This window comes from Rhinoderma darwinii, chromosome 10 (genome assembly GCF_050947455.1).
Source record: "Rhinoderma darwinii isolate aRhiDar2 chromosome 10, aRhiDar2.hap1, whole genome shotgun sequence".
NCBI classification, from domain to species: Eukaryota; Metazoa; Chordata; class Amphibia; order Anura; family Rhinodermatidae; genus Rhinoderma; species Rhinoderma darwinii.
The window spans coordinates 41,610,992-41,743,464 of NC_134696.1; the positions used below are offsets into that span (position 1 = coordinate 41,610,992).

The window sequence follows — 132,473 nt, forward strand, 5'->3', positions numbered from 1 at the left end:
TGTGAGATGCCTTGTCCAGGTCGTTCGAGACAGAGGACACCATGGAGTCTCCACAAAATATCATTTATCCATCCTGCATTATCTGTGTCAACCCTCTGCAAGGAAGAGACATCCATCCGGGGAGGACATTTGAGCGCTTGGCAGACAGAGTGAGAATCCTCTCTGGGGACACAGCTCCAGACTGGCAGTTTACGCAGGTGCCCGTAAGACCCGAGACCTGATTGCCCATCAGTTCTAGTGGACCACGCTGCCCAAAGACATCATGGACTTTGTCTCGTCCTGCACGGTGTGCGCAGCTAACAATGTTGCTCACTGCAAGCCTGCTGGCCTGCTCCAGCGGCTGTCTGTGCCCAAAGCTCCCTGGCAGCATATAGAAATGGACTTTGTCATGGACCTGCCTCCCACTGCTGGATGCAGTGCGGTCTGGGTGGTGGAGGACCGATTCTCGAAGATGGCTAATTTCGTTCCGCTGCCCGGTCCTTCTGCTTCTCGACTGGCCGACCACTTAATCCATCACATCTTCTTCCTGCATGGCTTACCTGTGCATATCGTGTTGGATCGGGGGGGTTCAGTTCAACTCGAAATTTTGGAGAGCCCCCTGCAAACTCCTTGATGTAAAGTTGGACTTTTCCTCAGCCTACCATCCCCAGTCCAATGGTCAAGTCGGGAGGATCAACCAAATCATGGAGAACTATCTTCCTTGGGCCGAGTTCTCCTATAACAGCCGCACAAGTGAGTCTACTGTTTCTACACCATTCTTTATTGTCTACGGCCAACATCCACTAATTCCTGTGTCCGCTATGTCCCAGGTGCCTGCAGCTGACTCTGCATTCAGGGATTTCCTACAGATCTGGCAGCAAACCCGTTCCTCTATTCTGCTGGCGGTCGAATGCATGAAGCGAAAGGCAGACACAAGAAGAAGAGAGCCTCCCCAGTTTCTTCCAGGTAAAAAAGTCTGGCTGTACTCACGGATTATTCGGCTGAAAGCGCCGTCGTGCAAATTCGCTCCCAGGTTCCTCGGACCCTTTGAGATCCTCCAGCGGATCAACCCGGTCTCTTATAAGCTTCGGCTGCCCGCTACCCTCAGAATCCCCAACTCCTTTCACGTGTCTCTTCTGAAGCCTGTGGTCCTGAACCGCTACTCTTAGACTCTTAGTCCTGCAGTTGCCACCAGCATTCTGCCAATGTATTTGAGGTCAAGGAGATCTTGGACTTCAAGAGGATAACAGAAAAAGCCTTTTACTTGGTGGATTGGAAGGGGTTTGGTCCAGAAGTGAGGTCCTGGGAGCCAGAAGAGAACATCAAGGCTCCTTCCCTCATTAAGAAGTTCCTCTCTCGTTCTGGCCCCAAGAAGAGGGGGCATAAGAGGGGGGATACTGTAACGACCGTGGTCGCAGACCGAAAACTCCTATCATCCTGCAGGCATCTTCCTCCCCAGAGATACCAGCACATGCGGCCGTTCTGTACTGCAGTGACCACTAGGGTGCGCGCTCGAGCTCATTCTCGACCTTAATGGGCCAGAGCACACACATGTTTTAGATTGACTGATTGCTCCCATGTTCACCCTGGACTATAAGAAGGGCCCTGCCCCTTCCTTCATTGCCTGAGCTTTGTTGTGTTACCCGTGTTAGACTTTGCAAATGGTCCCTTGGTATTTTCCAGTTCCCAGATTTCCCGTTCCTGCTACCTGTATCCTGTATCCCGTGCTACCCTGTTCCTGTGCCGTAGAGAGTTGGAGTTGTGTCATATACTACGCCTGCTGTATTTCACTTGCTGTCTGCCTGCTGCCAAGGTCCCATCCGAACCTGCCATCGTTACTGTCTGTATTGCCACAGGTACCCTTATTCGATCTATTGACTTTGCCTTGGTATCCTGTTTGGCCAGCTACTGTCCCGCTACGGCGGTACGGCCCAGTGTGTCCACACACCCACCATGACAGATACTGTCTGCTGAGCCACTGTATCTAATCCTATCATGTGTAATACTGTCTGCTGAGCCACTGTGTCTAATCCTATCATGTGTGATACTGTCTGCTGAGCTACTGTATCTAATCCCATCATGTCCGATACTGTCTGCTGTGCCTTATATCTAATCCTATCATGTGTGATACTGTCTGCTGAGCCACTGTATCTAATCATGTGTGATACTGTCTGCTGAGCCACTGTATCTAATCCTATCCACAGCTATAGGGTCGTAGTGCTATAGATGTGCTGTCTCATATATATACACACACATATACATACACGCACACACATTTTTTTGTGGGGTATATATATTGGGGCTATATCCCCTGACGTTTCAAGACCTTAGTAACGCCCCTGGCTGCTAGTGCTGCATCGTTGGGTCACTTAGGAGACCCAGCGATGCAGCTGAAAAGCTGCGGGCCGTCGGCCATGAGAAGTTTGGGGAGGGGGACCCAAGAAGAATCTTTGCATCGGGGCCCATGAGCCTTTAGCTACACCCCTGTTTAATATACAACCAGCCAGCATATACCTACACTATATTTGAATATACTTCATACATTTACTCATTATAGATGGTTGCTGCCACATTTCTCCACATGATGGCACTCTCCATACAGACTAGGGTACGTCTGTAAGATTGTGACCTATCATTACAACGGTGATATACATAAACAGCATTTCAACTGAACTATATATATATATATATATATATATATATATATATATATATATATATATATATATATATATATATATATATCCAAAAAATAGAACGTGAAGCAGCACTCAAATAAAGTGAATTTATTCATCCAACATGGAACCACAACGTTTCACCTCCTCTATGAAGGCATTTTCAAGTGAATAAATTCACTTTATTTGAGTGCTGCTTCACGTTCTCTTTTTTGGATATCTAACACATAAGGAGAGGTCACTCCTTTATTTTTGAAGCTTTGCACCAGCCTAGTCATGCATTTGTTCACAGTGCTGCTCCAATCCTCTGCTTTTATATATATATATATATATATATATATATATATATATATATATATATATATATATATGTATATATATATATATATATACAGAAATATACCAAGTCCAGCAGCACCGGCAGCGTGTGGGTGCAGGCTCTGAGGGACAGACCAAGTCCCAGATACACAGAAGTCAAAAAAATGAGCAGCAACTCCAATAGTAAGGGTGAAAAAAGTGGGTACTTTTATTGCCGTGCAACGTTTCAGCTCCGTTCACTGGAGCCTTTCTCAAGCTTGAAAGGCACCAGTGAACGGAGCTGAAACGTTGCACGGGCAATAAAAGTACCCACTTTTTTCACCCTTACTATTGGAGTTGCTGCTCATTTTTTGACTTCTATATATATATATATATATATATATATATATACAGTTCAGTTGAATATATATATATATATATATATATATATATATATATATATAAAAATACACACAAGATGACCGCAGAGCTCCAAAAATTGGTTTCAAATAGAAAAGTGGTTTATTGTTCCATGTCCAAAAAAACAAGCTATGTTTCAGTCCTCTCACAGGACCTTTCTCATGCTAAAGTGATATGTGCAAAGCAGGGTCTTATACCCATGTGTGATAGTTACATAATAAACAGTGATCAATGACAAAACATACAGATTCAGGCCAACATTTGGCTAATAAAACATACAAAATATGTGAAACAATGTATATCGTTGTTACATAAATATTGGATACAATGTGTAATAAAAAAAAGTGATAAAGGCAGTATAATATATTAATTAATCAAATATCGATAAACATACAGATTCATGAGGAGGAGGAGTTTAGAGCCACTCACCAATCGCCGAACCAAGGACACATGTTAAAAATAACTTTACTAATGATTGTCTATAATGTTCCGGCGTCTTCAACAATCAACAGCGCATGTGTGACAGAACGTCATGGAAAGCAAAGGCCGTGGGCCAACCAAAAGTCAGCGTCTCCCGCAACCATGGTCACCATCTAGGAAAGCCTGTCAGAGCGAGATAAGACCCGTCGTCTACACTACAGGGCCGCTCATTACAACAGCCCTAGCGCACAATAGTTAGAATCAGATGTATACCAAAACCCGAATCAACCAAATTATGTCAACTGGGTCATACACAGAAGTGTCTATACTCAAAAGCCCCTATGATGAAATATAATTGTGATATGATGAAAGTATGTATACACTGTATGAGATTCACTTTTTTCAGCCTAGTAAATCCCATCATATCTTAATAGTATTCCTGGACTCCTGTATAACATGAAGGTGGTGGTGCTGGTGAGGTGGTGCCGGTCGTGGTGGTGGTGGTGGGAGGTTGATACTGATATTGTTTACACTGAAACCTCAATTTTTAGCTCTCAGTTTAAAGGAAAATTAGTAAGGATTTAATAAGGTGTAATCGTTACATAATATAAAATGGCCAATAGTAGGTCTACAGTATATGCAAGTTTCAATATAAAATGAAATGCAATATTTTAATTTAGGTTTAGCCTGGTTGAAACAAAGAGGTTGTAACTATTGTTAAAGGGGCTATTTCACGAAAGACATTGAAGGCACATTGCTAGGATGTGCCACAGTGCCACCAAAGTTTCTGCCGGACTAGACTAATTTTATTCTGTCTAATATTAGAACAGAAGTAATAAATCTGCCCCATAGTGATATTGAAACACAGGAATAATGCACAAACTTAAATGTTGATGTCATAGTGATAGAATAATGCACATAGTGATGTCACCATACAGATAAAATATGCTAAGTGAAGTCAAAGTACAAGTAGAATAAATGCAGTAAAGCTAAAGTGCAGAAATGATGCACACATAATAGTGTCAATATTCAGCCATAATGCAGCGATGTCACAGCACACAGAGAATCCAGGTAGTCGGAGCAGGCAGTTATTCATTTAGCAAGGCCGTACTATAGTATTGTACCAACAATTTATTAACAGGGGAAATCCCTGTGAAGCCTATATGGTTATGTGCTCATAACCCTTCACTTGTTTAAATATGATGATGCACAGTGCTATGAAACTTTACCTTATTTTATCTGGCACATTTACCTGCAGTCTAACAGAAACCTTGTTCCACACTGACGCATTTGAATAAAATAGTCTGAATGTTCACTATGTGTAAAAACATGCGTTTACAGTTGTTTAATGGTTAGTTTTATCTCTGTGGGTGTTAGCCTGCTTTAATATGGGTAGTTTGATTAAAAGGTGTTAATAAAAAGGTCTGCTATTTTCCAGAAACAGCGCCACTTTTGGCCATGGGCATTATCTAGTATTGTAGCTCAGCCCAATTCAATTTGATGGACATGAGTGGCGGTATTTCTGCAAAATAACAGACTTTTTTTTTCCTTTCTCATACATACTGTACATTACATCCATACTAAAGCAGTCCATCAACCCCAGAAATAAAATAAAAAATCACAGTTCAAAAACAAAACAAAGACTCCTAATGTAGTCATCAGTTTCATGTATGGTGTAATGAGCCACCAAACTGTTAAAATATTTAAGATTTTCAGAAATGATCATATTTTGTGTAAAAAATGAACTTTTGATCTTAAAAATGAAGCTCTTGCCTACTTGATTTAACAAAGCAACAATGAAAATATAGCAGATTGGCATCTTATAATGACCGCATATCTCTTTGATATAGGACATGATACGGTTTAGAAGATCACACATACGGAAATATAAGTTGCTACATTAACTGAAACACATGTAACAATTTCCCGCATTAAGTCGCTAGCTGTGCATATTATTATATGTAGTCATAGAGAGTAGGTGTTATTAACAAGTGAAGGTGACATGACTCATTGTCATACAAGAAGTTTGTTCCATTTAATTGTTGGACAAATTTTTATGTACAAATTAAAAATCTACCATATTCTTTTTGTCTGACTTTCTGAATCACTTTGCCTTTGCTCACTAGAAACATTTCTAGCATGTTTCTACATTGTTATACCGTTCTACCCCTCATTTTACATTACTTGCAACCTTAAAACCATAACTTCATCCAAAAACAAAAAAGCTTGCAATGCTCCTGAATTTTCTGTGTGCAGGATTTTCCCCCAGAAGTTCAGTCCTTCTTCTCCTCCTTCTCTACCTGACTTACCAGGAAGCATGTGTGAAACTTCATCTAATATGGCTGCTGTGTTGTTTTGTGGGTCACCAGCACATTCCCTGGCAAGTCATTTGCTCATGATGCACTCCCATAGCTGATGCAACTTTCACCATGGATAGGGCCACACCTGCCAGGAGGCGAGGTGAGCCTGCTGCCTCAGGCGGCGCCACCTAATTAAAGAGAGGGCGGCATTTTGTGCACTGTCTTTACTTTGTGCACTTGTGTCTTGATCCCAGCGAGGAGCCAGGTACGGACTGGGCAGGGGGGTTCATCGTGGAGGGGGGACATCTCAGAGGGGGGGAGAATCGTGGTGGGGGGGGGTTCATGGCAAGCCACCGCTTATTTAGCAGACGATGGGTGCACGTCCGTCTGCTAGAACCCTCCTCTCTGACGCTGCCCACAGTACACACCGCCAGAGAGGAGCAGGTCAGCAGGAGGAGCAAAGTGGCCTCTGAATTCAAAGGTGAGGCTGACAGAGCGCCATTTACTGCGCTCAGCCTCCTGCCCCCACTAATTTAAAACTGATCGTCCGACACTGGGGGGGTATTATACTTCAAGGGGGGGTCTGAGCATCTTGCTCACAGCAGAGGTCTCTGTGGGGGGAATAATCCCCCCAAAGAGACCTCAGTATTTACTACACTTCAAGGGGGGGTCTGAGCATCTGACTGACTGCAGAGGGTTCTATGGTGGGGGTAATACACCCCCCATACCGCCTTCAGCAGTCAGTTAGATGCTCAGACCCCCCCCTCTGCATTATAGTAACTACTGAGGGCTCTATGGGGGTGGTTATTCCCCCCACAGAGCCCTATGTTGTTAACAAAATGCTCAGAACCCCCCTTACAGTATACTCCCCCCCGCGTCGGCCGATCACTTTTAAATTAGTGGGGGCAGGAGGCTGAGTGCTGTATAATCCCTCCCCACAGAGCCCTCAGCAGTCAGATGCTCAAACCCCCCTTGCAGTATAATTTCCCCCATAGCGCCCCCAATAGTTATTATACTGCTGGGGGGGGGGGTGTCTGACTGCTTCAACTGTAACTAAACTTTTATAAAACTTCTGAGAGGTCATAGTAACATGTCAGAAGTTTTAATTGGTGGTGGTCCGAGCACTGAGACCCCCACTGATCACTAAAATGAAGCGACAGCAGTGCTCGGGTGAGTGATGTGAAGCTTTGTTTCTGATCGGCTTTCCTCACCACTCCAAGAAATGCCGATCAGAAACGAAACGGCACAGCTCTCACCCAAGCACTTCTGCCGCTTAATTTTAGCGAACAGTGGGGATCTCAGTGCTCGGACCCCCACCGATCAAAACTTCTGACATGTCCCTATGACATCTCAGAAGTTTTTTAAAAGTTTATTAACCCTTTAAAGATGTCTTAATTTTTATTAGGAGTCCCTGCGTTAGCTTTTTCTTTCACACAGGACCGCCCAGATATGCCAGAATTATTAATATCTATTAAAATTTCTGCCGCATCTCTAGTTCCTGTGCGCCACAATAGAAATTAGAGTTCATTGACGTCTAGTTTTTATTGTGGTACAAGAGAGAAGACAGAAAGACAGAAAACTACTGTAAGTGAGCATAAGATTTTTTTATTTTTCATATTGCTAATTTTTGTTTTGCAGGTTCTGCTGGACCGTTTGGACTACGTCAAAGATTCGGTGGACTACTTTGATGATTTACTCTGTATTTAAAAAAAAAATAAATGAAATGAAATGTTCAAAGAGTGTTGTGTGGGGGAGTTTTTATTTCAATAAAAAAAATCTTATGCCTCTGTGTTTTTTTAATACTTTATTAGTGCATTGACGATATCCATTACTTAGGCACCATGCACACGACTGTGCCCGTAATTACAACCTGTGATTACGGGCACGGCCGTCCACGGACAGCTGTTGGCATTTACGGGCCGTGCTCCTATTATAAAGTATGGGAGCACGGTCCGTAAAATAAAAAAATAGGACATGTCCTATTTTTTTCGGAAAGTTTCTACGGCACGGACACCTTCCCGAAAGTAAACGGGAAGGTGTCCGTCGGCCATAAAAATGAATGGGTCCATAAATAGGGACCGTAATTACGGGCAAATTTACGGTCGTGTGCATGGGGCCCAAGGCTGGGGTTTAGTGTTAGCCAGTAAAAAGGCTAGCACTAACCCCCTATTATTATATCAGGGGTATCGGGATGAGCTAGGTATAATCCAGTACCCGACAATCTGTAGTGATGGCCGGCCACCGGGGACGACGCAGGCTGGTATTATTAGGCTGGGAAGGGACAGAAACTGTGGCCCTTCCCACCTTGGTAATGTTGTACCCTGGTAGAAAAAAGTGTGAATAACCCAATAGAGGTTTGCAACTTGGATTTATTATGATTCTTTTGCGGATGGGTGGGGGGGGGGTGCTATTTAAATTTTCGACTCAGGCAGCAAAGCGCTAGAATCGGCCTTAACCATGGATGCCATAATACAAAGGACTGGGCTCATTACAAAGTATGACTGCACTTGACTTCCATATTTCGTGTTATTTAGTGGTGCAGTCATACTTTGTAGAGAGCACAGTCTTATGTATCATTGCACCCTGGTTGCTTGTTAGCAGTAGAAGTGGCCAGTGAATGTACATGGGCCATATCATCCATTAATAACATACTTCTATGGCCACTGGATAAGAAATGTATGGAAAGGAAGACCATGGATGGGACATTATCTGTGCAAGTTTTTTTCTTATTGTTGTTTTGAATAAAAAGTTTTACACTATCGTCTGCTCTCTGGTATCATCTACTATAAAATGATAGCAGTTGAGCATGAGCCAAAGTCGAGAGACATGTGACTTGGTGATCATGTGATATGAGGCAGGAGATGCTGAAGACGATGGCAGTGGAGGAAAGGAGCAGAGGGCTCACAATATACAATTAAGGGTTAGCCAAAGATGGAGTGAGAATCCATACTTGGAGGACAACTTGAAGAGCTTGAGGCCATCACCAAATCTAGACATAGGAGGAACGCCCTGTTGGAGAAGTGAGTAATGTCACAGTCAGTTTTTTATCTTTTCAGGAGTATTGATATATGTGAGCTTCACTCAGTTCTCTCTGCCACTTGATAAAAAGAGAAAAGAAAGTTACGCAAAACTCACTATTTCAAGATCTGTATGGGGTGTTTTTTTTTGCCTTCCTCTGGATTAGCTGGGGTATAAAAAGTTGAACTTGATGGATTTAGTGTTTTTTTTCAACCGAACGATGTCACAATGTATGGTTGTGTTATTTTTTCTCCAGTGATGTTTCATAATGCTGTATGATACCTCATACTCTCTATGATGTTTTATTATGCCACATATTTTACATTTTAAGTTCTAAAATAAGTAGTTTAGATTCGGATTTTGGATTTTATTTTATTTTTTTTAAAACTGAGTAAGTTGGGTTGCTGTGAGTAGTGCTAGGTCTATATATTTTGTCATTTACTTTTAGGAAGTTGTTGGGGCTGTACTTGGTTGTGGCCATCAGAGGGGCTTCCTAGGGTGGTAATTGGCACTGTTACAATCAGACAAGTGTAGTTGGAAGCCAGGAACAAAACGTACAGTATAGGAATGTTGAAGGAAGGAAAGGTAAAAGGGCTAGATCTGGTACTGTCTAGGGGACGGGCAAAACAGCATAGTTATGGAGGCCAAATTCAGTACATGAAAAATACAAGCATATAACCGGATTCCTTGTCAAACAATCTTCTAGAGCAGAGAATTAGCTGTAGTTGGCTCACCAACATCGAATTTCAAGAAAACATTTGCTCATGTGCAGAGATGCAGATTGGAGATAGGCTGTGTTCTATAAGGGACTCTTTAAAGTGACTAAAATAATGCAACACAATCATAGCTTACAAAATCTGCAGATCTAAAAGTCCACTTAAAATATTGCAAAGTGTAAAATGGACGTTATGACTTACCAAGTGATGAAGTGACTTACTGTATGCACAAGCTGTGACTTCTGTTTTTATATGATTTATTGGCTTTATTGGTTCAATATACAATTTCAGTATCTTTATAATTAACAATAGAAGGTTCATTGTCAAATATTTAGTAAATAAGACTAATATGATCATGTCAAAACACTAAATATAATGGTTTTACATGTTGAACTATTTTTCAGGGGTTTTCATAATGGTGCTTAGAAATGCAATAAAGATGACAAGACATTAAAGAATGTAAACTGTACATAGGACTAACATTATATTATTGCATTATTTTATAACAAAAGATGAAAGGTTTCTAAATATCCCAAAACCATTCTATGCAACAATTAATTTTTCTAATACAGGGCCAACACATGTTGCAGATCTGTACAGAGATTAACATCCGTCCCTGTCCTCAACGGGACCCACAATTTAATTTCCCTATCTCACACACACTAGGGGCAATTTCATAAGAAGCCAATTTACAGCATGTTATTCAGCATGTTTTTGGAGTGTGGGTAAGAATCCAAATACCTGGAAAAAACCCCACATAAACACAGAGAGAGAATGCAAATTCTATGCGTGTGTTTGCCTTGGTTTAATTCGAACCCATATATTTTTGTGCGTGTACATATTTATTTATATACATTTATTTATATATATATATATGTATATACATATATACTACCGTTCAAAAGTTTAGGGTCACTTAGAAATTTCCTTATTTTTGAAAGAAAAGCACAGTTTTTTTCAATGAAGATGAAGATAACATTAAATTAATCAGAAATACACTCTATACATTGTTAATGTGCTAAATGACTATTCTAGCTGCAAACGTCTGTTTTTTAATGGAATATCTACATAGGTGTATAGAGGCCCATTTCCAGCAATCATCACTCCAGTTTTCTAATGGTACATTGTGTTTGCTAACTGTGTTAGAAGGCTAATGGATGATTAGAAAACACTTGAAAACCCTTGTGCAATTATGTTAGCACCACTGTAAACAGTTTTGCTGTTTAAAGGAGCTATAAAACTGACCTTCCTTTGAGCTAGTTGAGAATCTGGAGCATTACATTTGTGGGTTCGATTAAACTCTCCAAATGGCTAGAAAAAGAGAGCTTTCATGTGAAACTCGACAGTCTATTCTTGTTCTTAGAAATGACGGCTATTCCATGCGAGAAATTGCCAAGAAACTGAAGATTTCCTACAACGGTGTGTACTACTTCCTTCAGAGGACAGAACAAACAGGCTCTAACCAGAGAAGATAGAGAAGTGGGAGGCCCCGCTGCACAACTGAGCAACAAGACAAGTCCATTAGAGTCTCTAGTTTGAGAAATAGACGTCTCACAGGTCCTCAACTGGCAGCTTCATTAAAAAGTACCCGCAAAATGCCAGTGTCAACGTCTACAGTGAAGAGGCAACTCCGGGATGCTGGCCTTCCGGGCAGAGTGGCAAAGAAAAAGCCATATCTGAGACTGGCTAATAAAAGGAAAAGATTAATATGGGCAAAAGCACACAGACATTGGACAGAGGAAGATTGGAAAAAAGTGTTATGGACAGAAGAATCGACGTTTGAGGTGTTTGGATCACACAGAAGAACATTTGTGAGACGCAGAACAACTGAAAAGATGCTGGAAGAGTGCCTGACGCCATCTGTCAAGCATTGTGGAGGTAATGTGATGGTCTGGGGTTGCTTTGGTGCTGGTAAAGTGGGAGATTTGTACAAGGTAAAAGGGATTTTGAATAAGGAAGGCTATCACTCGATTTTGCTATGCCATGCCATACCCTGTGGACAGCGCTTGATTGGAGCCAATTTCATCCTACAACAGGACAATGACCCAAAGCACACCTCCAAATTATGCAAGAACTATTTAGTGAAGAAGCAGGTAGCTGGTATTCTATCTGTAATGGAGTGGCCAGCGCAGTCACCAGATCTCAACCCCATAGAGCTGTTGTGGGAGCAGCTTGACCGTATGGTACGCAAGAAGTGCCCATCAAGCCAATCCAACTTGTGGGAGGGGCTTCTGGAAGCATGGGGTGAAATTTCTCCCGATTACCTCAGCAAATTAACAGCTAGAATGCCAAAGGTCTGCAATGCTGGAATTGCTGCAAATGGAGCATTCTTTGACGAAAGCAAAGTTTGAAGGAGAAAATTATTATTTGAAATAAAAATCATTATTTCTAACCTTGTCAATGTCTTGACTATATTTTCTAGTCATTTTGCAACTCATTTGATAAATATAAGTGTGAGTTTTCATGGAAAACACAAAATTGTCTGGGTGACCCAAAACTTTTGAACGGTAGTGTATGTATAAAAAAAAAATTATATATATACAGTATATATATATCTATATATACACATATATATTTACTGTAAATGTATATACATATATCTATATGTATATATACATAGTAATGTAATGCCACCTATTTAATCCAATTCAATAAATCAACATTCCTTAAACTCATTGGGGGTAATTTAACCGGTTCAGGATCTGGTACCATTTAGCCATTTTTAGCATGCGTTATTTAAACGGCCATAACGGTTTTATTTGTTGGGCTAGTGACATGATTTTTGTGATGTTTTTTCGTGATTAATGCAAGTTTAGTTTCTTATCATTTTTGTGCACCTAGTTTTTTGCTTTTTCAGCATTTTTAGACGTATTGTTTGAAAATAAATTGTAAACAAATATGATTTTCTACATTTTTGCAAATTTTTTCTGGTAATAATGTACCCTAAAATAGACTTTTTGTTTGTGATTATCATGGTCTACCTATAATTTGTATATATTACATATCTATTTTAGGGTAATTGGGTCAGGGCTATTGTTACAACAATGATTGGCATTAGGGTAACATTATTTGGGGGGGTATTTTATGTAAAAATGTTATATTTATTTATGTCTTTTAAAAAAAAAAAATTAGATCCAGCAGCAGCCCCATATTATCGGCCTCCGGACAACCATGCGACCAGTCACATGACATCCGGTATCAATAGAGCGCTGAGCAGTGGGTTTGTGAGTACAGAGAAGACAGAAGCAATGACAACCACTTCTGTCTTCTCTCCAGGGTCCCTGGCAGTAGGTGACTGCCGGGCACCCAACATTCAGCTGCCCAATCACTCGGACAGGAAGCTTAAACCCGCACAATATATATATATAGTGGGCAGTCCTCAATGAGTTTTAAAACGTCTTTACGGCAGTATTAAGGCATTAAAAAGTCGCAAATTATTGTGTACGTCATATTTGCGCAACATTTTGTGACTTTTTGCCGTTTTATGACTCTCACACAACTTTAAATTTAGTGGGTGGGGCACTCACGGTCTGACAAATTCACTATAATTTACTGTTGTAGAATGTAGTGCTTGGACCGCACAAGATGCGACAAATTGAGGTGAGCAGCTTATAATAAATTAGATGCATTTTACAGTTGCGGGCTTTAGACTTAGGCTTTATTCCGATGAACGTAAATCTCGTCCGTGTGTGGCCGTTTTTTTAATGGCCATCACACGGATACACGTATTACAATGGGGCATCCTATTTTCATCCGTTTACACGGATCCCTCAATAGACTCAAGTCTATGAGGGATCTGTGAAAACGGGTCCCGCACAGGTGCGACTCGGACGTGAAAAACTGCAGTTTTTCACGTCTGAGTTTATACTCGTCCATCCAGCTGAAGACTGGTGTAGTAAATCTGCCTTATTGACTGTTGCATTGTTGCATTTGTGCAGCCAAAAATAATATCTTCTTTTATGATTCTTTTATGAATGTGTTTTGTGTTATGTAAATATTTCAATCTGTTTCTAAGAATATGTCCGGATATATTAAACCACTTTTCATACTGACTATTATGTAAAACATCAAATACCTGAGTTGCTATGAATAAATTCACTACTTTTTTGAGTGCCGCTTCCTGGCTATGTGTTTTCCAATGGTTCATGGGGAGAGGTCTCTCCTTTGAAGCTTGCACCAACCGTATGCCCTTACTTTACAGTACTGCTCCACACGTACTCATTTGCTAATAACTGAGTAAATAATACCATTATCATCAAATTTACACTAGCTACTTTTGAACTTGTATGCTTTATTAGGGCATATGGGCATTATAGAGGGGGAATCCCCTGCTCCAGACTATCCCTCTATAAACCAGATTAGAGCGTTGCTTAAAAAAAGTTTCTCTCACTCTGTCAAACACAGCCTTGCTTTTGAATGGCCACCATTCTACATATACATTCACAATACTACATGTTACCTGCAGTAGGTGAGAGATGTATGGCTGGACGCAGCTGGTGATATCAGCTGAAAGCTGGGTATCTCCAAAGTTGGAGCTACGGTGATCAACTGTCGGGCTGGCTTCAATCTGAAATAGGGATGTGTTGATGCAAACTTAAATATATTGTTTTTTTTTAATATTACTATATATGAGGAATTATCATTATTTATCAAATTCTATCCCCATATGTCCTCTAGTTATTGGTCCCATAGATATAAAAGTATAGATCCCCTTTAGGCCTCTTTCACACATACTAATTTTCTGGCAATTTAAACTGCCTCAAAAAATGCCAGCATTTTTAATATGTAACATGTATATTTTGAGGCGTTTTTAGTGGCATATTTGGTTACGTTTTTCTTTTGGTATAATTTTAAACATGCTTTTTAGGGGCGTTTTTGAAGCCCTATAGAGAAGCCTATGGGAAAAATGGCTAAAAAAATCGGCATACTCAAAGCATGCTTGAAAAAAACCCACTGACTACAAAATTACCTAAAAAAACCACAAACCAAAACGCAGTTGTGTGCAGCGCATTTAATATTTTTCTATAGGCTTAACGTTTGGCCGCACTAAAAGAACGCATTAAAAAACGCCATTAAAAACACCACGTAAAATGCACAAAAACGCTGCTGGACACTGTGTGTAAATCAAATCTTAAAAATATTCTGGATGTGGATGGTGGGAAATGTATCACCAGACCTGCATTTACAGCTGGACCCTTTGATATTGCAGTAGTAGCTTTCAGGTGGCATGAAACTACATTCTACATTACTAAACTGATGTAAGAATTTTTTTGGCCATAATCCAACAGTAAAAAGAGCAATGTTGCAATCTGTGTGTTTTGTTAAATTGTCTTAGTTTCTCATTACGGCTATTACGTGTTGCTGTCAGTCATGGGAGTCGTGGTTAAAGTAGCAACTTCTTGAAACTTTGTCAAAAACTCTTCATTGACTTATTTCCAGAGGGAGTGTAAGGCTATGTGTCATTATACCTACCATAATTATTTGTCAAACACTTGACTAAATATTTGTCTGTCACCACAGTTTTAATATATTCCCACAGGTAAACTAGTACAGGCAAAGATCTCATGTGCAGCGCATTTTTATACTATACAAAATAATAAAAATGCCCACAAATGTTAAATAAACAAATCCATCCACAACTTTATCATGCACGCATATTAATGTGAAATATTCACCACTCTTTTAGACATCTATGGTTCATCTCAAGGTCATAAAGGCAGACTATGGGGCTTCTATGGGGCTCCTGGAGACAGGCGGTCCAGCACGGGTTGGCCTTATCCGTTATTTTAATGGGTGGTAAGACCTTGTGCAAGAATCTCTTTTCAACATTCCCGACAATGTTAGCAAACAAGGTGAATCAAGGATCCAAAGATAACGGAATGTAGTTGGCAAACAAGCACTAAAGGGGTTTTCCAGCCATTAAAAATTGATGGCCTATTCTCAGGATAGACCCCCGCCAATCAGCTGTTGTGAAGGGGCCGCAGCGCTCATACGAGAACTGCTTCCCCTTTATTTCCTCTTGCTCACTGTGAATCGTCGACACGTATTTAGCGGCGATTCACACGTATTGCAGATTTGTCTTCAATTGAAGTGAATTGGAAAAAATGCATTACTTGTGAATTGCCGCTAAATGCGTTTTCAAAGATTCACATTGAGCAAGAAGACATGAAGGGGAAGTAGTGCTCGTATGAGCGCTGCGGCCCCTTTAAAACAGCTGATCGGTGGGGGTCCCGGGAGTCGGACTCCAACCCATCAGCTACTAATGGCCTATCTTGAGGATAGGCCATCAATTTTTAATGGCTTGAAAACCTCTTTAAGTCTTCCTGTCTAAAGTGGTTGGATGTGTGGTGAATCAGCAACAGAAGGGGGCCCTATTTTAATTTTTATTATGGGCCCCTTCCCTTATACATGCCCCTGGTTTATCTTCTACACCAAACTTTGAAAACCATTCTTTAATGCAAATGGGCATTGTCATGTGACTTAGATTTACGGAGGTATTTCCTGAACTGGACTACAGTAGGTACGCGCAGATATGCAGTCCAGTTGTAAGAAAGTCTTGCTCCAGCAGACATGTTATAGTTCTGACGTTGCCCGTCTTTAAGGATTTTTTAGGAGATGGGATATCAAAATTCTATTATAAACCTACATTTTTCTCCCATTTTTAAGTAAGGTAGACCCTTTGGTCATTAGTTCTTGTGTCTGTTCTCTCAAGACCTTACTTTGTATAAAATCTGACATGACTGAAAAATTTGGATTTATTGATTTTTTAATGAAAACTTTTGTTCCTATACTTTGAAGGTATATGAATATATATATATATATATATATATATATATATATATATATATATATATATATATATATATATGCAGTACTGTGTGTGCTAAACTATGTCTCTTTTCAATCGGCAGAATTATCACTCTGATTCCGACGCATTTTGCACGTCAGATTTAATGTAAAAAACATCTGTCCTCAATAGAAAACAATCCGCCTCTCTGAAAAAAAATGGTGACATGTCACTTCTTGACACAGTTTCATCGGTGTGTTCCACCACGAAAACAAGGTCAGTTAGCCACAGGCAGATTATCCCCAATGAATGGGGATAATCTGCGTGCAGAAACACGGCTGGTTTTACTGCAAATCCGCTGCAGAAATCTGAGGGTCAGTCTCAAATTTCTGCTGCGGAATCTCAGTCAAATACTAGTCGGATTTTTCCTCAAGAACAATCTGTCTTGTGAACATAGCCTAAACAAGGCAAAATTTTTTACTATTAATGTTTTCAAATTAAAAGTAAATCCCAAATGCCTAATAAATAATTATACTGCATTAAGTAAAGATAAAATGAAAAGTGATAGAAAAGAAAATAGAAGTGGTAGTTGTTGCCCTGATGCACGCTGCTGTATGATAGCTTCAGTCTCTAGGGCCTAAACTATACCTATAATATACTATACCTACAGTATATCAAAACAGTTTACAACAAATGCTGCATTAGTAAAGGTAATTCTAAGGCTAAGGTCACATGTACCACAAAATCTGCAGCCTTAATCTCAAGTGCAGTGTCCATGATTTTATTAAAGAAACCGGAAGTGTATAAGGATGTGGAGCAGACCTCACCAGTTAAGTTATGGCTTGCACTTTAAGTGACGTTATGATGTGTATTTCATGTGTTTTCCTTTAATGAGTATTGTTCCTGGAGTAAGAATATTATATTACTCTTGTATTTACTTGTTAAGAGTTTTTTTTAAAATGGCTAACAACCGGGGTTTACTTTAAATAAGTGTAATGATAAGATACAGGCATTGGGAAGAACAGCTGGGGCGCCATATTTTATTTTAATTTATGCACCAACAGCATTAGGAGGATGCAAATAGCTGCATGCCTCCCACAGGGCGGAGTTTATGTATTCCTGCCAATCGGGGTCCAGTGCGTGGGATCCAGTCCTGAAGGAGTAGCTGCGATCAAAATTGTGACTAGAAGTTGCCAGGGGCCTCCTGCATTTAATGAGAGTAATGGTGGTCTTACACTGATTGATGAACTTTTTTGTTTCAAAACTTGATTATAGAACATTATTTGTTGATTCCAATGACAAGTTTACCAAATAAATTTATAAAACGCGTGCAGACAGTAAGGTAGGAGAGAGAGCAAAAACCACGGCGCCACATAGTTCAGGTCAATAAGATAGGCGGGTGAAGGAATGAAAAAACCATGCTCACCATTTAGCCATAGACAATACGCAATAGGTCCACAAGTGCTGCTGCCAGATCCGGGCCGGTTTCCAAAGGTAACCGCTTGGTAAGATGAATGGATGAATGAAGAAGTAGGATCAATATGCAGACAGTAAAGGATCAATAAGTTAAGTGAATTTGTCATAAGCCATCATAGCAGCTCATTACAGTCCATTCTCCCACTCTTCTTCCAGAAGCACCTATGATTACTTAAAGGGGTTCTCTGGGCATTTTATACTGATGGCCTTTCCTTAGGATAGGTCATCAATATCAGATCAGTGGGGGTCTGACTCCTGGCACCCCCACTGATCAGCTGACTGAAGGGGCCACAGCGACAAACTATAATCCTAGGCAGAACTGCTGCGGATGTGTACGGTGCTGTGCCTGTAAATTGTGAAGAGGCCACAGCATTCAGTGCCTTCAATCAGCTGATCGGCGGGGTTCCGGGAGTCAGACCCCACAAATCTGATATTGATGACCTATCCTAAGGATAAGCCATCAGTTTAAAATGCCCTGAGAACCCTTTTATCAACTTTCTAGACTACACATACATGTCTATATAAAAAGAGTTGACACCAATTATCATATACATGTATGAGCAATGATGATCTAAAAATCCAGAATCCAGAACAAAATGTATTCCATGTTAGTGCCAAGCATTTCATCTTTCTCCACCTTGAACTAATCTACGTATAGGTTGTTTGAAAAGAAGCTTAATTAGACTTGGAAGAAGAAGTTGTCAAGCATGATAATAGGAAAAAAGAATATAACTCATTCTTCAGCGAATGTAATATTTTACAATTGAGGCATTGACATGGAGAGAACTTGTTATTTATAGAAATGAAATGTGAAATATGATACTACAACAAAAGCCTATAGCACTTGTAAGAGACGACTAAAAATATGACTCTTACTACTACTGCAACTAATAATAAGAATTATCATATGTTTTTATCGGAAGAGAGGACCATCTGTAACTATATTTAAAAAAAAATGCTCAAAGTTCCCATCATGTAATTTACCTGCAAGATTTATAAAATGTTTTTATTTGTAATTTTTTTTTATATGCAGTGAAAAAGGAGGAGGACCCATGTCTCATCATTTAAAGGACATAGTCAAGAAGACTGCAGGCTTTATTTCTCCTATGGAAGCGTCAGCTCTCCTATCACCAGGCATTAGGCTGTTTTTGTCTAATCTCATACACTCCCTATAAGTATTGGGGATTCATGTGTAAACTTTAGTGTAATGACAAGGTAAGGAGACAGACAGGTGAGCCCTAATCTACCCGCCACTCAGTCCCTGCCTACTTGCATGACTCGTCCTAGGCGATGGCGTACAACTGGGCGACGGTCCTTACTCTCAATACGTGCACGAGAGACAAACAGACAGAGGTACCAAACGCAGAGCAGGAGCGTAGTCAGTAAAGCCAAGTTCAAAATGAAGCTGAGGTCAATAGTAATAGCTGGAACAGCAGAGCCAGGAAACAAGAGAGAATCACAGGCAAAGACAAGATGCAAATGAAGGTATACATAGACCGTGGGCGGGAGCTAGAACTGTCTGGCCAGGCTGTGATAGGATCTCCCACTCCTCAGCCTACAAGCCTGAGTGGTAGCAGATCGAGTCACTCTAACAGACCTAGGAGCAGATGCAGACTGATTAACCACGGGCTTCGACACAGAAGCTGTGTCTGGCAGATCCTTTACAGTACCCCCCCCCTTTTATAAGGGGCCACTGGACCCTTCCTGTTCACTATCCCAGCGTGAACATCCCGGCAGGTACCCAAGTCCTCTCCTCAGGCCCGTAACCTCTCCAATGGACCAGGTACTGGAGGGAACCTTGGACCATCCTGCTGTCCACAATCTTGGCCACCTCGAATTCTACCCCTTCAGGGGTGAGAACAGGGACCGGAGGTTTCCTCGAGGTAACCAAGGATGGGGAGCAGCGTTTCAGGAGGGAGGCATGAAACACGTTGTGTATTTGAAAAGACAGGGGTAACTCCAGCCGGAAGGAGACAGGGTTAAGGACCTCAATGACCTTGTATGGCCCTATAAACTGGGGAGCAAATTTTTTGGACGGAACCTTAAGGCACAAATTTTTTGAAGACAGCCACACCAGATCCCCGACCACAAACAAGGGGTTAGCAGAACGTCTTCTATCTGCCTGAGTCTTTTGTATGCTCTGGGACACCTCTAGGTTCTTCTGAACCTGGGCCCAGACTGTGCACAGTTCCCAATGAAGGACATCTACCTAAGTATTGTTGGAACCACCAGGTGAAACGGAGGAGAACCGTGGATTAAACCCAAAATTACAGAAAAAGGTGGAGACCCCTGACGAGTTACTGACCCGGTTATTAAGGGAAAATTTGGCGAGGGGAATGAAGGAGACCCAATCATATTGACAGTCAGAGATAAAACACCTTAAATATTGTTCTAGAGACTGATTAGTCCTCTCAGTTTGGCCATTAGTTTCAGGATGGAAGGCCGAGGAGAAGGACAGGTCAATCTCCAACTTTTTACAGAAAGCTCTCCAAAACAATGAAACAAATTGTACCCCTCTGTCAGAAACAATATTGACAGCGACCCCATGGAGACACAGGATGTGTTTGACAAACAAGGAAACTAACGTCTTGGCATTGGGTAGTTTCTTGAGGGGCACAAAGTGGCACATCTTACTAAAGCGGTCTACTACAACCCATACCACCGACTTGCCTTGAGATGGAGGCAGATCGGTGATAAAATCCATGGAGATATGGGTCCAAGGTCTCTGGGGAATGGGCAAAGAACATAGTAAGCCCGCTGGTCGGGAACTGGGAGTCTTGGACCTAGCACAAATTTCACAAGCGGCGACGTAGGCCTTAACGTCTTTAGGCAACCCAGGCCACCAATAGTTTCTAGCAATGAGGTGCTTGGTACCCAGGATGCTAGGATGGCCAGATAGTGCAGAGTCATGATTTTCCCTGAGTACCCTTAGCCGAAATTGCAGGGGAACAAACAGCTTGTTCTCAGGAAGGTTCCCGGGAGCTGAACCTTGATCAGCCGCAATTTCGGAGACTAAGTCAGAATCAACAAAGGATATTATTATACCTGGGGGCAAAACACAAGCAGGATCTTCCTCCGAAGGAGGGCTGGCCATGAAGCTACGCGACAGTGCATCAGCTTTAATATTTTTAAACCCATCCCTATAGGTGACCACAAAGTTGAATCTAGTAAAAAACAACGCCCATCGAGCTTATCTCGGGTTTAGCCTCCGGGCAGATTCTAGGAAGACCAGATTCTTGTGGTCGGTAAGGACCGTTACCTGGTGCCTAGCCCCTCCAAGAAGTGGCGCCACTCTTCAAATGCCCATTTAATGGCTAAGAGTTCGCAGTTGCCCACGTCATAGTTACTCTCAGTGGGCGAGAACTTCCTGGAGAGATAGGCACAGGGACGGAGATGGGTGAGGGACCTGGTACCCTGTGACAAGACAGCACCAACTCCCACCTCTGAGGCGTCAACCTCCACGATGAATGGCTCCATTTGGTTAGGCTGAATCAGTACTGGGGCAGAGATAAAGCACTTCTTAAGGATCTCAAAAGCCTGGACCGCCTCCGGAGGCCAGTGGAGGAGATCAGCACCTTTGCGAGTAAGATCCATAAGAGGCTTAGCGATGACCGAGAAGTTAGCAATGAATCTCCTGTAATAATTAGCAAACCCCAGGAAGCACTGTAACGCCTTCAGGGAGGTAGGTTGGACCCATTCAGCCACATCCTGAACCTTTGCAGGGTCCATGCCGAATTCATTAGGAGTGAGGATTTGACCCAAAAATGGTATCTCCTGCACCCCAAACACACATTTTTCGGATTTAGCAAAGAGTTTGTTGTCCCGAAAGGCCTGGAGCACCTTCCTGACATGCTCAATGTTGGAGGACCAGTCCTTGGAAAACACAAGTATGTCATCAAGGTACACTACAAGAAATACCCCCAGGTAGTCTCTTAAAATCGAATTTATGAAATTCTGGAAGAGCGCCGGAGCATTACATAACCCAAAGGGCATGACGAGGTATTCGAAACGCAGTCTTCCACTCATCCCCTTCTCTGACATGGATAAGGTTATAAGCCCCCCGAAGATCAAACTTAGAGAACCATTGGGCCCCCTGAACCTGATTGAAGTGATCAGGCATCAAAAGAAGGGGATACTGGTTCCTTACAGTGACCTTATTCAAGTTTCGGTAATCGATGCACGGCCTAAGACCACCATTTTTCTTCCCTACGAAGAAGAAGCCAGCACCTACCGGAGAAGTAGAGGGGCGAATGTAACCCTTGGCCAGGCTTTCCTGGATATATTCTCTCATAGCCTCACGTTCGGGACAAGAGAGATTAAATATCCTACCCTTAGGGAGCTTAGCTCCTGGTACCAAATCGATTGCGCAATCGTATTCTCTATGAGGAGGTAACACTTCGGAGGCCTTTTTAGAAAAAACATCAGCGAAATCCTGAATAAACTCAGGTAGAGTGTTCACCTCCTCATGGAGAGAAATAAAATTAACAGAAAAACAGGACGTCATGCATTCATTACCCCATTTAGTAGATCCCCAGCACTCCAGTTAAACGTGGGATTATGTATCTGCAACCAGGGAAGGCCTAAAACCAAATCGGACGATAATCCCTGCATCACCAGTACAGAACAGTGCTCCAAATGAATGGAGCCAACAATGAGTTAAAAACAGGGGTATGCTGCGTAAAATAACCATTAGCAAGTGGAGTGGAGTCGATACCCACTACCGGGACAGGTTTAGGCAAATCAATCAATTTCATAGCTAGAGACATAGCAAATTCCACAGACATAATATTAGCTGAAGACCCTGAATCCACGAAGGCACTGCCGGTGGCAGACCTACCCTCAAAAGAGACCTGAAAGGGAAGCAAGATCTTATTAGGTTTCATATTTACGGGAAATACCTGTGCGCCCAAGCGACCTCCCCGATGGTCACTTAGGCGCGGAAGTTTTCCGGCTGCTTATTCTTATGCCTAGGACAGTTGTTCACTTGATGCTTGTCATCCCCACAGTAGAAGCAGAGACCATTCTTCCTGCTGTGTTCTCTACGTTGTTGGGGAGACACGGGGGTCCCGAGTTGCATTGGTTCATCCGAGTTTTCCGTGGAAGAACGAAGCAACGGAACCTCGGAAGCCATCATGGGGGAGCCAGAGGAGAAGGCACAAAAACATTCAAGTCATCGTTCTCTGAGACGTCGGTCAAGACGTACCGCTAAACCATATCTGATCTAGAAAGTCAGAAGAGGGATAACTAACTAACAGGTCTTTCAGAGCGTTCGACAGACCCAATCTAAACTGGCACCTCAAGGCAGGGTCATTCCAGCGAGAAGCTACACACCACTTCCTAAAGTCAGAACAGTACTCTTCAACGGGTCTCTTACCCTGACGTAAGGTCACCACCTGACTCTCGGCAAAGGCAGTCTTGTCAGGCTCGTCATAGATGAGCCCGAGAGCGGAAAAAAAAAGGTCAACAGAGGAAAGTTCAGGGGCGTCAGGAGCCAAGGAGAAGGCCAATTCTTGGGGGGCCTCCTGGAGTCGGAAGACAATTATACCCACTCGCTGGCTCTCAGAACCTGAGGAGTGGGGCCTTAGACGCAAATAGAGTCTACAACTCTCCCGAAAGGAGAAAAAAGTCTTCCGGTCCCCTGAGAACCGGTCAGGCAACTTGAGATGGGGTTCAAGAGGTGAGGTGGAGGGCACTAGCTGGTTAGCATCACGCTGGTCGCACCTCTGAGCCAGGGCTTGGACGTGTAGGGAGAGACCCTGCATTTGCTGAGCCAGGGTCTCAAGGGGGTCCATAGTAGTAGGAACCAGGGTAGAAAAGGTATATGGGCCTGTGATTATGTAATGACAGGGTAAGGAGACAGACAGGTGAGCCCTAATCTACCCGCCACTCAGTCCCTGCCTACTTGCACGACCCATCCTAGGCGACGGCATACAACTGGGCGACGGTCCCTACGCTCAATACGTGCACGAGAGACAAACAGACAAGGGTACACAGAAGCTAAGGGAAATAGGACAGTAGCCCACGGCAACACCGTGAGCAACAAGAGTAGTGAACGAGCCGAGTCAAACCAAGAGTGTACGAGGTACCAAACGCAGAGCAGGAGCGTAGTCAGTAAAGCCAGAGTCAAAATGAAGCTGAGGTCAATAGTAATAGCTGGAACAGCAGAGCCAGGAAACAAGAGAGAATCATAGGCAAAGACAAGAAGCAAATGAAGGTATACATAGACCGAGGGCGGGAGCTAGAAACGTCTGGCCAGGCTGTGATAGGTTCTCCCACTCCTCAGTCTACTAGCCTGAGTGGTAGCAGATCGAGTCACTCTAACAGACCTAGAAGCAGACTGATTAACCACGGGCATCGACACAGAAGCTGTGTCTGGCAGATCCTTTACATTTAGTTTGTAAAGGTGATTTCCATGTGAGGGTCAACTACTTTAATTCTTTTTTCCCAGGGTATGCATGCTTCTGAAATATTTTGCAGTTGTACAGTGTTTTTGTTTTTGCTCCCTACAATATGATTTTGTTATTTACTTGTTATTAAAGGGTTACTTTTCGCATAGTTTGATGGCCTAGTTCGCTATTACATGCAGAAAAAATAATAAAGTTACATTGATAAATCTGCTCCATGTGTGTAGATGACCAAATATATACACATATGATAAGTGACCCTATCAAACACACATTCACTGGTAGGTGAGGTCATTATTATTGAGTAAGTGTATGTTGATCTTACTTTTTAGACTGGAACTATAACAAAAAATCATAAATGTATACATATTTTTATATAATTTTAAATCAAGCAGAAAGTGCAGACATATAGCTGGTGCAGCCTGTTCAGTTGGACAGGGGCCTAGAGGTCTTGTGGGATGCTCTGACCACAAGGGTTTTAAAGAAAGCCGTTTTTGCCCCCTCCCCCTGCTCACACTTCCGACTTCCCCATCATATATTGCCATGCTTATCTTGGCTTATCTAGATCAATGATGCCCTATTGTGTCTCACAGTGACCAAATCCACAGCAAAATTCAGCTGTAGAGGGTGCTGCTACTCTCTCAGGTTAACTATCAGGCAGAATCACTCCGCAACACAGAGGTCTCTGCACAATCAAGGGGATCAATGGGACAATGTAATTCTACTCGATCTCATACGCCAGAGCCAGGAGGTAGTGGAGGGCAGTGCTTGTCTCTGCTGTCTCTGTGCCAGGTGGAGGACGTTGTGAAGAGCATCCGTTAATTAGTTGCTCATGGTTTCTTGCTGCTAGAACAGGAAAGTTATAGAAACCTATGTTGAAGCAAATATGGCATCACACACAATGTAATGAAAAAGTATAAATTTTTTAGTATTCAACAATTAAAATACATGTACAAAAAATGATCATTAACAAATGATCATGCAACAAGGATGGATCACAAGGTTATTGACCAGACCCAGAGCCGTCAAACCAATTACAATAACATAACATGGAGATACATACTCATATAGTAAAGTGTAGGGACAGATGTCCTCTATAATTTAAACAGGGAGTAAATAGTAAAAACATGTGTCAGACAAGTGATTATCAGAAATAACTCATGCCAGCTATCCCATGCAGACGTGTGTTTGTTAACCGGTTAAGGACTAGGCTGTTTTACAGCTAAATGACCAGAGCAAATTTCACAATTTTGCTATGCGCTTCTTTAGATGACTATAACTCAGCACAGGTGAATAAAGTTCATCTTTGAATTTTACACTCTTTTTAAAGGACAGATAGGGCTTTGTTTTAGTGGCATTTGTCAGTATATATCATTTTTATTTTTTTCTCTAAAGTGGGCAAAATTGGAAAAAAATGCAAGAATTTAGCAATTGCGCCAGTTTATGCTAGCATTTTTCACACACGGTATGGACCACGGACAAAATTAATCTCCTTTCACATTCTTCCACTTCTCCCGTGCATGGGGATACCAAATATGTGTGCCTTATTCACTGTGCGGGCATGTGCCAGGGCTTGGCATAAAAGGAGGCTTTTCGCCCTTTTCGGTCCAGGAATTTTGCATTTGATTTTATAGCCGCATACTGTTTTCTGGGGGGCCTAATGCTGCTGAAACATTAGAATCACCCCATAAATGACTTCATTCGCACAAGTAGACCCCACAAGGTTTCCTTCAAGGGGTTTATCATATTTTTAGCAAGTCCAGTTTTCTTCTGAAAGTTTCTTGAATAAGATGGAACAAAAAAAAATCAGCTATTTTTTAGCAAATGCGTCAGTTTAGGCTAGTATTTTTCACACACGGCATAGACCACGGACAAAATTCATCTCTTTTCACATTCTTTCACTTCTCCCGTGCATGGGGATACCAAATATGTGTGCCTTATTCACTGTGCGGGCATGTGCCAGGGCTTGGCATAAAAGGAGGCTTTTCGGCCTTTTCGGTCCAGGAATTTTGCATTTGATTTTATAGCCGCATACTGTTTTCTGGGGGGCCTAATGCTGCTGAAACATTAGAATCACCCCATAAATGACTTCATTCGCACAAGTAGACCCCACAAGGTTTCCTTCAAGGGGTTTATCATATTTTTAGCAAGTCCAGTTTTCTTCTGAAAGTTTCTTGAATAAGATGGAACAAAAAAAAAACAGCTATTTTTTAGCAAATGCGTCAGTTTAGGCTAGTATTTTTCACACACGGTATAGACCACGGACAAAATTCATCTCCTTTCACATTCTTCCACTTCTCCCGTGCATGGGGATACCAAATATGTGTGCCTTATTCACTGTGCGGGCATGTGCCAGGGCTTGGCATAAAAGGAGGCTTTTCGGCCTTTTCGGTCCAGGAATTTTGAATTTGATTTTATAGCCGCATACTGTTTTCTGGGGGGCCTAATGCTGCTGAAACATTAGAATCACCCCATAAATGACTTCATTCGCACAAGTAGACCCCACAAGGTTTCCTTCAAGGGGTTTATCATATTTTTAGCAAGTCCAGTTTTCTTCTGAAAGTTTCTTGAATAAGATGGAACAAAAAAAAATCAGCTATTTTTTAGCAAATGCGTCAGTTTAGGCTAGTATTTTTCACACACGGTATAGACCACGGACAAAATTCATCTCCTTTCACATTCTTACACTTCTCCCGTGCATGGGGATACCAAATATGTGTGCCTTATTCACTGTGCGGGCATGTGCCAGGGCTTGGCATAAAAGGAGGCTTTTCGGCCTTTTCGGTCCAGGAATTTTGAATTTGATTTTATAGCCGCATACTGTTTTCTGGGGGGCCTAATGCTGCTGAAACATTAGAATCACCCCATAAATGACTTCATTCGCACAAGTAGACCCCACAAGGTTTCCTTCAAGGGGTTTATGATATTTTTAGCAAGTCCAGTTTTCTTCTGAAAGTTTCTTGAATAAGATGGAACAAAAAAAAATCAGCTATTTTTTAGCAAATGCGTCAGTTTAGGCTAGTATTTTTCACACACGGTATAGACCACGGACAAAATTCATCGCATTTCACATTCTTCCACTTCTCCTGTGCATGGGGATACCAAATATGTGTGCTTTATTCACGGGCATGTGCCAGGGCTTGGCATAAAAGGAGGCTTTTTGGCCTTTTCGGTCCAGGAATTCTGCACTTGATTTTATAGCCGCATACTGTTTTCTGGGGGGCCTAATCCTGCTGAAAGATTAGAATCACCCCATAAATTACTTCATTCACGCAAGTAGACCCCACAAGGTTTTCTTCAAGGGGTTTATCATATTTTTAGACAGTCCAGTTTTCTTCTGAAAGTTTCTTGAATAAGATGGATCAAAATAAAATTAGCAATTTTTTAGCAAATGCGTCAGTTTATACCAGCATTTTTCACACACGGCTTAGACCACGGTCAAAATTCATCTCCTTTCACATTCTTCCACTTCTCCTGAGCATGGGGATACCAAATATGTGTGTCTTATTTATCACATAGAGAAGTAGGAGGGCGGACGATACAAGAAGCTTATTTCACAAATCGCTTTTTTTCAAAGCTGGTTTTACAAAACTCAACAGAGTTTCTATAACACTTCCAAAATATCTGCTCATGAAGCAGAAATCCCAAAATATTCATCTAGGGGTATAATGGGAATTTATTTTTTGGAGTTTTCTAAAATAAGAAATTGCAGGTTTATGCAAATGGAGCTCTCCAGCAGATGAACTTTAGAGAAAATGCAAACATGACATCCACCCCCCACCCATTCCCTCCCTCACCCTTGGAGTAAAATCAGGGGAAAAATAAAAACGTTATGTAGGGCAAATATATTTTCAACGAATTAACTAAAATCTAATAATTCAGAACAGTGTGGTATTTTTTAAAACATGGCTCAATGCACAGGCCTGGTTGTGAGGGACATGAGGGACAGAAATATCGGGAATCTTTGCGGTGCCCGTCTTTTCTGCAGACGCGGCACTTTTTCTGAGGGTTGCTTCTGGTTGGTGTTGGGGGAATCCGACTGATGAAGTGTCTTTCAGTCAGTCGCGTGACATCCTCAGACTGGGGGCATTCTCGGGTGTCCTGAACATCAAAAATGAGGCCTTCAATAATTTTCTCCTGGAAATCCAGGTATGTGTCTCTGCCTCTGTTTTTTTTGTAGAGCACAAATGAGTTGTGGATGGCCACCTGTAACAGATAAATGGCCACTTTTTTGTACCAGGTTTTAGTTTTGCGTTTTACTAAATAGGGCTGTAAAACCTGGTCGCTTAAATCCACCCCCCCATGTACTTGTTATATTCGGACACGCTCACTGGTTTGTGCTTGTCCGATGTTGCCCCCCTTTCCCTCACTGCCACTGTTCCTGCGGTATGAATCGTGCTTAGCACATACACATCTTTGCGATCCCTGAACTTGACCGCCAGCAATTCTTCAGATGCATAAGCACAGGAGTCCCCCTTTACCATGCGCTTCCCCACTAATTGCTGTGGAAAACCAATTCTGTTTTTGCGCATGGTACCACATGCCCCAGTCCTTGCAGCATGCAAATGCCTAAACAGGGGCACACTGGAATAAAAATTATCACAGTACAGGTGGTACCCCTTGTGAAGCAGAGGCTGCATTATCTCCCACACGATCTTACTGCTGGTGGAAAGATCAGGGGGACATCCAGGAACATTTATTGTGCGGTCCCGCCCTTCATAAATTCTGAAGGCGGTGGTATATCCTGACCCGCTTTCACACAATTTGTAGAGCTTAACGCCATATCTTGCCCTTTTTGAAGGTAGATATTGGCGAAAGCTAAGTCTGCCATGAAAGTTGAGGAGGGATTCGTCCACACTTACATTCTGCTCAGGGGTGTAGAGTTGCAGAAATAAATTATTCGGGGAATTTATTAGCGGTCTTATTTTGAACAACCGATCCCGGTTTGCATCGGTACTTGGGGGGGCCTGTGCGTTGTCATTGAAGTGGAGGAACCTCATTATTGTCTCATAACGAGACCTGGGCATTACTGCAGAATATACTGGGGTGGCTTGGGCGGGTCTTGTTGACCAGTAAGACCTAATGGAGGGCTTTTTGACAATACCCATATTTAGGGTGAGCCCCAAAATTTTTTTTAATTCCAGCAAATTGGTGGGCGTCCAATCTCTGGCATGGGTGGATGAAGGTTTCTGCCTTATATATTGAGTGGCATATAAATTTGTTTCGTGGACAATCTGATTTAGGATGTCGTCCGTTATAAATAAATGGAAGTAATCCATTTGGACAAAATTTGTATTGTCCACGGTTATGCCAGGAGTGGCAGTAAATCTGTGGATTCTAGGCCCAAAAGATGGGGCAGGTGCCCATACAAGAGCCTGGACTGAAGGGACCAGGCTGTCCCGTGCTACAGCGCTACTTGGCCCTGCGCTTTCAAGTTCTGCAGTTTCAACTGCATCAGGGACAACGTCCCCTGAAGATGAACCTGAAGTGACGCTGTCATCGTCACTACCTAAAACAGGTTCCATCTCGGACGCCATCTCTGATGCGGTCTCCGACTCAGACCACAGCATGGCGTATGCCTCCTCGGCGCTAAACAACTTCCTCGCCATAACGTAACTAACACTAACACTAACTAAACAAATTGTTTTTTTTTTATTTATTTTTTTATATAAAACACACAAACTAACTGCTATATATATCTACACTACCGCTAACAAAAAAATAAACCGCTATTGCTATATATATTATATATATGTGGATATATATATAATTGTATACTCCCTACCTGCCTATTCTAATAGAATAAAAGATAGAAAGGTAGATAGATAGAAAAAAAGATAGATGGATAGATTGTATAGATAGATAGAAATCTATCTATACAGAGAATGTTTTAGAGTGTAACTGTATTTTTTTTGTAACTGTAACTGTATTCTTCTGGCAGCAATTCTCCCGAGTCTCTTCTTCTCCTCAAACTGAAACAATGTTTGAGGAGAAGAAAAGAGGCAGGAGATTTACTGCCAGAAAAGTCAAAATAAAACAAATGTGGTCGCTGTGATAGGTTTTCACAGCGACCACATGTTCAGGGACCATCAGATTGGTCCCTGATACCCTGCCCAGTGCCCAGAGCTGTTGGTAACAGCGTGGGCACAGGGCTGTGTGCACGCGATCGCGTGCACACTGTTTTCTATGCAGAAATGCATGTGATCGCTGTGATTGGTTGTCACAGCGATCACATGTTCAGGGGCCAAAAGATTGACCCCTGACATTCTGCCCAGTGCCCATGGCTGTTAGCAACAGCCAGGGCACAGAGCTGTGTGCACGCGATCGCGCGTGCACAGTCTCTGAAGTGCCGCCGTAAATAGTCTATACGGCGGACTTTAGAGACCCTGACCGCTGGCCGTATATTTACGGCCAGCGGTCGGGAACCTGTTAAGGACAGTGGGAGGTGCTGTTGGTTTTTGGTTGGGTTGGTTTTTCCAGCCAGTTATTGGCATTTTCTCCCATAGACCTTCAATGTTTTTGTTTTTTCTTCCATCTCCAGATAAAGCATGTGTCTGTGTTTTCTATATTTTTACGGCATTTTTGGGATGTTTTTCTTTAGAATAAATAATGTGTTGCAAAGAGGAATCTTTAAATTAAATGATCTGCAATGTGAAAAACACTACGTAAAAAAACACATGTAAAAATGCAGGTACTAAAACCAACTATTTAGGAAAAAAGCGGCATAAAAAAACACATGTACGATTTAAAAAAAAAAAAAAAAAAGTGTTTTTACATGCATTTTTGCATCTTCACCTTTAAGCAGTAGAAATATTTCTACTTTTTAAATGGAATTGATAGCGCGTGTACATTTTTAAATATCAGATTTGAAATATGTGAGCTTTCATATGAAAAATAAGAACACGTTTCACATCTAAATTAAGTTTCTCTTAAATAAGTGTTTTCTGAAGAGAAGTAAAATAGAGAATGTTTGAGATTCAGTGAAGCATGAAGACTCCGCAGGTGCTTCCTTACAAAGTTAATGTCTTTAGGGGCATGGTTGAAAAACAAGAAAAATTTAAAAAGAAAAAAGTTGACAACTGAATTAAATTTGAGAACCGTTATTTCGTTTACATAAATAATAACTTTTATTCAAAGTTAATATACAGTATATATTACAAAGATGGAAGCATAAGACAATGATGGATGAATGAATGGGTTATGCCCATTTTTACCACATCAATTGAAAATTTAAATTTTCAAAAATATATATTAACAGATTTCTCCATCTATAGATGTGATTTTGAACCTGCAAGTTTTAGTTTACATAAGCCACATAGACTAAGACTGAAGATCATTTCCTTTCATGTGTGTGTCTTTTGTTTGACACATTACTTGTGGTCATGTGATGATGACATTTACGAATTGGGCACTTGGGGTTATAAAACCCTGAAGGAGACATCCTCTCTTTTAATTGTTGAACTGCTATTAAAGGTGAAAAAAGTTGTACACGGAAAGCCCTCAAACAGCCAAACTGTCGACTTCAAAGAAGAAAAACTCCAGCTTGCTGTCGCAGAACATGCACTGGCAAAAATGTAAGTTTTTTTTTTTTTTTTTTGCTAAGACAGCTAAACATTATAAATCTTTTAATAGCGTGGAAATATATGCATTCTCTGTTTTTCACAATTTGGCCAACTGTCTAAAACTACCCAACTGATTAACATAATATTGTAACATTGACCTCAGTAAAAAAACAAGCAAACATTTTTTTAAGCTATGAAACTATGAAACTATGGCATCCATTTATATGCATTTAGAATTGAATTTCTATTTTCTAAACAATTAGCTACATTAATTTTTTCATTGTAATTTATTTTATTTTATCCACCAACAGATATTAAACAATATTAATATATTCAAAATTTAATGGATATGGACGTATAAAATGTGACATCTGTAACCATGTTAACTTATGCGTGTTACAAATGTGTAATTTAAAATATGACATTGATAAGCAACAGTGGAACTGTAGAGAATTGGCTCTTACGACAATGGCTGCTTCTTGTACACTGGGACCCACTGCTACTTTGCCCCTTGTTTTTCTTCAGTCCTGGTTCAGCAGCAACAATAGAGGAAGACGGACATGAATTATCTGACCCATGACTCCTTTCTCTTCACTCTCTAAGTTATATAATAGTTTCGCTTTAACTAACGGTAGGGTAATATTGCCTTCTGGTCCTTACTAGCATGTTGCATGACTTGTCGGAATGAATACATGCAATCATGGATTTAACCAGGGTTGCCAATCTCCTCTTCATATTTTTAGGAGAACTGAACTAAAGATCTTGGATGACCCAGCATGTTTACTGACATGTAATACCCCTCTCCTTTATTTTGCCCTCAAAATGCCCCCAACATAATAACCTTGACTCTCAAAGACCCCAAAATTGAAGGGGTTGTCCAGGGGGAAAGGCTGAGCGGGGATCACACTGATTGGCTGAGCCAGAGAGAGAAAGAGGACTGGAGGATCAAATAATTCCCTCCCTTTCTATCTTCTTTGTGTCCCTAGACTTCAACATGATGCCGCCGGCTTGTAGGTGAATTGATGCGTAAATCACGCACAGCACACGGATGATTTTCATGCACCCATTGACTGAAAAACGCACCAATATAAGACATGCAGTGAGTTTTACACAACGGGCATATGCTGCGTGAAAACTCCTGCATGTGTGAATGCCCCATTGAAATGGGTCAGTGTGCTGTGCGTGATTTTCACGCACAGCACACGGACGAGTTTTACGCTCATCTGAATGAGCCCTAAATGTGCTATCATTATGCAGATGGGGCAAGATGATAGATATTAGTCCATTCACATTAGCAATTTACCACAGCAATAATATTGTGGTCTGCAGTACTCTGCAGTCTGCTTGCTGTGAAAAATGCTGGAACCCCAATAGAAACCTAACCTATATGTTGATGGGAAGATATGGAGACAAAAAAAAATGAAAACACCCACTTTACTAGTTGCCCTGCTTAATAATGCTAACACCAATGCAGAGTAGACAAGCTCCCACCCAATCTCGGATATAGTCAATTCATTGTAAGGTGAACCAGGAAGGAATTTGGGGAAGTTGAATTTCCAGTCAAAACTTATGAACTGACTGAAAGCACATTTCCAAATGGAATAAAAAAAAATCTCCACTCAATATGTATTATGTTTAGGCCTTTACGTTTTTCTCTTTTCTTTTCTTTTTTGTTAACCCAATTCTTATCATAGAGTTAAAATTTTTCTTTCTGTGTTCTACAAAATTGATAACAGCCTGTGCATTATATGATACATTAACATAACTGGTATCGCCGCGTCCGTAAAAGTCCGAACTATTACGATATAACATTATTAAACCTGCACGGTGAATGCTGTGAGAAAAAAAGAAAATAAAAAATGACAGAATTGCTTAGCTCACTAAAAAATGGAATAAAAAGTGATCAAAAAGTTGCATGTACCCCAAAGTAGTACCAATAAAAACCACAAATCGCCTCACAAAAAAAACTCTCATATCGCTCATTCGACAAAAATATATAAAAAGCTATGGTGACACAAAATAAATGTTAAACAAACTGCTTTTCCTTTGATAAAAAAAAACTACCGTATCTTTCGGACTATAAGACTTGCTAAAAATCTTTCTAAAAAGTCCCTGCATCTTGTAGTCGGCAGTCAAGAGACCCGGCTGCACAGGGCCCCCTGACAGCTTCCTTACATAACTCCTTCTTGACCCATGATGTGCCGGCACTTCATGGAGCGGGGAGGGGATGATGCTTGGAGCGGAGCGGGCTCACGCACTGAGCCCGCTCCATGCACTGCAGGTGTCAGCTGTGTTTTACAGCTGACATGCTGCTCTAACAGTCAGGAACAGCGATCACGCTGTTTCTGGCCGTTTAACTAGTTAAATGCCACGGTCAATAGTGACCGCGGCATTTATAAGGGTTTTCCCATGAAGGGTTTTCCCATTTATCCCATATCCACAGGATATGTCATAAATGTCAGATAGATACGGGTCCCACATCTGGGACCCGCACCTATCTCTAAAATGGAGCCCCCTAAACCCCGCTCTATCTTACTCTGCTCCGCTGTCTCCCGGCCACTTCCTGGTTAGGTGGTCGGGAGTTACGGAAACAGCCAAGGGCTCGCTGAGCTACGTTGTTTACGTAACTCTCATAGAAGTGAATGGGAGTTACGAAAGCAGTGCAGCACCGCGAGCTATGCTGTTTCCGGAACTCGCTAGCTACGAAAACAGAGTACATGGTCGAGTTATAAAAACTGCGTAACTTGCTGAGCTACGCTTTTTCCGTAACTCCCATAGAGCTAAATAGTATTTATGGAAACAGCGTATCTCGCATGCAAAAAATCAAGCCCTCATACGGATATGTTGAGATAAAAATAATTTTTTTTTATGGCTTTTGGAAGACGAGGAGGTAAAAACTAAAATGAAAAAACTAAAATTGGCCTGTTTATTAAGGGGTTAAATAGATTATGTTGCCACCTTTTTGCTGTCCTAACTAAGTGGCAGAGACGCTGATTTCAGCATTATAAGTGTTATGTGCACGTGAGGTGTACTTTTTGTGAAACTTACATTTTAATTGTTGCATATGGTATGATTTTTGTGCATATTTGATCAGTTGTCTTGCACTGAACATTACATGTGTATATATACAGTCGAGTCACATTATTATGACCACCAACTAGTACCCAGATTAACCACCGTGTGCAGTATGGACAGCAGCTAGACTGGCTGGTAGTGACTCAGTATGGTGCTGGTCGGTTGTCTCAGGTATCTGGAGCCATGCAAAGAACAAACAAGACGATCAAGGTGGTCCCACAGATGCTCATTGAGTTTAAGTCTGGAAAATTAGGGGGCCAGGGAAGTACTTGGAGGTCTTGGTCGTGCTCTTCCAACCACTGTCGGACATGTCTAGCCGTGTGACATGTCGCATTGTCTTGATGGAAGATTCTATCTCCCCGGGGAAGACAAACAGCATGTATGGGTGGACGTGATTTGCAACGATGGATTCATACCCAAATCGGTTCAGAGTGACTTCCACATGGATGAGTGGGCCCAGAGAATGGCATGAAAAAATTCCCCAGACCATAACGCTGCCAGCAGCAACTTGTGTTCTTCCGGCAATGGTTGCAGGGTGTTTGTTCTCTGATGTTTCTCGTCTGACACTCCAATGTCCATCCGTTCGATGAAGCAGAAAACGTGACTCATAAGAGAAGGCAACACTTTGCTAATCATCGGTGGTGCAATTCTGACACTGCCATGCAAATTGAAGCCTTGTTATTCCGATGCACCTTTGTTAGTATAGGAGCAGTGACCATCTGTCTGCCTCGGAGCCCCATATGCAGTAGGGTCTGCTGTCTGTTGTTTTAGACACGTCTGGTAGCCCCTAGTTGATTTTCATGGTGAGCTGCTCCACTGTAGCGTGTCGTTTGGCCATCGCACACCTTCGTAACCGACGTTCACCTCTCACATCAATGGCATGTGGTGCTCCACAGTTTCTACGTTGGTTATTCCCAATGGTGCCATTTGTCCACTCAAAATTTCACCACAGCAGCACGCGAAAAGTTCACAAACTGTGCTGTTAAGAAATCCTGCCGTCCTGGCCCGAAAGACAATAATCATCCCTTTTTTGCAACTCTGATAAATCGCCCCTTTTACCCAGGGCAACACCGAGTGATATGTGTTCAGACAGCCTATCGAACACCTTATATACCCGCCAAACCAGCCCACGACACATCACTTCCTTCATGGGCTAAGAGCTGCTGACGTTGAAAGTAGGAGGTGGTCATAATAATGTGACTCAACTACGTATATATAAATATATATATATATATATATATATATATATATATATATTTAACCCCTTCCCACTGCATCCAGTTTTCACTTTCCTGACACAGCCTTATTTTTCCAATCTGACATGTGTCACTTTATGTAGTTATAACTTTGTAGTGCTTTTAATTATGCAAGCAATTCTGAGATTGTTTTCTTGTGACACATTGTACTTTATGTTAGTGGTCAAATTTGGTCGATACATTCAGTGTTTATTTATAAAGGAGAAAAAGCCCCCCAAAATTTGTAAAGCAATGTCTCCCGTGTAGGGCAATACCCCACATGTGGTCATAAACTGCTGTTTGGACATATGGGAGGGTTCAGAAGAAAAGGAGTGGTATTTTACTTTTGGAGTGCAGATTTTGCTGGAATGCTTTGCGGAAGCCATGTCGCATTTGCAAAACCTCTTGATGTACAGTAAAAAAAAAAGTGACCCGATTTTAGAAACTACAACCCTAATGGTTTTTATCAAGAGGTGTAGTAAGAATTTAGACCCCACAGGTGTTTTTCAGAAATGTATACTCTGTGGATGATGCAAAGTTAAAATTGCAAATTTTTCACTGATATGCCATTTCACCGCACAATATGTTTTGCCCAGATTGTGCCACTGGAAAGTCTTACCCCATAAAATGTTTAGTGGGTTCACTCGGATATGGCAATGCCACACATGTGGACCTAAATTGCTGTTTGGGCACACTGTAGGGCTTAGAAGGGAAGAATCGCCATTTGGAACGTGGATTTTAATTAGTAGTAGTTCTGTTTGGGGTTTTACTGGTATTTCAGTTTATAATGTGGGGGCATATGTAAACTGTGCAGAGTACGTCAGCGCATAATATGAGGGTATAATAATGGGGTAAAGAATACAATTATCCATAGATGTGTGGTACGCTGTGAAGCGATCCGTTATGCACAGGCCAGTTTTGCACTGATAAACGGTATCCTTTCTTATCCCCCTTTCGTAACACTCTGAACCCTTTTTGGGACTTTTCCTCCTTTGTAGTTTGTGAAATTTTGCTGGGAAAGTGTTTCCCTGGTATAATACGGGTGGCCTAGCTTCCAGCAGATGTGCTATGTCCCTTCCCTCTCTGGCTCCTAAATACTAGGGCCTTGATAACCACTTACTGAAACTGAAGGAATGTCTCATATCAGGATATTTTTTCATGGTGCTATAACTTTTTTATTTTTCGCTTGATGGAGCGGTGTTGGGTCTTGTTTTTTGCGAGACAATCTGTAGATTTTATTGGTACCATTTTGGAACACATGCAACTTTTTGATCACTTTTCTTTTAATTTTTTGGAAGAGAAAATGACAAAAAACAAGCAATTCTGGAATTGTTTTTTATTTATTTTTTTGTTCTGCATTCACCGTGAGCCAAAAATTACATGTTAACTTTATTCTGCCGGTCAATACAATTATGGCGATACCAAATTTATATAGGTTTTTTCATGTATTGCAGCTTTTTCATAATAAAAAAACTTTACCTATTTTTTTGCTGGACAGGCTGTGTTTTTTTTTTTTGGTACTATTTTGGGGTAAGGCCTGATTCAGATAAGCATATTATGCGTCCTTGTGCTGTTCGTTAAAAAAACAATTCATGCAATTCATTGGGGCTATTCACACGTCCGTGTTTTTTCACGCAGAGTGTGTCCGTTGCGTGAAACTCATTGCATGTCCCATTTCGGTCCATTTTTGCGGACCACATCGCCCATTCAAGTCAATGGGTGCGTCAGAAACACGGACAGCACACAGACGACATCTGTGTGCTGTCTGTGTTTTTCACGCACCAGTTGCTAAAGAAATGTTGAAAAAAAAAAACAGGAACACTAATGCCAAACGGAAAACACACTAATGCCACACGGAACTGAACCTCATGAAGTACTATCTGTTTTTTGTGGGCGCAAAATGGACACGTTCATCATAATCAGGTCTAAATGTGACTTTTTGAACACTTTTTTATTTCATTTTGTGGGGGCAGGCTTTTTTTTTTACGCCATTCACCGTCTAGGATAAATTTCGTTATATTTTTGTTTGGGTCGTTATGGATGGGACAATATTAATTATTAATAGTTTTTTTTTATTTATTTATCTTTTCCAATAAGAACAGACTTATTATGGGAAAAAAGTAAATTTGGGGTTTTCTAACTTGAAACTTTTATTCTTTTACAACATATTTATGAACTGTTTTTTTTTAGCTTTTTTAGTTCCACTAGGGGACTTGATGGCCTGAAGCCTTGATTGCAATTCTAATACACTGCACTACCTACATAGTGCAGTGTAATAGAGCTGTCAGTCATACACTGACAGCAAGCCTATCAGGACCCGCCAGAGGCCAATGTTAGGAATCTGATTGCCATACCAACCATTGGCACCCCAGCGATCGCGACGCTCGGGTGCCGGTCGGCTAAAAACCCCTCAGATGTTGACGTCGTTACTGAGCTCAGCATCTGAGGGGTTAATCATCCGGACCAAAGACTAGCTCCAGGCCTGGCCATTACAGCAGGGTGTCAGTTGTAATATACAGCTGACACCCGGCAGTGATGGTGCGGGCTCAGATTCTTAATTCTTTCGGTCGTTGTTGGGTGCAATCCTGAAAATTTGTTACTGTTAGACGACAGAACTAAAACCATCAATAGAAGCCCAAACCAGACCGTCGATCAAAGCAGAGACCGATTAGATATTTGAAGTCTTAACGTGTTATCCAGAGCGACAACCTTCACAGACCAGCCATGAACGACAAGCCATCAAGAAAACAGCCAACTGAAATCCCTAATTTTTGGCCAGCTATTATGCTCTTGCACACGACCGGGATCGGACTATGAATACGGTCCGAGTGTCGGCTGGATTACTCAGGTGAACGGGACTCCTGGCATCATAGACATTTTATGATGCTAGGAGTCCCTGCCTCCCCGCGGAATTGCTAATCCGTACTGTATCATTTTGTTCAGTTCGAACACACGGACCGTTTTTTCACAGCCCGAACTTGGTCATGTGCAACAGGTGTTAGTCTGCAGAAGAATGTGACTTGGGTTGCTACAAATGTAACCATTTAGTTGATGAAAATGTCAATATTTGCAAATTTATAAAATATTTTTTTTTCTAATGGGATTGTAATGAAAGGTAAGACCTCTATTATAAAGCTGGAGGCAGAAAATACAGGATCCCATAATTGACAATAGGTGATGAACACAGCTCCACTCCCTGCACAGTGAATTCTGCACAACTCACAGAGCATGCCCACAGCACACTTCCATAGAAGTAAATAAGTCATTTTCTGGCTAAAGTTTCTTATGACAAGGTGCCTGCTGTAAAGCAAATCTCTAAACTGCTGTTTACTGCTCAGAGCAGCAGCTCAGGCAAGATAGTTGCCCCCTTAATAACGTAATAAAAATAGAACTAAAAAAAAAAAACAATCAGAACTTAAAAATAGATTAGAAAACAAAAAGTGTACATTTCTGTAAAGATTATAAATTAATAAAAAAAATAAACTTTTTTACTATTTTTCAGTATGTGACTTCCTTGTTTCTGAGTCATTGTGACCGATGCTTCATGATAAACTGTTTTATGTTGCTCATCGTTGCTCCGATTTGTAGTGTGACTATAAAGTATAATAATGTTTAATATGAGTCATTCATTATGATACCTGGAACAGACTTCAAATGTTTTATATGTGTATATATATTTGCTTTTTGACATGACACAATTAGTAAAAATCAAAATCTATGTCAGGTTGCAGTTCCCACAGAGATCGCATAAATGTATAATGATGTGTGCTAATTCAGAGTACAATGATCTGATTTCCACATATATTTTCCAATAGCTGTGATTAGACATGGAAAGAATAGAAAAAATATATATTTACATAGTTATACCCCCATATCAGATGTATACCAGATGTATTAACTAAAATAGTTTTTTTTTATGGCAGATAAGGGCTATATTTTTTGCTCTTTCTACAAAGGTTTTTTTTTTTAGAATTAATAAATAGCAAAAACCATATTTTTTACGTTTAAGCATTTTTTTAAGCATTTACTTTGACATAGAACATTAACCCTTTTAGGACACAGCTTGTTTTGGCCTTCAGGACACAGCCGATTTTTTTAAATCTGACATGTGTAACTTTATGTGGTAATAACTTTGGAATGCTTTTACCTATCCAAGCGATTCTGAAATTGTTTTCTCGTGACATATTATACTTTGTGTTAGTGAAAAAATTTGGTCGAAAACTGCAGTATTTATGTCTGAAAAACACCAAAATTGAAAGAAAATTAGCAAAAATTAGTAGTTTTCTAAATTTAAATGTATCTGCTTTTAAAACAAAAACTTTTTTTGTTTTTATTTTTATTTTATTATTATTATCTGTTTTATTTTAACATGAACACCAGGGTCCAGGTGCGACTGCTACCCCTGCACCCACCTCCTTCAGATTATTCTTAGCGATTATTCTTAAGGCCCTCTTACACCGGCCGATTTTGATCGGCTCTTGTTTGCTCCTGCCACATGGAGCTATGTATGTGGACGAGCGGTCGTTACTCCGATCGCTCGACCCCATACATTATTATCACGTCGGCAGCTCGTCTCCCTGTTTACACAGGGAGATGTGCTGCCAACAACGACAATACTTTACTTTTTTAAAACGATACGATCAGCAGATGAACGAGTGTTTGCTGGTTCATCTGCTGATCTCTGTCCTGTTTACACTGGGCAAATATCGTCCACGAGCATTCTATGAACGATCGTTTGCCGGTAATTGCCCAGTGTAAAACCCCCTTTAGTGTATATTCATTGAAACATTATCAAGCACTTGTTTTATTTTCTTGGTTTTCATATTAGATTTTAGTGCCTTTCTATAACATGAGGATTCCCTGTTTCATTTAAATATGACTAATTTGGACATTTTAGAATTTCATAACTGAGGGCTACGCATATGACGAAAGCTTTTCACATGAATGTCCGTCTAACTACACATCTAGTAATATGGGGAAATGGATTGGAGAAGGCCTCTTTGGATAAACTCCTAAAAGTTTAGTGACCACTTGACAAATATTACCAGATATTTTCCCAAGCATTGGTACCCAGTGCCGTACCTGCTATGAGGCGAAGTGAGCCGACAGCCTCAGGCGGTACCACCTACCCAAAAACGGGGGGCAGCATTTTCAGCCAGGGACGAACTGGACCGGGGGAGGGGCCATGCAGACACACATAGCAGACGTGCCGCATGATGGGCACGTCTGTAACACTCCTCCTCCTCTCTGACGCTGTACACAGTACATGCCGCCAGAGAGGAGCAAGTCTGCAGGAGAAGCGGTCGAGCGACAAGAAGTGACGAGACGCACGGTGTACGTTCCTGCCTTGCTGGGACCAGGACCTGTGAGTATACTGCAAGGGTGGGTCTGGGCATTTTACTGACAGCAAAGGGCTCTTTGGGGGCTGGAATAATCCACCCCATAGAACCCTCACATCACTATAATGGAAGGATTAGGGGGGGGGGTCTGGTCTGAGCGTCTGACTTACTGCAGAGGGCGGGATTCTGCCCCCCTTTAGAGCAGTCAGTCAGATGCTCAGACCCCCCTAACCTTGCAGCATAGTAACTAGTCAGGGCTCTATGGGGGGGATAATTCCCCCCTATAGAGCTCTCTGCTGTCAGTAAAACGCCCGGCCCCCCCCTTGCAGTATACTCCCGACCCCCCAGCGTTGACTGACCCCTTTTAAATTGGTAGGGGCAGGAAGCTGAGCACAGTATAAGGGCCTGTTCACATCCGCGTTGGCTTTCCGTTCCGGGGTTCCGTCGGAGGTAACCCTGCAACGGAAAGTCAAACTGAAACCACAGCTTCCGTTTCCGTCACAATTAGCGCAGTCGACTGCGCTATTGATTCCGTCAGGAAAACGGAAACCTGCCGGAATTGTGACGAACGGAAACCATTAGCAATGTTTCCGTCACCATTGATATCAATGGTGACTGAAACGGAAGCTGTGGTTTCAGTTTGACTTTCCGTTGCGGGGTTCACGCGACGGAAACCTCCGACGGAACCCCGGACCGGAAACCAAAGCTGATGTGAACAGGCCCTAATCTTTCCCATAAACCTGCCCCTGCTAATTCAAATATATATATATATATATATATGTATATATATATATATATATATATATATATATATATATATATATATATTTATATATACATACATATATAATGTACTGTATATAGCGCTGAATACTGTATCCGTCAGGTCAGCGGGACTGATTGATTCAGTGTCAGCGCGTACTGTAGGATCGAGCTGTTACCGATCACTTCTAAGTTCATAACTTAGATGTGATCGATAATAGGCGACCTAATGGATTCAGGTCTCAGCGCTATATACAGCTGCTCTGTATACAGGATACAAAGCAGCTGTATCTCAAAAAGTAACAATAATTTTCAATAAAAAGTAAGTAAAACTTGCACCAATCGCATTGATAGATATCTTTATATATATGTATATATATATATATATATATATATATATATATATATATAATACGTTTTTAAAGGTGTACATAGCCTTTAAACTGTAACTAAACTTTTATGTCATAGTGACATGTCCGAAGTTTTCATCGGTGGGGGACCAAGCACTGAGGCCCCCACCGATCGCTAAAACGAAGCAGCAGAAGTGCTCGGGTGAGCGCTGTGCCGCTTCATTTATGATCGACTTCCAGCCGAGTGAGCGGTGTACTGACTCATAGACTTTCTATTGAGCCCGTACACTGCTCCAAGGAAAGCCAAACAGAATTGAAGCGGCACACCGCTCACTCAAGCACTTCTGCTGCTTCGTTTTAGTGACTAGTGGGGGGTCTCAGTGTTCAGACCCCACTGATCAAAACTTCTGACATGTCAAAAGTTTTTAAAAAAGTTGTTACACTTTAAAGAGAACCTTTCACATGCCTATAGATGTGCATTTGAGTGCAGCATGTAATGGTCAGGGCTGCACAAACTCTGGGGCACTGTACATTGTTTTTCTTACCCTCTTTCCTTACTTAGATATCGGTGCCACAATATTTGGCGCCCGATATTTAAATAACCCCATGAACTGCCAATGGGGCGGTAATTGGCAAGGGGACGTGTAACATCGCTGTGACACTGTCCAATCCGCTACGGACAATGTCAACAGCAAGAGCTGGAGAGAGGAGAGCATGTGCAAGTACAAGACTATGTGATCTCTCGCGAGAGATCAGTCTTGTCGTCCTTGTCTGCCGAGAGCTAGAGTGAGAGCGTACGTGCGCGCACAGCTCCGATGCCATGAAACAGAAGAAGAATTCACACTATTCTTCTCCTCTTCTGTTCCTTATTGGTGGCGGAGCTGCGCGCTCGCGCGCACGCGCTCTCTCTCCAGCTCTTGCTGTAACGCTGTCCGTAGCTGATTGGACAGTGTCACAGCGATGTTACATGCCCCCTTGCCAATTACCTCCCCATTGACAGTCCCTGGTGATGCTAGGCTGCTGCTCCTTTATTGTATCTGGACCGTATCCAGAGAGTTGTGGTCAATGATTCCTACTCTGAATGGTCCCCGGTTATAAGGGGTGTACCCCAGGGTTCAGTGCTGGGACCACTATTATTTAACTTATTTATTAATGATATAGAGTATGGGATTAATAGCACTATTTCTATTTTTGCAGATGACACCAAGCTATGCAAAATAGTTCAGACTATGGAAGATGTTTGTGAATTGCAGGCAGATTTAAACAAACTAAGTGTTTGGGCGTCCACTTGGCAAATGAAGTTTAATGTAGATAAATGTAAAGTTATGCACCTGGGTACAAACAACCTGCATGCATCATATGTCCTAGGGGGAGCTACACTGGGGGAGTCACTTGTTGAAAATGATCTGAATGTACTTGTAAATCATAAACTAAATAACAGCATGCAGTGTCAATCAGCTGCTTCAAAGGCCAGCAAAATATTGTCGTGTATCAAAAGAGGCATGGACTCGCGGGACAGGGATGTAATATTACCACTTTACAAAGCATTAGTGAGGCCTCATCTAGAATATACAGTCCAGTTCTGGGCTCCAGTTCATAGAAAGGATGCCCTGGAGTTGGAAAAAATACAAAGAAGAGCAACGAAGCTAATAAGGGGCATGGAGAATCTAAGTTATGAGGAAAAGATTAAAATAACTAAACCTATATAGCCTTGAGAAAAGACGACTAAGGGGGGACATGATTAACTTATATAAATATATGAATGGCACATACAAAAAATATGGTGAAATCCTGTTCCATGTAAAACCCCCTCAAAAAACAAGGGGGCACTCCCTCCGTCTGGAAAAAGAAAGTTTCAACCTGCAGAGGTGACAAGCCTTCTTTACTGTGAGAGCGGTGAATTTATGGAATAGTCTACCGCAGGAGCTGGTCACAGCAGGGACAGTAGATGGCTTAAAAAAAGGCTTAGATAATTTCCTAGAACAAAAAAATATTAGCTCCTATGTGTAGAAATTTTTTACTTCCCCTTTCCCATCCCTTGGTTGAACTTGATGGACATGTGTCTTTTTTTAACCGTACAAACTATGTAACTATGTAACTATGATAAAAAAGGAGGGAATCTCACGTAATTTTTTTTTCAATTTTAATAACTAGCCAGATACAATAAAGCAGCTGTAGCCTAGCATCACCAGGGTGGGAATGGCCACGTTTTTTGGCCCTTCCCAGCCTGATAATACCAGCCTGCGGCCTAACTGTTGTTTCCAATAGCCAGGTACTGAATCGTACTCGACTCTTCCCGGTATCCCTGGCAGCAGTGGGAACCGGGGTAATAATAAGGGTTAGTGATAGCCTTTTTACTGGCTAATGCTAAGCCCCAGCCTTAGTAATTGAATGCTGTCAATCAGACAGCAGCCCTAAGGCCCTAATAAAGTATTAAAAAAACAGACATAAGAATTTTTTTTTATTGAAATCAAAACTCCTTTTTTTTAAAGTAGATCATTGAAGTAGTCCAATGAATCTACGACGTAGTCCAAACGGTCCAGCGGAACCTACCAAAAAAAGTTAGCAGTATAAAATAAAAAAAAATAAAAAATTGCCACTATAGAAAACCCTGCTCCGCCGTTTTCTCTTGTAGGCCACAGCCTGGTTTAGGCCTGAGGTCTACAAGGAATCGGGAGCACGCTGATGACATCAACTGCCCGGCACGATGACATCACTGCATGTCTGAAAAAAGTAATTAGGCCTTTTTCACATGACAGGGATAATCGGCCGTATGATGGACATTTTTTTAATGGCCGTCACAGGGCTGCATTAGAAGCAATGCATATCTATGGAGCTATTCAAACAGCCATATTTTTAACTGTCTGGACGGCCCTTTAAAAAAATAGAACGTGTCCTATTTTTGGCCATTTTCCTTGATCCCTCAATAGACTCAAAGCTATGAGGGATACATGAAAACGGGTCCTGCACGGGTGCAAATTGGCTGTGAAAAACATCAGTTTTTCACATCCGATTTGACACGCGTTCGTGTGAATACGGCCTTATCATATTGGTAAGATGGTAGAGGTCTCCCTATGGCAATACACTTGTAGTACTGCATACCTCCCAACTTTTGAATTCGGAAAAGAGGGACATTTTAAGCCACACCCCCTAACCACGCCCAATATCCCGCATAAACACATCAAATCACGGCCAAATCCTTCTTCAAATAACAAGCGCACATTCTCACTGCGGAACTCTAGACTGTCTGGCTATCACAGATATTATATTTCAGGTTATATCGTCTTTGTGTTACTTTTCCTATCTTGGGTATAACATTTGCTCATCACGGCGGCAGCAGCTGCAGGACAAACCAAAAGTCTGAGAACAATGAAAGTCAAGAGGGAGACTATGTGGTGGATGACTTTTCCATTGACAGGTAGCAGAGTTACATGATGGGGATTTTATTTTTCCAGTTGTGTAACTGCTACCGGTCAATGGAAAAATCATCCACATGAGCTGCCTTGTAGATCGCTCCACACACAGCCCCCCTGTAGATAGCTCCACACATAGCCTCCCTGTAGATAGCGCCACACGCAGCCCCCTGTAGATAGCTCCAGACACAGCCCCCCTGTACATAGCATCAGATACAGCCCCCTGTAGATAGCTCCACACACAGCCCCCTGTAGCTAGCTTCACACACAGCCCCCCTGTAGATAGCTCCGCACATAGCCCTCCTGTAGATAGCGCCACACACAGCCCCCTGTAGATAGCTCCACACACAGCCCCCATGTAGATAGCTCCACACACAGCCCCCTGTAGATAGTGCCATACACAGCCCCCTGTAGATAGCTCCGCACACAGTTTTTTTTAAATAAAAAGTCATTGTGTTCGGTGCAACTTTCAAATTAGTTTTTATTAAAAAATTTACTTTTTAAGATACAGCTGCTCTGTATTCTGCTTAAGGAATCAAAAATAATGCTTTCTCATAATCTAAAATGAATCATTTTAATGTAAATTTTTTCATTTAATTTTAAATCACTGGTATTAAAATGTTATTTTACTTTTTAAGATACAGCTACTGTGTATCCTGTATACATAGAATGTGTATCGTTCTGTCTCAGCCGATTCCGTCAGTTCTCTGACACACAGACTCCAACTAATATCGATCACATCTAAGGTATGAACCTAGGGTTATGAACTTAGATGTGATTGTTATTAGCTGGATCCTGTGTTTCAGAGAAATGCGGGACCTGCTTTTAGCCGATTTGTCAGTTCAGCTGACCTGACGGAATCGGCTGAGATAGAACGATACAGCATCTTTGTATACGAAATACATAGAAGCTGTATCTTAAAAAGTAAAAAATATTTTTTATTAAAAGTAATTTTGAAAATTCCTGAAAAACACTAAATACATTAATTTTATAAAAATAATGTTAAAAAATGCTTACCAAAGTGTACATAGGCTTTAATAACTCTATTCTCAATTGATTGTCCAAAATGAGAATCACTCTGATTATCAGCAAATTTCTCATCATCTCATTATCATCATAAAATTTTTTTTTTTAATAAAGAGCCTTTGATATGCTGTAGGTCATCATAATGCTGAAATGCTGGTTGTATGTGCAATGATTCACAATAATAGAGAAGCTAGAGCAACAAGTCATATGTCACTCCTTCCATGGGTATTCAAGCTCTACCAACCCCAATATAGAACCTATCGATCGATCGATCGATCTATCTATCTATCTATCTATCTATCTATCTATCTATCTATCTATCTATCTATCTATCTATCTATCTATCTATCTATCTATCATCTTCTATCTATCTATCTATCTATCTATCTATCTATCTATCTATCTATCTATCTATCTATCTATCTATCTATCTATCTATCATCATCTATCTATCTATCTATCTATCTATCTATCTATCTATCTATCTATCTATCTATCTATCTATCTATCTATCTATCTATCTATCTATCTATCTATCATCTTCTATCTATCTATCTATCTATCTATCTATCTATCTATCTATCTATCTATCTATCTATCTATCTATCTATCTATCTATCTATCTATCTATCTATCTATCTATCTATCATCTATCTATCTATCTATCTATCTATCTATCTATCTATCTATCTATCTATCTATCTATCTATCTATCTATCTATCTATCTATCTATCTATCATCTATCTATCTATCTATCTATCTATCTATCTATCTATCTATCTATCTATCTATCTATCTATCTATCTATCTATCTATCTATCTATCTATCTATCTATCATCTTCTATCTATCTATCTTTATATTCATCACTAATTTGTCCTTTTGTCTCTTTTTTACATAAATACAGTACATAATCTCGTGTATAACCTGCAGTATTTCCTTTGCATGTTTGAGTCACAGAGGAACCATCTTTCATGAGTGAGGTTTCTGTTTTCAGAAATGAAGTGTTTTAGCATTTGTCCAAATATGACTAGTGAGGTCACTTGGGCTCCATATGTTATATTCGGTACATGATATTGCTTACAAACCTAATCTTTTTTAACGCACTCTAAGAGCACAAACCTTTAACCCTTGTTGCCCTAAAGTAGAAGAACCTGTTAGTATATTTTATTTTCACTAATGCACTACTGTTTTTAGGAAACATGTGTAATCATTACATTCTGTATATAAGAATGTAAAATATTACTGACATAATTTAAGCCAAGGAAACATCCATTTCTAGAATTATTTACTTGTATTATTAGATGTTTTTAACAACTATACAACCTGCCCCATCATCAATAGTGGCCATCAGCAGCATTAGTAAAATTGATAGATTTAACATGTTTTGATCACGCCCAGGGGCTGCTGTGATTGTATTTTTATAGAAAATGGGGGAGCAAGTAAAATAGGGCCACCCACTCCCAATGTTTCGGCCAATAATTTCAACAAAGATGCATATGCAGTTTTTACCTCAAAGTTTATACCTGAATGCTGCCGTACAATGCCAAATAATACCACCATACACTGCTTAAAAAAAACTCTCATACAGTAATCAAATAGTACTACCATATAGTGCCCAAATAACACTGCAAAATATTTGCCACACAATACTGGCGTTTAATGCCAAAATAAAACTGCTATTGTATCTAAATAATACCGCCATACAATGCCTAAATAGTAAAGAGGTCAATGGTAAAACCCTTGTGGACTAGGGCAGTAAAGGGGTTTATAATAAAGTTCATAGTGATACGGGGTAGTGAATGTTTCCATGCTACACTCTCGGGTTGCTGCCAAGGATCCAGTCTTAAAAATTGCCCAGTTTCTACCTTCTAAGAATTGCCCTGGATTGTCCCCAAACAAAATACTGAACCCAGAACTCTGAAACCTGTCATCAATAAGAGACATTTGTGCATAAGAGAGTATGCAAAAAGTTTACAGCTGTCTGTATTTATAGCTCCTGCTTATTGTCTCATGCCAGCTCATGGAACCCCTGGCAAACAGATGATATCGCTGGGGAAGCCCTGTCTAGCTAGACATTTCCTCTACAACGCCTGCAAACCCCCTCCAAAAAAAAATTGGCACAAAAAGTGCATTCGTGACTTCAACCTGTACAAGTTCAGAATGTCAAGCAGTGAAGGGTATGCTTGAACTTGTACATAGCGGCCACTTTTTTATTTCTAATCTGTGTGCACCAAAGATGTATACGAGAGCTCTAAACTGAAATCCTCCCTTAAGTCACACATATTCACAAAATATATTTTCTTTAGGTTGATGACATAGCTTCACATATAGGCTACATGCATCTAGGGTATGTGATCAGTCATTAGTTTCACTTCCAGCTCTCATCCTTTCTTCATGTGGGTTTCATGAGCCATGGTCCACAATGAGCCACGTAGCTCATTTTATTCTTTTTTTGCTCTTAGTTCCCTTTCACATATGCCATAATACCAACAGGTTTGTAAGATTTAGCCTGAAAGTTTTCGAATGATTCATGATCCATAAATCATATATTCATTACATTAATTCCTAATCTAATAGCAGAAGTAGATATACAGCAAATAAAAATAAAGGTAAACTATGTAAAGAACACAATATATACGTTGCTTATTAAAAGGAGACCTGCCATATCGCTTGATCAATCTAGACAAAATATTTTAATACTCGTGAAACCAATTCAATTCAACAATATCCATCTGAGGGCTACTTAAAGCTGCATACATTGTATGTTACCTTTTTAAAGTATTTTTTATTTATTTTTTGGTTTTATGGCAATAACGTTTAATTACTGTATAAATGAAAAGTTCTACAGCTTTCTAATACACTTCCTCACTATTTTCAAGATATTTGTTTGCATTCAGTGAATTAGAACATGGTGGTTTACATTCAGAGACCCATGTATATATATATATATATATATATATATATATATATATATATATACAGTCCAAAGATAGATGAACACAGCACTCCAATGGTTCCAGGAAATCAGGCCATGTGCTCGTTACCTGGGGGTGAATCAATTCCCCAACATCCAATAGAGAGAAGTATAGAACACAGTAACGGCACCAGGACTTCAAAGTAGATAAAAGCAAAAGTGGATTTATTCACCTCAATACAGCAACGTTTCGGTTCAACAGGAACCTTTCTCAAGCCATCTTGAGAAAGGTTCCTGTTGAACCGAAACGTTGCTGTATTGAGGTGAATAAATCCACTTTTGCTTTCATCTACTTTGAAGTCCTGGTGCCGTTACTGTGTTCTATACTTCTCTCTCTCTCTCTCTCTCTCTCTCTCTATATATATATATATATATAATGTATATAACTAGTCCTGCTCTCAGCTGTTTAATTGTACCCAGTCTAGGAAATGCTCTGTGAGCTGAACAGCCTGAACTCCAGATTGACACATTGTAGCAAACTGTCAAAGTCAATTGACCAGTTTTGGTATTTAAAAAAAACAAAAAACTTTAAAAAAGTTGTTTTAAAAAAAAAAAAAAAAAATCCAATGAAAGTGGTTTTAGTTTGCAAAAGTCTTACGCCTCTTGCACATGACTGAGTTTGTACCACGGTACAGGTGAATGGGACTCCTGGCATCATACCCATTTTATGAGGCTAGGAGTCTCTGACTCCCCATGGAACTGCTGTTCTGTACTGAACAAAATGATACAGTATGGAACAGCAGTTCCGCGGGAAGGCAGACAATCCTAGCATCATAAATGTCTATGATGGCAGGAGTCCCATTTACCTGTACCGTGGTCGGGCCAGGAAATAAGGCCGACAGGCGAACTGTTTTTCACAGCCCGAACTCGGTCGTGTGCAAGGGGTGTTAAAAAAATACACATATATATGGTATCCCCCACAATCGCAATGGAACTATTTAATAGGGTTAACGCCTATTTAATACGCACGTTGAACTACGTAAGAAAAAGCAAAAACAAAGACGGAATTAAATTTTTCTCTATTCCCCCTACAAGAAAATAATGAAAGCTAATCAATAATCCATATGTATCCCAAAATTTATTTTATTAAAAATGTGACTCATACTGCAAAAAACAAGCCTCATTCAGCTTAAATGAAATAAAAAAATAAAAAAAAGTTATAGCTCTTGGAATGCGGCAACATAAAAAATATTTTTTTTTTATGAATGGTGCTAATATTGTGCAAAAGTAATAAAATATAAAAATAACTATACATATTTGGTATCGCCACAATTCTACCAACTCATAGAATAATTGTAACATGTTATTTATGCTGTATGATAAAAGGCGTCAAATTTAAAGTGCAAAAAACAATGACATTTTTTTTTTCCATTCTCCCATCAATGTATCCCAAAATGGTTTCCTTCAAAAATACAAATCATCCTGCTAAAACAAACCCTCATACAGCTACGTTAACAGAAAAATGAAAAAGTTATGGCTCTCGGAATGCGGCGACGCAAACACAAATTCTGTTGCTCGGTTCACAAGGAGTTAAAGATGTTATCAATTTAGACTTCTGGATGGAACACATTTTTTGGTCTCCCACATTTTTTCTTTTTTAGTGAGTTGCGGTCTTGTTTTTAGCAGGATGTGCTGTATTTTCTAGGCACCATTTTGGGGTACATATATGTTAGTGTTAAATTTATATACATATTTATTTTGGGGGAAACGTGTTTCCATAGTTTTTTTTGTTTAGTTTTGGACGATTCATTGTTCACCTTAAATAGAACGTATATTGTTTAGTTTATTATGGCTGTGGGGGTACCAAATATGTGAATGTTATCTGCTGTGTGGTGAAATGTATGAACTACATTTTGCTTTTATTTAAAAAATCAATTGAATTGTATTTTTGTACTCATTTTCCAATAACTTTATTTCTATTATTCTTGCTTACATTTTTACTAATTCAAACGATTTGATCTACATTTTTAACTTATCATGAACTGACATATATCCATATGCCAATACATTACATTCTGTGTCATTACTGACACAGGCAGATGCTAGGACATACTAAGGGGCGATATGGCCAGCAAAAGACAGCTCTAAGAGTCTTCTAAGAATCTCAAGCTGACAGTATATATATATATTTATATGTGCCGCAGGAGTCCCGTTCGTTATGCTTGGAAAGATAGGACTTGATTTACCCACTCAAGTGAATGGGTATGTGAAAACTATCGGGTGCCACTCGAATGCCATGAAAAAATTGCACGAGTGGCACTCGGTCATGTGCAAGAGCTTTTACTGAGCGAGACATGGTATCTATGAAAATAACTTACTGGAATAAACTGTTGCACCGGGGAGTAAAAGTTTATTTATTTTTGTTGTTGTTTTGTTGGTTTTTTGGTCGATCATTGGCGACATCTAGTAAAAATGTTATTAGCAAAAACTTGTAATGATTATGAAGAATAACCTTCTACATACAGTATGTTATCACCTAAGAGACAGTAAGCACATTGTCTGCTTCAGTTCTTACAGCTCGGTATTGTTTTTCGCATGGCTTCCCAGGAAGCATTACCGCCTATTCATGAAACTTTCCACACCTACACATGTCATGAAAAATAAGATCCTTTGCAAGATATTGATCTCTGCTCACTCCTGTTCTGAATACTAAGCATTGGAAATTGAAAGTTGAGCAAATGAACACAGCAGATTGATGAGCCGAGTACAATATATAAGATTGGGCAAATGGTTTGATAGTTATAGGTTTAGGTTTAGCTCCTCTCTTCTGCAGTGAAGATGACATAATGCACACAAGTTACATGTGTTGTAAATTCCAGTTATATTACAATTGCATTTGATGTGGTGACAAATGAGAACATTGAGGCAGAACAAGGGGTTGTGCTCACAAACATATAGACAGATTTTTAATGGGGAATTGTTTGTATTGTCGTACGGCGAATGCATTTTTATGAAGCCCCTGCACTATTGTGGGTGAGACTTCAGACGCTCATTTACTTGCATTTTATGCCATTTTTCAATGTAGAAAAATATAGGAAAACAATGCACTGGGTGGCAATATTATTAAAGGGTAACTAAACGTAAAAAAAAATTTGACATGTCATTGTGACATGGCAGAAGTTTTGATCGGTGGGGGTCTGAGCACTGACACTCACACCGTTCGCTAAAACAAAGCTGAAGAAGTGCTCGGTGAGCGATGTGCTGTTTCCTTTCTGATTGCCTTTTCACGGAAAGCCGAGCCAGTTGTTGTTTAGCGCTCACTAGAAAGTCTATAAGCCCATACACTGCTAGTTCGGCTTACACCCGAGCGCTTCTGCTGCTACATTTTAGCGATCAGTGGTGGTCTCAGTGCTCGGACCCCCACCGATCAAAACTTCTCACATAACACTATGACATGTCAAAAAAAAAATTAAGTTCAGTTACCCTTTACATCCCTCCCCCCACTGTATTCATTGGTCCTACACTTTAGATAACTAGATTTTGCCAGGATCAGCCAATAATCTTATGTGTATGGGGACAGCATGTGAGTTCTACAGTCAGTGGTGAGCCCTGCCAGCAGTGACTGACAGTAGCATATCCACATCTCTCTATTGAAATAAACATGCATCCTTGGCCAATCCAAACATACATGTTTAGATGGGAATTGGGAGAGAGTGCATGGCCAGCTTTAGTAAAGTCAACCTGAATGTGAAGGGCAAGTTGGGAAACCCAATGTATCACAGCCTGCATGGGTCCCAATGTCTCATTGCCTGCATGGGTCCCAATGTCTCATTGCCTGCATGGGTCCCAATGTCTTATACCCTGTTTGGTTCCCAATGTCTCATGGTCTGCATGGTTCCCTATGTCTCATAGCCTGCATGGTTCCTAATGTCTCATAGCCTGCTTGGTTCCCAATGTCTCATAGCCTGCTTGGTTCCCAATGTCTCATAGCCTGATTGGTTCCCAATGTCTCATAGCCTGCATGGTTCCTAATGTCTCACAGCCTGCATGGGTCCCAATGTCCCATAGCCTGCATGGGTCCCAATGTCTCATAGCCTGCTTGGTTCCCACTCATGGACTGCATGGTTCCCTATGTCTCATAGCCTGAGCCTGCATGGTTCCTAATGTCTCATAGCCTGCACGGTTTCCAATGTCTTATAGCCTGCATGGGTCCCAATGTCTCATACACTGCATGGGTCCCAATGTTTTTTAAGCCTGCACATGTCCCAATGTCTCATAGCCTGCTTGGTTCCTAATGTCTCATAGACTGCATGATTCCCAGTGTCTCGTAGCCTGCATGATTCCCAGTGTCTCATAGCCAGCATGGTTCCCAATGTCTTATACCCTGCATAGGTCCCAATGTCTTTAAGCCTCCATGGTTCCTAATGTCTTATTGCCTTCTTTATTCCCAATGTCTCATAGTCTACATGGTTTCTAATGTCTCATAGTTTGCATTGGTCCCAATGTCTCATAGCCTGCGTGGCTCCCAATGTCTCATCCCTTGCATAGGTCCCAATGTCTCATTGCTTGCATGGGTCCCAATGTCCCATGCCCTGCATGGCTACGAATATATCATAGTCTGAATGGTTCCTAATGTCTCATGGTCTTTATGGGTCCCAATTTCTTATAGTTCTATGTGATGTAACTATCAGCGTTGGGTAGTTTTAACGAACAAATAATGGAAATAATCCCAGATTGATAATCCTTTTTTTTTACATTTTACATTTTTTTACATTCAGGACTCCTGAGAACCATAGTTCCTAAGTTGCATGTTTATTACTTATACATTTCTATTACAACTAACCCCTTCATAATTCATTTCATGTTCTCCAAATGATATGGATTTTTTGAAAATATAATAAATTAAACTTTTAAGTTTAATTCATGTACAAAAAGAAATATTTTCCTAGTGAGATTTTACAGAATAACCACAAACCAGATGCAATATTTTCACAATTGATCTATCTAATAAACACTACAAGACGAGAATTGAAAGTAACATATGTTGTAATATACCCGGACAACCAGAAACTAAAGGCTGGAAATGTTAGCAAATATTCATATGGTGAAACAAACCTGAGGCTGAATTTAAGTCTATGGAAGGTCAAACTAGCAGAAATGAAACTACAAATGTGTAAATGGCAGCGGCTGATATATACGTTACCAGCACACAGGCTTATAAAAGAGATGGATAGAAAGAGAAGTTGCGTTTCTAATAGCATTACTCTCTATATTACCAGCTTTACTAGTAGAGGCTTCTCCAGGAATGGAATACCTGGCCAGAGCGTCGGCAACGCTCTGGCCGGGGATTCCAATCCAGGAGGAGCCCCTGACATTTCTCTCCATATATGGACAGAGAAGTCAGGGGCTCACTCTGGGAGCATAATCTCCGGCCAGAGCGTCGGCAATGCTCTGGCCAGGGATTCCGGTCCAGGAGGAGTTCCTGACATCACTGTCCATATATGGATAGTGACATCAGAGGCTTCTCCAGGAGTGGAATTCCTGACCAGAGTGTCGACAATGCTCTGTCCGGGGATGCCGGTCCAGGAGGAGACCCTAATATCACTCTCTATATATGGACATGGATGTCAGGGGCCCCCTCTAGGAGCGGAATCTCAGGCCAGAGCGTCAGCAATGCAATGCAACACTGTATTATGTTCCACATACATTTTTAATGTTTTATGGTTCCACCAAGTGCATTGTTCTGAGCTGAGCATTTGTTCCAGCTTTGTGAATAATTCCTTGCATTCGTTAACGTTTCTCTGATACTTACAGCAGAGCAAGCGTAATCTCGCGAGATCTCGCTGTAAATGACAGGTTACAGCGAGATTACGCTTGCTCTACTGTAAGTACCACAGAAACGTTAGTGAAGAGTCGGTATTGTGAATAGACATCCTGTCCTGGCTGGAAGGAATGTCTACTCACTATCTAAACACTTCAGTAACTTTAATGTGTCAGTATAAGACAGCACATACTGATTTAGCAGGATCCCTATGCGCTCACTAAATGAATGGAGAGAAGTGTATGACGCTGATTGGTCACTGATTGGTCAGCGTCATACACTCCTCTGTACAACGCCCACTTGGTCAATAGTAAAACACGCCCAGTTGTCCATTAAGAAAGTAATTAGCTTAAAGCTAAAATCGCTAATAACGTGGTGAAAACAGATCCTTTTTCTAAATAAAAAACACTGCTGTCACCTACATTATAGCGCCCATCTCCTTATGTAGGAGATAGGCCACGTATAATGTGGTGACAGAGCCTCTTTAAGAAGCTGAACACATGGAAAATGCATTATCTGTTCCTAATCAATCTGAGAATTTCAAAACTGAAATTATGGGTCTGAATTTTTCTGAACAGCGTAATCTACTACATTTATTAGAGTAAAATAAATGTAACTTATGAATCATCCAGAATAAATTTCAATATGTCAAACCCCACTTTTTATCCTACGCAATCTAGGGTAACTGTTCTGGATGATTTCCAATTTTGTGTGGAGTAAGATCTTAAACTACTATACGATAGGTTATCAAGTCCCACCCCCCCCCTAACCAAACAGATATGAGCAATAAACATAAAACTAACCTTACGAATAGGGAATTTTCTGCTATTAAAAATCTAAAAAATAATGATAATATTGTAATTTGGAAAGCGGATAAAGGAGGGGCAGTGGAGCTCTAGATTCCTTTCTCTATTGAAAGCAGGTATTTGATATTTTGGATAACAAGAGTACATATTACAAATTATCCCACGATCCAACTTCCACGTGTACTCTGTCACTTAAACAACTACTGGAGGAGGGAATGGGTTTAGGGGTACTAAATGATAGAACAAAAAAATATCTAATGGCAGATTTTCCTGTAATGCCGATTTTTCACGGATTACCAAAAATCCATAAAGACCATTTGATTTTTTTTTTCATTTATGTTATGTATTCATTATATACGGTATGGTTAAATTAGATTTTTCTCCAACGAAAAAAAAAGACTATAACAACTAATAATCCTTTTGTCTATATATTTGTATTCAACTTATAAATGTTAAATGAGCGCTAAATAATAAAAACACGTTTTTTCTGTGGTTTTCCTTTATTTACATTATTAATTTATTATATATATTCAACTATTCAACCAGTAACTTTTTTGTCCGCTCACACATGTATTGTAATGACAAGGTAGGGAGACAGACAGGTGAGCCCTAATCTACCCGCCACTCAGTCCCTGCCTACTTGCAACGACCCGTCCTAAGCGACGGGGTACAACTGGGCGACGGTCCCTACGCTCAGTAAGTGCAAGACAGACAAAACAGACAGGGGTACACAGGAGCTAGGAAAACGGGGCAGCTGCCCACGGAGACACCGTGAGCAACAAGAGTGGTGAACGAGCCGAGTCAAACCAGGAGTGAGCGAGGTACAAAACGCTGAGCAGGAGAGTGGTCAGAAAGCCAAGGTCAATAACAAGCAGAGGATAAGTAGTACAAGCAGCAGCAGCAAGCCAGGAAACAAACATAGAAGAATCACAGGCAAAGGAGGAACAGGAAAGGCAGGTATAAATAGACAGTGGGCGGGAACTAGCTCCGTCTGGCCAGGCTGTGATAGGCTCTCCCACTCCTAAGCCTGCCATCCTGAGTGGTGGAAGATGGAGTCAGTCTCACAGACATAGGAGCAGGTGCAGACTGATTGCCCACGGGCGTCGACACAGAACCTGTGTCTGGCAAATCCTTTACATGTATACTCTAAATGTGAATGAGCATTAAATAATGTGAACTCTTTTGCGTCTTTCAAACTTGTGTGGAGTTTAATATTGGGAGTAGTTAGGTTTGGCTAGTTATGGTTTTAAAACACATGCATTAGTTTACCGACGTATGCTATGATTAAGAAAAATTCTGTTTGAAATGCGTAAGCGTCTACACGCCTAACCTATTCCCTGTCCTGGATTTTAATTTGGTTATCGAATAAATATCTTATCGTTTTTTTACGGATGTGCTGGAGAAACTCGTTCCTTTTTCTTTTCCCATTCAATAATGTCCATGTGCCCTGAATAAGGCAAATAGACAGAGGTTGTTTTCACAAAACAACCCCTATAAGATTCACTCAGAGCTGAAATGAATCAAAAACTTCACAAAACTGGCCTGTTTGTACCTAGTGTAATCTAAAGGGCTGCATGATGATCACAGCATAAACTCATTGTATAATATCACTAATAAGTATACATGTGAAACCTGATTTAATCATCACTTCTAAGCCTCCGTGATTCAACAACACATTTTCACAGGGAGAGGTTTTCATGATTTGTAAACTCCAGATTTGTAGACTCGTAGTCATAGTAGAAAACACAATGACAAAGTGTATAACTCGATTTTGAATACATTGCCTATAAGATGTTCTTTCTACCAAAAATGTTTTCGAAAATGGAGTATTATAATGAGTAAGTAATAATTTAGCATGAAAATATGTGGATAGACCAATATAGGTGCTCGAAATTGGTAGTCTTGGTGTCCTAATATACCCTGTTGTTTGTCTCTATAAGGATGAGTTAAAGGGGTATTTCATCTCCGATATTTATGACATATTCACTGGATATGCCATAAAATTCCGATAGATGTGAATCTCACCACTGGAACCCGCACCGATCTCTAGAACAGGGTCACCTGACCTCCGTCCTACTTTCTCCTGCTGTCGCTGGTCCCCGTCCTCTGACTAAGTGGTAGGAATTATGGAACGAACCGAGCTCGTATGCTACGCTATTTCTTTATCTCTCATTCACTTCTATAGGAGTTATGGAAACAGCGTAGCTCAGCTGTTTCTGTACCCTCGAACACCTTGTCAATCACTGGCCAGGGACCAGAGAGGTAGGACAGAGGTCAGGGGGCCTTGTTCTAGAGATCGTTGTGGGTCCCATAACAGTGACCTGCATCTATTGGAAATTTATGGCATATCCTGTGGATATGCCATAAATGTCCGAGATGTCTATATCTCTTTAAGGAACCGCCCTGAACACTATTTTGTTTATACAAAAAAAAAAATGCTAATTTCATAATATATCTTTATAGGGGTTGGAGTTCTGTTTTTCAGGAAAGAGCTCTAAATCTCCTGTATGGACAGATATTTAAAGAGGACCTGTCAGAACTCCTGACAGGTCTGTAATAGTAAATACTTGTATTCCATATGAAAAAACAATTCTGGAGCATCTTTTTTTATTACCACTCTATTAGCCCTCTTATTAGCACACTATTGTTCCGCTCCTCTCTTATTCCCCCAGAAAATTTTTAAAAAAATGTACTACTGGGTCTTACCATTCTCCTTGTCAATAGGATGTGTTCCTATACAGTCTAACCCCGTCAGCACTGATTGGAGTGTACAGGGAAATGTCCCTTTGACAAGAGGAATGGTATCACCCTTTTGTCAATTTATTCATATATTTCCAGGAGAAATAGAAGAGGAATAACACAATGCAGAGTTCTAAGGAAAGATACATAGAATTATAATTTTATGGGTAATGCATGTATTTACATGATAAATGATAAAAGTCTGGCTATCTACAGCCACCTTTAGGGGAGCTTACCACTTATGGATATATTATAGTTCAATTGAAGCTGTATGCAAAATGAAATAGCTGTGTTATGCCTAGTGAAAGGCCTGAACGGTGCATGACTCAGGGATTCACAGAATAGCAAGGAGATTAGTCATGCAACGTCCCCTCATGCCCTGCACTAGAACACAATATGTCAGCTTTACTGGAGTGTTCCTTCAAATCTATATGTGAAGGCAAGCAGGGGATTTTGAGCTTTGTAACAGGAAAATGGAGCTCCAACCCCCATAAAGATGTATTATGAAATGAATCAGTAAATAATTTTTTATCTATTTAGATAAATAAAAAAATTTAATAAAAAAAGTTGATCACTTTTAGATGAGACAGGAATAAAGAAAGTGTCAGATTTGTGGAAGGCTATGAAGGTTAGTGTTCTCTTCAGGTGGGATAGTTGCCATCCATGCGAATCCATAAGATGGCAGTGTCGTCTTTAATTTACACAGTTGGGAAGAGACAGAGCAATAATGGACAAACCAGCAAAAAAATGACATATTAAACCAGATCCACCAAGGAAATTGGAAGAGAAGCAGCGTGGCTAAATCAATACGTTTTGGTTGAGTCATTACAATGTCTTGATAATCCTTTGAATAAGGTTTAGTATAAGCACATCAGAAGAAAGACTTGGCAATATTTTTTTTTCTAAAGTTTATGTTTATTTAAAACTATGACAACTTCTTAAAATTCCCATGCACCACAAATACTCTTTTTCTTTATTCTACACAGAACAAAAAGAAGTTGTCAGTGAATTCAACGCCTCCAATTAATCTGCCCCTTGAATTCCTGTTTTATGGCTAAAAAAGACCAAAGGCAGAAATGTAACTTGAAGCTCCTGGTCCCCAATGCAGAATCTGTAACAGGGCTCCCAACTGTTACAGATGCCATTTATTAAAACTTTCCTATATGGCAGTGGGTCTTTGGGCTCCTCAGGCACAAGACCCCAGGGGGGCGACTGCTACCTCTGCACCCTCTACATCTTTACCTCTGAACAAGGGTTTTTTTTTTCTAAAGAGGACCTCTCAGATCCCCTGGCATGTCTTTTTTTAGTGTATAATTACAGTCTGGAGGATCTTTACCTAAAACTTATTTCCTTCAAGGGCCTGGGTCAGACTTTATACCCCTATAGTTACGCCACTGGTTTTGCAAGTACTGTGTCCGCCACTCGGAACAGTATGGTGGAGGTGAATTTTTCTCTGTTTCTAAATTTGTTCGACTGCATAGTACCATATTAAGGCCAGGATCACACACACAGAGTTTTCGTGCAGTTTTTGGCTGTTTTTTTTAGCCAAACATATAAGTGGACACAAAAGAAAGGAGATACGTCAGTCTCTTCTTTATACCGTTCCTTCCTTTTGGATTCATGAGTGGCCTAGAGTCCAAAAACTGCACTAAAAACTGCATCAAAATTGTGTGTGTGATCCTGGCCTTAGTGTTCTGTATGCTGTAATGTCTGAGAGCGACAGTGCCTCTTTTGTCTATAATGTGAGGTATGTGACAGCTGCGTAGTTACACTTCCCTTACCACGTTCTTATTTGCAAAGATGTATAATACCACTACCCAGGACTGTATTTATAGATGTTTTAGGCACAGTTGAATGGTACACATGAACCCATTCACATCTGCCATTGGTGGTGATGCAGAAAGCTCACAGAGAGTACATATGGGTTAAAGAGGCTCTGTCACCAGATTTTGCAACCCTTATCTGCTATTGCAGCAGATAGGCGCTGCAATGTAGATTACAGTAACGTTTTTATTTTTAAAAAACGTGCATTTTTGGCCAAGTTATGACCATTTTTGTAGTTATGCAAATGAGGCTTGCAATAGTCCAAGTGGGTGTGTTTAAAAGTAAAAGTCCAAGTGGGCGTGTATTAGGTGCGTACATCGGGGCGTTTTTAATACTTTTACTAGCTGGGCGCTCTGAAGAGAAGTAACATCCTCTTCTCTTCAGAACGCCCAGCATCTGACAGTGCAGATCTGTGACGTCACTCACAGGTCCTGCATCGTGACGGCCACATCGGCACCAGAGGCTTCAGTTGATTCTGCAGCAGCATCAGCGTTTGCAGGTAAGTCGATACATTGACTTACCTGCTAACGCCGAGGCTGCTGCAGAATCAACTGAAGCCTCTGGTGCCGATGTGGCCGTCACGATGCAGGACCTGTGAGTGACGTCACAGATCTGCACTGTCAGATGCTGGGCGTTCTGAAGAGAAGAGGATGTTACTTCTCTTCAGAGCGCCCAGCTAGTAAAAGTATTAAAAACGCCCCGATGTACGCACCTAATACACGCCCACTTGGACTTTTACTTTTAAACACACCCACTTGGACTTTTGCAAGCCTCATTTGCATAACTACAAAAATGGTCATAACTTGGCCAAAAATGCTCGTTTTTAAAAAATAAAAACGTTACTGTAATCTACATTGCAGCGCCTATCTGATGCAATAGCAGATAGGGGTTGCAAAATCTGGTGACAGAGCCTCTTTAAGGCAATAGGAACCCGTTTTTTTCCAACTACTTACTAACTAATAGTATAGGATAGTACAATAAATGAAATACCTTTATTAAATAAGGGACAAACAACATGAAAATTTAAAACTACAATGTGTACTGGCACATGCAATTTGTAGACATAAATCTGTCAATAGAACATGAGAGATATAACCCAATGCAAAGCTGACACTGTGTATAACTGCTAGCTATAGTCAATTATATGAAGGGTCAGCTCCAGTTAACATTGCGCTAAATTCACTGTCTAGTTTGATAGAAATCTAATTGTGCTCCCACAATATGAGTAAATTATATAGTTCACTGAAGTAACAATAAAGTAAAAAATACCTTTTAATTAGTAACTAGTTAAAAACAGGGGTAACACACCACTGTGAAATAAGCCCCACCGTGATTGTTAAAAAACGTATTAAACAAAAAACACTGAGTCATTGTGATACATCTAACTCGGTGTTTATAACAATATTATGTCTGGAAACAGCATATATCCAGGGCACATCAGTAGTACAATCCCAAAATAAAGCACAGGCGTCCGAATAGATCGGGTCTCCTAGTGCTGGGTGTAACACGATATGACTATCCCCAATGCAAACATTCCATAAACAGTACAACGACCCTACGCGTTTCAGGTACTCATCCTCAGGGGTCCGTATAATGGTAACTCTGGCCTTCACACCAGCGATAGAATCCTTTAACAGCAGATATTCTGCTGTGCGTCACGGCAAAGATGCACGTATTGATGTCAACGGCATACTTCATTGCAGGCGCTACGTTACTATAAACGCTAAACTCCACCCCTCGTATTCTAGCGGCAAACATGAACTGACCAATCCCCACACCCTCACGATTGGTGACACCTGCCCATGTGACCCCCCGCCGTCAGCTGACAACCAGGGGTCATCATCGGCCGCATCAAGCCGCACGCGCAGGCGCAGTAGAAGTCAGGGACCATTCGCCCAGACTGCCAAAATAGGAGAAGGTAAGCGCTACACGATAATGGATTGTAAGTAAATCTCGCGGGACAGTTAAACACCGCAAGTAGGCTACCTCACAAAGCAACTAAAAATGTAATTAATCACATGTAGGGTGGAAGGAAATACGATCCCTCATGACATGGGGGACCGAGAGACGATCGCCGTTAAAAAACGGCAGACCAATAGGGCCATCTCAAACCTACATGTGTTGGGCAAAAATGAACTCACCCACCCCCTGGGCAACCCAAGGGAGATAGGTCGTCCATACAGAGTGTTAAATAAAACATGTATAATTAGTCTGCTCATTTAAACCTGCTGGATGTATGCATTCCAGTCTGTGGATCCATTGTGCTTCTTTGCGTAAAATCAGGTTATCCCAATCACCTCCTCTTTTGGGGGGTCTAACAAGTTCAATAGCTTGAAACCTTAAACATGCTGCCTGGCCTTGGTGTTTGGCATGCACATGCTTAGATATTGGGGTGTCCCTATCATGGACAATATCTCCAACATGCTCCCTAATACGGCGACGAAATTGTCGTGCTGTTTTTCCCACATAGTTAAGGGGGCATGGACATGTGATTAGGTAGACCACTCCCGCAGTCTTGCAATTGACATAATCCCGAATAGTGTATTGTTTCTGTGTGGTGACGCTAGTGAAGCTATTACCTTTAAAAATGAAATCACAGGCTTTACAACTACCACACCTAAAGGTGCCTGGTATTTGTCTGTCCAGCCACGTGCCCCTAGGTGAAATGGGGTCAAAACAGCTGTGCATGACTCTGTCCCTTATATTTTTCCCTCTCCGATAGGTGACAGACGGCCTCTGTGTGATTTGATCTACCAGATCTGTATCAGAACTGAGAATACGCCAATACCTATTCAGTATCTGCATAATATCATTTTGTTTGGAATCATAGGTACCTATGAGTCTTGTGACCTGTTCTTCTTTCCGTTTTTTAGGGACCAGAAGACATTGCCTATCAGCATCCCTTGCTCCCTCATAGGCCTTCCTGATAACCCTCTCGGGGAAACCTCTGTCCTTCAATCTTGTTTTGAGCTCCTTGGCCTGGAACTCAAAATCACCCATAGAACTACAATTCCTACGTACTCTCATAAATTGGCCTTTTGGTATGCCACTTTTGAGGGAATGGGGATGACAGCTATTCCATTGCAGGAAACTATTTGTTGCTGTTTCTTTCCTATGTACCTTAGTGTGGATTGTGCCATCTGATGTTTTTGTGATTTTCAAATCTAAAAAAGACAATTCTTTCTCACTGATCTCACATGTGAATTTAAGTCCTACATCATTCTTGTTGAGGGCTGCTACAAAATTATGGAACTCATCCGCTGTAGAGTTCCAGAGGATCAACACGTCATCAATATATCTAATCCATAATCCAACAGATGAAGTCCAATTGACAAATTTGTCCCCAAAGACAATTGTCTCCTCCCACCAGCCAAGAAATAAATTTGCATAGGTGGGAGCAGCAGGACTCCCCATTGCAGTACCACATTTCTGATGGAAAATTTTGTCTTCAAAAATAAATATATTTCTTTCAAGAACAAACTGTAATAACTGCATGACAAACTGGTTATGAGCTACAAACTGGGTACCTCTAGATCCCAAATAGTACTCGACCGCTTTATAGCCACATTTGTGCGGTATGGATGAATACAACGCCTCGACATCCAGACTCGCCAAAATTGTATCTTTCTCCAGGGAAATGCCATCAATCTGTTTCAGGACATCCATTGTGTCACGCACATATGATGTGAGACTCAAAACAAAGGGACGCAACACTTGGTCAACATACGTGCTCACATTTTGAGTTAAATTATTTATGCCTGAAACAATAGGTCTGCCACGTAAAGGAGGATAACCTTTGTGGATTTTGGGCAGGCTATAGAAACACGCCATAACAGGAAATTGTGGGTATAAAAATCTTAATAGACTGCACAAAGATTATACTAGAAGTTGGTGGGAGATCCAGAGTCTGGAAAACTATTTAAAGAATAAGATAGTTCCCAGAGGTCTCAGGGTCCCCATTGTCCCAGCATTAAGATTAAAAACCGCTAATATTAAAGAAAGGTGGGAACAGGAGATTACAGGGAGCTCACTTAGGCTGATGCAGATCTTGGTAGAGGAAGAAAAAGTCCAGTTTGACTTTATTAGTGTTGAGCTTAAAAAAGAGATTGAGGCAGCCAAGTCCTTGGTAGATACCCCAGGTTTTGAAAAAAAGGACAAAATCCTCCAACAAACTTTGGAAAGGTTTACTAATCATCTTAAGGAACGAAAACACTTCCAATTCCAGAGAGACCTACAGGAATTTAGGGAGAAAAAAGCGTATGATTTTGTCACTACACAACAACAGCAATATCAACAGACCAATAGGGGGCCGAGGGAATCTGACCCTTCCACATCAGAGAGTGAAACTACAGACTCTGAAAGAGTGGGCCCATTCTTTGGCGGTAGTGGTGGGAAACACAAATTTAGGGGAGGAGCAAGAAGTAGAAATAGAGGCCGTGGGAGAGCCTCTTCTAATAGTGGCAATAATTTTTTAGCCAACAATCCTCCCATTTCCCGCTATATGCTGAGGGGTCAAAAGGATTAGTGAAGGGGAATAACATGGATAGGCTTCAAATCATTAACCTTTCTGAATATAATTTGAGTGCATCAGAGATTACACTATTAGAAAAGGGACTTTCCTTTGTCCCTACAGTTAAATTTGACTCATTTTCGTGGATAAAAGATCTCAATTTATTTGCTCGCAAACTTAAATGGATAAAATTTTTTAAACACCATAATAGAAAAAAATGCATGGAATTAGGCCTAGAGGAGTCTGATATGGAAGGTCTTTCGGCCCTTGAGGGGCTATTAGAGGAATCTGGACGCACTCCAGGTATAGGTCCCTTCACCAACCTTAAAATGAAGAGTAGGAAATTGCCACCTATAGGAGACTTTACCAATGTGGATTTATTTGTGGATATGGTGGGAGATGAGATCAAAAGTCTTAGTCAGGATAGCAGGGGAATGGATAATAATTTGTCTTGGTCTGAACGATTAGCTCTGACCACTTTAGAGAAAAAAGAGAATATTGTTCTCAAATCATCCGATAAAGGTGGGAACATTGTGGTCATGAGCAGGGATGGCTATAAGAAGATGTGTGAGGACATTTTATTTAACCATGACTGCTATACCATTTTAAAGGATAACCCCACGGCATTATTCAAGAAAGAGTTGCTGAGCATTTTGAGTGATGCAAAGAGCAGATCTTTGATTAGTGCAGGGGAATTTGGGTTTTTATACCCACAATTTCCTGTTATGGCGTGTTTCTATAGCCTGCCCAAAATCCACAAAGGTTATCCTCCTTTACGTGGCAGACCTATTGTTTCAGGCATAAATAATTTAACTCAAAATGTGAGCACGTATGTTGACCAAGTGTTGCGTCCCTTTGTTTTGAGTCTCACATCATATGTGCGTGACACAATGGATGTCCTGAAACAGATTGATGGCATTTCCCTGGAGAAAGATACAATTTTGGCGAGTCTGGATGTCGAGGCGTTGTATTCATCCATACCGCACAAATGTGGCTATAAAGCGGTCGAGTACTATTTGGGATCTAGAGGTACCCAGTTTGTAGCTCATAACCAGTTTGTCATGCAGTTATTACAGTTTGTTCTTGAAAGAAATATATTTATTTTTGAAGACAAAATTTTCCATCAGAAATGTGGTACTGCAATGGGGAGTCCTGCTGCTCCCACCTATGCAAATTTATTTCTTGGCTGGTGGGAGGAGACAATTGTCTTTGGGGACAAATTTGTCAATTGGACTTCATCTGTTGGATTATGGATTAGATATATTGATGACGTGTTGATCCTCTGGAACTCTACAGCGGATGAGTTCCATAATTTTGTAGCAGCCCTCAACAAGAATGATGTAGGACTTAAATTCACATGTGAGATCAGTGAGAAAGAATTGTCTTTTTTAGATTTGAAAATCACAAAAACATCAGATGGCACAATCCACACTAAGGTACATAGGAAAGAAACAGCAACAAATAGTTTCCTGCAATGGAATAGCTGTCATCCCCATTCCCTCAAAAGTGGCATACCAAAAGGCCAATTTATGAGAGTACGTAGGAATTGTAGTTCTATGGGTGATTTTGAGTTCCAGGCCAAGGAGCTCAAAACAAGATTGAAGGACAGAGGTTTCCCCGAGAGGGTTATCAGGAAGGCCTATGAGGGAGCAAGGGATGCTGATAGGCAATGTCTTCTGGTCCCTAAAAAACGGAAAGAAGAACAGGTCACAAGACTCATAGGTACCTATGATTCCAAACAAAATGATATTATGCAGATACTGAATAGGTATTGGCGTATTCTCAGTTCTGATACAGATCTGGTAGATCAAATCACACAGAGGCCGTCTGTCACCTATCGGAGAGGGAAAAATATAAGGGACAGAGTCATGCACAGCTGTTTTGACCCCATTTCACCTAGGGGCACGTGGCTGGACAGACAAATACCAGGCACCTTTAGGTGTGGTAGTTGTAAAGCCTGTGATTTCATTTTTAAAGGTAATAGCTTCACTAGCGTCACCACACAGAAACAATACACTATTCGGGATTATGTCAATTGCAAGACTGCGGGAGTGGTCTACCTAATCACATGTCCATGCCCCCTTAACTATGTGGGAAAAACAGCACGACAATTTCGTCGCCGTATTAGGGAGCATGTTGGAGATATTGTCCATGATAGGGACACCCCAATATCTAAGCATGTGCATGCCAAACACCAAGGCCAGGCAGCATGTTTAAGGTTTCAAGCTATTGAACTTGTTAGACCCCCCAAAAGAGGAGGTGATTGGGATAACCTGATTTTACGCAAAGAAGCACAATGGATCCACAGACTGGAATGCATACATCCAGCAGGTTTAAATGAGCAGACTAATTATACATGTTTTATTTAACACTCTGTATGGACGACCTATCTCCCTTGGGTTGCCCAGGGGGTGGGTGAGTTCATTTTTGCCCAACACATGTAGGTTTGAGATGGCCCTATTGGTCTGCCGTTTTTTAACGGCGATCGTCTCTCGGTCCCCCATGTCATGAGGGATCGTATTTCCTTCCACCCTACATGTGATTAATTACATTTTTAGTTGCTTTGTGAGGTAGCCTACTTGCGGTGTTTAACTGTCCCGCGAGATTTACTTACAATCCATTATCGTGTAGCGCTTACCTTCTCCTATTTTGGCAGTCTGGGCGAATGGTCCCTGACTTCTACTGCGCCTGCGCGTGCGGCTTGATGCGGCCGATGATGACCCCTGGTTGTCAGCTGACGGCGGGGGGTCACATGGGCAGGTGTCACCAATCGTGAGGGTGTGGGGATTGGTCAGTTCATGTTTGCCGCTAGAATACGAGGGGTGGAGTTTAGCGTTTATAGTAACGTAGCGCCTGCAATGAAGTATGCCGTTGACATCAATACGTGCATCTTTGCCGTGACGCACAGCAGAATATCTGCTGTTAAAGGATTCTATCGCTGGTGTGAAGGCCAGAGTTACCATTATACGGACCCCTGAGGATGAGTACCTGAAACGCGTAGGGTCGTTGTACTGTTTATGGAATGTTTGCATTGGGGATAGTCATATCGTGTTACACCCAGCACTAGGAGACCCGATCTATTCGGACGCCTGTGCTTTATTTTGGGATTGTACTACTGATGTGCCCTGGATATATGCTGTTTCCAGACATAATATTGTTATAAACACCGAGTTAGATGTATCACAATGACTCAGTGTTTTTTGTTTAATACGTTTTTTAACAATCACGGTGGGGCTTATGTCACAGTGGTGTGTTACCCCTGTTTTTAACTAGTTACTAATTAAAAGGTATTTTTTACTTTATTGTTACTTCAGTGAACTATATAATTTACTCATATTGTGGGAGCACAATTAGATTTCTATCAAACTAGACAGTGAAATTACATTTAATCCATACAGTTAATAATTTCAGTTTATCTAGGTATGGCAGCCTTTGCACTTTCTGAATTAAACACAGATGGGTGGATGAGTGAGGCCAAAAGCGTCTTTTCAGAGTGTGAACTGACGTATACAGTTCAGGGTGCATCTCTCAAATCCACCTTTAAAAATCTTAATAGACTGCACAAAGATTATACTAGAAGTTGGTGGGAGATCCAGAGTCTGGAAAACTATTTAAAGAATAAGATAGTTCCCAGAGGTCTCAGGGTCCCCATTGTCCCAGCATTAAGATTAAAAACCGCTAATATTAAAGAAAGGTGGGAACAGGAGATTACAGGGAGCTCACTTAGGCTGATGCAGATCTTGGTAGAGGAAGAAAAAGTCCAGTTTGACTTTATTAGTGTTGAGCTTAAAAAAGAGATTGAGGCAGCCAAGTCCTTGGTAGATACCCCAGGTTTTGAAAAAAAGGACAAAATCCTCCAACAAACTTTGGAAAGGTTTACTAATCATCTTAAGGAACGAAAACACTTCCAATTCCAGAGAGACCTACAGGAATTTAGGGAGAAAAAAGCGTATGATTTTGTCACTACACAACAACAGCAATATCAACAGACCAATAGGGGGCCGAGGGAATCTGACCCTTCCACATCAGAGAGTGAAACTACAGACTCTGAAAGAGTGGGCCCATTCTTTGGCGGTAGTGGTGGGAAACACAAATTTAGGGGAGGAGCAAGAAGTAGAAATAGAGGCCGTGGGAGAGCCTCTTCTAATAGTGGCAATAATTTTTTAGCCAACAATCCTCCCATTTCCCGCTATATGCTGAGGGGTCAAAAGGATTAGTGAAGGGGAATAACATGGATAGGCTTCAAATCATTAACCTTTCTGAATATAATTTGAGTGCATCAGAGATTACACTATTAGAAAAGGGACTTTCCTTTGTCCCTACAGTTAAATTTGACTCATTTTCGTGGATAAAAGATCTCAATTTATTTGCTCGCAAACTTAAATGGATAAAATTTTTTAAACACCATAATAGAAAAAAATGCATGGAATTAGGCCTAGAGGAGTCTGATATGGAAGGTCTTTCGGCCCTTGAGGGGCTATTAGAGGAATCTGGACGCACTCCAGGTATAGGTCCCTTCACCAACCTTAAAATGAAGAGTAGGAAATTGCCACCTATAGGAGACTTTACCAATGTGGATTTATTTGTGGATATGGTGGGAGATGAGATCAAAAGTCTTAGTCAGGATAGCAGGGGAATGGATAATAATTTGTCTTGGTCTGAACGATTAGCTCTGACCACTTTAGAGAAAAAAGAGAATATTGTTCTCAAATCATCCGATAAAGGTGGGAACATTGTGGTCATGAGCAGGGATGGCTATAAGAAGATGTGTGAGGACATTTTATTTAACCATGACTGCTATACCATTTTAAAGGATAACCCCACGGCATTATTCAAGAAAGAGTTGCTGAGCATTTTGAGTGATGCAAAGAGCAGATCTTTGATTAGTGCAGGGGAATTTGGGTTTTTATACCCACAATTTCCTGTTATGGCGTGTTTCTATAGCCTGCCCAAAATCCACAAAGGTTATCCTCCTTTACGTGGCAGACCTATTGTTTCAGGCATAAATAATTTAACTCAAAATGTGAGCACGTATGTTGACCAAGTGTTGCGTCCCTTTGTTTTGAGTCTCACATCATATGTGCGTGACACAATGGATGTCCTGAAACAGATTGATGGCATTTCCCTGGAGAAAGATACAATTTTGGCGAGTCTGGATGTCGAGGCGTTGTATTCATCCATACCGCACAAATGTGGCTATAAAGCGGTCGAGTACTATTTGGGATCTAGAGGTACCCAGTTTGTAGCTCATAACCAGTTTGTCATGCAGTTATTACAGTTTGTTCTTGAAAGAAATATATTTATTTTTGAAGACAAAATTTTCCATCAGAAATGTGGTACTGCAATGGGGAGTCCTGCTGCTCCCACCTATGCAAATTTATTTCTTGGCTGGTGGGAGGAGACAATTGTCTTTGGGGACAAATTTGTCAATTGGACTTCATCTGTTGGATTATGGATTAGATATATTGATGACGTGTTGATCCTCTGGAACTCTACAGCGGATGAGTTCCATAATTTTGTAGCAGCCCTCAACAAGAATGATGTAGGACTTAAATTCACATGTGAGATCAGTGAGAAAGAATTGTCTTTTTTAGATTTGAAAATCACAAAAACATCAGATGGCACAATCCACACTAAGGTACATAGGAAAGAAACAGCAACAAATAGTTTCCTGCAATGGAATAGCTGTCATCCCCATTCCCTCAAAAGTGGCATACCAAAAGGCCAATTTATGAGAGTACGTAGGAATTGTAGTTCTATGGGTGATTTTGAGTTCCAGGCCAAGGAGCTCAAAACAAGATTGAAGGACAGAGGTTTCCCCGAGAGGGTTATCAGGAAGGCCTATGAGGGAGCAAGGGATGCTGATAGGCAATGTCTTCTGGTCCCTAAAAAACGGAAAGAAGAACAGGTCACAAGACTCATAGGTACCTATGATTCCAAACAAAATGATATTATGCAGATACTGAATAGGTATTGGCGTATTCTCAGTTCTGATACAGATCTGGTAGATCAAATCACACAGAGGCCGTCTGTCACCTATCGGAGAGGGAAAAATATAAGGGACAGAGTCATGCACAGCTGTTTTGACCCCATTTCACCTAGGGGCACGTGGCTGGACAGACAAATACCAGGCACCTTTAGGTGTGGTAGTTGTAAAGCCTGTGATTTCATTTTTAAAGGTAATAGCTTCACTAGCGTCACCACACAGAAACAATACACTATTCGGGATTATGTCAATTGCAAGACTGCGGGAGTGGTCTACCTAATCACATGTCCATGCCCCCTTAACTATGTGGGAAAAACAGCACGACAATTTCGTCGCCGTATTAGGGAGCATGTTGGAGATATTGTCCATGATAGGGACACCCCAATATCTAAGCATGTGCATGCCAAACACCAAGGCCAGGCAGCATGTTTAAGGTTTCAAGCTATTGAACTTGTTAGACCCCCCAAAAGAGGAGGTGATTGGGATAACCTGATTTTACGCAAAGAAGCACAATGGATCCACAGACTGGAATGCATACATCCAGCAGGTTTAAATGAGCAGACTAATTATACATGTTTTATTTAACACTCTGTATGGACGACCTATCTCCCTTGGGTTGCCCAGGGGGTGGGTGAGTTCATTTTTGCCCAACACATGTAGGTTTGAGATGGCCCTATTGGTCTGCCGTTTTTTAACGGCGATCGTCTCTCGGTCCCCCATGTCATGAGGGATCGTATTTCCTTCCACCCTACATGTGATTAATTACATTTTTAGTTGCTTTGTGAGGTAGCCTACTTGCGGTGTTTAACTGTCCCGCGAGATTTACTTACAATCCATTATCGTGTAGCGCTTACCTTCTCCTATTTTGGCAGTCTGGGCGAATGGTCCCTGACTTCTACTGCGCCTGCGCGTGCGGCTTGATGCGGCCGATGATGACCCCTGGTTGTCAGCTGACGGCGGGGGGTCACATGGGCAGGTGTCACCAATCGTGAGGGTGTGGGGATTGGTCAGTTCATGTTTGCCGCTAGAATACGAGGGGTGGAGTTTAGCGTTTATAGTAACGTAGCGCCTGCAATGAAGTATGCCGTTGACATCAATACGTGCATCTTTGCCGTGACGCACAGCAGAATATCTGCTGTTAAAGGATTCTATCGCTGGTGTGAAGGCCAGAGTTACCATTATACGGACCCCTGAGGATGAGTACCTGAAACGCGTAGGGTCGTTGTACTGTTTATGGAATGTTTGCATTGGGGATAGTCATATCGTGTTACACCCAGCACTAGGAGACCCGATCTATTCGGACGCCTGTGCTTTATTTTGGGATTGTACTACTGATGTGCCCTGGATATATGCTGTTTCCAGACATAATATTGTTATAAACACCGAGTTAGATGTATCACAATGACTCAGTGTTTTTTGTTTAATACGTTTTTTAACAATCACGGTGGGGCTTATGTCACAGTGGTGTGTTACCCCTGTTTTTAACTAGTTACTAATTAAAAGGTATTTTTTACTTTATTGTTACTTCAGTGAACTATAACATTGCGCTAAACCCCCATTTTTGTCAATCGGTTAATCCCTGGTTCACTGCAGTGTCAAAACACTGGATGGGGCCCTTTCACATCTGTATTGAAAATTGTTGCCTAAAATTGTAAATGTAATAAAAATACACATACATATTATTAATTCTATAATGATAAATGGGTATTTTCCTTATTATTAATAAAAAGCATATAACATTTATAAAATAAATTACTATATTCATTTGCTTATATACTATTAATAAAAATATATAATACAAAAATATACATTATAACACATAAAATAATCTAAATAGTCTATAATGACTCTACTTTTAAAAATATGATAGTATTTACATTATATAAAACAAAACACTATATATTATATGATATAACATAGCAAAATATAAGACAAAATAACGCTATCTATATAATCTATAACAACACTAATGATAATACTATGATAATATTTACAATATATGAAACATTCTACACTATATATATATATGTATTTAAAATAGTCATTAGCTATAATAAACTTATACATGCACACTACTGATAATACAATCATAGCATTTTCAATATATATATATATATATATATATATATATATATATATATAAAAACACATATATCAAGTATATTAGCTTTTTATCATGTATAATTAAACATTTAAAATCAACTATACAGGCACACAAATATTGTTGAAAATAATGATAATATTTACAATAATATCTACATAATAATCCTTGTTCCCTTGGATTAGATTGTGGATCAATGGGTACCATGGTCTGGAAGGTCAAACTGGGTAGACAAGCACCATCTCCTCTACTTGATCCTCTTGGATCTTCTGAAACACTTGGGACAGTAGTGTTGCAGGAGAGAAATCATAAAGATTCGTCAAATGGGTCCATGAAAATGACAAGGCGTCCACTCTCCATGCCCCTTGAGACTAAACTTTTAAACAAACCTTTTGGTCTGAGCCTAGATGGCCGAGACGAATAGAGCTAGTTCCCTGACATCTGATGTCTGCTCTATTCTCTGGAAGATCTCTTATTTCAGAGCGACAGAAGACAATATCATTTTCTGTTGTGACAATGTATCTTTTACTTCATTGGAATTAACTGGAACATACTGAGATCTGAGGACTAGACCCCTGTCTCGTGCCTAATTCTATAACTCCAGAACCTCTGAGCCCAAGGTCTTGAATCTTGTGCTCCCTATTTTGTTCACTTATGCCACTGCAGTTCTGCTGTCCATTTGGATCAGTACTGTTTGACAGGTTGGTGACATGGTATATAACCTCTGGAGAACCAGCTCTGGGTTACAGAAGGTTGATGTCTAGCTTGGACTCCAATAGATTATATTGCCTTTGAACTGCTGCCTTGTGAAAGGCACCACATCCCATCAGGTAGGCATAGGAAGTTACTGTTAAGTCCACTGCTCTGTGTCTGATGGGACAAAGTTGAGGGAAAGGTAAATCCAATATTTTTGTCATTTCTAGCCTTACCTGTGACGTAAAATGGACTCTCAGGAGATAGATCATCAAAAACGGCATCTAATGACATATAGTTGGAACAGTGTGGAATCTCAATTGTGTCGCCACTAGTTTCTTTATGAGACTGGCAAGTGCTCTTACTGGCTCATCTCCTTTGGACAATCTATTTGAAAATTGGGCTATCACCTTTGACCATTTCCCTTCTGGAACTCCTATTGTAAAGGAGATTATATTTAACTGAAGCATGGAAACATGAGACTTTGAGTGGGTAGTAGAGCCAATTTTCGTGTATTTATGGAAAATCCTGGTTCTCTTAGCCATGACATTGTGGTAACTTTCTGAGAGAGAAGTGTCAATTGCCTCAGAGTCCCATCTACCTCAGACTTGGAACGTTCGGTGTTATGGGTGAACACACTATTTGGAGACAACGCCTCACTGTGGTGCCCTGCATGAGAATAAGAAGAACTCCAACGAGTTCAGTTCTCAGAAAGTGGGGTGCTATGCAACCTGCCAATGACCCCTTTATTCGACATTGAAGTGTGCCTCCAATTAGGTGTGATGGTGCTGTGTAGAAAAGCCTCAGTGTTAGTGACTGACTGAGGTAATGTTTGGATGCTGCCTTCCACAGACATCCTAGACTTATCTTTTATTAGAATATCCTCCTCTTAGGATTAGTTAGAAGATGGGGAGGAAGAGAGGCATTTGGAGCCTATTATTGTTTTTTCTATCTGTGGAGATATCTTCCACAGATAAGGAGACTGCTAAAGTGCAGACTTTCTCCCCCACCGCCGCCTATAAAATTCTGAGGAGAGCTCCCACGCTTTTGACGGCGGGCAGTGCAGGTGCTTCATCTACAGCGATGTCTTTCGGCGTCACTGTAGAAGAAGCTGATGAGCGCTCATCCTCTAAGCAGGAGCTGTAACTTACGGCTCCTGATCTTAGAGCAGCCTGCTGAATATAGCTGGGGTCGGAAAAGATTCGGACTCCAGCTGTTTAACCCTTTCATCGCCACGGCCCGTGACTGCAGCATGATCAAAGGGAACTCCGGTCTTTGATCAAGTCATCGGGAACCCGGTGATTTGATCAAAGACTGGGAAATCCCTCTGCGGTCAGCCCTGTGGACCTATAAAGGACCCCAGGTCTGTCTGTTCAGTTTGCCTGGTGTTAGGGCACACTATGTGCTGCTCTAACAGAAGCATGTGTCAAAGTAAGATAGTATAATATATTAGCATACAGGAGTATGCTAATAAATTATAAGTCCAAATTGAGTTGTAAATAAAGTTATCCCTTAATGGGATTCATTTTTTTAAATCAAAATAAAGAAATAAAAAAATTAAAAAAAATGTCCCCAAAAAAAGTCATATTTTGCATAAAATATATTTTATTTCCCCTACATTAAATAAAAACAAAAAAACTATACATATTAGGTATTTGCACACATTTGCTGTCAAAACACGATTTCCAAAAAATCACAGCAGAACGACTGTAAGAAACATTGTAAGAACATTTGGATACATCATCAGTTCCTAAATTGTCAAATTACACAAAAACAGGGTGCCACAATGCAAAAAAATACCCTTTTTTTCAATATAATAGTCTCAACTGTTTAAGTAAATAATAAACAGAAGACACCATGGATAATAGAGTAATATTGTACCAATATATTTGATAACATAGTTGTCTATTTTATTGATTTATCCATGTGGCTCAACACCGGCTCAATTTGGGATTGTGATTTAGTTGCAGTTTTACGGAAACTTGACCGAGGTGTTGTGAATTGAAAAAGTCCGAAACAACAGGCAAGTTTTCCAGGCCACATATTAGCTATAGGTTCTAAAGTGTCTATGTAGCACTATGCAGTGAATACATTCCACATTAGTGGCACCCTTGATTGTTTTGTCTAACAAGAACAATATCTTCAGAATTAAATAGCAAAGGCATGGGCAGCACAGCAATACTAGACCTTACAGGGGCCAAAAGAATGCCAGCCTCCAGGAATCCAACATGTAGATCCCACAAACGTAGACAGACCAAGGAGAAAAGGCAGCACTCCAAAATAGAAATCTCAAAAAATTGTTTTATTCACCTATATGTGCAAGGGAGGCAACGTTTCCGCTGCTCAATGCAGCCTTTGTCAATTCTCTCCTTTCAGAAATAAATAGATATGTACCAACTTTGTGTTCTTCGAATATTTTAATAGAATGTCCGATCATTTCACCAAAAAGATTGCCTTTCAACATACATGCAGTCATTTAAAAGAAGAAATAAAGAAGAAACATACTATATGACATGTACACTATTAAAGACATCCCTCCCTAATACTTGGCTGCACAAACTTTGGCAGCAATGGCAGCCTCCAAACCTTTTTGTAGCCATCTGTGACCTTCTTGCACCCGTCTGCTGGTAGTTTCTGCCATTCTTTCATTGTAGTTCTTGCTCTTGAATGTGCACAGACTTCCTTTTCACAAAAGCCGATTTCATCTCTCTCTAAAGGTTTTCAATTTAGATTGTCAGCCCCAATGGTGACGGGACCGATGTAATGGATGGCACTTTCTGTACAGCAGTACATGATTAAAATAAATTCTTGGATTGAGTGCAGGACTCATTGCTGGCTATTTTAACACAGTTCGTTTTTTCTTTCTTATCCATTCTCATGCACTTTTGTATGTGCCTTTATGTCTTTATCCTGCTGTAAGATCCATTTTGGTCAACCCAAACCTATTTTTCTTACTCTTGGGAGATAATTTCGCTCTAAAATACCTTGATAATTCTTTGGATCTCATTATTTCTGTAATTTATTCAAGGCCTTCAGTCCCAGAAGCAGCAAAGCAGACACAAAACATTATCCTCCATATGTAGGTAGGGTGCACATTTCCATACAGGCACTGCCCCTGTTGTGTTCGATGTGCATGAACACATTTTGCTTCTTTGACCACAGTTCCCATGGCTGGGCTAGTGGAAAGCAAGCATAGGCTGCACATGCACAGTAGCTCCCTGTCAATCTATCAGTATGGAGATACATAGAAAGAGCGGGGCGGCTCTAACCAAGAAATAACGCCAAGTGGGCTATGAAGCGACGGTAGTTATAGGGGGGGACATTGTGAGTAGAGTCAAATAATATCATATAGTCATGACATATATCTAGCATTTATTACTAAAAGGTCTAAAAGGTCTATGCTGAGGAAACCCGTTTAATGTTAAATTGAAATTAATAGACAAACATTAAGGCAATTTGAAGTATATTTGTTCATCATCTAACAAGCTGACCATTTGTTATATATTCACATTCTTTGGGGTAAGCCAAAAATTTCAAGGACTGTACAGAAGAAAAGTCAATATTAGTTCTTGGCAACGGGAATTGGCAACGTAACTTTCAGTAAAGTATCAAAAATATTTGCCAAACTGAATACATTTAGTCAGGTAACCACAATAATTGAGTTGATCTGTCATTGAGAACTATTTCAAGTATAAGGCTGAAGATGCAATCTAGCGACAAAATGACCATGAGTTTATGTACAGATTAAAAAAAGGAAAACGCTCAAGAGAGGCACTCCAATCGTGCAAGCTGTATGTAATATTGCTCACTTGTTATTGACATACAGGAGGGAACAAGAGTCAGCAAATTCGGCATCAGATATTTCTTAGAACCATTCTGCCCTGGTCTCCTCCCGACTCCTCATGGGAGGGACTGGCATTTAGTAGAACAGTCTAATTCCCTATCATGCGGACATGGTTTTTAAGGCACAAAATAGGTAGAATGTGGAGCATATGAGAAACTCAGTCAAGGAGCTATTCTAATAGTAAAACATGTTTATTGGACAACACGTTTCAGAGCTTTGCCAGATGGTTACTCAGGTACAGCTCGTACATTATATATTGTTCATGTTGTACCTGATGAGGGAGTAAGTACAGATCCAAAATGAGTTGTCCAATAAACTTTTTTTTATATATATAAAAACGGTTCTGGGTGTTCGTGTTCTATTTCATCTGCAAAAAAAGGGGGTTAAGAGACAAAAAAGTGTTCATAGACTAATGTAATCTCTAGATCAGGGAGTGAGCTATGGTATTGTTATCCTTTCTTATCTAGGCCTCCAGCACTACAATAGAGCCTTCACTGAATACCTGCTCTTTTACTGACCCTGTCTGGGACTTCACAGCAAAGGTGACAAGTGAGCTGCAGAAAATAGGATGTCAGCGTATAGTGTGTTTTCCAGTGGCCAGTTATTAACCCCTTGGCGACATGTCACGTACTATTACGTTGCTTGGTTAGCGCATTGTCACTGTACGTGACAGTGATGGAGCAGGCTCAGAAGCTGATGTATATCACAGCTGACACTCTGCTGTAACGGCAACTGGAGGCCTAACAATGACCTCCTGGCTGCCAAGTATGGAAGCCTATTAGGCTCCACCCAGATGCGGGACCCAATAAGCTTGCTGTCAGTGTATGTACCACTACGTGGTGCAGTGTATTAGAATAGCGATCAGGGCTTCAGGCCTTCAAGTCCCCTAGTGGGACAAAGAAAAAAGTTGATTAAAATTTTGAATAAATATAAAAAAATAAAGTTTCAATTTACATAAACAAAAAACACCTTTTTTCCCATAATAAATTTATTATTATAGGAAAAACTGAAAACATTAAAATAAGTACACGTTTGGTATCGCCGCGTCCGTAACGACCCCAGCTATAAGCGCCGCATATCCCTATACACGGACGTAATCCGGTAAGCAGCATTTACATCCAGGACCTGACTATGACTCGTTATTACACCCTTTCGGGGCCGACTCAGACTATACTGGCTATATTGCTCTATCACCACATATACTAACAGACTGCCAGCACTAGTAAATCTTGACTTGCTACAGGGGATGCTTGTTGTAGTTATCTATAACTTTGGAATACTCTCTGTCATATACTCCTTGACTTTATTATTGACACACTGCTCATACTAGGCCAGTTGGAGTACACTGTGGGATCAATTTAGAGAGATGCACTCTTTTTGTTTTTTGTTTAGTACTATCATTCTATTAATTTCAGTAATTACTAACACCATATTGTAAGATATATAGTTCTGTTTTTTTTCCTTAGATCTCATTGCTTTGTTACTAGTAACCATTTCAATGTGTGCTCTGTACCAATGTCATATCACAGTTACTCTCTCCGTGTTTCTCTCCCATAAACGCATTTTCTACTACAAATTTTTCTAAATGATCCATACATTGTAAAATAGATCTAGCTATAGATAAACTTCTGTATACCAGTACGTGAACTTCGATTCATCTCCACCTAAGCCTAGGGGAGATTAATATTTAATGTATGTATGTATATATTTGTGGATTTGATCTTACTATTTTTTATTTCTGTGTATATTATTAATTTTGTAGTGTCTGAAGAAGGTCGGATGTATAGACTGAAACGTTAAACCAATTTTGGATTACTACTTTTCTCTATATGTGAAATAAAATATAATTTATTGCATAATACCTTGGAGTGCTGAGATCCCATTTTTGACCCCAACTATAAAACAATACCATTATTTTCCCAAACAGTGAAAAAATAATAAAAAAAACAATGCCAGAATCACTGTTTTTTGGTTACCTCGTCTCCCAAAGAAATGTAATAAAAAGTGATCAAAAGTCGCATTTAGCCAAAAATTGTACCAACTACAAACCACAGCTCGTCCCGCAATAAACAAGCCCTTACACAGCCTTGTCGACGAAAAAATATAAAAGTTATGGCTCTTAGAATATGGCAACCCAAAAAAAAACTATTTTAAAAAAGTGATTTTATTGTGGTAATGCTGTAAAACATTAAAAAACTATATACATATGGTATCATCGTAATCGTATCAACCCGCAGAGTAAAGTAAAACTGTCATTTATAGCACTTGGCGAATGCCATAAAAAAAAAAAGAATAAGAAACATTACCAGAATTTCTGCTTTTTGGTCACTGTGCTTCACAAAAAATTTTATAAACAGTGATCAAAAAGTTGCATGTACCCCAAAATGGTACCAATGAAAACTACAGATTGTCCCGCAAAAAAATATCACACAGTTGGAGAAAAAATAAAAAAGTTCTGTCTCTTAGAATATGGCGACACAAAATGTGCAGAGCGTTCCCAAGTGGATAAGATTGAGGACCATTTATCAGTGCGACATCGGTCACACATCTATGAATTATTATTTATTTACCCCATTATTATACCCTCTTATTATACCCTGATGTTCTCCGCACAGGTTACATATGCCCCCACACTATAAACTGAAATACCAGTAAAACCCCAAACAGAACTACCAAGCAAAATCTGCGCTCCAAAGGCCAAATGCATTGTGACTGGATCTCACGGGAGGCACTGTGGTCAGTACTCATGGTAGTACTGTGCTTAGTAATGCATTTGGGAGATTTCTGGCTGGTACTGTTTTGGGGCACTGTAGTTGTCACTGTTATAGGGAGCGCCTACAATTAGTATTATATACCCCTTACTACAACGCCATCACCAACCTTTTTCTCGTCGACCAGAGGCAATAGAGTTTGACAAAGGCCAGATGAACTGGCCGAAACGTTACAAATCTCAATTTGTTGCCTAATTTCAAATAAAATTTTAATTTCAAATTCAAATGGAATGCTCGAGTTTATTTTCCCAGCATTGATGGGGTGGGAACCCTACCTACATCACCCGGATAATCTGCAGGGTGCCACAGATTATATCCACACCATTATAGGGGCTGGCGGACAGTATGCTGGCACTGTTATGGAGGGGGGGGGGGGCGCATGTTTTTGCCATGTTTTCCTTAGTTGCCATAAACCTTGATTTGGTTCTGTACAACACTGGCGCATGGTGTAATGTGAGAACGTTCATGATAATTCTTTTTCTTGTTTTTATAATTCTCCCTGCATCTATATGCCTTATGTCCTATATGATAAGTAGTCTTATCCCAGGGGAATGTTACATGTTCTTTGCAGCTACTATTTAGGTCACTAATTGGGAGGTATTGCATGGTACACTACTCTGATCTTCTTCAGCACTATGCACTTTATAGATGCAACATTGTACTTTATTATAGCATTGATTCTTTATACCAACTAATTTCATGTAACCACATTTTGCATAAGCAACCTTTACTCCAGAGTAAATAATCTATGCCTTGTGTACTCCCTTTAACTTTAAAGACATACCAGCTCTCCTCCTATATAGTAACGTTATATTGCTATGACATTTACATTTCTAACCTTGGCTTCAAGAACTTGTTTTGCAATACTGCAAGATTTGCCCTTCTTTATAATTGATTTTTTTTATTGTTTTTTTATTGTTTCTGTTAGCATAAACTTTATATGAATAGTACTGAACAGGATAATGAGGAATTGGCTGCCTATTATCAAAAATTGTTGACTATAAAATATTTAAGCAGGGGCATAGTTATAGGGCAGTGTACTCCAATCTGTTTCTCTCCAGAACTACAACTCCCAGATTGTGGCTGTCAGGACATGCTGCGAGTTGTAGCTTTGCAACAGCTAGAGAGCCACAGGTTGTGGAACACTGCTATAGGTGCCATAGAAGTAGTAGTCACACCAAGACCTTGATACCTGAGGGCAGGGCCGCCATCAGAAATTTTTGGGGCCCCATACAGTGATATTGGTCAGGGCCCCTGGGGGTTTACCGTTTGAAACTTTAGAGGGAGGGAAGTGAGCAGAATGGTCAGTGGGAAGCATAATAATCAGCGACCACTGGGGAAGGTTGTCAAAGGGGTTTATTAAAGAGATATTAAAATTAGTTTAATAGGACTTTAGGTTAAAAATAGATCAAATTGAATTGTAATGTACTTATCTTAGAAATTCTGTGCCATTCCCGCACCGCAAGTACCCGCCTGTCCCCAGTCCTCTCTGTTTGCCTTGCTTACACAATGACGTGATGTGCTCATGTCACGTGATTGTGGCAGCCAGTCACCACCGTACTAAGTATAGGAGGAATGGGAATGGCACAGTATTTACAGTAAACGCAAGTACAATTATGCTTATTTTTAAAGTTGTAGCCCTATTGAATCTAATTTAAATGGAATCAGTCACCGGGTTTATGCTGCTCTATCTATCTGAGGGCATTTTAAAGTAGTCCCGGAAATCATGATTTCATTGATGTGTCACATGACAATATGGTGTAGTTGTCATAAAATCAGTTTATCAGCTTCAGTGCGAGCTGATCCAGGAGTCCTCCATATTCATTATATGCGGGATAATCCCACCCACCGCCGCTGATTGACATCTTTCTTCTCCATGCACAGTAATAGGGAGAAATCTGTCAATCAGCAGCACGGGGAGCACGCTCTCAGCTTGTGCTGCAACTGGTAAACAGTAATTTTATGAAAATGACACTATATTGACAAGTGACAGACCCCTGAAATCAGGATGTCTGTCAATGCTTTATGCTGCCCTCAGATAGGGCAGTATAAATCTGGTGACAGATTCCCTATGATCATAATGAACAACGTCAACCACCTCTCACCTCCCCCTTCTCATACAGTGTGTGAAATATATATATATATATATATATATACACATACATATATTAGTGCTGGCTACCACTTAGCACTCGACCAGTCCACAATATCTTGCTATTGAGAGCAGAATTAATTGGCTTCCCTTGCCAGCTTTCTCTTCCCCCATGCAAGTGCAGCAGACAGCAAACATATTTTAAAAGCGTGGCGGACCCTGAAGAGTTCCATCTAGTTCTTTAATAAACTTGGATTATGTAGTGACGCAATGTTTGCATCACATTACATCATTAGGTCACCATGGAGATGGAGGTAGAGGCTGGAGCCTGGGTGGGCCTGACTGCAGATTCGTAGCAGGCTTAGCTAATAGCTCAATATAGCAGCAGCAGGCTAGCATTACCATGGCGGGAAAGGCCCACTATTTTTGGGCTTTCCCAACCTAGCAATACCAGCCTGTGGCCGCCCCTGTGCCCGACCATCAATACAGATGGTCGGGAACTGGATCGTACCCGGCTGTTCCTAAACCCCTGGTGGCGGTGGGTACCAGGGTAATAATGGGGGTTAGTGTTAGCCTCTGCATCTGCTAACACTAAGCCCTGCCTTAGTAATGGACCTTGTCAATCAGAAAGCGGCCATTACTAAGGTGGTAGTAATAAAGTTAAAAAAAATACAAGGACGTAGAAAAATATTTTATTGAAAAAAAAACCTCATTTAACCATTTTATTAAAAAATATAAAAAGCCATCATCAAAGTAGTCCTCGATTCCGACATAGTCCAAACACCGAACCTGTAAAAAAAAGCACAAACACAAAAAAAAACATTAGTAACATATGTGGTAGGCTTAGATACAGGGCCCATGTGTGATACTGTCTGTTGTACCCTGTATCTTAGCCAGTGCACAGCGTCATGACGTCATGACAGATGTAGCGTGGGGGGCCGTGGGTCCCCCTGGCTACGGGGACCGTTCACAATTGTGACCGCTGCGACCCCTATCTACACATCCAGTGGTTGCAGTGGGCTCCTGTTTAGCCTGGCCCCTGACAAGAGTACCGCCCTGATGGTGGCCCTGCCTCAGGGCACCCAATGGCTCTTCTGCCATTTAAGAAGAATGTATTATATTAAGAATTATGCATTATACCAGTATTATAAATGATACATGGTAAGTGGGGGGCCCTGTTATAGATTTTGCATTGGGGTCCAGGAGCTTCAAGTTATGCCTCTATATAACAGTTCGCTATTACTTTGTGTTTAAAAGCACCCATGCTACTCCTCCCAAAATTGTTATATTACTTTCGAAACCTCCCAATCCCAATTCCCAAATCTATTCTAAGACGTATTCAAATGGTGTTTACAAGATTCATTTGGAATGGGAAGAAGCCAAGGGTTGCAGCAAAAATACTGCATTTGTCATAAGCTAAAGGAGGTCTGGGATATCCGAATATTGTTGCTTACTACAATGCGGCTATTTTGGACCAATTAAAACATTGGTGGTTATATGATAAAAATAAGCGCTGGGTGGAGTTAGAAGCGCATATATTACACAGTTCAGACTTAAAGGATGTGTTGGGCTCGGTGAGGATGGGGGAACACATATTGGGTAAATCATCCCCTACAATTAAAGCATCTATTCAGATTTGGAAGGGTGTGTCTGATAATGCCTCTATTCTTCCTCTTAGACGTAGTATGGTTTCCTTAGCTATGGTGCAACGTTGCATACCTAATTCAAATTTTTCAGAATGGACTACTAAAGGTATTAGTTCATTGGAATTATTATACGATAACAATCTATTGTTACCCTATTCTATAATCTCTTCTAAATATGATCTAAACCCTAAGGATTTTTATAAATATTTTCAGTTGAGACATTTTCTTTCCACTGTTAAGTTTACAGTCAATGCCCCCACTTCTAATTATGAAAAATATTTTTATAACCCCAAGTTGATAACTAAAGGAATATCTAAAGCCTATGAGGCAATTCATCAGGATGAATCTTCTTTGCCTACCCTTAATTTTATACAAAAATGGGAATTGGAGTTGGGAGGTACATATAGTATTGAACAGTGGGAGGCGGCTTTTAAAATCTGTTCTAAGTCTTCCCACTGTGTAAATCATCTAGAAGCCTCTCGAAAATTGCTTTATAGATGGTACATGACTCCATACCGCCTATCCAAAATGTTTCCTATGGTGTCCTATATCTGTTGGCGATGCAACGCTTCTGTTGGCTCATTATTACATATTTGGTGGAGTTGTGATGTCATCGCTCCGTTTTGGGTAGAGATACAACGAATGTTAACCAGCATAATCGGTTTTCCGGTTCCTTGGGGACCAGAAGTAGCACTGCTTTCTTTGAAATTAGAGGATATAGGCATTGAGAATAGTACAGTTATGGTACATGTGCTAACTGTAGCGAGAACAAGTATTGCTCAGAGATGGAAAAGCTCTTCTATTCCGTCTAAGGTAGAAATCTTGTACAAGGTTCAGTACAATTGTATTATGGAGCATTTAATTTCCACAAGATTACATAAGACACAGGAATTTGTTTACAAATTGTCTAAATGGCTTGCTTTTAATGGCTCACAGCTTCCTTTATAGAAAGACCTCATAAAAGTGTATTAGGGTTCTTATGTATATTCTAAATCCTAGAGCAGGGACTTTATGTTTGTCTGTATGTTTTTATGTTTTTAGTGGGTTTTTTTTAATTTAGTTTTTTTTTTACATTGGAAAGGTGTAAAATAGTAAAAATTTAACTTATGGAAGTTCAACTCTGGTTACATTATTAATTAACGACACTATGATTATCTTATTATGTACCCAGTATGTTTCTAATACATGTATGTGTAAACTGACTATTAGATTAAATCTTTATGCTTTTTGCGATCTCATAAATTTGTAAAAAAACATTTCAATATTTCCAATGTTAATGACTTGTTTATTTTTGTATAACTTTGGAAAACCTTTAATAAAACTTGTGTTAAAGACAAAAAGCACCCATGCATGCTGACATTTTTTTTGTACCTGTATAATATGGTAATATGGCCAAGAATATTAGAATTTACAAAAGTGTGCTAAGCTATGGCTCCACAAAGGAACCAAATGATTTATGTCACCAAATACAGTAAGAGGGAGCGGGCAGATAGAAGGGAGTATGACTGCAGAACCAGACTACACAGGGTTTGTTTGTAGTCTGTAACCATGAAGATACATACATTTGCATAGGTAGGAAATGTGATATTTTTTATGAAAAGTTTAGAAAGTTGTGTTAGAGAAGAAGATACAAGATGCCTTAGTCATGAAGACCTTTAATCTGTTCCTTTTAAATGATACGTGAAAAAAATTCCCTCACATATCCACTCTGCCTATTTTTGTTTTCTAGCTGTGACTTCAGATCAGCACCAACATAACCAAAACCGACCTTATCTTGGTGTGCGAGTTAAGGAACCAGTCAAAGAACTTCTCAAAAGAAAAAGAGGGAATTTAGCTGGTACTAATTCCAATATGCCCACGGTAACATGACTCAATGTTATATTTTGAGTAAATATTTTAGGTATTGAAAGTTTATGCAAAATAAGTATGTCAATGTATTTATGAAAAATGGATTACCCATCCTCACATTTCTCCATATATAGTGATCTAAGCATAAAAGGGATTACATCTTAACAGTAGGTTCCTTACTTGGCTAACATGGCTAAGTTTTATTGCCAAGTTTTATATCAGAGCTACATTACTCCGTTTCCATATATGCCATGTATATAAAGATGATTCCACCCTTACATTTTCTTGAATTCGGTTAAGGACTCCAATTTCTCATGTAAGAACTTCAATACAATATCGCGACAAGTTGGCAAAACCCTTGACAGGATGCAAATAACAACCACTGGGATTAAAGCTAGTTATCTCGCGCCACACATCTCAGGATATGTTAAGATATGAGAAAAGGTAAGGAGGGACATATCGATATATGTATATATATATATATATATATATATATATATATATATAAACTGCATGTATGTATACGTGTTTACATATATATATATATATATATATATATATATATATATATACATGGATGTTGCCATCTTTAACTTGAGTCTGATAACTTGCTACACAACAAAAGCGATTGAAAATGTCAAGATAAGAGATGTAGCGATTGTTTATTAAATGTGTTAAAAGTCAAGGTAAAGACGGCTACATATATATATATATATATATATATATATATATATACATATATATATATATATATATATATATATATATATACATATATATGCACATGCGTGTATATATGTATTATAATTCAAATGCCTTCTCTCAAGACAGCTTGTCAGCGGGAAAAACTATATTCAATTCCCTTCAATGAAAATGCTGGTGTCTCTTCACAGATTCGTTAATCTGTATTTGCGTATCTTACATGCTTGCTGTTTGTAGAGAGTTCATCGTGAATTAAAATTTGACATCTGCTTCCAGGTGCACTCATCTTACCAGACTCATCTTTCGCCATTCACGTCAGTAGGTAATCATTCATATTCGTGTTTTTGACTAATATATGTGTCTATCCTAATATTTCACTTCCTTTATTAATATTGTCATTGTGATTTATTTCTAGTTTCAAATACCACTGAACTTCCATATGTTGATTCGGATGCTACAACATCATTACTGCCAATCCAAGATGAAGGCACATTCTACACTGGATGGATTTCCCAGCCACCCACCTTTCAGCCTATAACACAATGGACAACGTGCCCAGAGTACATTTCTCATGAAACTGTCAGTTGCCCTTACACAGGAGATATGTACGTTCAGCCAATGTGTCAGGGCTATACTGTGGTTGGTCCACCTTCAGTATTGACTTATACCTCACAACCTCTACTAACAAATTTCACGGTAAGTAAACATTTATTTAAATGGACTTTAACTTTTCAAACAACTTATGCTAATCTAAAAGTATACCTGATGTAGATCAACTTTGTAATTTACTTACTGTTAAAATATTTTATTCATGCAATCTGCTGTCCACTCCCTGTTGCCAAGCATTGTCCGTCTCTATTTACAGAGCAGAGGAGAGGGACTGCAGTAAGTGGGGTGTGTCTTTTCACTGCCTACCTACACAAGTCTATGGAGAGGGGAGGGGGAACAGGAGCACAGAGAGAAAGACAGCCACACTACCTACAAAGGTTTATGGGGTGGGAAGGGGAGGAGGAGGAGGGAACATGGAGAGAAAGAGACACTGACACGCTGCCCATAGAAGTGTATAGAGAGGGGAGGGGAGCAGGAGGAGGGAGCATAGAGAGAAAGAGACACAGACACGCTGCCCATAGAAGTCTATGGGGAGGGGGTGAGGGAGCAGAGAGGAGACGCAGGCTGTTGGTAAGTATAACTCAGAGGACTTCTTTCCCGACATCTCCTTCCCCCTCGCCATGTTTGCTTTCTCTACCAATGAGGTGTAATTTAAAAAAATAAAAATTTTAATGTAACTTTAGCATAAAACCATTTGGACATTTTACAAGCAATATAGTTATATAAAGTAGTTAACATAACAATAAATGAAAAGAAAGTGAATTAAAGAGGTCAGTGTGCCTGACTAAAACCGATTGTATAACTGAGGCTAATGAGACTATATGGTAACATAATGAACAACCGCCTCTTGTAGATAGTTCCACCACCCCCCTTGTAGATAGTGCCACACACACGCCCTTGTAGATACTGCTACACAGCCCCCACTTGTAGATAGTGGCACACAGCCCCCTCTGTAGATAGTGCCGCACACCCCCCGTGTAGATACTGCCACACAGTACCACCTTGTAGATATTGCACACACTTCCTCCCTAGTAGATAGTGCCACACACCCCCTTTTAGATAGTGCCACACACCCCCCTGTAGATACTGCCACACTCCCCCCCTTAGTAGATGAAGCCACACCCCCTTTGGCATTATCTTGTAGATAGTGCCAAACACATCCGCTTGTAGATAGTGCTACACATGCTGTTTGTAGATAGTGCCACACAGCCCCCCCATGTAGAAAGTGCCATGCACACCCCCTGTAGATAGTGCCACACATTCCCCCTTGCAGATAAGGCCACACAGCTCCTGCTTGTAGATAAAGCCACACAGCCCCCCTTGTAGATAAAGCCACACACTACCTATGTAGATAAAGCCACAAAGCCCCCCTTGTAGATAGTGCCACTCCGCCTTGTAGATACTGCCACACATCTCCCTTGTAGATAGTGCCAAACACCCCCCTGCATATAGTGCACCCCCTTGTAGATACTGCCACACTTCCCCCCTAGTAGATGAAGCCACACACCCCTTGTAGATTGTGCCAAACACACCCACTTGCAGACAGTGCTACACATCCCCCCTTGTAGATAGTGCCACACAGACCTCCTTGTAGATAAAGCCACACAGCCCCCACTTGTAAATAAAGCCACACAGCCCCCCTTGTAGATAAAGCCACGCCCTTTGTAGATAAAGCCACACAGCTCCCCCTTGAAGATAGTGTCACACAACCCCCCCTTGTAGATAGTGCCACACACACCCCCTTGTAGATAGTGCCAAACACACCCCCTGTAGATAGTGCCACACACCCCCTATAGATAGTGCCACACATTCCCCCTTGTAGATAAAGCCACACAGCCCCCCCCCCCTGGTAGATAAATCCACACAGCCCCCTTGTAGATAAAGCCACACAACCCCTTTCTAGATAAAGCCACACAGCCCCCCTTTTGGATAGTGCCACACACACCCCCATGTAGATAGTGCAACACACACCATCTTGCAGATAGCGCTACACCCTCCCCTGTCTGCAGATAGCGCCATTGGGGCTCCCTTTAGGAGTGGAATCCCCAGCCAGAGCATTGCTGATGCTCTGGATGGGGATTCCACTTCTGGAGGAGCCCCTGATGCCACTGTCCATATATGGATAGTGACATCAGGGGCTTCTCCACTAGCAGAGTCCCCAGCCAAAACATCGGCAATGCTCTAGTCGGGGAAACCTCTCCAGGAGGAGCCCCTGACGTCATTGTCCATATATGAATAGTGACTTCAGGGGCTTCTCAGAGTCCTGAGGATGCAGATACAATTGAATATGGCAGTTGCCAGGACACGTCCAGGAAAGTAATTTGACGGGACTGTCTCTGTAAATTCAGGAAAGTCACGGAAAATTCGGACTGCTGGTAACTATGTATGTAGCCATCTTTAACTTGACTCAGATAACTTGTTGCAGCATGATATCATACAACAAAAGCCATTGAAAAGTCATTGAAAAAGTCAAGATAAGGGATTTTCCCACTGTATATTTAATGCGTTTAAAGTCAAGCTACTGCTGTATGCCCATGCCGCCCCCCACCCCCCGGCACTACCCCTTCCTTCCCTCCTAGTTGCGCCTCTGGGGACATTCCCCGCCTGCCCTCCCTTTTTTTAAGCATATGTCTGGGCGTAAAACGCTTTTATTATGCACTTAAAATTTGCCTGCAAATAGCTTCTCATTGATTTAAATGGGAAATACACTGTGTAGTTCGTATGAGGCGTATATTTATGCAGCTGTATTAAAAAACATGGAAAAATTATGCTTCCTATAAAAGACGTGATATGTCACGTCTTAAAACGTTTTATAAGCTGATTTTTCATTGAAACTTCAAAAAGACTATTCGAAAATATGCCCCAAAATACGTTTCAGAATAAACTTCACGAACGCCTACAAAATATACTTCAAGAAAGACTTGCAAAAAGAAAAAAGCTTTGACAATCCGTTTAAAAAAAAATAAAGGATTCAGAGACTGTTTTCCATTGGAATCAGCCTTGTATCTTTCAGTCTGAACATATGCTATAAGAACATGGTCTTATATGTCACCCCTGTGCTGGATTTTTAGCTACATTGCTCATTACTGCTGTATAATGTCCTCCATGGCAAACTTAGATCCCCTAAGAATCCTGTATTGCATGTATAATACAGACACAAAAATGCGTCCACGTTATGGACGCAGTCTTAGGACAGTTACATAGCTGTGAAATAAACGCTTTTAACGGCTGTATTATCACCAATGTTGCCAATGTAGGATTTTTTGCCACCACTAAATCAAATGTGCATAAAACGGAATATAGACATGTAGTTTCTCGCAACCCATAGGCTAAAATCACCAGCGATAATGCACGACATTGCAAGCCATACTGAATTACGTAGTGCAATAATCCTATTTCTGTGGAGCTCAGACACTAGAGGAAGTACAATTTGTTGTTTTAACTTTTCCTATATATATTTTTGCAGCTGGTTTAGGCTTTATTCACATCCGTGTCTGAGGCTTGGAGCCTCGGTAAAAATAGCATTGCATGCACTCTGCACTGTGTTGTGTGTCCGGTATAAGGGGGGCAACGCTGTAGATGTGAACAGAGGTTTACTGGTATTTTGTCCTTACAATAAGTACAAATGTTTAGATAATTGCAGTAAGGCTAGAGCTACACATCGACTTTGGCTGTGACACAGGTCACATGGTCAAAGATCATTGTGTTATTAAAGTGTCACTGGCAGCAACACAGTAATGAAACTGAATAAGGCTGTGTTGCTACCGGCAGGTACACAACATTCGCAAAAAATATATAATATATTCTAATATTTAGTTTCTGAACATATACTTTTTCTTTTCTAAAATAAATTTAACTCATGATTGTTTACAACACCGCCTCTAAATACACCATGAAAACATGATGCAAATGCTTTGTGTGATCCAGCCTGATAGAGGTTGCACTGTTTCATAATTATTTTGTATATTTTGTTTTTTTGTTGTCTACTCAATGAACATGAACATATATTATTTTTCCTGACAGACAAGAAACACCACTCCATGTGTTACAACCCAATTAGAATATGCAGAGCAGCAAACACCATTGACTTATTTTCCATGGGCACAGACCATTCCAAGCCTCCCTACTGCAACTCACCCAATACCATACCAAACTACGCCAACCACAATTCAAAGCCAACAGTTTGTCCCCATACCAATTTCTGTTCCGGATTCTGTGCAAGAAGAACTTGATGAGTCAAGACGAGACATCAACGATCTGCCAATGCAAAAATTACTGCAGGGAGAGGAAGATAATAATTCATATGTTCTAAGTCATACTCTTTCAATTGAAGGCCTTTAAATAATGTGTTTCTTAAATAGTATAATATTTAATAATCTGTGATTTGTGTTGATTTGAGGTCATTGTAAATACTACAAATTAGGACAAGTGTCAAGATGCAAATGTAAATAAATGTTCTACAACAGTAAAAATAAAAATTACATAATGTTCCACCAAGATAAAATCCCTATGTTTTCTTACAAATTTAGAAGTCACTAGCCATCAACTATTTACAGATCTGGTCTAGGTTGTCTTGTACAATAATATCCTGTTGGACTCAGTTTGAGAGATTTTCCCTAATCTTCAGTACACTTCTCAATAGTTTACTCTATGAATTTTAGGATTAAGGCTGGGTTCACACGCACTATTTATGGACGTAATTCGGGCGTTTTACACCTCGAATTACGTCCGAAAATACGGCTCCAAAGCGCCGGCAAACATCTGCCCATTGAAATCAATGGGGTTACGATGTTCTGTGCACACCGGCTGTTTTTTTACGCGCCGTAAAAAGACGCCCGCGTCATAGAAGTGCATGTCACTTCTTGAGACGTAATTGGAGCCGTTTTCCATTAAACTCCATAGAAAAACAGCTCCAATTACGTCCGTAATGGACGCTGTGAAAAACGCCTGCACATGCCATTACGTCTGAAATTCAGGAGCTTTTTTCGCCTGAAAACAGCTCCGTAATTTCAGGTGTAACGGACGTGCACGTGTGAACATACCCTAAAGCCGATCGTCAGTCAGTGTTAAAATACTTCTTGTAGAGATGTCCCTCAGAACGCTGTTTTGAAACGATATGTTTTTGGGCTTCTCCAGGAATATACATTGATGGCCTATCCTAGCATCCTCACCGATCAGAACAAACGGGCGTAAATTACGTGTCTTAACTTATTTTTTAGATTTTTACTCCAAGACTACCATAGATCAAACACTGCAATTCTGTGACCCTGTGACAGTTGGGCCGGAGTAGCTTGATGTGCTTCGTAGTTGTTTTTAGAAGTGCAGTTTATGGCTGTGAGTATAATAAAAACATTTAAAGGTTTTTGACTTGTGGGTAAAGTTTTTGCACTATGTGGAGCTTTTAATACCTGTAGATTGAGCTGGATGGTGGAATACAGACAGCTCAAGAAACAACTGAATCTACACGAGTTGCAACGTTAGCCGCTGCAAATAGCAACATTGAAGTGGAATAACTTCCTGTGGAGAATCTTATGTCATAACCCTATGAAGCTTTTATTTCTTCAGTAAACGCAAGAATTTTATACTAGTATTTTATTTACTGTTGTGGAATTGGTTTTGTCCCACAAAGACACTGTGACTCATACTGTGGTTTTACTCTGTTTTAATATTCTTATTTTTTTACAATGTTTCCATTTGTAGCAAAGATGTGAATTAAAGAGAACCTTTCACCAGCCCGTACCCGTGCAGCTGAGTGCAACATGTAATAGGAAGGGCTGCGCAAACCTTGTCTCACTTTAAACTATGGGGGGGGGGGGTGGGGGGTGGGCATGATGCTTGGCACTCTCAATCAGCTATGGACAGTGTGAGAGCGACTTGTGCTGTGTGATCTCTCTTGTGAGATCAAACCAAACAGTCTGGTCATCCTTGTCTGCCGAGAGCTGAAGAGAGAATGAGAGTATGTGTGCTGGATCGGCAGATTTGGACTACAAGACTGATTGATCTCAAGAGATAGATCACACAGCACAAGCCGCTCTGATACTATAAAGTATATATTTTAATTGTTTTAATACCTATAAAATAGACCCTAGTATGTGTGTGTGTGTGTGTGTGTGTGTGTGTGTGTGTGTGTTGAAATGCCCTTTTATACAGACCAATGATCAGGCGAACGAGCGTTCGTATGAGCACTCGTTTCCGAACACTGCCCTGTGTTCGTCGGCTGATCACATCTTTTATACAGCCAGAAAAATGGTTGCTTGTTGGCAGAACATTTCCTCTTGTAAACAGAGGATTTGCTGTCGACAGAATAAAAAATGTATGAGGACAAACAATTGTAGTATTAACAATCGTCCATTCCCATTCTCGCCATCATTGCTCCATGTCAATGAAACAAACAAGCACCGATCGACATTTTGTATATTTATTAGATCTATAATCGTTTTTAGTATAGTCATTCTGTATAGTTGACCGGTATTTGTTTAGCAGGCATAATATATCTGCCTGTGTAGAAGGACCTTAAGATAGGCAAATAATGTTAGCACATTCTCTGTACAGCATTGTGGATATGTTAAAGAAAAAATAAGAAGGACATGAGTAACAGACATGAATGATATTACTTTATTTTTATCACTTTCGCTCTTTGCTGTTAATAAAAAAAAATATTGTACTGATGTGTCCACCCTTACTTTTGCTTGAATTTGGTTAAGGACTCCAATTTCTCATAAAACAAATTGAATACAATATCGTGACATGTTAGAAAATCCCTTGACACGCTGCAATTCACATCACAACCACATGGCGGCCACACATAGACACATAAATCAAAGATATCTTGTGACAGTATCATGTTTATCAATATCATGATATCAATATCATGTTTTTTGTTTTTTTTTCAAAACTGGTCATCTCACACCATACATCTTAGGATATGATGAGATAAGGGGAAAGGTAAGGAAGAACACATCTGTATGTTGCTTTATATAATTCTAATATCTATTTATTGTGAAGACAAGAGAAATGTGTCTGATTTCAGTAAGCAAATCAGAAGACTGATATAAAAAATAAGAGTAAAAATAAAATGTTTTGAATATTTTTGGTTGATAAATGACATACAGTAAAATGGGTGCATACATTTTGTGTGATAAAGTGTATGTTAGCATTATATGTTGCCCTAGATAACAGACACAAGTCATAAGTACAGGTCTAAAGTGTTATGAAAGTGGAAAAAAATTGCACTAGTCTGTTTAACCCTAAACAAAAAATACATTGGACTCATGCTTATGAGCATGCAGTATTTATGAGAAGGGAGCTGTTCCCGACCTCCTCATATTTGAGTTACAGCAGTATAAGCATGTATACAATGGCTGCCGTCAAACAACAGTAAAAACAGCGGGATGAGGCAATGAAAGGTGAGGGCAGTGGTCTCCTTATTTATACACTGAAGTTATAAGGTTAAATAAAGGTTTAGAGCTCTTCAACAAACTTTGAATAAGTCAATAGTACAAGCGACTTTGTAATATAACTTATTAAAGAAAAATGTATCTTTCTCCACTTATTAGACTCACTCCTTAACTGTTAACTCACTCCAAATGTATTGCTTTTTCTGTTTCCTCAAGATGAGACAGACTGAGGAATTAGGTTACAGCTGCCCATAGAAGTCTATGGGGAGGGGGAGTGGGAGGAGGAAGTGGGAATAAAGTGAGAGAGAGAAACACACAAAGGCACTACTGCAGTTTCTAGTAAGTGTTATATCTCATCCCAGCGCTGGATTCACAGCTGCACTGCTCATTACTGCTGTATAATCTCATCCATGCTGCTGCTGATTCTATGTGTATGTGATAAATAGAGAAATGCGAGCAGGATTCTTCTCTTCTCTATGTGTAGTGTATAGAGGACATGATAGCAGTTAGGCTTCGCCCACTGGCTCAGAGGAAGCTGAGAATTAGAGATAGAGGCTGCAGAGGTGGAAACTGCTAAGCAATGCAGAAAACAAGTCATATCATGTTCAGAAATATTGTTAATCTTCATGTACACACACCTGAAAGGTTACGTACGCAGGTCATCAATTATATAACAGTATAGCCCAATCTAGAATTCAAATAATCACTCCTTATTCATTTTTAAAATACCTACAACCATTGGCCTCTGACTTCAAATCCAGATATCCATCTCAAATTGGGTATAATTGAATGATAAATACATGATTACCGCTGATCACTAGGGGACCCACCAGCAGAACAACCTGTGATTCTCATCCTTGGGAGACTTTTTTATATCAGTGCTTGTAGTTCAAGGTCCGTAGGCTGAGGCTGCTGTGTTCCCAGGATAACATAGAGGTATTCAGTGTTGTCATAGTGACATGTATCCAAATCACCATCCACATTAATGTTCACTCGCAAACTGACTTGAAATGTGACAGTTTTTGTGTATCTGTAAAGATGAAAATGATGACTTGGATCAATAACATGGACTTTATTTATGAAAACTAATGCAGATAAAAACCGGAGCTTTTGGTCATAGCGCTGGAAAAATAAAAGCTGGAACCTAGCTTGTCTCTATTGGTAACAGTCAACACTGACTGTTTTTGCCTGTAGTAGTCATAAACGTGGCTCCTCGGAAGGGATTTATGAAATGTAGTGCAAATAAAAAGAGTACTTATCCATAAATACCAATCAAATGCCATCTCTCATTTTCCAGAGGCTCTTTGGAAATTTGGAGTCGAAATCTGATTAGTTGCTTTTGAAAACAGCTCCTTTTTTCCTTTGCACTATTTTTGATAAACCTCCCCCATAGTCTCTAAAAAAGCACTAAACATGGGAGAATTAAGGATGGAAAATATTGTCAAGAGATCACCACAGTACTGCACCTACCGGCTTCCGGACCGTACCTTCAAGCACTGGTAACTCAGCATAGCAGATATTTCAACTTTTTTTTTCATCTTGACAGCCCCTGTCCATATGCCCTATTAGGGCATATGGACAGCCCCTGTCCATATGCCCTATTAGGGCATAGGGGGGCCCTCATTTGGGACCCTCTTTTTGGGCCAGAATAGAGAGCAGTGGCTCTCGGTCTTATGGATCAGGTCCATTCATTGTATTGAGTTTAATATCAATTATCTTTCTCTTAATTCTGTGATTATTCTGGAATTCCTATGGTAAATCACAGTGTCTGCCCAGTGACAAACTTATCTTTGAAAATTGACCAACTCAGCTCTGCTGCCATAGATATGCCCCTAGGACAGCAAGAAGAAGCATAATCAAATTAGCCATCTAAGTATGGATTTTACATATAAAGTCACAATGTGATCTGTAAAATGCCAAATCTGCCTGCAAAGATTTGCACTAAGCATAGTTCATTGACATGAATAAGTCTATATTTCTTACATTTCTGTCTCGCCCATGAGAGAGGTTGTGAACACCTGTAAAAAGGTATACAATACATGAATGGAATAGTTTTGGAACGCTTACAATGCTGATATCATATTATATTACTTAATCTTTTTTCCTAACATCTATAGATAAGCCAGGAATGAACAACCAATTCAGAAGTGTTACATATATAGTTCATATCTATAGTCGTACTATCAACAAATACACCGACAGGGTTTTTCAAGTTCTTCGTGTAAACCATTAAAAAAGGCTCCATTGTCTCCTGGCTTGGAGTGATTTGTGTTCTCGAGCTCACACCTTTAGCCTACACCATTAATAAAAGCATGTATTTATTTGATAAGATTTAACCATTTACCAGCAGAACTGTTATAAGCAAACACCCTGATCTAAATGAGATGAGTTTGCATGGTTTATTTTGTGTACATGCGTGTCCTACAAAAAAAATATATGTGCATACTTTTTATTATTATTATTATTATTATTATTATTATTATTATTATTATTATTATCATCGCCCATCTATGTTAGGCCTTATGCACATGGCATAGCCAGTACTGAGGCACAAGGAGGACTTGCAGCTCCGTACTAAAGAGCCGAAGGCACTCCATCTGCAGTCATATGGTGACTCCGTATGGCGCTCTATTACAGAGATATTCTCCCCTGGAAGCATTGTTCAGTGTGTGTATAGCCATTATTGATTTTAAAGAGTACCTGCACTTTCAAAAAACTTTCGATATGTCATAGAGGCATATCAAAAGCTTCAATCGGTGGGCGTCCGGGTGCAGAGACCCCCACCATCGCTAAAACAAAGGTGCAGAAGTGCTGAAGACAGATCACATAGAACGGGAGGCAGCACTTCCAAAAGAAAGGACAGCTTTAATCACCCGTGCAACGTTTCAGTACAACAGCACCTTTCTCAAGCATGGGCCTGGTCCTGTTGAGGTGTGCACCCACTTGTTGTCCGTTGCTGTGGAATTTTTATTGTTTGTTAGATCACATAGATCGTCTTTGTGAGTCGTCTTCAGCCTAACAAGGATCACTGATCATAGTCCAAGGTGCAGGTCGCTCTACTAAGCACCTTCGTTTCAGCAATGGTGGGGATCTCAGCACCCGGACCCCACCGATCAAAACTTCTGACATTACTCTATAACATATCCAAAGTTTTTTGAAAATGTGGTTACTCTTTAACTTCTGTATTACTATGTTTAGGTATGTAGGCTCTGCACATTAAACCAGTACATAGTGCATACTGGGAACAAGCCTTATGTATAGAGACTGTGTGCGCAGTCTATACGCTAACCCATGGTTACACAGAAGCACCCTGCTCCTCCATCCGTTAAAAGATAGCTCTACGGTTTTAAGAAAATCGTAGCTAAAATTTGTGACAAAACTACAACTTGTGAATAAGCTCTTGCCGCCTTGGATGGAAGGTACTCCCTCTTTTCCAGATCCCGCGATTTTCTTACTGTTGGGTATTTATTGCTACATGCAGTCTGACCTAATCCATATCATGAAATTTACCAACTTGTCCCCATATTTTACGAAGGATATGATCTTCAACTATATTTTCTGTATTGACTCATTCATAGTGAAGTAGATAAAGGCTGAAACAATAATATCTGCAAATGAGACTGGAAACTGGACCAATAAAATGACAAAAAGTTTATAGTGTTTGCGAAAATGAGATCATCTCCACTGTGGGCTCTTACCTGTTTTGGGTTTCTCTTGATTCAATAAAAATGCATGCAAATTTATCATTGTCAAATGATTTATAAATATAGTGTAATACTGTAGGATTGCTAGGGAGAAAAAACTGTTCAAGAGAAAACTTGATTGAGTCTGAAATGTTGAAAGCCACACCTGATACTTTACTGTTCATTTCCTATTAACATCCTCCTGCATTTAGATATTATTTTCCATGTAATAATAAGTGGGGAAAAAATACACTTCCGAGACCTGTTTACACTGGTAAAGCCAGACTACCATCATCAAATGAATTAATACAGTATTCTTATGGTTTTTGACATTAGAATAGAAATTAAATTTCCCTGGAATTGACAGATACTTATTATTAAGTATCCATTATATGAATGGGGGCATTATTCCAGATTGGGCATTCTGATACTAAAGACAGCCTGAAATTTCTGTGCACATTCGATTTACAGTATATAAATAGAAATGTGTCAAACTTGACATTGTGACGTATTATTATTTTTGGTTCCAAGGATACGTTGACATTTCTTTTTAAAAATGTTAACATTTTTTCAATCTTTTTCTATCCAACTCTTTCGAAACTTCAACTGTAAAGGATCTGCCAGGCACAGCTTCGGGGTTAACTCCCATAGGTAATCAGTCTGCACCTGAATCTACGTCTCTGAGACTGACTCCATCTTCCACCACTCAGGATGGCAGGCTTAGGAGTGGGAGAGCCTATCGCAGCCTGGCCAGACGGAGCTAGCTCCCGCCCTCTGTCTATTTATACCTGCCTTTCCTGTTCCTCCTTTGCTTGTGATTCTTTTCGTGTGGTTTCCTGGCCCAGCTACAGCTCCTAACTATTTGATCCTGCTCCATACTCACCCTGGCTTACTGACTACTCTCCTGCTCTGCGTTTGGTACCTCGTGCTCTCCTGCTGCTACCTTGGTAGTTCCCCTCAACTCACCTCCTGAACCCCACCTCAAGTTGCCCGACCGGTTCTCAGGGGACCGGAGGGCTTTTCTCTCCTTTCGGGAGAGTTGTAGGCTTTACTTTCGCTTAAAGCCTCATTCCTCAGGTTCTGAGAAACAGCGGGTGGGTATAATTATGTCCCGGCTCCAGGAAGGGCCCCAAGAGTGGGCCTTCTCCTTGGCTCCTGACGCCCCTGAACTTTCCTAAGTTGATCGTTTCTTTTCTGCTCTCGGACTCATTTATGACGAGACTGACAGGACTGCCTTTGCCGAGAGTCAGCTGGTGACCTTACGTCAGGGTAAGAGACCTGTTGAGGAGTATTGTTCTGAATTTAGGAAGTGGTGCGTAGCTTCTCGGTGGAATGACCCTGCCTTAAGGTGCCAGTTTAGGTTGGGTCTGTCGAATGCCCTGAAAGACCTGCTAGTTAGCTATCCCTCTTCTGACTCCCTAGACCAGGTTATGGCTTTAGCGGTACGACTTGACCGACGTCTAAGGGAACGACAACGTGAACGTTTATGTGTTTTCTCCTCCGACTCCCCCATGATGCCTCCCGAGGTTCCATTGCTTCGTTCCTCCTCGGAAGACTCAGAGGTACCTATGCAACTTGGGGCCTCCGTGTCCCCCAACAACGTAGAGATTTCCGCAGGAAGAATGGTCTCTGCTTCTACTGTGGGGATGACAAGCATCAAGTGAACAACTGTCCTAAGCGTAAGAATGCAGCCGGAGAACTTCCGCGCCTAAGTGATCATCGGGGAGGTCACTTGGGCGCACAGGTATTTCCCGTAAATATGAAACGTAATAAGATCTTGCTTCCCTTTCAGGTCTCTTTTGGTGGTAGGTCTGCTACCGGCAGTGCCTTCGTGGATTCAGGGTCCTCTGCTAGTATCATGTCTGTGGAATTTGCTATGTCTCTTGCTATGCCTTTGATTGATTTGCCTAAACCTGTCCCGGTAGTGGGTATCGACTCCACTCCTCTTGCTAATGGTTATTTTACACAGCATACCCCTGTTTTTGAACTCCTTGTTGGCTCCATGCATTTGGAGCAGTGCTCTGTACTGTTGATGCAGGGATTATCGTCCGATTTGGTTTTAGGCCTTCCCTGGTTGCAGTTGCATAATCCCACGTTTGACTGGAATACTGGGGAGCTTACCAAATGGGGTAATGAATGTTTGACGTCATGTTTTTCTGTTAATTCTATTTCTCCCCCTGAGGAGGTGAACACGCTACCTGAGTTTGTTCAGGACTTCGCTGATGTTTTCTCTAAGGAGGCCTCCGAAGTGTTACCTCCTCATAGAGAATACGATTGCGCTATCGAATTGGTACCAGGAGCTAAGCTTCCTAAGGGTAGGATATTTAATCTTTCTTGTCCCGAACGTGAAGCCATGAGAGAGTATATCCAGGAATGCCTGGCCAAGGGTTACATTCGCCCCTCTACTTCTCCGGTAGGTGCTGGCTTCTTCTTCGTAGGGAAGAAGGATGGTGGTCTTAGGCCATGCATTGACTACCGTAACCTGAATAAGGTCACTGTAAGGAACCAGTATCCCCTTCCTTTGATTCCTGATCTCTTTAATCAGGTTCAGGGGGCCCAATGGTTCCCTAAGTTTGATCTACGGGGGGCGTATAACCTTATCCGCATCAAAGAGGGGGATGAGTGGAAGACTGCGTTTAACACGCCCGAAGGTCATTTCGAATCCCTCGTCATGCCCTTTGGGTTGTGTAATGCTCCGGCGGTCTTCCAGAATTTCATAAATGAGATTTTGAGAGATTACCTGGGGATATTTCTTGTAGTGTACCTTGATGACATACTGGTGTTTTCCAAGGACTGGTCCTCCCACATTGAGCATGTCAGGAAGGTGCTCCAGGTCCTTCGGGAAAACAAACTGTTTGCAAAAACCGAAAAATGTGTGTTTGGGGTATAGGAGATACCATTTTTGGGTCAAATCCTCACTCCTCATGAATTCCGCATGGACCCCGCCAAGGTTTAGGCTGTGGCGGAATGGGTCCAACCTGCCTCCCTGAAGGCGTTACAGTGTTTTTTGGGGTTCGCTAATTATTACAGGAGATTTATTGCTAACTTCTCGGTCATCGCTAAGCCTCTTACGGACCTCACTCGCAAAGGTGCTGATCTCCTCCACTGGCCTCCTGAGGCTGTCCAGGCTTTTGAGGTCCTTAAGAAGTGCTTTATCTCGGCCCCGGTGCTGGTTCAGCCCAACCAAATGGAGCCATTTATCGTGGAAGTTGACGCATCTGAGGTGGGAGTGGGGGCTGTCTTGTCCCAGGGTACCAGGTCCCTCACCCATCTCCGCCCCTGTGCCTACTTCTCCAGGAAGTTTTCGCCCACTGAGAGTAACTATGATATTGGCAACCGCAAACTCTTAGCCATTAAATGGGCATTTGAAGAGTGGCGCCACTTCCTGGAGGGGGCTAGGCACCAGGTAACGGTCCTTACCGACCACAAGAATCTGGTTTTCCTAGAATCTGCCCGGAGGCTAAACTCGAGACAAGCTCGATGGGTGCTATTTTTTACCAGATTCAACTTTTTGGTTACCTATAGGGCTGGGTCTAAAAATATTAAGGCCGATGCACTGTCGCGTAGCTTCATGGCCAGCCCTCCTTCGGAGGAAGATCCTGCTTGTATTTTGCCTCCCGGTATAATCATTTCTTCTATTGATTCTGATTTAGTCTCTGAAATTGCGGCTGATCAAGGTTCAGCTCCCGGGAACATTCCTGAGGACAAGCTGTTTGTTCCCCTGCAATACACGCTAAGGGTACTTAGGGAAAATCATGACTCCGCACTATCTGGTCATCCAGGCATCCTGGGTACCAAACACCTCATTGCCAGAAACTATTGGTGGCCTGGGTTGCCTAAAGACGTTAAGGCCTACGTCACCGCTTGTGAGGTTTGTGCTAGGTCCAAGACTCCCAGGTCCCGACCAGCGGGCTTACTACGTTCGTTGCCCATTCCCCAAAGACCTTGGACACATATCTCCATTGATTTTATCACCGATTTGCCTCCATCCCAAGGCAAGTCGGTGGTGTGGGTGGTAGTAGACCGCTTCAGTAAGATGTGCCACTTTGTGCCCCTCAAGAAACTACCCAACGCCAAGACGTTAGCTACCTTGTTTGTCAAACATCCTGCGTCTCCATGGGGTCCCTGTCAATATTGTTTCGGACAGAGGGGTACAATTTGTTTCTTTGTTTTGGAGAGCCTTCTGTAAAAAGTTGGAGATTGATCTGTCCTTCTCCTCTGCCTTACATCCTGAAACCAATGGCCAAACTGAGAGGACTAATCAATCTCTAGAACAATATTTAAGGTGTTTTATCTCTAACTGTCAATATGATTGGGTCTCATTCATTCCCCTCGCCGAATTTTCCCTTAATGACCGGTTCAGTAACTCGTCAGGGGTCTCCCCCTTTTTCTGTAATTTTGGGTTTAATCCACGGTTCTCCTCCATTTCACCTGGTAGTTCCAACAATCCCGAGGTAGAGGTCGTTCATCGGGAACTGTGCACAGCCTGGGCCCAGGTTCAGAAGAACCTAGAGGTGTCCCAGAGCGTACAAAAAACTCAGGCTGATAGAAAACGTTCTGCTAACCCCTTGTTTATGGTCGGGGATCTGGTGTGGTTATCGTCTAGGAACTTGCGTCTTAAGGTCCCATCCAAGAAGTTTGCTCCCCGGTTTATTGGGCCGTATAAGGTCATTGAAGTCCTCAATCCTGTCTCCTTCCGGCTGGAGTTACCCCCATCTTTTTGTATACACGACGTGTTTCATGCCTCCCTCCTTAAACGCTGCTCCCCGTCCTTGGCTCCCTCAAGGAAACCACCTGTTCCCATTCTCACCCCTGAGGGGGTGGAATTCGAGGTGGCCAAGATTGTGGACAGGAAGATGGTCCAAGGCTCCCTCCAGTATCTGGTCCATTGGAGAGGATACGGGCCTGAGGAGAGGACTTGGGTACCCACCCGGGATGTTCACGCTGGGGTATTGGTCAGGAAGTTCCACCTTCGTTTCCCCAGTAAACCAGGTCCACTTAGAAAGGGTCCGGTGGCCCCTCATAAAAGGGGGGGGGTACTGTAAAGGATCTGCCAGGCGCAGCTTCGGGGTTAACTCCCATAGGTAATCAGTCTGCACCTGAATCTACATCTCTGAGACTGACTTCATCTTCCACCACTCAGGATGGCAGGCTTAGGAGTGGGAGAGCCTATCGCAGCCTGGCCAGACGGAGCTAGCTCCCGCCCTCTGTCTATTTATACTTGCCTTTCCTGTTCCTCCTTTGCTTGTGATTCTTTTTGCGTGGTTTCCTGGCCCAGCTACAGCTCCTAACTATTTGATCCTGCTCCATACTGACCCTGGCTTACTGACTACTCTCCTGCTCTGCGTTTGGTACCTCGTGCTCTCCTGGTTTGACTTGGCTCGTTCACCACTCTGGTTGCTCACGGTGTTGCCGTGGGCAACTGCCCCTTTCCCTTTGCTTTGTATTCCCTTGTATGTTTGTCTCATGCACTTACTGAGCGTAGGGACCGCCGCCCAGTTGTACCCCGTCGCCTAGGGCGGGTCGTTGCAAGTAGGCAGGGACAGAGTGACGGGTAGATTAGGGCTCACTTGTTCGTTTCCCTACCCCCGTCGTTACATCAACTCCCATTATTCTCTGACAATCGGTGCTTCAGAATGAAGTCGATGGACAGACACTGGAGGTCACCAATTATACCCGCCCACTCCATTCACTAGACCGAGCTGCGATGTCTAATTATAGGTGCCAGCAGTCTCGGACTACCAACCTAATAGCCCCCACGTACTGTGTCAGACACATGCCCTGACATGTATATTGAAGCCTCATGATCTCCCATGTAGTTCATATGGAGGGCAGATAAATACCCCCTATATAAAGTGCAACTATATTCCCCTTTACATACAGTACAGGCACAGGCCCCCACACTATATCATGTTTTAGCATATATGTCAGCCACAGCCCCCTCCCCTCATGTACAGTACTTACCTCCTCCTATGGTTCTCTCCATGGGCAGAAGGATGCATCATATACTGTCCCTGCTGGTCACACTGATAATCTCTCCTCTAAAACAAGGAAGACGTCATAATTGTATCTTCCCGGGTTGGGTACTTGGTGGGACTACAAGGGAGCTGGGGCCTACAGCATTGCCTACCATTTCTCAACTTTAGTACAGTCAGGACCAATGCTCCCCTTCTCCCATTAAATCAGGCTTCATTTCATTTACATATTATATATACTGCCACCAGATGCCCGCTTTCTTCATTCAGCCACCTCTGTTTGTCACTGTGGGTGTCTGTGGGCATGTCTGTGGGACAGGTGACGTTCCCTTACAAATGCACTTACCATAGGACCTCAGAATCTGGAGCATTATCAACAACTTCAATTGGTTGTACAAAGAGATGTAGAGGCAGGGCGTTATTTATTTTTAATTCAAAAATTGCCCCCCCCCCCAATGGCGCCCTAGGTGGATGCCTACTCTGCCAACCACTTGTTCTAGCTCTGAGACAGACTGTATATTTATCAATCGGATCCACAACTTGATCTGATGTCTCCTATATTGCTGTACTTCATATATGAACACTGCACCTTCAGTTTATTGATAGGTTTTCGATCACAACATGGTCTGAGGCTAACGTCTGCTCCGTCTTTCAATCTATTTTCTCTTGATACAAAAATGGTCATGATGGATCCAGTAAAAAAAAAAATGATACTAATAATAATGCATGTCTCCGCATGTACAGCGGCCAACAATGTTTGCACTCGATCCATACAACTCTACGGAAGATACAAAAACACAATTCAGCTCTGCTACATCTGTATGCCTTTGAAGCCCACATCAGTCTTCATAATTGAAATGTTATTACTGGAATAAGCTGAGGTGGAGATTATAATAAATAAATTACTGGCAAATCATTCCTATGTTTAATAAACGCGACACATTTTATTTTCAGCCTGTGGCTTTGCAATCTATGAATACGTATAAGAATAGAGAGAATACAGAGCCAGTGTGAGCAGATTATAGTCATTGCTACAAAACTAGATGAAAATATAATTAAGTATTTTTCGCAGATATTTGTAGAGACTCGATTTTCTTAGAATATAATTAATGTTTGACATATGTTTAGCAATTTTATTTTCATTGTGTGGCAATATTTTAAATGTCAGGATAGAGAGAATTATGTTGCCTGTGGGGATGGGGTAATTTATATGCATAATTAGTTTAACTATTACTTAATATTAGCTCAACAGGTTGGAGACGAGAAAGGAAAAAAACTGATTTACATTCCAGAAAGTGATCAGACAGTTATTGAACATTAACATTAAACACAAAGAAGGACAATCTAACACACAGTCATGACTTGCAGCTAAAGGTAAAGAGTTTAAAGGAAACCTGTCAGCAGTAAAAAAGAAAAAAAAAACATCACCAGAACTGCTTTTTTTTTGTCACCTTAGCTCCCCCAAAAAAATGGAATAAATAGTGCTGAAAAAGTCACATGTACCCCAAAATGGTACCAATAAAAATTAAAGCTTGCTCCGCAAAAAATAAGCCCTCACATCGCCCCGATCGACGGAAAAATAGAAAGTTATGGCTCTGATCAAATTCTGTTTTAACAAATTGTGTTTTCTTTTATTGCAAGAGTGGTAAAACAGAAAAAAAATATATAAATCTGGTATCACCGTAATCGTATCAACCCGTAGAATAAAAATAACATGTCATTTTTATCGCACTCTGAACGCCGTAAAAATTAAACCCAAAAAACAATGACAGAATAGCTGTTTTTCGCCCATTTAACCCCTTCCCGCTCCTTGACGTACTATTACGTCATGGCAGCTGTATCGTTCGCGTTCCATGCCGTAATAGTACGTCTCGGGAGTAATGCCCGTTTCGGCCGTCCTCCCGACACATACAAGAGCTGTGACGCTGCTGTCTTGTTCAGCAGCTGTCGCAGCTCCTACAGCGGGGACCGATCGCTGTGTCCCCGCTGATTAACCCCTTAAAAGCCGCGTTCTATAGAGATCGCGGCTTTTTAGGGGTTAAGCTGCCATCGCCGGCCTGCTACGCGATAGCGGCCGGCGATGGTGACTATGGCAACCGGACACCAAACAATGGCGTCCGGCTATGCCATAGACGGAAGCCTAGTGGGTCCTGACAACGTCAGGACCCACTATGCTTGCTGTCAGTGAGTAGCTGACAGTTCTAATACACTGCACTACGCATGTAGTGCAGTGTATTAGAATAGCGATCAGGGCCTCCTGCCCTCATGTCCCCTAGTGGGACAAAGTAATAAAGTAAAAAAAAAGTTAAAAAAAGATGTGTAAAAATAAGAAAATAAAAGATTTAAAAGTAATAAAAGTAAAAATCCCCCTTTTTCCCTTATCAGTCCTTTATTATTAATAAAAATATATAAACAAACAAATAAACTATACATAACTGGTATCGCCGCGTCCGTAACGGCCTGAACTACAAAATTATTTCATTATTTATCCCGCACGGTGAACGCCGTAAAATAAAATAATAATAAACCGAACCACAATCACAATTCTTTGGTCACTTCACCTCCCAAAAAATGGAATAAAAAGAGATCAAAAAGTCGCATGTACCTAAAAATGGTACTGATCGAAACTACAGTTCGTTACGCAAAAAATAAGTCCTCGCACGGCTTTATTGATTGAAAAATAAAAACGTTATGGCTCTTAGAATAAGGTAACACAAAAAGTGAATGATTGTTTACAAAACGTATTTTATTGTGCAAACGCCATAAGACATTAAAAAAAACTATAAACATCTGGTATCGCCGTAATCGTATCGCCCCGCAGAATAAAGTGAATATGTCATTTATGGCGCATGGTGAACGCTGTAAAAAAAAACGAAAAAAAAAACCAATCGTACAATTGCTGTTTTTTAGTCACCACGCCACCTAAAAATAGAATAAAAACTGATCAAAAAGCCGCATGCACCCCAAGAAAACTACAATGGATTCCTCAAGGGGTCTAGTTTCCAAATTGGGGTCACTTTTGGGGGGTTCCCAATGTTTTGGCACCACAAGACCTCTTCAAACCGGACATGGTGCCTAATAAAAAGGAGGGCTCAAAATCCTCTAGGTGCTCCTTTGCTTCGGAGGCCGGTGCTTCAGTCCATTACCGCACTAGCGCCACATGTGGGATATTTCTCAAAACTGCAGAATCTGGGCAATACGTATTGAGTTGCGTTTCACTGATAAATCCTTTTGTGTTATAAAAAAAATGGTATAAAGAGGATTTTCTGACAAAAAAAAAATGAAAATGTCACCTCTACTTTGCTCTAAATTTTTGTGAAACACCTAAAGGGTTCATAAACTTTCTAAATGCTGTTGTGAATACTTTGAGGGGTCTAGTTTCTAAAATGGGGAGTTTCATAGAGGTTTCTAATATATGGGCCCCTCAAAGCAACTTCAGAACTGAACTGGAACCTAAAAAAATAAATAAATGAGGCAATACTTCGCTTCTTACATTATACTGATAATAAGCCGTGCCCACCCCGAGATGACCCCAGTTTTGACCGTTTGTATAAACGGAGACCCCTATTAGACCGTTCCAGTGCCCGGTTTTCCCCAGCATACACCCCGAGAAGTGTATTTCTATTGATGAGTCCCTGGTACATTTTAAAGGGAGGGTTCAATTCCGCGAGTTCCTGCCGGGTAAGAGGGCAAGGTATGGCGTGAAGATGTATAAGCTGCGAGAGTGCATCAGGGTATACCTACAGGTTTAGGATATATGAAGGAAAGGCCACCCCCAAACCAGACTGCATCCTGGACTACAATAGGTACATGGGAGGTGTGGACTTGTAAGATCAAGTCCTGAAGCCCTACAGCGCCATGCGGTGTGGTATAAGAAGCTGGCCGGGCACATCATACAGATGGCATTGTACAATGCGTACATGCTACGTCGATGTGCAGGCCAGACGGGAACTTTCCTGGAATTTCAAGAGGTGATTATCAAGAACCTAATCTTTAGGGACCAAGAAGGGGGGGGCACCCAGTACTTCTGGAAGCGAGCCCACACGCATCGTACCAGGGCAACACTTTACAGGAGAAGTTCCCCAAACTGGCAAGAAGGGAAAAAGTCAAAAGAGGTGCAAAGTCTGCTATAAGAGGGCGATAATGGATGACACAATATATCAATGTGACACGTGTCCCGAATAACCAGAGCTCTGTATGAAAGTGTTTTAAAATTTATCATACATCCCTTGGTTTATAATTTACCCCAATTTTACTTACCCTGATGCACTCCGCACAGCTTATCCCCCCTCGTCTTTCCCCTCTGAGCCCTGCTGTGTGCCCAGGCAGCTGATAACAGCCACATGTAGGGTATTGCCATACCCGGGAGAACCCACATTACAGTTTATGGGGTGTAGGTCTCCGGTCAAAATGCTCACTACACCTCTAGATGAATGCCTTAAGGGTGTAGTTTTTAAAACGGGGTCACTTCTTGCGGGTTTCAACTGTACTGGTACCTCAGGGGCTTCTGCATACATGACTTCGCACTAGAAAATCCCCAGTAGGCCAAATGGTGGTCCTTTCCTTCTGAGCCCTCCCATGGGCCCAAACGGCAGTTTATCACAACAAATGGGGTATTGCGGCACTCAGAACAAATTGCGCAACAGAATGGGGTATTTTGTTTCTTGTGAAAATAAGAAATTTTCAGCCAAAACTACATATTATTTGAAAAAAATAATTTTGTTTTCATTCCCAGCCCAATTCAAATAAGTTCTGTGAAAAAACTATGGGGTCAAAATGGTCACAACACCCATAAATGAATTCCTTGAGGGGTGTAGTTTCCAAAATGGGGTCACTTCTGGTGGGTTTCCATTGCTTTGATACCTCTGGGGCTCTGCAAATGCGACATGGCACCCGAAAACCAAACCAGCAAAATCTGTACTCCAAAGAACACACAGCGCTCCTTCCCTTCTGAGGCCTCCCATGGGCCCAAACGGCAGTTTATTGCCACAAATGGGGTATTGATGCACTCTGGAGAAATTGGGCAACAAAATTGAGTATTTTGTTCCCTGTGAAAATAAGCAATTTTGGTCAAAAATGACATCTTATTGGAAAAAATTTCATTTTTTTTATGTCACAGCCCAATTGAAATAGGTGCTGTGAAAAAACTGTGTAGTCAAAATGATAACAACAACCATAAATGAATTCCTTGAGGGGTGTAGTTTCCAAAATGGGGTCACTTCTGGCGGGTTTCCATTGCTTTGATACCTCTGAGGCTCTGCAAATGCGACATGGCACCCGAAAACCAATCCAACAAAATCTGGACTCCAACAAACATATAGCGCTCCTTTCCTTCTGAGCCCTCCCATGGGCCCAAACGGCAGTTTATCACCACAAATGGGGTATTGCCACACTAAGGACAAATTGGGCAACAAAATGGGGTATTTTGTTCCCTGTGAAAATAAGAAATTTTGATCACAAATGACATTTTATTGGAAAAAATGTCATTTTTTTCATTTCAGAGCCCAATTCAAATACGTGCTGTGAAAAAACTGTGCGGTCAAAATGGTAACAACAACCCTAAATGAATTCCTTGAGGGGTGTAGTTTCCAAAATGGGGTCACTATTGGGGGATTCCTACTGTTTTGACACCTCAACACCTCTTCAAACCTGGCATGCTGCCTAAAATATATTCTAATAAAAAAGAGGACTCAAAATGCACTAGGTGCTTCTTTGCTTCTAGGGCTTGTGTTTTAGTCCACGAGCGCAGTAGGGCCACATGTGGGACATTTCTAAAAACTGCAGAATCTGGACAATACATATTTAGTAGTATTTCTCTGGTAAAACCTTCTGTGTTACAGAAAAAAAAATGAATAAAATTGAAATTCAGCAAGAAAAATGAAATTTGCAAATTTCACCTCCACTTTGCTTTAATTCCTGTGAAATGCCTGAAGGGTTAAAAAACTTTCTAACTGCTGTTTTGAATACTTTGAGGGGTCTAGTTTTTAAAATGGGGTGTTTTATCAGGGTTTCTAATACATAGGCCCCACAAAGCCACTTCAGAACTCAAGAGGTACCTTAAAAAAAAGGCTTTTGACATTTTCTTAAAAATATGAGAAATTGCTGTTTATGTTCTAAGCCTTGTAACGTCCAAGAAAAATAAAATAATGTTCAAAAAACGATGCCAATCTAAAGTAGACATATGGGAAATGTGAACTAGTAACTATTTTGGGTGGTATAACCGTCTGTTTTACAAGCAGATGCATTTAAATTCTAAAAAATGCAATTTTTTCAAAATTTTCTCTACATTTTGCAATTTTTCACCAATAAACACTGAATATATCGACCAAATTTTACCACGAACATGAAGCCCAATGTGTCACGAGAAAACAATCTCAGAATCGCTTGGGTAGGTTTAAGCATTCCGACGTTATTACCACATAAAGTGAAATATGTCAGATTTGAAAAATGGGCTCTGAGCCTTAAGGCCAAAACTAGGCTGCGTCCTTAAGGGGTTAAAGAGGCTGTCACCACATTATAAGTGGCCTATCGCTATGTGCAGAGTAAATGAATGGGGAGAAGTGTATGACGCTGATTGGTCACTGATTGGTCAGCGTCATACACTTCTCTCCACAGCGCCCACTTGGTTAAAAAGTAAAACACGCCCAGTTGGTCATTAAGAAACTCATTAGCATAAAGCTAAAATAGGTCCTAACTCCGTCAAAAATTATCGTTTTTCTAAATAAAAAACACTGCCGTAATCTACATTACAGCGCCGATCACATCATGTACAAGATAGGCCACTTATAATGCGGTGACAAAGCCTCTTTCAGGCCCCATGCACACGACCGTAGAATTCATCTGTAATTACGGTTCATTCATTTCTATTGCTCACAGACACCTTCAAGTATATTTACAGGATGGTGAACGTGCTCTAGAAAGGCACCACAAAAGATAGGAAATTTACGGACCATGCTCCCATACTTTATAATGGGAGCACGGCCCACAAATGTGGGTTTGTGTCCACGGCCGGCCGTGTCCCTAATCTCCGGCAGTGACGGGGAGAAAAAAACCTAAAATTAAAAACTGAAAATTGGCTGCAGAGGGAAGGGGTTAAAATAAAATAGTTATTCTATGACTATGTGGCTGATTCATAAAAGTTTAACATTCCAGGACACTTTCATTTTTTGAATAATTGCTTGTTAAAAAGTTGAAAGACCCATTTTTTCTTTTTTTTTTTTTTTTTTAAAAAGAGAAAAAGTTTGTGGACCTAACGATATTGGTTAATATTTGTTTAATCAAATGTGGCCAGGCGCAAGCTTTTAACTTAACCTTAGACAAATGTGTACCACAAGGGCATGTGCTTGTATCATTTTTATTGCTGCAGTAAAGCACATATAGAAAGGATCCATGGCCTCTAATATAAGTTGGTGTTTAACCCGTTAAGTCAGTTTTCAAGGACGCCAAGTTTTGACAGCTATAACTTTTTCATTTATCTCTTGATGTAGGTGTATCAGACCCTTTTTTTGCGTGACGATTTCTATTTTTCATGGCACTATTTTAGGATACATATAACCTAGCATTTAACAGTTTGATGCAAAGAAGAGTAATTCCATCTTTTTCACCAAGCGCTATTAACTATGCCTGGTAAAAAAAATAATATGTTCTATGGATCATTACAATTATGGCTATATTGAATGTTTTTTTTTTTTTATTATTTTTACTTAGTAAAAGCAATTTTCTTGAGAATAAGGGGCTTATTTGATATTTGTTTACTTTTACTTTGTAATGCATTGGAATATCTCTGTATTACAATGCATTACAGACTGTCAGTGTAAGGCTATGTTCACACAGGTCGGATACAATGCGTAAAAGCAGACAGCGTATCCGCCCTGGGTGCCTCAGGGAATTCTGACCGAAAAACCGCACCAAAGTGTGGTGCAGTTTTTTTGGCCGGAATATGTGCTGCGGAAAACTGCACATAAGAAAAAAAAAAGTTTCATACTTACGTAGCTATGGCGACGCATCCCTCTGCCGCCCTGCAGGTCGGCCTCCTGGGATGACGTATCATGCAATGTGACCGCTGCAGCCTGTGGCGCCTCCGACAGCCCATCAGCTTCCCTGATCGCAGAGGCGCCAGTGTTTGTAATGGCAGACCGTGGGTGTAATGAAAGCCCCAGGTCTGCCATCGTTCTGCTCCCGTTAGGTCTTACATCTGGCAGGGCATAACAGGAGCCTGTAAAAATGACAATACACTGCAATAGATTAGTATTGCAGTGTATTGTATCAGCAATCTGACGTTAGTAAAAGTTAAAAAAAAAGACCTTTTCCCAATTTTTCCCTAAAGCAATGTTAAAAAATAAATGTTACCATAACTGGTTTCGCTGCTTATGTAAAAGTCCAAACTAGTACAATATAACATTATTTAAACCTCATGGTGTACGCCGTAAAAGTTAGCCCCGAAAGAAATGGAATAAAAAGTGATCAAAAAGTCACATATACCCCAAAATAATACCAATAAAAACTACAGCTCATTCCACAAAAAATAAGCCCTCACACCGCTCAATCGACGGAAAAATAAAAAGTTATGGCTCTCAAAATGTGGCGACACAAAACTATTTTTTTTAAAACAAATAGTTTTTTCTTTATAACTGTGCTAAAACTTAAAATAAACTATATAAATTTGGTATCATCATAATCGTATCAATCCGTAGAATAAAGTGAGCATGCCATTTTTATCGCACAATGAACGCTGTGAAAATAAAGTCCAAAAAACAATGGCATCATCACTGTTTTTTGTCCATTTTATCCCACAAATAAGTTTTTTTGCAGTTTCCCAGTACATTATATGGTACATTAACTTGTGCAATGAAAAACTACAACTTGTCCTGCAAAAAAGAAGCCCTCATACGACTATGTCAACTAAGAAATAAAGAAGTTATGGCTTTTGGAAGGCGGGGAGGAAAAAACGAAAATGAAAAAACGAAAATTGGCTGCGACATTAAATATTAGGTTGAGTTCATACTGTGAATTTTTAGCAGTTTTTTTTTTGTTTTGGTTGACATGGGAGTTTTGTTTTCATTGTGGAACATGCAAATTTAGGCTCTTTTACACGGGCCAATGATCGGGAAGGAGCGTTCATATGAACACTCGTTCTCAATCATTGCCCTGTGTAAACAGGGCAACGATCAGCCGATGAACAAGCAAACACTCGTTCATCGGCTGATCGTGTCGTTTATGAGACAATAAATATTATCGTTGTCTGCAGCACAGGGAGGGAGACGTGCTACCGACATGATAGAAATGTATGGGGACGGGTGATCGTAGTAATGAGCGCTCCACCCATATATTGCTGATCGTAGCTCCTTGTGAAAGGACAAGCTGTCTCGTTGATCGGCGCTCGTTTTTATGCCCTATATTGGCCGTAAAAGGACCTTTAATCTACCAAAACAAAAAAAATGCATGCAAAAAACACAACAGAAACGTACAGTGTGAACCCGGCCTGTGCTAATGATTCGTAGCAAATGGAACGTTATTGAAATACTCAACACTACATTAGACATATACATTTCACAAATCATTTGGGGATAAGAATTCTCAGCACTGTTCAAAGGTTTTGAATGTTCCCATTTCCAAGGTTCCAGACACCTGACAAACCATTTTATAGCACAAGGGTGTGGGTTATTTACTACATGTGGTTGTCAAGAAAAACTTGTTTTCACTTGCAAGGTATTCAGTATCACAGGATTTACGGCCAAGACAAATAACTATGAAATGCCGTGTTTCTTTCTTAATCAATACAAATATTGTGTAGGTACATCTATGTTCAAGGTCACTTGTGTCATTAGACCTACCTCTATATTTAAAGGCTTTGAAAACCTTTGGGGGCGCAAATAATTTTTTTTAAATACATGTACATATTTATTGATTAAAAATCAAACGCATTTGTAATTGACTTGTATTAAAAATGGTATCTACTTTTCGAGATGCAGCTTCTATGCATTCACTACAATTAGAGGCTGCATCTCTGCCCTAACAGCCAAATCTGTCTGTCAGTGCAGTTCACTGACGGATTCGGCTGTTAGCACAGAGATGCAGCTTCTATGTATAGTGAATGCATTTTAGCTGCATCTCAAAAAGTGGATACAAGTTTTAATAAAAGTCAATTACAAATATGTTTTTTTCAATAAATATGTATATATATATATATATATATATATATATTTTTTTTAAATGTCCCCCAAATGTTTCCATAGCCTTTAAGAGCATCTATAAGAGACATCTGGACCATCGATACTTATATGGAGAGTATGTAAAACGGAATGTACAATTTAAGTCAAGGTATTTCTTGCATTTGATACTACTACATCTTCATGAACAACATTATATTCTTATTTTTATAAGCAGAATTTGTAACTGTTCTATGTATATCTCCTATATACTGCTAAAATAAAGATGCATCTGCACCCACTAAATGCTAACCAATACTCTGATCAGAAGGCTAAACAATGTATGCCATCAGTATGTACTGTGAATGAGGGAACTGCTGAGATGCCCTAAAATTAAAAAAGTAAACTAATGGTGAATTCAGATGCATATTTTTCTGTGGATTTGCCACGGATTTCACCCATTGCAAATCCACAGTAGAAAAATTGGCTAAATGTGAATGATGTTTTGAAGACCTCATTCACACGTATTGTACTGTACTTTATTGTAGATTTTTTAATTTTGCAGATTTTTTGTTTTTGTTTACTCACTAAATCTGCCACGTCTGAACATGGTCTAAAGGTGCATTTCCATGCACAGATGTCTTTAATATTTTCATCTTATCAGACCAACATAAGTCTAAATTGGTGTGCGTAACGCTGGTCTGAAACTTGAGATAGGTGCCGGAAGAATCCTTGTTTGGTCAACAGCTATTTCACCCAACTACACCGTAAATATATTTGATCAGCTTGGCCGGGCATGCATGTTTATTTCAATGGGGAAGGGGGAATAAACTGCCAGACACCTCTAGCATTGGCTTATCCACCACAGGAACAATGAATCGGGTATGTTGAAATCCAACATGCCCGATCCTTCTTTCCCCCAACATATGCCATCAGATTGTCGAAATGTCCTATTACACATGAGGTCATCGACTGACCCCGTTGGAATGGTAAGGTTTTTTAATCTAATATGTATGGCAAGCCTAAATTTAAACACATGCTCCCTTGCAGTCAACATAATTCAACGTAATTTATCTTAGAATAGATTATAGTTGATTTTGATTTGTGTAGTATGAATGAAGTTGTCAGGACCTTGAAGGTATATTTGGGTACAATTCATTAAATACATAAAACATAGACGTATATATATTATACACATATTTTCTATGGTCAGATTATATACAGAATATATTGTATGTATACAGAATGTAATCTTCCTTAGCGAGAAAGTGAGAAGGAAGAATCACATGCACAATAATGCTTCATGCACAAGGCCATATTATAGATCTGTATTGTACAGATCCACAATTTATTGCCCATAGACTGCTATCCATAATGCGGGCACATACTGTAGCTTTGTGTGCCTCTAATGTTATATATAGATTTCCTCTCATGAGAGAAATGTCATGGCACGCTCAATCCCTAAAAGGGAGAATACAGTTCTGCAAAGAAGGCACTAAACAGTGCTGAAATGTCAGTAATATGGAACCGTAGAGACTCCATCTGGCACAAGTCAAATAAAACCCCAAATTCTTGATTTTAGTGATGCATTCGATGATTCTATTATTAGGTGGATCATTATTAATTTTTCTTTACTGTTTAGTGATTTGGAACTTTCTTGGCAACAGTTTTGTAAAATGTTTAGATTCAGGAGTACTTATTTTGGTTCCATCTATGAATGACATCCAATATTGTGGTTGGAGTACATTACTATTTTTTAGTTGACTGTGCTATTCATTCTGTCAAAACAACGGAACCATTTCACAGCGGTGACAAAGGGAAAAATTGTCCACTTTGGACTATTCCTTTTTGTTAGAAGGGTGCGCTGACAATGAGCTAATCCCAGGATGTTCCACTGCTGGGGCCCACAGTGATCATCTGTAATTTGTTTGGGAACCTAGAAGCAAGTATTTATTTCCTCTGCAGAGCCCCCACAGGAGAAATGAAGTATTACACAAATGTCATGGAAATCAGCGAGCTGTCTATACAATATATGGATGTGTCGGGTACACTAGAGCAAAAGATGTTCTTGATGTCCTGAACAGGGGAACTTTCTCTTTTAATTCAGAATGGCCTAATAGGGTATTTGAAGATGGGTTTTCTGCACAAGACAATAAATTCTAATGAGAAACATGCATACATTATGTTACCTAAAAATATGACATAACCACATAGGTAGCTGCTTTGTACCTACCCATAGTAACATTTCTCTCATGATCTCACATGAACAGATCACTTTACACTTTGGGTCTTTTATTTCGTTGCTCAGCGTGTTGCATAAAAGTTTGGCAGCAAATCGTACACACTACTTGGCAGTACATTGCACACAATCCTTGATAGTACATGGTTTATACCCTTCATAGACTGTTTGGCAATAAAATGATTACACACCTTACAGGTCATTGTATACACCCAAAAATTAGCATTCACCTCTTGCCAGGGCATCAAGTAGCCCAATGGATTTCACAAGGGAACTACATGAGTGCTCTAGTCCTTCCCCTCAATAATACAGCAGTAAAGTAATACTGCAGTCTACTTGCCAAAAATTATTTAAGTGTCAGCCTGAGAAATGAGTGACACCATCTTACAGATTAAACGAGAAAAGCAAAAAAGAACAACAAAAGCGCACATAGTGCATGAACCAGTAGGAGAACAATAGGTGTTGGAAACGGTGGTAAAATATGCTGACCTTGTAAAGTTATGCTAGGAGCACAACATTCAATAGAGCATGATCCAGTGATTCACATAAATGGAAGGGTTGATAAGGTTGCAGCCCAGGATCCGATCCGAGACCAAATACGGTCCCGATATGTATAGAGGTACGGAAAGAAAAAAATGGAATGTTCGAGGACGCAGTCGTCAGATAATCACTCCGTCACCTTATAGATACGGTGTGGATCGGTAAGGAGCGAAGTCCAATGAGGTCCAAAGGTAGTTTATTTGCACAATTAAAACAACGCTTTTCGAGGCCGGACCGATTACAGATATCGGTCTGGCCAATATATGACCTAAAGAGTCAATACAGCCATTTAGCCAGATCTTCATGGACATGATAGATTCATGCAAATTGTAAATCAATGTCTCCAGTGGTTTCTAGCTGACTACTAATATGGATGTTAGTGAATATGAATCTCTTGTACCAATAGGTAGAGATGAATATAACTTCAAAACTTTGCTCTACAAAAATGAATGTAGTAGTCGACTTGAGAGTCTGAATATGAAAGACAACAGAGGCTGAAATGGTGAAATACATATTTCAGCCTCGGTTGTCTTATAATGTCTTGTCAAATACTCCCATGTAAAAGGATATTCACCAGCCAGCGAAAAGTTCACAAAGAAATGTTTCACTCATGTTGTTGGTAGAGTCAAGTAGAGATGTAAAACCAAATTGAGATTATAACTAGAAGTGTTGGCATTGCCATATGCCACATGTTTAGTGGCAGAACGTATCTAGATGTATTGGGATTCTATCTCCATAGTCATACATTTATAATACACATATGAGTAATGGAGTAGCATGAACTCAAGGGCTGATGTCTTGCCTTTCCTTTCCTGCTTGTACAAGGGTAAGTCAGGTCCAATATAGTATTTGACACTGCACCAGTTGGTAAAAGAAACACTGTCTTTTATTGTATTATAATTAGCAGATACAGTCAAGGCGACGTTTCAGCCATACAATGCCCTTTTCCAGGCCCATATTTGGGTAATTTAGGTAAAATATATATTGTGGTAAAACTTGAAATGTCAGCTCCCTGGGAAGAGCTTTGACTTAAAGGGATTGTCCTATTTTGAATGAGGCCACCCCAGAGTGGGAGATGATCTTTGCAGATGTTCTGCTTTGGCTCAAAAGGAACATCTAGGACATCCATATAACCATATGGATCATATGGATAGACTTTGTCCCCTATACTAGTATGTGCCGATTACTCAAAAGTTGAGCTATACAGTGGATATAAAAAGTGTACACACGCCTGTCAGTTTTTGGCATGTTTTTGTCATTTCACAAAATCAGTCCAAGATGAACTATTTCAGAACTTTTTCCACCTTTAATGTGACCCATAATCTGTGCAATTGTATTGAAAACAACTGAAATCTTTTAGGATGGAAAAATAAAAACAAAAAATAATGTGGTTGCATAAATATGCACACCCGTAAACTAATACTTTGTTGAATTACACTTTGACTTTATGACAGCATTCAGTCGTTTTGGGTAGAAGTCTATCAGCATGGCACATCTTGACTTGGCAATTGTTGCCCACACTTATTTGCAAACGCGCTCCAAATCTGTCAGATTGCACGGGCATCCCCTGTGTACAGCCCTCTTCAGGTCACCCCACAGATTTTCAATGGGATTCAGGTCTGGGCTCTGGCTGGGCCATTCCAAAACTTTGATCTTCTTCTGGTGAAGCCATTCTTTTGTTGATTTGGAGGAATGCTTTGGGTCGTTGTCGTGCTGAAAGGTGAAATTCCTCTTCATCTTCAGCTTTTTAGCAGAGACCTGCAGGTTTTGTGCCACTATTGACTGATATTTGGAACTGTTCAAAATTCCCTTCACCTTGACTAAATCCCCAGTTCCAGCTGCAAAAAAACAGCCCCAAAGCATAATGCTGCCTCCACTGTACCTCACCGTGGGTATGGTCTTCTTTTGGCGATGTGCAGCGTTGGCTTTACGCAAAACATACTTTTTGGAATTATGGCCAAAAAGTTTCACCTTGGTCTCATCAGACCATAACACGTTTTCCCACATCTTTTGGCAGACTTGATGTAGGTTTTTGCAAAACATAGCCGGGCTTGGATGTTTTTCTTTGTTAGAAAAGGCTTCTGTCTTGCCATCCTACCCCACAGTCCAGACATATGAAGAAAACGGGAGATTGTTGTCACATGCACTACACAACCAGTACCTGCCAGAAAGTCCTGCAAGTTCTTTAATGTTGCTGTAGGCCTCTTGGTAGCCTCCCGGACCAATTTTCGTCTTGTCTTTTCATCAAGTTTTGAGGGACGTCCAGCAGTTCTTGGTAATGTCACTGTTCTGCCAAATGTAATCAACTTCTTGATGACCGTCTTCACTGTGTTCCATGGTATATTTAATGCCTTGGAAATTCTTTGGTACCCTTCTCCTGACTGATGCTTTTCAACAATCAGATCTCTTTGATGGGTTGTAAGCTCTTTGTGGACCATGGCTTTTGCTGTCACATGCAACAAAGAAAATGTCAGGAAAATCCTAATAGAACAGCTGAACTTTATATGGGGTTACCCAGACTCACTTTAAAGAGGCTCTTTCACCACATTATAAGTGCCCTATCTTCTACATAATGTGATCGGCGCTGTAATGTAGGTAACAGCAGTGTTTTTTATTTAGAAAAGTGGGCGTTGTAAAGAGGAGTGTATGACAGACCTCTTTAAATAATGGCAGCTGTGTAGTGACTACTATTTAACATGAGTTTAAATGTGATGGGCTAATTCTGAACACAACCACATCCCCAATTATAACAGTGTGTTCACACTTATGCAACCACATTATTTTAGTTTTTTATTTTTATTTTTCCCCTCTAAATGATTTCAGTATGTTTTTCAATGGAATTGTACAGATTATTGGTCACATTAATCGTGGAAAAAGTTCTGAAATTATTCATCTTGTACTGATTTTGTAACATGACAAAAACCTGGCATTTTAACAGGGGTGTGCAGACTTTTTATATCCACTGTACATTGAGTTAAAATTGTATTCTGTTCTGTCTACAGAGGTAGCATAGCTATAGTTATACCTTTACACAGGACCTCAAGTAAACTTGCTGAGCTACCACTTTCAGTATAACTTTTGTCCAAAGCAGACAATGAAATCTAATTATTAATAATAATAATAATAATAATCTTTATTTATATAGCGCTAACATATTCTGCAGAACTTTACAATTTAGAGGGAACATGAACAGACAATATCAGACATTACATAGTGACAAAGTTAATTTACAATTCAAACAAGAGGAGTGAGGACCCTGCGCGCAAGAGCTTACAATCTATGTAATTAAAACATACTCTATACACTGTACATACCTAAATAATGTATATGTACTAAAACAAAATAAGATGTGCCTTTAAGAAATATGGCATTATTGTATTTAATAGATGACCATGACAGACTCCAGCACGCCACGGTTGTCGCTACCCCTCCTTTCTTTGCATTTGTCTTCCTCACCTCCCATCTTTTAGGCACTGCTGTTTATCTGAAAAGACACACTAGAAAGATCAACTTGCATAAATATTTAATTCTGATTTCACATCTTCGTTGCTGAGTCAACAAACTATAATTTCACATACAGCCCAATCCAAATTAAACACCACAGGATCTTCACACGGCGTTACATTGTTGCACAATATTTCCTTTTCTCATGACATTATACGCTGTTGTGTTATTATCCTTTTCAATATGTAGTTCCTGGTTTACATTCACCTGCTAGAACAATAGCTCTGATAGTAACGCACTTGGTTCTAGGGTATAAATGAACAGTCTATATACAAATACCAGTAATCACCTATCTGAAAAAGGATTTGTTCTGCTTTGTCAATAATCCAAGCAGTGCTTCCCAGTGTAACATTGCCAGCACGTCTTTACCTTTCCATATCATGTGATAATTACATCAGACCATACTGCTGGGAATCTGTCATATTGTTGCTACAAGTGTATGATATATTCCTAAAGGTACTTTTACACAAGCCAAATTTGGCAGGTGCAACGAGCGCCAATCAACGAGACAGCTCGTTCATCGGTATTTGTTTGCCCCTTTCACAGGGAGCTAGTATGGGGAGGAGCGCTCGCTACTCTGATTGCTCGCTATTCCGATCGCTCGTCCCCATACATTTGTGTCATGTCGGCAGCGCGTCTCCTTGTTTACACAGGGAGATGTGCTGCCGACAACGCTAATATTTTGCACATTTAAAACGATACAATCAGCCGGTGAATGAGCTTCTTCTGCTGATCGCTGCCCTGTTTACACAGGGCAATCATCGGGAATAATTGCCCAGTGTAAAAGGACATTAAGTGTGTTAGTTTCTTCAAGTTTGGTGGCTTTAAAGGGTTCTGCAGAATTAGAAAACCATGACAAATTTCTTCCAGAAACAGTGCCACACCTGTCCATGGATTATGTCTGGTATTACAGCTCTTCTCCATTGAAGTGAATGCGGCTGAGCTGCAATACCAGACATAACCTGTTGACAGGTGTGGTGCTGTTTTTAGAAGAAAGGAGCCGTGTTTTTCTAATGCTGGACAACACCTTTAAGTTAGGTGAACAAGACTTCCAGACAAAATTGGCCATGCAACATTAAGGGCAAAGCCCCACGTGGCGGAATTGCTCTGGAATTCCGCTGCGGACACTCTGCAGCGTTAATCCGCAGTGGACTCGTTTCTCCATTGCCTTCCACTTCTTTTTAGTAGGCTTCGTTTACATGAGGCGGAAAATTCCGCTGCGGAGCATAGGCTGCGGTGCGGAATTTGGTGTCCGCAGCATACAATGGATGTTGCGGACGTGTGGCGGACTGGTTGAGGACTCATTGCGGAAGTTCTCCATTGACTTCAATGGAGATTCTAAATTCCGCAATGAAGTCCACAGATGTCATGCACATGTTATGTGTGCTGCGGATGCGTATTGGTTTTTAACATGACATTTCTTCATTCTGGCTGGACCTATGTATTTCTAGGTCTACAGCCAGACTGAGGAAGTCAATGGGGTTCCCGTAATTACGGGTGACTACGTGTGTGCACCCATAATTACGGGTGACTACGTCTGTGCACCCATAATTACGGGTGACTACGTGTGTGCACCGGTAATTATGGGAGCGTTGCTAGGCGACGTCAGTAAATAGTCACTGTCCAGGGTGCTGAAAGAGTTAAGCGATCGGCAGTAACTGTTTCTGCACCCTGGACAGTGACTACCGATCACAATATACATCAACCTGTAAAAAAAAAGGAAGTTCATACTTACCGATAACTCCCTGCTTCTTTCTCCAGTCCGGCTTCCCAGGATGACGTTTCAGTCTATGTGACGGCTGCAACCAATCACAGGCTGCAGCGGTCACATGGACTGCCGCGTCATCCAGGGAGGTCGGGCTGGATGCCGAAAGAGGGACACGTCACCAAGACAACGGCCGGGTAAGTATGAAATTATTTTACTTTCACTAGGGAAAGTGCTGTCCCTTCTCTCTATCCTGCACTGATAGAGAGAAGGGAAGTACTTTCACCTCAATACGCAACGGCCAGTCCGCATCAATTTACTGCACATTTTGGGCAGATCCGCCACAGAATCTGCAACGCAGATTCTGTGCGGCATTGATGCGGACAGTTGCGGAAGAAAACCGCCACGTGGGGCCATGCCCTAATAAGGGAAACAAAACTTTTCCTGTCACCATAATTTTCTCACATTGATCGACATCTATCTATCTATCTATCTATCTATCTATCTATCTATCTATCTATCTATCTATCTATCTATCTATCTATCTATCTATCTATCTATCTATCTATCTATCTAGGCTCACTCACCTCCTGATGGCCACAGCCATGGGTCTGTGAGCACTGGCCCCAGTCTCCTCCTCAGGTCGTGTCCCGTAGGGTGCGCGCACACGCTCGAGCCTGCTCTTAAAGGGCCAGCACACGCACCTGAGTTAATGTCAAAATTAGCCCATGAACACCCTGGACTATAAGAAGGGCTTAGCCGCTTCCTCCCATGCCTGAGCGTTGTTGTCGTACCCAAAGTTTGTCTAGGCAAATGGTCTCCTAGTGTTTTCCAGTTCCCAGTGTTCCCCGTTCCTGTACCCGTGTCCCGTGCTATCCTGGTCAATTGCCGTGCTGAGCTGAAGTCGTGCTGTGTTGTATACCATGCCTGTCCTGCTACACCACGCCTGACGTCTGCCTGCTGCCTAGTCCCATCCAAGCCTGCCTTGCTACTGTCCGTGTTGCCACAGGTACACTATACGAACTATAGACTGTGACCTGTGTCCTGTTGGCCAGCTGCCATACCGTCAAGGCGGTACGAACCACTGGGTCCACGTACCCAATGTGACACTGTCTATCTATCTATCTATCTATCTATCTATCTATCTATCTATCTATCTAAAATCCAAATACAATGTCAGCCGCACAGCCTATGAATCATGGATGGGTGCCGACCTGCCCAGGTCAGGGCTAACAGACCTGCTGTAGTAGAAGCACTCCAAGGTATAAGAAAAATAGAAAAAGGTGCTTTTTCTATTTTGCTTATACCTTGGAGTGCTGCCTGATTTTTGGATTCTATCTATCTATCTATCTATCTATCTATCTATCTATCTATCTATCTATCTATCTATCTATCTATCTATCTATCTATCTATCTATCTATCTATCTATCTATCTATCTATCTATCTATCATCTATCTTTAATATGTCAATCACTAAATCAAAAACACTCTTAGGCTGGGTTCACACTGAGTTTTTTGCAGGCGAAAATCTGCTCTAGGTGTTTTTTGCACAGTGGTTTGACAAAAACGCTTCAAAACACGCGTCGACGCGTTTTATTTCTGTCAAGATAGGTCCTCAAGATAGGTCATGATGCTTCTTTTTGCCGCGGGGCGTTTTTTTCCGCCCGTGGTAAAAAAACGTGTCCGCCTCCCATTGAAATCAATGGGATGCATTTTCGGCCATCTTTTGGCGCAGTTTCCGATGCGGTTTCCGCGTCAAAAAACATGTAAAAAAACTCTGTGTGAACTCAGCCTTAACATGGTATCTAAAACTCTCAATAGTGCTTTGATGTAATTGAATCAGAGATTACTTATAATTATGGAATGTAATTTAGACATAGGATTATGCTATTCAGAGATGGCATAGGCATTCAGCAAATTCATTTGGGTAACATTTTTTTTTCTATCTATTTCTCTATCTCGTTACTGCCATACGCACACAGCAGCCCAATGAAAGTGTGAGGCAGACACAGTGCTCCACTTTGAATGCCCCTTCTTTTTGCCCCCGGACCAACTGATGAACCCAGATAAACCTTTAGGAACAAAGGTTAGGGTTAGATGCTCAGGGCTTTTTTGTTTAGGGTGATGAGGTTCTTTTTCCTAGCAATGACAGGAGTTAGAGGGTAGCCTATAAACAGGGCATAACAGGGAATAGTGATGTCCCTCCTCCCTCCACAGGCAGGACATCTAAGTGACCCTTCACCCGTGGCGCTTGACACATGCAGAGCGGTAAAATTATTCCGTTTTTTCATACAGTCGACTGATGTGTCAAACACTATACAGTAATTTGTAACTGTCATACAAAAGTGAATATTAATCGCCGTTTAGTACAGTGGGGCTTGTAGTCCTTACCGCCACTGTTTCTTGCATATCTTCATGTGTATTGTTTTACTACACCTTGGTTGGTCTCTACTTTTTGCAACTATACTATTAAAAGTTAAGGTTTAACTAAAATACATTCACCCTCTTGACACTATATTTCTCTATCTGAACAAAACGGCAAATAATAATACCTCTAATAACTGAGAATTCCCTAGTAAGGTAAAGGTATATTAAATTGATTTTCTAATCCTGACAAACCCTTTAAGCAAATTTTCAAAAAATTACTTTTGTAAAGCCGTTTTTTTCCTTCCTCTAATTTTGGACCAAACTGGTTGTTACAGATATTCAGTCTTATATCTGTTTTTAAATCTTTCTTTTGATTTTTGTAAAAAATAAATATAAATATAAAACCCCTTTAAGTTTCTGGACTTATTTTAGACATTTGTGGCTAATCCCTTATCTTATAATGTCTCCAATATTAGACAATATATAAAATGTCTATCAAATTATCTCCACATGTAAAAGGACCATTATCCTCCTTTCCATGTTCTACCAATGATCTGCATTTATTTATCCAATGTCCCCCTCACTCTCTCCTTCTCTCCCTCTATCTCACCTCAGTGTGGAGGTGAGCCCTTTCACTGCTGCTATACCCATTACCCTGGTAGTTACGCCCATGGACATGATGATAGTCATACATAGTGGAATATAAATGCTCATTATGATGAAGAATTGATGAAGAAATGTGCCTCTCAGGGAACCCTCTCCATAATAACCGAGACAAGGAAAATTGCTACTGGCATGTGGAATTGGGAGTGATATACGTTGGCTCCTGTATTACAGAATTTACTGTTTAATGACTGTTAATTAGATCGGCACATTGTTTTAAACTGAATGTATTGTGGATGAATGGAAATCTAAAACCATTAGCGAAAGGTCACAAGTATTCAAGACCGAGCTCCTTTTGGATTTCATTAGCATCAGATGATAAAAAATGAAGCATTAACTCTACACAGCTTTAAGAAAACATGGAAAATGAATGAGACTCTGGTTACACGCTCAAGTTTCAGTTTGGCCATGATCGAGAAACAAGCTGGTATGGATTATCATCCCATTTCCAATAGAATGGTTGAACAATACAAATTAAATAAGAGAACCATGTCTAGTTTTTGAATGTCTTCCATCCCAAAGCACGTACTGAAGTAAACAAGACATGATGCAACGACTAAAAAATCCTGAGGTTATTTAAGGTTTCTAAAATTCCATAACATCAACCAAGTTCGTCTCATCTCAAATGACCCTTTCATTTTAATACAACCAATTGTTTAGAGCGCCAAGTAGGAGGTTTCTTCCCTTTGGATTAGTTCATTTACTCATGTTGGGATGCAATTTGATCCGTTTGGGCCTTTAATGAGTTTGGCACAGTCCGTTTTCATTAGAAGAGTCGCCTGAAAAAATGTTTATCACAGGGAGTCCTGATGCTAGGACCCCCAGTAATTAGTTGTAAACGGCAGAGAAACCTTTTAGCAAGTGTTCAATTTTCCTGCAGCGCCGCCACAGTGGAAATTAAGCATTACATGGTGCTCCTTGACATCCATGAGACATGCTGGGTCCTCCAGAGAAAGCAACACTTTTGTAGCTGCTCTCTTCTTCGTATTATTGAAGGAGGTCTTAAAAGAACTACCATTTTTTACCCTTTGATGAACCTACAAGATAATATTGAGGAATTCCCTAAATTACTATTTTTTTAATTAATTAGTATTGCAACTGTTTCCCTCAACAGCAGGAATAATCCAATAAAAATATGTGAACACGTGGGAAATTGCTCTGCAAGTCCACCATACCATCCAAGTTTACCTCTTTTGGAGGGACAGTGGCTAATTCTGTCCCAATGCCCTCAATCCCTCATTGCCCTTTAAATGTAGCTCTTCTTGGACTGATAAATAGATTTGTGTTAATACATTTACTATATTACTATATCCAGAAAGCATTTCTGGTTCATGTGTTCATATTGGACCCACTTGTATATTGTTGTTTTATGATTTGACTCGAATTGGAGCTAAACAATAGTTATTTTTAGTTGATTTTTCTGGTAATGTGCAAAAAAATATTCAAGCACTGGTTGAATATTCAAAAAGTTGGGAGACACTCTAAAAGATTACAGACTGCCATTTTCATAGTCTGGGATTAGACTTCAGTCAGCAGACCGCACAAACACTATTGGAATTCTCGCTTAAAGGTGTATTCCGAGATTAATATTAATCGCCTATCGTTAGGATGGGCCATCATTATTTGATCGGTCAGATTTCGAGTCCCAGGACTCCCATGATCAACTGAATGAAGGGCTACTTTTCCGTTATCCTTTACCCCAATACAGTGCTGTACATATGGTTGTGGCTGTTCCTGGTACTGCAAGCTCACAGAAATTCCACCCCAAGTTCAAGTGAATGGGACTGAGCTGCAGTACCAGGCACAGTCACAAACTTATAGATGTATATATGTAATATAACTTATCAGGAGGTAGTGGCATCTTCCTCACCTTTTAGCAGCATGTAGCCCCCCCTGTAGGCTTTCATTTTTGTTCACCTAATAAGTCCATAAAAAAAATCAATGAGAGTAATGCATTATGTAGAAAACAGGGAAGGAGGGGGATGCAGCTGCAGTTTCCCAATCTTTCTGTTGCATGCTCTCTCTCAGTAGTACTGTATTCTGTGAGAGGGGTGGGGGACCAGAAGTGGGCAGGCATCACACTAGCTTAGATTGCTAAGCACAGCACTAGCATCACACTAGTATCACAAAGGAAAAGCCCACCCACTCTGGCTGCATTGCATTTAATATCCATCTACTGCTGCCCAAGAATAAGTGTGATAGATACATTTTAAAGAAGTTTGGAATAAAAAATTGTTCTATAGTTCCTAAATAGTTATATAAAGACTAATTGAAGGAGGCCCTTCGTTAGAATTCGTTTTGCTAACAATAGTGCAACCATTTCTGCCAAAGACGGACTCCACTCAACATCGACTCCTCTCTGCCATCCTGAGAGCCAAACATTGGGTCCCGATCGTTCTATCCCAACTATTGCACTTCCTCACCTACCTCATTTCCTATGTTGCTTTTCTTTGTTAAGTTTTATTCCTGTTAATTGGAAACATTTGCAAAAAATATTATCCTGGAATAAATACATATCTGAGCATGCCTTTCTCTAACCTCCTAGTTCTACCAGTGTGATCACATATCATATACGTCTTATATTATTTGGTTATAGAGTATTTTTCCAAATAATTTCAATCTGTAATAATAGATTGTAATCATTTATATAATATTGGGAACCTAATGTTAGAAAACACTAAAATTCAAACAAGTATTTGGTACTGACTCACAACTTGAGTGTCCAAGCAAAAGACATACTGGAAGCAAAAAGGTTGGGCCGCTTTGAACCATTTGTGATGATTATATTTGTGGTATGTATCTATATTACTGGCTTTGTTCAGGGAGTAGAGCAGGCGGTTTTATCAATGACCGCGGATGCATTATGATCTCTACTTTCTGCACAGTAATGGAAATTGAATAATGAACCAATAATGAGATTTGCTACTCCATAGTTTGTTATCTTGGAAACATATAGGTCTGCATAGTAGCTGTAGACACAAAACGATTTTTCATCAAGACTATTATTAAAGTTGGTTATTTATTTATTTATTTTTCATGTTATATGCCTTGGAGCAATAATAAAATTGGTTGCAAAGGTGGACATTCCCTTTAAGGTCAAATGGTGGAAAACAAGGTCTCTTTGTGGTAATCCTTCCATGTGTCACAGTGTAGCTTTAATAGAACTGTTTTGTAATGAGCACAGGTCTTGTGTATATATACAGTACACCGATCAGCCATAACATTAAAACCACTGAATAACATTGATGATCTTATTATAATAGTGCCTGTCAAGGGGTGGGATATATTAAGCAGCAAGTGAACAGTCAGTTGTGTTAGGAATCAGTCAATTAGTCGGAGTGCCAATGTTAAACACTGTCTACTGCCGAAAGCACTTACAATGGGCATGTAAGCATCTGAACTGGACCATGGAGCAATGGTAAAAGGTGGCCTCGTCAAATATATCATGTTTTCTTTCACATCATGTGAACGCCGATTGCGTGTTCTTCGCTTACCGGGGAAAGAGGTGGCACCAGGATGCATTATGGGAAGAAGACAAGCTGGTGGACACAGAGTGATATCCTGGGTAATGGTCTGCTAGATAATCTTGGGTCCTAACATTCATGTGGATGTTACTTTGACATGTACCACCTACCTAAATATTGTTGCAGAGCAAGTACACCCCTTCAAGGCAACGGTATTCCCTAACGGCAGTGGCCACTTTCAGCATGATATTGAGTCCTGCAATACTGCAAAAAAATGTTCAGAAATGGTTCGAGGAACATCACAGAGTATAAGGTGTTGACTTGGCCTCCAAATTCCCTAGATCTCAATTCGATCGAGCATCTGTAGGATGTGCTGGACAAACAAGCTCGATCCATGGAGGCCTCACCTCACAACTTACGAGACAAAGGATCTGCTGCTAAGGTCTTGGTGCAGATACCACAGTGGAGTCCATGCCTCAATGACACAAGGGGGACCTACATAATATTAGGCAGGTTGTTTTAATACAATGGCTGAAAGGTGTAGGTTAATTACCTCTTTTGCCTCCTTAGGGTATGTTCACACGATGAGAGGCATTTACGTGTGAAAAGACAGACTGTTAACAGCTGCCTCGTTTCACACGTAAATGCTCCTCCTCGCATTTTGCGAGCCGTCTGAGACGCTCGTAAATCTTGAGCTGTGCTTCATTGAGTTCAATGAAGAACTGCTCAAATTACGTGGCAAAGAAGTGCCCTGCACTTCTTTGCCGAGGCAGTCCATTTACGCGTCGTCGTTTGACAGCTGTCAAACGACGACGCGTAAATTACAGGTTGTCTGCACAGTACGTCGGCAAACCCATTCAAATGAATGGGCAGATGTTTGCCGACGTATTGCAGCCCTATTTTCAGGCGTAAAACGAGGCATAATACGCCTCGTTTACATCTGACAATAGGTCGTGTGAACCCAGCCTTAGTCCTCTCTAACTATTACAGGTGGTTAACAAGTGGATCCTGACTACAAATAGGACAAAGAGTCGTGTCAACAGCAGCACAGATAAAGGGAGAACTGAGGAGGGGAGCGTTTGTGGCTTATATCACTAAAAGGGAAATCTTTGCATGCAGCCACCTCTCTATTAAGGTCTATGTGGACAGCAGCCTCACAGAATTAACGAAAGCCAAAGGTTAGCATCCCAGAGTTGGGACCCGCCCTTACGCCCTTATCGGGAGGCAGAGAAAGTGTTTTCAATGGGAGGCAGAGACAGTGTTTTTCGCTGTCTTTTTTGTCTGCAACGCTCAATGGCCACGGAACGAAAAGCGCCGCAAAAATTTGCAGGCAGGTCAAAATCTGCCTCAAAATTCCTGAAGGAATTTTGAGGTAGATTTTTCTGCCTGAAAAAAAAACTGTGTGAACAGGGCCTAAGGCACATCCCTACAAGAGATTTTGAACAAATATTTGGCAATATGCTTTAAGGGGAATACAATAAAATAAGAGAAACATTATTTGTTACAAAATATATACATTTATTAGAAAATGTCAGTTTTGTTCATAATTCAGTATAAAAAATTCAAAAAAGTACAAAATAACACATAAAAAGTAGGCAGGCGCTTTGCAATTATAAAACATTCATAGTAATGATTAGTAAAGTAGTAAAAATAGACATCAATTTTCAGGTTCAGCTATAATTTTTGTATTCTATAAAAATGTTGTTACAGTTATTAATTTGCCATTTCAAATCTATATATATTTTTTGTTCTTAACCGAACCAAATCCCTACCCGGAAATGATTGCCTAAAATATTAAATGACTTTTTCAAGTAACGACGATCATGGAATTCAAGGAATCTTGTTCCAGAAGCTCCGGCCCTGACAGCTGCACTCATATGAACTTGTTCGGAGCTTGCGCAGGAGAATAAAGTGAATTAAATAAAAAAATAATATACTGTCAATATGTAGTGTCTATTAATGGCTGGCAGTAAAACATTGGCACAGTGCACTTGCTTTTAAATGTTTGAGTATGTACATTGTATGATCAGGAGAACTTAGAAAAGTCCACAAGAAAGCATAAAAGCTTCTTTATAGGCAGCTATAGAATGTGAGACTATTATTGTACGAGCTATAGACACCGGCCCTGCCATTGCTTTATAGGCCATAGAGGGGAAACCTGGTGCTCAACTATCCCTACGTATCCTGTGATTGGCAGCATTTTTGGGCAATGCAATATCTTACAAACCCGTATAAAAGTGGGTGTTTTTACTAAGAAGCCCCTGCTCCTCTGTTTGTACCCCTATAAGAGTTGATCCTATCTGCATAGATTTTAGTTTTTTAATTTTACCATAATGAGAGCTAACTTATTTCATTTTTAAAGGGTAACTAAACGTTCAACAAAGTTCTGACATCTCATAGTGACATGTCAGATGTTTTGATTGGTGGGGGTCCGAGCACTGAGACCCCACCAATCGCTAAAACAAAGCGGCAGAAGTGCTCGTTTGAGGGCTGAGCCGCTTCATTTCTGTTCGTCTGTTTCCGGAAAGCAGATATAGCGGAGTACGGGTTCATAGACTTTCTATTGAACCTGTGCACCGATACATTGATTTCCGGAAAAAGCCAAACAGAAACAAATAAGTGCT

At 40.6% G+C, this 132,473-nt stretch overlaps 1 protein-coding gene across 1 annotated transcript; it reads left to right on the plus strand.

Moving 5' to 3' along the window:
• The first annotated feature begins 31,997 nt into the window (after window positions 1-31,997).
• POU2AF1 (POU class 2 homeobox associating factor 1) lies at window positions 31,998-92,557 on the plus strand. The gene is made up of 5 exons (XM_075838792.1): window positions 31,998-32,066; window positions 86,734-86,864; window positions 87,831-87,876; window positions 87,970-88,250; window positions 92,187-92,557. Exons 1-5 carry the CDS (start codon window positions 32,051-32,053, stop codon window positions 92,502-92,504), a joined length of 792 nt encoding a protein of 263 aa, XP_075694907.1. The 5' UTR covers window positions 31,998-32,050; the 3' UTR covers window positions 92,505-92,557.
• Window positions 92,558-132,473: the final 39,916 nt, after the last annotated feature.

Excerpts from the sequence above, each read along its gene's own strand:
- POU2AF1 (XM_075838792.1), top strand. Across the intron at positions 86,865-87,830 it reads CTAATTCCAATATGCCCACG|GTGCACTCATCTTACCAGAC; the intron begins GTAACATGACTC and ends ATCTGCTTCCAG. Across the intron at positions 88,251-92,186 it reads CTCTACTAACAAATTTCACG|ACAAGAAACACCACTCCATG; the intron begins GTAAGTAAACAT and ends TTTTCCTGACAG.